This window comes from Leucoraja erinacea, chromosome 7 (genome assembly GCF_028641065.1).
Source record: "Leucoraja erinacea ecotype New England chromosome 7, Leri_hhj_1, whole genome shotgun sequence".
NCBI classification, from domain to species: Eukaryota; Metazoa; Chordata; class Chondrichthyes; order Rajiformes; family Rajidae; genus Leucoraja; species Leucoraja erinaceus.
The window spans coordinates 11106432-11250610 of record NC_073383.1 but is presented as its reverse complement, the minus strand read 5'-3'; the positions used below and the strand labels follow the sequence as shown (position 1 = coordinate 11250610).

Here is a 144179-nt window from a genome sequence, read left to right as displayed (position 1 = left end):
GAAGATCAGAGCAGCAAGGCATGGTTCCTCGTGCCAACTACAGCATCTATGAGTCAAAATAACATTTAATATTTAATATCAAATCATGATTTTGAAAAAAATGCTGGAGGAACTCGGAGGGAGGCAGCATCTCTCGATGGAAGGAATTGGTGACGTTTCAGGTCAACACCCTTCTTCAGACCCGTAGAAAGGTCTCGACCCAAAACATTCCTTCCATCCAGAGATGCTGCCTGTCCAGCTGATGTTACTCCAGCATTTTGTCTCTACCTTTGATGTAAACCAGCATCTGCAGTTCCTTCATACATTAATGAGTTTGAAATTTGACCATCGCCTCTTTTAATTCATGTTTGTAAAATTGCTAGAATGTTCAGTGAAGCATCTCAGCAATACAGACGAGCGTGGGATTAAAGAACCACGAGAAATGATGAACAACAAATGCACGTCAAACTGAATGTAGCTTACGAAATGTGTGGGAGGGAACTGCAGATGCTAGTTGACACCGAAGATAGGCACAAAATGCTGGAGTAACTCAACGGGACAGCAGGACATGACAGGTCTCGACCCGAAACTCCACCTATTTCTTCTTTCCAGAGATGCTGCCTGAGTTCCTCCTGAATTTTATGTCTATCTTAAATGTAGCTTATTTGGATACAAGGCTAGGAAAGGCCAACATTTCAAAAATAAATAAGGAATGCATATAGACAAATTGTGGACTAAATCATCCAAATGTAAGAATGGCATTTCAGCAACAGAAGGGAGGAACCTGGGCAATATTATGAAGGTGGTACTAGAATTTCTCCGTGCAGGCACCACTTCATGGTAAAATGCTCAACATAGAGATAAATGTGACACTAGGATTGTGTATGGACTGGTTTCAGCTCAGTGATTAATAGCAGGGATACAGACTTTATGGAGTTAGCGCCATCATTTTAAGTTGGAGAAAATTTCTGCTCATCCAGTAAGAACCATCTGAAAAGCAGTAGAAGAATTTAAAAGTAGGGGAGGGGTGGAGAGCAGAAAAGAGAAATGACTCTCCAAGTGGGAAAGGGAAAACTAACATGCAGAATGTTTGCATCATGCATCTGTAGTTCCTTCATGTCAAAGACAGATCTGATCTGAAATTATGTTTTTAATGTTTAAACTTCAAAATATTCCTGCCATTTGAGTGGCCTTGTAAAGTAATGTAACTCTGAGGTTTATTTGCCTCACACAGTATAGAGAAGGGAACAAACAGATCATGTTAACTTCAACCAAGTAGGGTTCTAATGGTTAAACTAATAACATATAAATGCCTTTGGCAAAAAAAAAATAGCCAAAGGAATTGAATCAGATGCAAGAATATACAAATTTAGGCTCCATGGTTTTTATAAAGAGACTTTACACCACACCAGCATTCTGAAAGCTCATAAAGTGCAACTTCCTGTATAAAAGACAAACAAGTTGCACTTATTTTCCTCGTAAATCTTTCCAATGGCCTTCAAAAGCTTTCAGTATTGGCTTCCTACAGAGCAGTAGGGATGCAGAATGTGCCACAAAAATAGCTATCGGTAGCTCCTGTTAACATACAGGTAATGGTAATCAACGAGATTTGTTTAGGAACACTACATAGGGGTGCAATTAAAGCTTTTAGTCAGAGCTGCAACAAAATTGCACTTTGTAGTATTACTGATAAAGTATCTGAAATGTCTTTGTACCTCATTTTAATTAAACTTTTAACTCAATAACTCTAGCCTTGAGTTAGCAGAACATAAGTTAAGCTTGGTCCCAGAGATTTTGATTCTGTGGTACAAAATTTTCTATCAAAACACGGTGAAAATCTTACCACCTGTGGTGCGATTCCTTCCACTCATGTTTAATCGTGTATTAATAATACAATTAAATTGAAAATGTGCCGCTCCTTTGTTAGCTTCAATTGAACAGCTCCTCAAAGACCACAGCACCATTAAAAGTATTGAAGTACTTTGAAAATACCTTCAACTATCACAGGGATCCTCAAGAAAGTAGTTAATAACAGCAACATCCCACACCACCCTGGCCATGCTCTCATTTTGCTGCTGCCATCAGCAAGAAGGTGCAAAAGTCTGCGAACCATTACCTCCTGGTTATTTCCAGGTACCATTAGATGCACAGAATCTCTTGCCCAGAGTAAGGGAATCGAGGGCCAGAAGACAGAGGTTTAAGGTGAAGGGGAAAATATTTAATAGGAATCTGAGGGGTAACATTTTCACACAAAGGGTGGTGGACGTATGGAACAAGCTGCAGAGGAGGTAGTTGAGGCTGGGACTATCCCAACATTTAAGAAACAGTTAGACAGGTACATAGATAGGACAGTGTTTAAGAGGGAACTGCAGATGCTGGAGAATCGAAGGTTACACAAAAAAGCTGGAGAAACTCAGCGGGTGCAGCAGCATCTAGGGAGCGAAGGAAATAGGCAACGTTTCGGGCCGAAACCCTTCTTCAGACTGATCGGGGGCGGGGGTGGGTGGGGACAAGAAAGGGAAAAGGAGGAGTAGCCAGAAGGCTGGGGGATGGGAGGAGACAGCAGGGGGGCTGAGGAAGGGGAGGAGACAGCAAGGACTAACAAAATTGGGAGAATTCGATGTTCATGCCCCTGGGGTGCAGACTCCCCAAACGGAATATGAGGTGCTGTTCCTCCAATTTCCGGTGCTGCTCGCTGTGGCCATGGAGGAGACCCAGGACAGAGAGGTCGGAGGCGGAGTGGGAGGGGGAGTTGAAGTGCTGAGCCACCGGGAGGTCAGCTTGGTTATTGCGGACCGAGCGGAGGTGTTCGGCGAAACGATCGCCCATCCGCTTGGTCTCACCGATATAGATCTGCTGACATCTAGAGCAGCGGACGCAATAGATGAGGTTGGAAGAGATGCAGGTAAACTCTGTCGCACCTGGAACGATTGCTTGGGTCCTCGGAGTCGAGGGGGGAGGTAAAGGGACAAGTGTTGCATCTCTTGCGGTTGCAAGGGAAAGTGCCCGGGGAGGGGGTGGACCGAGAGGGAAGGGAAGAATTGACAAGGGAGTTATGGAGGGAGCGGTCTTTGCGGAAGGCAGATATGGGGGGAGATGGGAAGATGTGGCGAGTAGTGGGGTCACGTTGGAGGTGGCGAAACTGACGGAGGATTACTTTTTGTATGTGACGGCTGGTGGGGTGAAAGGTGAGGACTAGGGGGACTCGGCCCATGTTGCGAGTGCGGGGATGGGGAGAGAGAGCAGTGTTCTGGGGTATGGAAGAGACCCTGGTGCGGGCCTCATTTATGGTGGAGGAGGGGAACCCCCGTTCCCTGAATAGTGAGGACATTTCAGATGTCCTGGTGTGGAACGCCTCATCCGTGGAGCAGATGCGGCGTAGACGGAGGAATTGGGAGTAGGGGATGGAGTCCTTACAGGAAGCAGGGTGGGAAGAAGTGTAGTCCAGATAGCCATGGGAGTCAGGGGTTTATAGTGTATGTCGGTTAGAAGTCTATCACCTGCAATGGAGATAGTGAGGTCAAGGAATGGTAGGGAAGTGTCGGAAATGGTCCAGGTGTATTTGAGTGCCGGATGGAAGTTAGTGGTGAAGTGGATGAAGTCAGTCAGTTGTGTGCGGGTGCAGATGGTGGCACCAAAGCAGTCGTCGATGTAGCGGAGGTAGAGGTCGGGGATGGGGCCCTGGTATGTATTGAACAAGGATTGCTCGACGTAACCTACAAGTAGGCAGGCATAGCTGGGGCCCATGCGTGTGCCCATAGCTACGCCTTGTATTTGGAGGAAGTGGGAGGAGTCGAACGTGAAGTTATTGAGGGTAAGGACCAGCTCCGCTAGGCGGAGGAGAGTGTCAGTGGCTGGGTATGGGTTGCTTCTCTGGTCGAGGAAGAACCGGAGGGCTGTGAGACCATCGTGGTGGGGGATGGAGGTGTATAGTGATTGGACGTCCATGGTGAAGATGAGGGGGTGAGGGCCTAGAGGATTGAATGCGCGGAGACGACGGAGAGTGTCCGAGGTGTCTTGGACATAGGTAGGGAGGGATTTAACCAAGGGAGGTGCCGTGGTAGTCTGGCGCGCCGATCTCTACAAAGCTGAGGCCACGCGCCAACTATCGGACACCTCCTCCTACTTACCCCTGGACCATGACCCCACTGACGAGCACCAGGCCACCATCTCCAGCACCATCACCAACTTCATCCACTCCAATGCCCTACCCGACCGAGCCTCCAACCTCATCGTTCCCCAGCCCCGCACAGCCCGATTTTACCTTCTCCCTAAAATCCACAAACCTGACTGTCCCGGAAGACCCATTGTCTCCGCCTGTTCGTGCCCCACCGAACTCATTTCCAAATACCTTGACTCCATCCTATCACCCTTGGTTAAATCCCTCCCTACCTATGTCCAAGACACCTCAGACACTCTCCGTCGTCTCCGCGCATTCAATCCTCTAGGCCCTCACCCCCTCATCTTCACCATGGACGTCCAATCACTATACACCTCCATCCCCCACCACGATGGTCTCACAGCCCTCCGGTTCTTCCTCGACCAGAGAAGCAACCCATACCCAGCCACTGACACTCTCCTCCGCCTAGCGGAGCTGGTCCTTACCCTCAATAACTTCACGTTCGACTCCTCCCACTTCCTCCAAATACAAGGCGTAGCTATGGGCACACGCATGGGCCCCAGCTATGCCTGCCTATTTGTAGGTTACGTCGAGCAATCCTTGTTCAATACATACCAGGGCCCCATCCCCGACCTCTACCTCCGCTACATCGACGACTGCTTTGGTGCCACCTCCTGCACCCGCACACAACTGACTGACTTCATCCACTTCACCACTAACTTCCATCCGGCACTCAAATACACCTGGACCATTTCCGACACTTCCCTACCATTCCTTGACCTCACTATCTCCATTGCAGGTGATAGACTTCTAACCGACATACACTATAAACCCACTGACTCCCATGGCTATCTGGACTACACTTCTTCCCACCCTGCTTCCTGTAAGGACTCCATCCCCTACTCCCAATTCCTCCGTCTACGCCGCATCTGCTCCACGGATGAGGCGTTCCACACCAGGACATCTGAAATGTCCTCACTATTCAGGGAACGGGGGTTCCCCTCCTCCACCATAAATGAGGCCCGCACCAGGGTCTCTTCCATACCCCGCAACACTGCTCTCTCTCCCCATCCCCGCACTCGCAACAAGGGCCGAGTCCCCCTAGTCCTCACCTTTCACCCCACCAGCCGTCACATACAAAAAGTAATCCTCCGTCAGTTTCGCCACCTCCAACGTGACCCCACTACTCGCCACATCTTCCCATCTCCCCCCATATCTGCCTTCCGCAAAGACCGCTCCCTCCATAACTCCCTTGTCAATTCTTCCCTCCCCTCTCGGTCCACCCCCTCCCCGGGCACTTTCCCTTGCAACCGCAAGAGATGCAACACTTGTCCCTTTACCTCCCCCCTCGACTCCGTTCAAGGACCCAAGCAATCGTTCCAGGTGCGACAGAGGTTTACCTGCATCTCTTCCAACCTCATCTATTGCGTCCGCTGCTCTAGATGTCAGCAGATCTATATCGGTGAGACCAAGCGGAGGTTGGGCGATCGTTTCGCCGAACACCTCCGCTCGGTCCGCAATAACCAAGCTGACCTCCCGGTGGCTCAGCACTTCAACTCCCCCTCCCACTCCGCCTCCGACCTTTCTGTCCTGGGTCTCCTCCATGGCCACAGCGAGCAGCACCGGAAATTGGAGGAACAGCACCTCATATTCCGTTTGGGGAGTCTGCACCCCAGGGGCATGAACATCGAATTCTCCCAATTTTGTTAGTCCTTGCTGTCTCCTCCCCTTCCTCAGCCCCCCTGCTGTCTCCTCCCATCCCCCAGCCTTCTGGCTACTCCTCCTTTTCCCTTTCTTGTCCCCACCCACCCCCGCCCCCGATCAGTCTGAAGAAGGGTTTCGGCCCGAAACGTTGCCTATTTCCTTCGCTCCATAGATGCTGCTGCACCCGCTGAGTTTCTCCAGCTTTTTTGTGTAACATAGATAGGACAGGTTTGGCGGGATATGGACCAAGTGTAGGCAGGTGGGATTAGTGTAGCTGGGACATGTTGACCGGTGTGGGCAAGTTGGGCTGAAGGGCCTGTTTCCACACTGTATCACTATGACTGACAACAAACGTACCTCAGTGTTGAACTTCTGTGAGCATTATATAAGTTTGCTCTATGTACTTTGGCTTGCATGGTCAGATTAACTAGGATAGCTGATATCTTATTGTATCATTGTTTATTGTATATTTATTTGTTGTGTTAAATGCCCTATAAAGCTGCAGCAAGTAAGAATTTGCTGGAGTAACTCAGCAGGACAGGCAGCATCTCTGGAGAGAGGGAATGGGTAACATTTCGTGTCGAGACCCTTCTTCAGACTGAAAGTCATGGGAAAGGGAAACAAGAGATATAGACAATGATGTAGAGATATAGAACAATGAATGAAAGATATGCAAAATAGTAACAATGATAAAGGAAACAAGTCACTGTTAGCTGTTTGTTTGGTGAGAAAGAGAAGTTGGTATGAATTGGGTGCGGGTGGGATGGAGAGAGAAGGAATGCAGGGGTTACTTGTAGTTAGAGAAATCAATATTCTTACCACTGTGTTGTAAGCTGCCCAAGCAAAATATGAGATGCTGTTTCTCCAATTTGCATTTAGCCGCATTCTGGCAATGGAGGAGACCCAGGTCAGAAAGGTCAGTGTTGGAATGGGAAGGAGAGTTAAAGTATTTAACAACCGGGAGATCAGGTTGGTTCAGGCGGACTGAGCGAAGGTGTTCAGCGAAACGATCGTCCAGTCTACGTTTGGTCTCGCCGATGTATAAGAGTCCACACCTCGAACAATGGATACAGTAGATGAGGTTGGAGGAGGTGCAAGTGACCCTCTGCCTAACCTGAAAGGACTGTCGGGGTCCCTGGACAGAGTCAAGGGAGGTATTATAGGGACAGGTGTCGCATCTTCTGCGGATGCAGGGGAAGGTGCCTGGGAAGGGGACAGTTTGGGCGGCAAGGGATGAGTTAACCAAGGGGTGGAGATGGGAAGATGTAACTAGAGGTAGGATCCCGTTGGAGGTAGATTTTGTGTTGTATGCGACAGCTGATGGGCTGAAAGGTAAGGATTAGGACTCTTTCCCTGTTACGAATAGGGGAAGGGGGAGCAAGGGTGGAGTTGTGGGATACCGAGGAGGCACGAGTGAGTGCAGGATGGAAATTGGTGGTGAAGTTAATGAACTCCATGAGTTCTGCATGTGTGCAGGAGGTAGCACCGATGCAGTCGTTCTACATGGGTGTAGGATGTAGCACCGATGCATAATATGTGTGTGTGTGTGTGTGTGTGTGTGTGTGTGTGTGTGTGTGTGTGTGTGTGTGTGTGTGTGTGTGTGTGTGTGTGTGTGTGTGTGTGTGTGTGTGTGTGTGTGTGTGTGTGTGTGTGTGTGTGTGTGTGTGTGTGTGTGTGTGTGGTGATCGACCACATCCAATCAAAGAAACGACGCGCTAATGGGAAAATGTTTAGATATTCCGGTAGATATTTATCCCCTGGAGTGAAAAACCGGTTTACCTGAATATTTTGTGCACTATTTCTTCAGTTATTATTAAAAATGTTCAAGAACCTGAAATGTCTTTGAAAATAAAACTGAGCAGCTTTGGCTGATGACATCACAATGCCTCTGCGTGCTGTGGGGTCTGCATGCTGCGTCTGCGCTGTGAGCTGCTGCCCCCCCCCCCGCAAGCTGCTGCCCCCATGAGCTGCCCCCCCCACGAGCTGCCGCCCCCCCCCCCCGCGAGCTGCTGCCCCCCCTGCCGCCCCGCGAGCTGCTGCCCCCATGAAGCCCCCCCCCCCCCCCCCCCCCCCCCCCCCCCGCGAGCTGCCACCCCCCCGTGAGCTGCCACCCCCTCCCCTGTCCCTCACAACCGCGCATTGAGGGGACGGGACCCAACGGGTCCCACTTGATCTGGTAACTGTTAAACTCTCCTGAGTCTCTTGACTGTATGAAGAGAACCTTGTAACATATTTAGGTTTAGGATTATTATTGTCACATGTACATGAAGTGCAGTAAAAAGCTTTGTTTTGCATGCTAACAAATTGTTGTTTTGTTTCGTATGTTATCAAATCGGGTAATACTATGCATAATACTACATAAACATACTATGCATAAATGCAGTCAAGACTAACTCAAGTACAATGGGTAGAGCGAAGGGAAATACATAAAGTTAAGTATAAGTATTGGTCTAAGTATCAATGAAACATCTTAGATTACGTTATCATTTTTTTCTATGTCGTGTGCGAAAATTTACCGCAAAATGGCTGCAGCTTTGCCAACTTTGTTCCTTTAACTATATTTCAAAACCGTATCATTCTGTTAGGACATCCTGAGGAATTGAGACTTGCTGCATAAGCACAGTTCTCACTTCCTTAACCATTCCAACAACAGTCTGAGGTATTTCAAATATCTGAAGAAAGGCCTCGAGCTGAAGCATCACCCATTCCTTCTCTCCAGAGATGCTGCCTGTCCTGCTGAGTTACTCCAGCATTTTGTGTCTATCTTCGGTGTATTAATGAGTTTCCTCATAGTATCGCACAATGCAATTTTTGATATGCGTGGCACAATATTACACGAATGTTTGATACTTCATACACCTCCACATTTTTAGCTGTCAGCTGCGGCTCACTAGTAGCATTCCCCCCCTCCGAACCTGGCGAGTTTAAACTCAAGGTCTTCTGCAGACACTCTGGTGCAATTCTGAAGGATGCTGTCCTTCAGAGGAGACAGTAACTCAAAGCCTCACCTTACCTGTCGGGTGGACAAAAAGGATCTCATGGTAGACGATTCTTTAGTATAATATCCACTTGATCACACAGACAACTTTAACGGCATACACAAATGCCTGGTGATTGTCACATTGTATTTTGTGGGACTTTGTCGAGTGCAAATTGGCTGCCACATTTCCTACGTTCCAACAGTTCATATGTACTCATTAATAGAAGGTCACCTTATTGTCATGAAAGATTAGGCTGCAACTACAAAATCATTTGTGACCATGTTACATAATTGAATTAGTATTCACCATTTTATCATCTGTTCCTTTAATAGAATTGTTTGACCGTTTTCTTGATCCATGGCTGGGAATCAAACTATTTCTGTGCACTCAGTGTTATTCAAAATCAAGATCAAAAGCTGCAGACAATTTTGTGGGGCGCGTTATTATTTTCTTCATTTCCATAATGAAGAAACTCATCCTAATAAACCGCTGGTTTGAGGTCAGAAACGTGTGAAACACTCACAGAGAAAGGCCAACCGTCATTATCTTTATGGGAAAGAAAACTCATACTTAAACTATTACAAACCTATCAAAAAATACCCTGCGGTGTCTAACCATAGAGAAAAGCTTTCATTCCCCTCTGCTCGGCCGACAAGACTTTCCATTTAGACGTGGCCACAGAAAAACAGAAATGCAAGCTTTTTCTGTGGACATGAAGCAGATATTAATTATTAATTGAAATCTAATCAGAGCAATTGTAAGGTGTTGCACTTTGGGAAGTAATAAGGGGTTGGCCATTTAGGAATGAGAAGAAGAAAGGTTTTTCACCCAGAGAGTTGTGAATCTGTGGAACTCTCTGCCACCGAAGGCAGTGGAGGCCAAACCACTGGATGTTTTCAAGAGGGAGTTAGATTTAGTTCTTAGGGCTAACGGAATCAAGGGATATGGGGAAAAAGCAGGAATGGGGTACTGATTTTGGATGATCAGCCATGATTATATTGAATGGCGGTGCTGGCTCAAAGGGCTGAATGGCCCACTCCTGCACCTATGTTTCTATGTTTCTAAGTCGAATGTATGAGAAAAGTATACGGTTAATAGCAACGCCCTCAACAACATTGATGTACAGAAGGATCTTGGAGTGCAAGTCCATAGCTCACTAAAAGTGGAGACACAAGTAGACAGAGTGGTAAAGAAGGGGTGGGAAGATTGCAACCTTCACGTGGCCCGCCCTGTTTCGACAAATGCAATCAACCTGGCGTGCATAATCAAATAGAACAAGTTGTCCTACAACTTTAGGCTGTGCACGCCATACGCAAGAAGAAGAAGTAGTAAAGAAGGCATATCATCAGTCTGGGCATTAAGTGCAAGAGTCAGGAGGTCATGTTACAGCTTTATAAGACTTTGGTTAGGCCGCATTTGGAATGGTGTGTGCAGTTCTGGTCACCTCATTACAGGAAGGATGTGAAGATTTTGGAGGGGGTGCAGAGAATGTTTACAAGAACACTGCCCAGATTAGAAGGCATTAGCTATGAGCATAGATTGCACAAACGTTTTCTCCAGAGCGTCGAAGGCTAAGGGGTGTATGTAAAATTTGTGAGAGGTATAGAAAGAGTAGAACACATAGAGCAGACAGGGTAGATATCAGAAACTTTTTCTCAGGGTGGAGATGTCAAAGACTAGAGGCAGATAGTTTTGAGGTGTGAAGGACAACATTTAAAGGAGATGTGTGGGACAATGTTTTTTCACTCAGACAGTGGTGAGTACCTGGGACACACTCCATGGGAGGTGGGGAGGCAGGTAAGATAGGCTTTTGGATAAGTGCATGAATATGCAGGGAAAGAAGGAATATGGATCACGTGCAGACATACGAGATCACTTCAACACAACTTCATGTTCGGCACAGACATTGTGGGCCGAAGGGCCTGTTCTTCTTTCTTCCATTAATCTGATCGGGGTTGACCTGATGAATCGTTTAGAAAGGAATTAAAGTGAGATTATAAATAGCTACTAATTGCGAGGGGCCTTGGCAACAAAAAATTGCAGATTTTCATTAGCAGATGTATTTTCAATTATTTGAAACAATGCTGAAGTAGTCTTATGTTTATGTCATCAGACCACACCACCATAACTTAAATTAAATACCTCAGAAGAGTACTGTGCATACAAACGGGAGAATAACAATGAGCGCCGCGGGAGAAAGGATCTATTATCTTGTGTTTACCCAGCTTTGTTTTGATAGAAAGTCAAGCATCGGTTTGAGGGAATGAGGGAGGATGTGAATGTGTGTAATTTAGGCTGTGAAGTGGTAAATTTGTAACCTGAGGCAGAGACATCCAGATCGCCTTTATATTTGAATAAACCTATTTGCAAGGATATCGTCCTAATAAACACAGTAGAAACATTAATGAAAGTAATTGCACACAGTTACAGCTCAGATAAAAGCAGGGGTTGTGGCGAGTAACGGTTGGTTGGTCACAGTTCAGTTATTCCATCTGAACTGTTTATCCCATGCACCCCATTGAAGTGTTTACTCTTCTTATGTCATGATGTTGAGAGCCATGCTGTGTAATCCCAATACTTTTGTTTTAATTTCCACTGTGGCTCAGTTGCCTTTGAGTCAGAGGACTGTAGGTTCAAGCTGCTCTCCAGAGACTGTAAAACAAGGTTTCTTCGGCAAGGAGTCCACATCCCAGCCCTCACAACCATCTCCACTTCTTGTGGCTCCAAATCCCCCTTCCTTTTGGACACCCCCTGCTGGCCTCTCACTGCCTCTTGTGTCTCCAGTCTCCCCTTTCTTTTGGATGTCCTCTTCTAGCCTCTTACTAAGCCTCAGACCTTTTCAGATTATCTGTAATTTAGGTATCATTTAAGTTTGTGTGTTGTCTGAGTCAATGTGCCTGCGATGTTGCTGCAAGCAATGTTTTCATCGCACCAGTACCTCTCCATGCTTGTACAGAGGATAATAAACTCAACTTGACTTGACTTCACTTTGCCAATGCAACACCATTCTGAAGAAGAGTCCCAACCCTATTTGTCACCTGTACATTCCCTCACCAGTTTCTGCCTGATCTGCTTAATTCCTCTTGCACCTTGTGTTTTCCAGCATGTGCAATCACTTGTGTCACCATTATACAGCTCCACTGTGAAATTTTACTCAAGATTGGTTACTTTGAAGAAGTTCTCATCCTTTCTCTGATGGAATATTTTGTGAGACCCTCTCTCACTGTCTCCCGCTCTGTAACTCCTGCTGCTTTCCTGTTGATCGACCATGTTCCGACCCAGCACTAGCCTTTGCCGCTATCTTGTCCCATGTGGCTTCCAGTTCCGTTTCTAGGCCTCCCGGTTCAGGCACAACCAGGATCTAAGGTTTCTGCACTCCATCCAACTGGAGTATGAAGACGAATCTCAACCCGAAACATCACCTGCTCGTTCCCTCCCCAGATGCTGCCTGAACTTCCAGCACTTTGCATTTTGTGTAACATCAACTGCCTAGCCTTGACATCTGTACTTCCCTCCCTATTGCATTCTCACCCACTCTGAACGTGCAGCACCATTCACTTTGCCCCAATCCTGACCTGGTCATCGAACCCATGGACAGGGGTGGTGTCGATGTAGTCGAGTGGTTGCCACTCTACCTTCATAAGTAGGTAATATATACAAAGATATATACAAAATGCTGGAGTACCACAGCGGGACAGTCAGCATCTCTGGAGAAAAAGAATGGGTGACGTTTCGGGTCGAGACCCTTCTTCAGACTCAAATGGGTGACGTTTCGGGTCGAGACCCTTCTTAAGTCTGAACAAGGATCTTGACCTGAAACATCACCCATTCCTTCTCTCCAGAGACGCTGCCTGTCCCGCTGAGTTACTCCAGCATTTTGTGTCTATCTTAATGAGGCCAGCCAAATGCGGTGACATCCCGTCAAGAACAAATATATCTAGGTTGATACTCCAGAGCAGTGAACAGGAGGAACTGTGGCATTCGAGGTGTTGTCTTTCAAAAGAGGTGCCAACTGCATTCTCAGATAGAGGCAACGAATGATTGTGTAAGCATTTCACATCAGAGAAAGACAATTTATCCCACATGCCCATGCAAATGATTATCCTTTAAACAACATTAGTGGAGCAGGTCATATGGCTATCATCTCGCTGCGCTTTGTGGAAGCTTGCTGTGCATTTCAAAACATAACTCAATTATGTCAGGAAAGATCCGTAATAACTCCAACATTTTTCCGTTTTTGCAATTTCAGTCTTTACTACTGACGAAGAAAACAAATAAAACTGCAGATGCTGGAACATGAATTCAAGAGATAGTGTCATTCGTTCATTTATAAAGACATGAGGTGTAACACAAGAGATGATATGGAGATTGGTTAAGACAGTTTTTTTATTCCAAAAAAAACTTTATTCCAAATAAAAAATATATACAAAACAAAAACTGTATAAATTCTTTATACATTCTCAGTGTCTATATATTCAACAGTGTCATAGTCACTGGTTTTCGCACCTATCTTTAAACAAAACACCCTTGCCACACATGTGGCACTGGGGTGATATCTCTTCCCTTGTTTGAGGGTATCTATACCATACTCAATGTCTGGCAGCAGAAGGACCTTGGACTGTTCATGAGAGACCTCTTCCACCCCTGCCTCCGTTGCCATGCAGTGAGAACGGAGAGGTTGAGAAGGAGTTTCTTCCCAGAGGCAATTCGGACTGTAAACGCTTTTCTCACCAGGGACTAACTGTACAGAACGTTTTTCCTTCTATTATTTATTATGTAAAATAATATGTGTGTTATGATTGTGTTTATAATTTGTTTGGTAGTTTTGTTGTTCCGCGAGCATTGCCACTTTCATTTCACTGCACATCTCGTATGTGTATGTGACAAATAAACTTGACTTGACTTGACTTGACTGTGGTCTTCCCCAACGGAGCTTTCGTGCAGGCTTCACCAAGCTTCAGTGCGACCCTCAGCACGTACTCCTGCAGTCTGGAACGGGCCAGTCAACACCATTCCATGATGGACATCTCGCTGTGCTGAGAGTCCAACCAGTTTCAGGCAGACCTCGGATGAATGAAAGAATGAATACGCCAAAGAGCGTCTTTCACCGAGCTGATGGTCTTCCAGCAGCACTTTCAGACCATCCCCAAATGTGTCTCTGGTAACAGCCCGTAAATCGAAGTGTCCCCTGTTACGGAGCTGTTCTGGATGAATGGTGACAAGTCCCTTCCTTCATTCTCCAGACCCTCTTTGCAAACACATGAGGTGTTAAGCACGGACTGCTCGACCTGTCCAGTCTACCGTATTCGGCATTCACAATGTGGTCTCCCCCACATTGGAGAAATCAAACGTGGACGGGGCATTTGCTTTGCAGAACACCTTAGCTTCCTGTTGCCACCTTCATTCTCAATCCCACTCCCATTCTGACCTGTCCATCTGCAGCCCCCTCCACTGTCATAGTGGGGCGCAAAGCAAACCAGAAGAACAACATCTTATCATCCGACAAGGGACTTTGCAACATTGAATTTTCCACATTCAGGCAAAGTGCTCTCTCATCGCATACCGTTATCACACTGTTATTCTCCTCTTGGAAGGGGGGAGAGAGTCAATCTCGGTTTATAGTGCTAATATTTGAGTTTGTCAGCCACTAATTGCGTTCACATCCTGATATATGGCATTTGTATTGCAGAATAACCACATTTTGGATGGGAAATACACCGCGCAGATGCTAATTTATATGCATGATTCTACTCAATTATTGTTTATTTTGCTTTGTGTTTCTATCCATAGATTGCAACATATAAGCAATTGCAAATCTGGCTGAACCTCACAACTTGGCCAACCCTCGATGGAAACATTAAACCCATTGCAGAAATGAAACACAATCAACTTCAAATGCAAAAGCATTCAAACCCTCGAACAGGAAATTGTTAGGAGAAGGAACCCCGCTGAGTTTGACCTTCCAGAATGTTCAGTCTCAAAACACTAACACGGCATTTAGAAGTAAATCATGATGTTTTTTAATAGTTGGAATTGGCAGACTGATCCCTGAAGACCAGACAGAACATGTTATGAATACCACAGTCACGTGGTCTTTTGTCACTTCTACTCATGTGTAGTGTCCATGCTGTGCGGGGGATGCAATAAGTAGCGCTGTTAATAGAATTCATTAATTCAATGTATAATAATTTTATAGCTATTTGCTCTGTTACTTTATTACTTGGCATATGTTTAACACCAACTGCGTAAATAAGCATGCAGTCAGCTTGAACATTCCACGGGAACATTTCATCTCTGCATGCAATACGTAACAACATTCTTACACGGTATGTAAAGCCATTTAATGTGACTTTATTGCAGTGAAAAACCTGAATGATAAAAACATTTTGACTGAGTAGTTGTCTTCAGTGCATAGACTACATGCAGTATGCATAAATAAGCAATATAAATGAGACAGTGTTATTATAATTATCGTTATAGTGTGTATTAGCTGCATAGGTTAATGCCTGCTGAGTGATTCACATTATTGCAATGTACCTTTCAATATATTGTTAATAGCAATTGTGTGACTTAAATTAGTAGCATTAATATATGAGGGTCACTCTACATAGGGCTGAAGATTAAGATGTTTCCATATTACATGCATAAACTGAGATATGCTGGTGGTACCTAAAGTTCATTGCATTCAAGTGTCAATGAAGATGAGGCCCTTGTTGGACTAGTGCAAGTGAAGCCTGCATCAATGGGGATGGCTGAATTCAACCTGTATGAAATATAGGTATGAGTCTGACAAAGTGTCCCAACCAGAAACATCGCCTATCCATGTCCTCCAGAAATGCTGAGAAAAGAAGGGTCTCAACCCGAAACGTCACCTATTCCTTTTCATCAGAGATGTTGCCTGACCCGCTGAGTTACTCCACCTTTTTCTGTCTGCCCTCCAGAGATGCGTTAAGATACTTCTGCACTTTGTCTTTTACACCAATTTCTAGCATCTGCAGTTCCTTGTGTCTCCATGAAATGCTCAAGTCATGTAGTGGCCCAGCAGGCAAGGCTAACAATCCAGAGTCCCAAATTCACATCTCATCACTGCAACTATGGAATTTTGATTGAGTTAATAGTTTGGAAAACAACAACTATTGGAAATGATATTTTGATTGCAAAAGAATTGGAAGACTACTATAACAACCCATCTGGATCACAAAATGACCTGGTGTGGAGTAAATCACCCATCCTTGTGGAGTTAATTGCCACAGAACACTGTGGAGGTAAATTCAACTGATATTTTTAAGGCAGAGATAGATAGATTCTTGATTGGCACAAGTGGCAGGGGTTATGGGGAGAAGGCAGGAGAATGGGTTTAAGAGGGGAAGATAATGAGCCATGATTGAATGGCAGAGTAGACTTGATGGGCTGAATGGCCTAATTCTCGTTTCACTTAGGAACATTAATTTAGGAGTTTACCTATCTGCCCTGTATGATGACACATCTTATATGGCCGATTCTGATGTGCTCTCCAAAATGGCCAAGCAAGCCACTCAGTTTAAGGACGACTAATGATGGGTAATAAATGCTTGTTGGTGATGTTCAGATCCTACAAAAATAAAAAATAAAAACAGGAGGGGTTTACATGCAATTCTATCCACCTCATTATAGGAACAAACAGAGGATGCTTGTAGATAAAAGTTAGTTGAATGATTCCAAAGGGCAATTTTAACTGTAGGAACTGACTGAGAGGAAATTGTGATTGTCCTCCTTGGAGCAAAGAAAGTTTGGTTTAGCTCAGTTTAGAGATACATCATGGAAACAGGTCTTTTGACCCTCCGTGTCTGTGCCGCCCAGCGAGCGTCCATGCGCCAGGTCTATCCTGCACAAAAGTGACAATTTACAGAAGCCAATTATCCTACAAACCTGCACGTGTTTGGAATATGGGAGGGAATCGGAGCACCCAGGGGAAACCCATGCAGTCACAGAGAGAACATATAAACTCTGTACAGACAGCACCCGTATTCAAACCTGGCTCTCTGGTGTTATAAGACAGCAATTCTACCTCTGTGCCATATTGCCACCCTGTTGAGAGATGGTGGAGATGTACAACATTTGAATGGTTTAGATAAGGCTGATAAAGCGAAGTTGCTCTCATTAGAAAAAAGGCTAGGGAGCTCATTTGAGCCAAATGACACAAGACTAATGTGGGGAAAATCATGAACAAAACACATGCATCCTCAAATTACCATCACACCGCTTTTGATATGTGTAAACAGCCAAACACAAGATTTGAGTAGATACACTGAACAATGACAATTTTCTGTCCCTTCCCAATAGGACAGGTTGCACAATTCTGGCTGAAAACCTGTGCACTTTCTCCACAATTTACGAGTGAATTTTCATCAGCTAGTTATTGTCTAAGAATCGGAGGCTGGGTGACTAAATTCACAAGTTGTTCTCCAGTAGAAACTATGATTATTGCTGGGACTCAAACTGCACCATAAATAATGAATTCATTTGCTTCAAGCCAGCTTTTTGTTGTGATGAAAAATTCGAGGAAAATTATTGGGACATCTTTGATCATATGCCAACAGGCACTGATTAGACAGCATAATCTACACATAAGCAATCGTGCATATTCTTGGACTGCTGCTTATCACATAGTGCACAGAGTTACTCTGATGTAAGTAAAGGAAAGCCATTAAACTGGAGCTGGGAGTTTATTTGCAAACAGTAATGGCTAAATAACAAAGATCCATAAAATCAAAGAATGAGTAGCACAGGCAAAATCCCTTTCTTTCTATAAATATCTTACCATTTACTTTGAAACTATTAACAAAGCATTAACCACTAATGAGGAAATTACAGATGAGTGGATGGAAATAATGGACCTGATATTCACCAAGTACTTCATAGAAACCGGATGATCATGGAAGTGCAGGAGGTGGCAGTGGTTAAAGGCTGCGCCTGAATCAGTCTTTAATCAGGGGATGGTTTAAATAAAGAAGTGTAGAAAAAAGGAACTGCAGATGCTAGTTTACAAAAGAAGACAAAAAGTGCTGGAATAACTCAGCAGGTCAGACACCATTTCAGGAAAACGTGGATGGGTGACGTTTCGGGACGTGAAGATAGACACAAAAAGCTGGAGTAACTCAGCGGGACAGGCAGCATCTCTGGAGAGAAGGAATGGGTGACATTTCGGGTCGAGATCCTCCTTCAGATGGGTCGTGATCCTTGATGCAAGACTGAAGGGGAGCTGAAATGTCTGAAGTGCAGTCTTTTGGGTGACATGTTGAACCAACACCTTATCACCTGCTGCAAACTGTCCCATGGCAACATTGGGAAAAGGGCAGGAATAGCACCATCAAACTGTCCGATCATTCCCTGAATGTGCTTCAGGCAGAACCTGGGAATGTTTGGGTCATCCGCTGTAAGCTTTACAAAGAAAACTCTCTTGGTTACTTGCACACACAGGAGATAGAAGCAGTCTTGCTTGTGACATTTCCACACCCTTGAATCTGCTTACACACGCAGTCAGGGTTGTAGGGAAGCTGTAGCCTTAAAGCCCGATCATTATAGATACATAGAAAATAGGTGCAAGAGCAGGCCATTCAGCTCATGGCTGATCATTCAGAATCAGCACCCCGTTCCTGCTTTCTCCCCATATCCCTTTATTCCCTTAGCCCAAAGAGCTCTATCTAACTCTCTCTTGAATACATCCAATTAATTGGCCTGCACTGCCTTCTGTGGCAGAGAATTCCGCAGATTCACAACTCTCTGGCTAAAACCGTTTTTCCTCATCTCAGTCCTAAATGGCTACCCCTTATTCTTAAACTTTGACCCCTGGTTCCGGACTCCCCCCCACATGGGGAAGATTTTTCCTGCATCTAGCCTGTCCAATCCCTTAAAAATGTTATATGTTTCTATAAGATCCCCTCTCATTCTTCTCAATTCCAGAGAATATAAGCCCAGTCGATCCATTCTGTCATCATATGACAGTCCCGCCATTCCGGGAATTAACCTGGTGGACCTACGCTGCAATCACTCAATAGCAAGAATGTCCTTCCTCAAATTAGGGGACCAAAACTACACACAATACACCAGGTGCAGTCTCACTGGGGCTCTGTACAACTGCAGTAGAACCTCCTTGTTCTTATACTCAAATCCTCTTGCAATGAAGGCCATATATCCTCGGGGAGAGAACGAGAGCAAAACCAAGAAAAAAAATGAAGAAAATATAAAGCTGAAATGGCAATTGTATTCCAGCCAGCCAAACTGGTGGTACATAGAGAGCATGTCACCCGGATGGCAGAAAATTCAATTATTTAGTTGAGGGAAACATCAACATTAATGATGTTTGAAATTCACAATTGAATTTTTACGTGTAACTAAGCCTCAATACTTCTTTCTTGTGCTTTGCTATTTTTTTTTTAATTAATATTTTTATTAGAAACAGTGTACAGTAATATAAACCGCGGCATATGACAAAATACATTTAATGTACATCTTCCATTTTAAATTTAACCAAAAAGAACAAGAGAGAAAGAGCGAGAAAGAGAGAAAGTGAAAGAAATAGTGAATGTGTAAACCCCTAGAATACCTATAGTGCAGTCCAGGAGTGAAGAAGTAAAAGCCTATAGAAGGAAAAGAGGACAAAAAACAAAAAATAATAAAGGAAAATAAAAAAGGGACCATTAGGAGTTGATATAACTGCTTCATTTCTCACTACACCATGTGCTTGGCTATTTAACCACTGGACACAGTCTCCTTGTTTATATTTTAGGCCATTATAGAAGGACATACTCATATGAAGCTTGCACTGACATGGATTATTGAACCATTCTTCTTCTTCTTGCGTATGGCATGCACAGCCTAAAGTTGTAGGACAACTTGTTCTATTTGATCTTATTTGATTGTGCATGCTAGGTTGATTGCATTAGTCGAAACAGGGCGGACCTCGTGAAGGTTGCAATCTTCCACCCCATTGAACCATTGAAAGATACTGCATGGAAACATGCCCTTTGGCCACACCAGGTACACACCGACCATCAATCTCCATTTTCACACTGGTTTTTTATTACCCCACTTTTTCCCCACACTCCCTACACAATAAGGGAAATTTACAGTGGCCAATTTACCTACAAACCCTGCAAGTCTTTGGGATGTGGGAGAAAACCAGAGCACCTGGAAACCCACACAATCTCAGGGACAATGTGCAAAGATGGCTCTTCTGTATTGATGTGCTTTTTGACCCGGATAACAGGTCTGACTTTGCTTGTTGCCTGTGAATTGCCAGCTCCAGTAAATCAGTCACAGGATTGTAAATGCACCTCCTGCAATTCCTACTGTAGTGGAAAGCCTCAGAATAAAAAAAAAATACAAATGCAATTCTGTGCCATAGGAAGGCAATCCATTACCTTCAGAAGCAAAACACAAAGCGCTGGAGGAACTCAGCGGATCAGGTAGGATTGTGGAGGGAATAGACAGGTGACGTTTCAGGTCGGGACCCTTTCTCAGCCTAATTGTAGTAGGGGGGATTGTAATAGACACTCTTCTGCAATCAGTCTGAAAAAGGATCTCGACATGAAATGTAGCCTGTCCATTCCCTTCACATATGCTGCCTGAGCCATTGAGTTCCTCCAGCATATTTTGTTCACAATTCCGGCATCTGCAGTCCTTTGTGCCTCCATTGCTTTCCTTCGCAAGAGAACTGATTTATTCAGAATGCTTTGTCATGGCCCAAACCGTTTCATCGGTCTTATAATTGGTGTCACTCTTGTCAGCCTCTCACCTACTAATTGGAGAAAGACTTGCACACTTTGTAAACTATTGTTTCAACATTATCAATCGGCTCGATAATATTTACACAGGGACATTCTTCACTTCTTTGGAAGCTAACGACCAACAGTAAAAAGATTTGGAATATTGTAATGGAAACTCATTCACTGACAACAAAGGGAAGCCTAATATTCTCAATGATTGTAATCATGACCTCACATTATGCACGTGAAAATCTTCCAACCAATTTATCTTGCTCCATCTCACAGTCACTGGCTTACTAGACGTGACAGCATTGTATTTCCCTCTAAACTCATTTCATTCGCATCCGAGGGAACCACAAAGACCGTCAGCCAGGCATGTCAGTGGATAAAAAGCCTATTCTGGATTGCTTCTATCAGCTCGTCTATAAATAAACCAGTATAATTTGTTTGGGCCTTGTAAACATAAATAGCTTGTAATCTGAATCCCTGACTGCTTAGCAACAAAGTGAAGCCATATACAAATAATTAACTAATTAAATGACTTGGAACATTATTGGCCAGTGTGGGCGAGTTGGGCCGAAGGGCCTGTTTCCACACTGTAGATGACTCTATGACTCCAAAAATCAAAAGAATTTAGAAATTGTTCACAACCACATTCCATTGTGTCAGGGTTGATCTCATGCAAGCTGACGGCCTACAACTTACGATTAATTGCTTATAGATGCTCATTTGTGATAACACGTTCTACTTTCCCCAATGGTGAAGCAGTTCCAGATGGCGTGGCCTTTTGGAGGAAACTGCTCTGGTGTGATGAACAGAAGTTTGGATTCCACTGTGATCGAAGCTCTTTCCCGTCCCAAAAGGGTTGGCTGTCAACACACACCTTCCAAGCTAAGATGTGTATATATGTATATAAGTACATGTATATGTGTATATACGTGTAAATAGTAACTAAAGTACTGCTGGCAACAATGGAAGCGTTGCTCAGCATTAGTCTGCACAGTTACCAGTGATAGGCATGTCATATTTCAGCTGGGACATTAAACAAAAGTCTATCATGCAGCATCGCTGGAGAGAAGGAATGGGTGACATTTCGGGTCGAGACCCTTCTTCAGAGGAAGACCCTTCGGTGGAATGGTCTCGACCCGAAATGTCACCCGTTCCTTCTCTCCAGAGATGTTGCCTGTGCTGCTGAGTTACTCCAGCATTTTGTGTCTATTTTCGGTTTAAACCAGCATCTGCAGTTCCTTCCTATATCTAGCATACTTTGGTGTCTCTAGTCTTGGAGTCAGAGAGTAATACAGCGTGAAAACAGACACTTTAGCCCAACTTGCCCACACCAACCAACATGTCCCGTCTACAATAGTTCCACTGCCTACGTTTGGCCCATATCATTCTAAAATTGTCCTATCCATGAACCTGTCTAAGTGTTTCTGAAATGTTGAAATTGTGTCGGTCCCAACTACCTCCTCAGATCGTGAAGAAGGGTCTCGATCCGAAACGCCACTCATTCTTTCTCTCCAGAGATGCTGCCTGGCCCGCTGAGTTACTCCAGCTTTTTGTGTCTATCTTCAGATTAAACCAGCATCTGCAGTTTCTTCTCACACACCTAGCCCGCTCAACCCACCCTATATCTCAGCCCCTAGTCAAGAACTCTTCTTGCTGTTCTCCTACCTTTCACCCCACTTAAATATGTTCATCCACTAACTGGGTGCCATGTTTGATTACAATGTGAATGTGTATTTCAAAAGTAATAACCTTCAGTGAAATGTCTTTGGATTTCTTGAGGATATGGATGACCTAAATAGATCAGGATATCTCTCATAAAAGCGGAAGAAATTGTGTTTACAGTTTTCTATACATAGGAAAATCTGAAGTTTGCAGTTGGAGCACAATGGAATTATGCCTGGAACATCAGATATGTTGAAGATAGACACAAATTACATGAGTAACTCAGCGGGCCAGGCAGCATCTCTGGAGAATAGGAATAGGTGGCATTTTGGGTTGAGACCCCTCATCAGAAATATGTGAATAATGGTGAAATAAGAGACAAATTTAAATTTATGTTATTTAGTGGACACTTATGTTTCCTGATTAACATCTCTATATTGTGGGTCAAGAAAACATTGATTTTATCACGATCATTCTTCAATCTTGGGTCTCGACTTTAAAATAACCATACTTTCAAATGGTCACTGTCACCAGGCAACTTATCAACTCTGTTCACCTTATTGCTTAATTGCCGCTGGTTCTCCACAGTGGCGGTGGTTGTTAGGGAATTGATATTCAGCCATATTTCCTCAACCCTCATTACACTGTAAATGCCCCTGTCCCACTTAGGAAACCTGAACGGAAACCTCTGGAGACTTTGCGCCCCACCCAAGGTTTCCGTGCGGTTCCCGGAGGTTTTTGTCAGTCTCCCTACCTGCCTCCACTACCTGCAACCTCCGGCAACCACCTGCAACCTCGCACGGTAACCTTGGGTGGGGCGCAAAGTCGCCAGAGGTTTCCGTTCAGGTTTCCTAAGTGGGACAGGGGCATTTAAGTCATTGAGCTGATCTTAAAAAAAAGGGAATGCAAACCTCCAGCCCAGGCTGGCAAGAGATGGAATTCATGTGGTCTGCAGAATTTCATTACACACCAGGTGTTTAATTCCATCAAGATCAAACAAATCATAAAACACAAATTAAACACACGCACATGCAGAAAATGTCGTCTTAGTGATTAATGGGACATGGCAGTTGGCAAAATGGTTTTCAGCAGGACAAATAGCCGGAGTTAGTTCACATTATATATCTTTCAATGGATTTGCATAAATTGCTAATAAATATTTATTCCATCACATATTAAGTGGCTGTGCCAGAGGTTTATGGTTCACAAATTGGTTGGCAGGTGGATTGTCAGTGTGAGCAGATTACTGTAACTGACCGGAGTGAGGATGAGCATGTTACAATGGCTGCCTGCAGTGGCCCATTGACAGGCCACTGACCATGCCACAGATAGACCTCAGTTTGCCTGAACATAGCCAGATCTGAGTGGATTTCATTCTGACCAACACAAACTGGCAGGAGGCTCTCTGTTGCCAGTTGCAACGGTATCATGCCATTTGCGAATTTGATGCACTGGGCCTGTACACGCTGGAATTTAGAAGGATGAGGGGACACCTCATTGAAACTTACCAAATAGTGTAAGGCCTCGATGTGGAGAGGATGTTTCTGCTAGTGGGAGAGTCTAGGACCAGGGGTCACAGCCTCAAAATTATAGGAGGTTCCTTTAGGAAGGAGATAAAGAGGAATTTATTTAATCAAAGGATGGAATGCATTGCCACAGAAGACTGTGGAGGCCATCAATTGATATGTTTAAGGATGTCAGGGGTTATGGGGAGAAGGCAGGAGAATGGGTTAAGATGAAAAGATAGATCAGCCATGATTGAATGGTGGAGTAGACTTGGTGGGCTGAATGGCCTTATTCAGCTCCTATGAACTTTGACCTTATGAATAACCAGTCCAGATCCAGGTTTGTGAACCTCCATAATGGCCTCCATGGCCCTATCAAGTGGGGACAATTACAGAACAGAACATGCGTGCACACTGACCACGTTTACCCACAGAAAGTTGGCTTCATGATATTGAATTTCCGGCCCTATATTGTTTTTTATATTTCTTACATAATGTCATTGTGTCACAGGTTTATGTTGTTACCAGAATCCAATAAGCACTTTTATGATCAATACTGCAAGGCCACAGACGTCTTTCATTCAGAATCCAAATATTCTTCTGTAGATCCAATAAAGTTGGGGCAGTTTTATATGATCAACAGAATAATGGCTTCATGGCACAAACGAAGCGCAAATTTAACATTAATGCTCAGCTAATAGGGAATAATGCAAATTAATTAGAAAGTCTCTCCGTTTGTTGCCCTACCATGTTAATAGTTCAAGACTTCCCATCAGATGGAAGTGGACACCCATTTCCATTACATACACAGTCCTCCAGGATCCTATTCTAAGCACCTGCCTCCACCAACATCTTAAGCAGCCCTGAATGTTAACTCCTACTAAACCTAGGAAGACAGAACTGGTGTATTCTGCACAAATACTTCTTGTGGAAAACAAGTGTTATGTTTCATGCCGTTTGCGAATTTGACGGAACTGGACCTGTACACACTGGAGTTTAGAAGGGTGAGGGGGTACCTCATTGAAACTTACCAAATAGCGAAAGGCCTCAATGTGGAGAGGATGTTTCCGCTATTGGGAGAGTCAATGTGAATACAAAGCCAGCAAATTTTACTGGAACAAAACAAAGACTACGAAAGCTGTAAATCCCAAACCAGAAATACAAAGTGTGGAATACAGTGAGCAGGTCGGGCAGCTTCAGCAGCTAAAGAAAGAGACCATGCATCAGTCCGAGAACCCTGCTGCCAAACTGGAAATGAGAGAAAACTAGCCTGGTTTAAGTTGTAGAGAGGGCTGATGAGAACAGATGGACAATATGTGATAGGATGCAGTTTAAATTGTCAAGGTAGCAATGACATTAAAAGCTGGAAGAGACAGAAGTGAAAAAGAAAGAATCAAATACAAATAGGAAAGTATAGTTGAACCTGTGGATAGTGGATAAAAGATGGTTACACAAGCGACTGCCGATGCTGGAACCTGGAGCAAAGAACTAACTGCTGGAGGAAATGGGTCAGGCATCATCTGTGGAGGCAAAGGAATGGTCAATGCTTCAGGTTGAGACTCTGTAAAAGGTCTGAGAGTGTAGAGGGGAGGGAGCCAGCATAAAGAGATGCAGGGCAGGGGAAGGGGTAAGACAGAGGCTGGTAGGTAATAGGCAGAACCAGATGAAGTGGGAGATGATGGGCTAATGGAGCCATGTGGAGGGGGGGGGGGGGGGGGGGGGGGGGGGGGGGGGGGGGGGGAGGGGGAGGGTTGAAGCTGGGGGCAGGGTTGATAGGCAGAAACAGATCAGGAAGAAACATTAGGCAGATGGAGAGTGGCTGATGATTACCTGAAATTCATGCCCAATATTAAGCTTGATTGTAATCACGTATAGACCTTCAGCTGTGTAGGAAGGAACTGTAGATGCGGGTTTAAATCGAAGATAGTCGCAAAATGCTGGAGTAACTCAGCGGGACAGGCAGCAAGTCTGGAGAGAAGGAATGGGTGACGTTTCGGGTCGAGACCCTTCTTCAGCCTCTTCCGTTGACTGATTAGCGTGGAACAAAACGCGTTTTGTTGTACCTCAGAACACATGACAATAAACTAATGTACAATGGTCACTCTGGCACTTCAATGATGCAAGTGAAAGTGATGTTGGTGGTATAACTGCTGTCAATGAGACGAGTACTTTTGAAATTAAACAGCTCTGACGCTCAGCCTCACTGGTCTCTCATTTTAATATAAATATCCTGAAAGTATATGGCATAACCAAAAACAGAATGAACGGCAGCAAATGCCCAAAAAAGGCGTTTATGTAACCGATTCTGCACAGAATGATGATTCTTCTCAAGTGCTGACCAACATTACACACTTCTGTGTGTTAAAGGATAGGAATGTAACCAACCTCGGACCAAGAGAGGTGGCAAAAGGGAAAACAGCTTACAACCCAGCATATGAATATTGATTTCTCTAACTTCAAGTAACCGTTGCATCCCATCTCTTGCCATCCCTCCGCTACCCCAGTCATTGTACTAGTTTCACTGGCGTCATGGTGATTTCAAATTGTCTATAGGGTGATTTCACGAAAGGTCACTGGAGCGTAGATCCGCACCCACGTGACCGAAAATCTCAACTGGAGTACATGTTATACATCGGTACATGTTAGTGAATGGGAAAACACGCACTTTCCCACCCGTTAAAAACATGGAAAACGGACGATATTTGAGCTGAAAATTTCTGTGCTAGTCGGGGTGACCGTGAAGCACAGCGACCTAAATTTTCAGGCAAAAAAAAAAGATAGAAAGTAAGGTAATTACAAGAAGGAACTGAAGGTGGAAAAACAGCGGAAGTGCTTAGCAGACATTTGCCGTGGAGATTTAAAGATCCAAAATATCGGGAATTATCGCGTTTGCTCGCTGAATTTCATCAAAAGTAAGTTAATAATGCCTTACTTTTGAAGAAATTCAGGGAGCAAACGTGATAATTCCCGATATTTTGGATCTTTAAATCTCCACGGCAAATGTCTGCTAAGCACTTCCGCTGTTTTTCCACCTTCAGTTCCTTCTTGTAATTACCTTACTTTCTATCTTTTTTTTTGCCTGAAAATTTAGGGCGCTGTGCTTCACGGTCACCCCGACTAGCACAGAAAAGTTCAGCTCAAATATCGGCCGTTTTCCATGTTTTTAACGGGTGGGAAAGTGGGTGTTTTCCCATTCACTAACATGTACCGATGTATAACATGTACTCCAGTTGAGATTTTCGGTCACGTGGGTGCGGATCTACGCTCCAGTGACCTTTCGTGAAATCACCCTATATAACTGGTTTTCACCGAGCCCACAACTAACAATGGATTGGTTTCTTGATCATCGTTACTTTTTTGCATATCTTTCATTTCTTTGGTCTATATCTCCCTATGTCACCGTCTATATCTCCCGTTTCTCTGTCCCCTGACTCTCAATCTGGAAAAGGGTCTCGACCCGAAACGTGACCCATTCCTTCTCTCCGGAGATGCTGCCTGTCCAGCTGAGTTAATCCAGCATTTTGTGTCTATCTTCGGTGTAAATCAGCATCTGTATTTCCGTCCTGCACAACCTGTGTGCAGGTTAGCTGCTTGTTTACTCTACACTGAGCATCGACGTTCAGGAGTTCTTGATCTATGTTTTCCTTTGCATATGGATTTTGAAATTGGGTTATTTTGTCATGTTTAAAAACAAATGATCCTCGCTGAGGCTTAAAAGAAAGCACAAGCGTCAGCCATGGAAAACGTGTAATGAATCTAGACGGGTCAGTTTGACAAAGCTGGCTATCCATTTCAACCTGATTCAATAAATGTCAATGGTCTTATCAAAGCCAATTAACAAAGATGACCCCATTCACTTTGACAGTGGTAACATTTTGCTTTTAAACCTACACTCCTTTTGGGATTGAAGAAAGGTAGCTGATTCTATATTGCCAAATCACTTGCGGACAGAAGTTAATGGCATAGACCTTGCGCTGACTGGTTCAAGAAGATAAGGAAAACCCGGAGAGCAAGAGTGGACAAAACGTATAGGAAGTAACTGCAGGTGCTGGTTTCAACCAAAGACAGACACAAATGCTGGAGTAACTCAACGGGACAGGCAGCATCTCTGGAGAGATGGAACGGGTGACATTTTGGGTCGAGAGACAGATGTATACAGCAATTTGTTCTTCCCCCGCACACTTAAAGCATGGAATAATCTCCACCCAACTATAGTTACCCAACCAGATGCAACTAAATGTAAAGTAGCTCTTTCTTCCCAATAACCCTTTCTGGCTTAAGCCCTCCCTTCACCACCTCCAGTTTAAATTCCATTTGGAATATTTTGGAGGACCAAGAAACCAAGAACCAGGAACCAGGAGAGCCTGAGGACTGTGGGTGCAAGGCTAACATAAATTTGAGGCTAGGTTCGAAGTCTAGATCTCCAACCATTTATTTGTGTTTTACTCAACACCGAGATGCTCAAAGGTACTTGTAATCAATAAAGTGTGTTTAAAATTGGTCAATATATGAATGTAGCAAATAGAACAACATGAACACAGGTTTTAGAATGTCAATGCAACATAACACATATTATTCAGCCCACGAGACATGTAGATGATCTGGTTTATTACCTGTCCACACGTTTTAACGGAGAGGGAAAAGTGATGAGGCTCATTGGAATTAGTTTTGACTGTCGATCTGCATGTATATCCATTGCAAGACAAACACGTACCTTTAAGAGAATTCACATTCCTATTTGGACAGTCATGCGAGGGCACTGTTAACTTGCTTCCTCTCCAATTCTGTGATGGCTGATGAGGTCAACATTGGTTCTTCAGACTCCGCCACAGGTTGGGGCAGGAGGTGTTTGGTGAGGTAAATGGTGGGTAGAATGGGAGCTGATATGCTGCTTCCATTGTTCAACGTTCAAACCACTGGGCTCCCCCCAGTATGCTGTTCTTGGTATCATCCGAGTTGCTCCTTCTCAATTTTGAGCTCACATAGGCCTGGGATTCTCCTGTATGGATGAGGATGTTATGCTTTTTCAAGGAGGTTTTGAGAACATCCTTGATTTTTCTTTCTTGAGTCTTTCAAATAAACGTTGTCATGTCAGAACTCAGGGTTGATTGTGTGTTTTGGGAGTGTGGTGTTTGGACGTGAATGATGCAGCCTGACCAATTTAGCCAGTTGAGTGTCAGTATAGCCTATCTGCCTGGGATCTTGACCTTGGAGAAGATGCTGACATGACTTCAGTGATCATGCCAGAGGATTTCGTGGTCATGGTGTCAATTGTATCTCTCCTGACATCCTATCATGAGAGGAATAGATTGGGTAGATGCACAGAATCTCTTGCCAGAATAAGGGAATCGAGGACCAGACGACATACGTTCAGGGCGAAGGGGAAAAGATTTAATAGGAATCTGACGGGTAACTTTTTGGGTGAAAATGGAACAAGCTGCCAGAGGAGATAGTTGAGACTGGAACTATCCCAACCTTTTTGAAACAGTACATGGATAGGACAAGTTTGGAGGGATATGGACCAAGCACAGGCAGGTGGGACCGAAACGTCACCCATTCCTTCTCTTCAGAAATGTTGCCTATTCCACTGAGGAGCTCCAGCATTTTGTGTCAATCTTCGGTGTTAAACCAGCATCTGCAGTTCCTTCCTACACATTTTGTCTCCTCCACTGCGAAATCTCCTCAAGGTATGCTTACTTTGAAGAAGTTCTCCTCCTCTCTCCGAAGAAAGTTCTGCAACGCCCTTGCTCACTGCTGCTCCTTTGTGTCACCCTCTCCCTGACTCTCAGTCTGAAGCAGGACCTGACCTGAAACGTCACCCATTCCTTCTCCCCAGACATGCTGCCTGTGTTGCTCCAACATTTTGTGTATATCTTAACTTGCTCTGTCACCCATATCTATTCTCCACAAAGTATTATGTGAAATTTTATTCAAGATTCCCAGTTCAAATTCCCTTGAGTCTAAGTCGACCACGAGATCAGGTGCAATTTAAAATTTAGCTGGATGAATTATAAATGGCTGGAATGTATTAATTTGGAATAGAGTTCCTGCTTTGATTTCAGTTGGTAATCAGGGTGCAAATTGTGCAAAAATTGCACATAATCCAATGTGAAACGTTTACCTCGCGTTTCTGTGCCAAGTCATTTGAAAATGCCCATATGTGAAATCATCATGACTTCGCAAAATCAGACAGCATTTTTAAATGGAATTCTTATTAAAATTGCACTTCAAATCTTTCTTATTATATCTAATGCTGGAGCTATTTGGTTAATACAAAAAGATAAGCATTTTTATTAAGAGTGCCGAGCCTAGCTCTATTTATTAATCTAATATTGATGAACAGAAAATTATCTTTAGAACTATTCAGAAATATTTATTGATGCATATATTCAGTTTCTTGTTAGTTTAAATGGTCTTTGATGCTTCAAAGGGTACTATTTAGAGCTTACATCTATACAGGAATCATTTTAAGATTTTCAGTAAAAGTCTTCAAAGGAATAGTTGGCTAAAATGGGACTGTGATTCATGCCATCTAGAGTCAGTGAGCACACTAAACAGTTCTGTTTACACTAATTGGTTGATCTTTTGTAATAACGTGGCCAATTTTGGACAAAATGTCCTGTTTGAAAACTTGAAGTGGTGAAATGTTATTTTACAATGTTATTTTTCCTACAGGAATCATTTTAAGATTTTCAGTAAAAGTCTTCAAAGGAATAGTTGGCTAAAATGTGACTGTGATTCATGCCATCTAGAGTCAGTGAACGCACTAAACAGTTCTGTTTACACTAATTGGTTGATCTTTTGTAATAACGTGGCCAATTTTGGACAAAATGAAACCCTTCTTCAGACCCCAGTCTGAGGAAGGAGTCTGAAGAAGGGTTTCGCCCGAAACGTTGCCTATTTCCTTCGCTCCATAGATGCTGCTGCACCCGCTGAGTTTCTCCAGCAATTTTGTGTACCAACTAGACATCACTGGTGTGAAAGACCTCTGGGGAAGGGCACACTGAAGTCTGAAGGGCCAGGTATCACCGCACTGTTGGCCTTCTGCTCAAAGAAAATTAGGTCAGCAACCATCTGAAAATATATAGTCCGATGTTCTGTGGTAGAGTAATAATCCAGAGAGAGGTACAAGGTGGTGTCAGAGATCCCCTGCAAGGCAGAATCATAGTAGGCTATATAACAACAGCACTGGAGAAGGATAAGTAAGTAAGTAAGTAAGTAAGTAAGTAAGTAAGTAAGTAAGTAAGTAAGTAAGTAAGTAAGTAAGTAAGTAAGTTTATTGGCCAAGTATTCACATACAAGGAATTTGCCTTGGTGCTCCGCCCACAAGTAATAACATGACATACAATGACAGTTACGAATGACTCAGAAAACACTAAACATTAATAATAATAAAACATTAATGATAAAACACCATTGATCAAGCATGTGAAGCAACAAAATACCAGATCAAAGCACTTTAGAGGGATATGAGTCATACACGGTCAAATGAGACTAGCCTACATGGGAATATTAGTAGCCATGGATTAGTTAGGCCAAAGGGCCAGTTTCCATGCTGTATGACTGCATGGCTCCATAACACAGTCCATATGAGTAGGTTTTCTGACAATATTGGGGTTAGACTGCTACGTGTTCAGAGCAAGATAAATTATAATGAGAAAATGACGTTGAGAATGGAGAAGGCTTACTCACCTCCCAAGAGGATAGGAGACCAGGAGAGATCCAAATGGACCAGGATTGATGAAGATGAGAGTTGGGGGTGAAGACTCCTAGCCAAAGAAATTGACTAGGGTCAAGGCAGCAAAAATACAGCTAAACATCATGTCAGCATTGGAATTCATTGAGATGGTGGAGTAAGAGAATGAATATCCTTTTTCTTTCTCTCAGTGTAATTCTTGGACATAGTTGCTTTTAGTTGAGGCATGTGGTTGTGAAGATTTGTCATCTACGGTGGTTACACCACGTAGCCCTTATCTCCAGAGGATCTGCCATCTGTCATTCTTTCTCCTTCAAAGAATCATGTCATGTTTGATTACTTCAAACTAAATTACCTGGGAAGCAGGTGTTAATGCATATTATTTTCTGGTGGATGCTGAATACAATTTGTATGGTGAAGAAATGAGAGGATGTTTTGTCCATATAAATATTCAAATATATTCTAGGTTTCTCAAAGACAAATGATATAAGTAAGAAAAAGTTACATTCCTAAATCATTGATACTTAGCTTCTTGAAGTCACCAATTCGGGGAAACCTATTATTTTTAACAATGGTGCGGATACATAAAATATCTTTTCAAAACATACATGGGGGCTCAAGGATAAAAAAAAAAATGTTGTGGGTGATGGTACTGTTTACAGGCAGTGATTGTAAGATCATAAGGTGATTAGTGATAGGAGCAGAATTAGGCTAATTGGCATGTCTAGGGGTGGCACAGTGGTGCAGAGGAGTGGCACAGTGGTGCAGTGGTAGTGTTGCTGCTTTACAGTGCCAGAGAGCCCGGTTCGATCCTGACTATGGGTGCTGTCTGTAGGATGTTTGTACGTTCTCCCTGTGACTATGTGGGTTTTCTCCGGGAACTACGGTTTCCTCCCACATTCCAAAGACGTACCAATTTGTAGATTAATTGGCTTTGATAAGAATTGTGTAGGATGGGGATTACTGGCCAATGGGACAATGGACATGGTTCATTAAATATACACACAGAGAGTGGTGAATCTGTGGAATTCTCTGCCACAGAAGGTAGTTGAGGCCCGTTCATTGGCTATATTTAAGAGGGAGTTAGATATGGCTCTTGTGACTAAAGGGATCAGGGGGTATGGAGAGAAGGCAGGTACAGGATACTAAGTTGGATGATCAGCCATGATCATATTGAATGGCGGTGCAGGCTCGAAGGGCCGAATGGCCAACTCCTGCACCTATGTTTCTATGTTTCTATGTCCACTCCGCCATTCAATCATGGCTAATCTATCTCTCCCTCCTAACCCCATTCTCCTGCCTTATCCCCATAATCCTTGACACCCCTACATCACAATGTAGATCCTTGTAAATGAACCAGGCAATAGATCTTTGTCAATCATCCCCGCTAAGCCTATGTTTCATTGTTCATTGACCCTCTATCAGAACTGATTTGAAAATTCCAGTGAAGCCGATCGAATTCTTCAATGTTTAAGCCTGCAATTAGTTGCCCTCTGCTCTGCTGGGCCCTGTGACTTTCATCTGCACCCTACTGCATTACAAAAATGGCTGCACTGGGTGAAAAAAATAATCTGTGACTTTCATCTGCACCCTACTGCATTACAAAAACGGCTGCCTTACATTGGGTGAAAAAAATAATCTGGAGTATTGCAAAATCTGATAGTACTTAAAGCACAGAGGGAGCTGAACTGTTAAGTTCTTGCTTTTTCTTATTTTGTGGATAGTCTTAACCTTAGAATTGGGATGGGAGGGGATCATGTTTCTTTTGTTGCATCTCCCCCGATGTTGGAATCCCACACCTTAAGGATCAGGGGAAATCCTTTAAAACCGAGATTTTTTTCCAGCTGGCTCTCTGCCACAGAGGGTAGTTGAGGCCACATTGGCTTACAGTCAATGAGAAGGCAGGTACGGGATCAGTGGTCAGCCATGATGCAGGCAAACTCAGCAATCCCTCTCCATGCCTTGCATTCCTACTTTTTTCAGGATCTACCTAGCACGGTTTGCAAAAGGTAACCCCTCTCCCTCATGCTTGCCTCTCCGCCATCATGATTCTCAACACCGCCCTTGTCAGCAGGTTTGATAACAATGTCGGGGTTAGTCCACAATGAGCTGACAGGACAGACATCCTAAGAACTTGCAACTGATGCTGATTCAGCTACCTCTGCAAAACCAAGGATGCTACTTTGACTTAAGAGTTGAATATCTCACTACAGATTGATGCCTAGTAAACCTCAGCACTGGACTCTGGATTGAAGCAGCATCACACCTGATTTCTGGTAGGTAAAAATGTTGAAGAATCTCAGCGGGTGAGGCAGCATCTATGTAGCGAAGGAATAGGTGACGGTTCGGGTCGAGACCCTTCTTCAGACTGACGTGGGGGGCGGGAAGAAGAAAGGAAGAGGCAGAGACAGTGGGCTGTAGGAGAGCTAGGAAGGGGAGGGGGAAAAGGGAGAAAGCAAGGACTACCTGAAATACCCCAGCAGAATGAACATGACTTCTCCAATTTCAGGTAGTCCTTGCTTTCTCCCTCTTTCCCCTCCCCTTCCCAGCTCTCCCACAGCCCATTGTCTCAGCCTCTTTCTTTCTTCTTCCCGCCCCCACCACCCCCACATCAGTCTGAAGAAGAGTCTCGACCCGAACCGTCACCTATTCCTTCGCTCCATAGATGCTGCCTCACCCGCTGAGCTTCTCCAGCATTTTTATCTACCTTCGGTTTTTCCAGCATCTGCAGTTCCTTCTTAAACACCTGATTTCTGAATCATTTTGTAAAGGCCCTGTCCCACTTTCCCGAGTTACTCACGAATTCTCCCGAGTTTTCCCCTTGATTCAAACTCGGAGAATTACGGTAATAGCCAGCCGTAGGTACTCGGGGCTATTTATTTTACTCGTGGTTATTTTTCAACATGCTGAAAAAACGTCCCGGCCTACCTGATGCCCCGAGTACCTACAGCTGGCTTTACGAGCCTCTACGAAATATCTACGGACTCCTACGGACTCGCTACGGACATTCCCCGAGTTTAAATCAAGGGGAAAACTCGGGAGAATTTGTGAGTAACTCGGGAAAGTGGGACAGGGGCTTAACTGTCTTGCACTGAAGCCCACAAATTGAAATATCTATCCTATGGTGCAAAGGACATGTTTCTCATCATCCTGCTGAGTCATGATTTTTAGAAATTGGACTGGAAGATCCTGAGAATTGATAAATAAACACAATTTACCTTAAGTTGAAGGAGTTCCCAAGATATTTGGCATATCAAATGCTGAAAGCCCAGATGTCACCATTATTATTTGAATTCTCAAAATTATGAATGATCACTGTGTCTTTACATCGTGAAGAAAATATATTTGTTTGTTCTTACAGCTGTGTTACTTGTGGCAGGTGTTCAAAGTCACCTAACATTTTATTTAATGTCTGTGTGGTGTCATTTATTGTTTAGTGATAGTTGTCTGCTGGAAAGGCACTTTAGGTGGCTAAATGTGTTTTTAAATGTTTCATGGCAAGAGAGTGGAAGATTTATCATTAAAATATTCAGATATTGGTGCCTGCAACAATATATTGCATGATTTTAAATGTGCAGATGCATTAAAATCAACTTTCTGAGAAAACGTTATGACATATATTTATAGGTAGACACAAAATGCTGGAGTAACTCAGCGGGTGAGGCAGCATCTCTGGAGAGAAGGAATGGGCGACGTTTTGGGTCGAGACCATTAATTTTTTACTGTGTCATTCCTAACTGCCACTGTATGTCATGTTGTCACTTGTGGGCGGACCACCAAGGCAAATTCCTTGTATGTGAATACTTGGCCAATAAACTTATTAATTCATTCATGCTTATTCATTCATTCATTCTTCGAAACGTCACCTATTCCTTCTCGCCAGTGATGCTGCCTTACCCACTGAGTTACTCCAGCATTTTGTGTCTACCTTCGATTCAAACCAGCATCTGCAGTTCTTTCTTACTCATGAAATATATATAGAAAGCTTAGATATTTTAAAGTCAACATGAGGCCTATCAGTTTATAATTTTAGATATTGGCATTGTAGGACGGCACACAGTAGCAGCGGTAGAGTTTCTGCCTTACAGCATCAGAGACTCGGATTCGATCCTCACTACGGGTGCTGTTTGTACGGAATTTGTTCATTCTCCCCGTGACCGTGTGGGTTTTCTCCGGCTGCTCCGGTTTCCTTCCACGTTCCAAAGACCTACAAGTTTGTAGATTTATCGGGCTCTTATATTGTCCCTAGGGTGTAAGGCATAGAACTAGCGTATGGGTGATTGCTGGCCGGCACAGACTCAGTGGGCCAAAGGGTTTGTTTCCACGCTGAATCTCGCAACTCTAAACTAGACTGAACTAAACATGTGATCAGGGGTTTCAATGATTCGTTAGGATTTTTATTAGACTAAATAGAACATTTGTACTTTTTTGATTATCCCACTCAACTCTCCCACAGACTCTGGCACAAAGAAAAGAACTTGCATTAAGTGTGCCACCCACTAGAATATCAACTGCTGTCTGGAAAGGGAACCATATGTGAGGAGGTAGATATTACAGTGAGGTGTCAGAAAATGCCATCATCTGTTACTACAGCAGTTGTGGCCCAGTGCCAGGTTACAATGGTCTTTACCTGTGACAATGGGTATTTGCACTTCGAGCCATTTTAGGCTGTGGTACATAGAATTAAATTTTGTCAGACTCATAGGGCAGCAGAGTGGCACAGCTGGTAAACCTGGTGCTTCACAGTAACAGACACCCCGGGTTTGATCCTGATCTGTGCTGATGTTTATTTGGAGTTTACATGATCTCTGCTTTGTCTGGTTTCTCCGATTTCCTCCCACATCCCAAAGAGGTGCAGGTTTTTAGGTTAATTGGCCCCTGTAAAATTGCCTTTAATGTGCAGAGAAAGTGAATATAATGGAACAGGTGAACGATTCATGCATGGACTTGGTGGGCCAAAGGGCCTGTTTCCATTCAGTATCTCCAAAATAAACTAAACACTCAAACTGTGGTACATCTTTACATCAAGCTGCTGCTGAACATGCTTCTCATCAAAGACAATGAATTTTGGCCAATTCCTTTGGGAGTAAGTATGTGGAACAGTTGTGTGGGGATATTGACATCAGCAGGATCACAGGCTTCCACCATAGGCAGGGCATTATCCAGTACACATGGAGACCTTTATGTACACTGACACAGGAACCCAACCAGTCTGTCTATCAATATAAGAACATAATAAATTGGAGCAGGAGCAGGCCATTTTGCTCTATGAGCCAGCTCTGCCACTCAGTAAAAACATGGTTGATCTTCTACCCCAGCTTCACATCCCTGCACTAATACCGTAACCCTTGTAGTCACAATGTGCTTGCAGGAGACATTTAAGTTTGTCAGTATATTATAGCTATGTTTGTTATGTCTAGTTTTTATCTGTCTGTACTTTGGAAGGTGATTTGATACATAGAGGGGTGTGTCTACATCGGAGGAGATTAGCGCAGACTCATAGTTTAGGAGTTCAGTTTAGCCTCGGAGGAAGGTGTGAAAACAGTTTTTTAACCACACGGTAACAACCGCACGGTCACAACTGTATTGCTTGAAGAAGAAACAGTTAATAAGAACGAAAAGTTATGAATTATTTCTTTGTTTTGTACTACTTCAATAAAAGACCCAATTAATCAAGAGCATTTGGAAGATTCGTTTTTGCTATCTTAAGAGTTGCAGTGAGTGCGTATACTATATCTCCACGACATCTCCAAGAAGTAATGGCTATCAAAGTTGGACTTCGAGAATGGATAAGAACTGCCATTATAGTGCCTTTAGCACTGCTGCAGCCTGGAAGATGGTTCGCAATACCACTAATGTTACTGCATTTGCACAATCTAAGAGTTGACCCTTAGCATATTTCTTCCACATCTATCTATTGTAAAAGGTCACAAAGTGCTAAAGTGACTAAACAGGCCTGGCAACATTTCTGGAGAACATGAATATTTTACTTTTTTGGTCAAGACCCTTCTTCCGACTATTCTTTTTTTTTTCTATTGAAGAAAAGTGTTTATTGAAATATGTATTTGAAAAAGAAATCAGTTTAGCTCGTATAAAATAAGTGTTGAGGTTCAGAAAGTGTCTTAGACAATATAATCATACAATCACGTGATAGGAGCAGAATTGGGCCATTCGGCCCATCAAGTGTATTCCGCCATTCAATCATGGCTGTCTGTATCTCACCTGGCTCCATTCTCCTGCCTTCTTCCCATAACCTCTAACACCCGTAATAATCAAGAATTTATGATTTCGTTTTCTTTTTAAAAAATGCCTAAACCTCATGTTGCTATATATAGGTTTCTGAGGTGAAGTTTGAGGCAAATTTGTAGAAACTCTGCAAATACCCGGTGTTGTCATCAATTCGTCCCTCCCGTTGTGTCTGAGAAGTTTGCAAAACAGCGCTTCCCGTGGGGAAACGAAGTGCACACGGAAATAACTTAGAGACACAAGGAACTGCAGATGCTGGTTAATAACTTCCTGTGCCTTTTCCAGAAAGTGCTGTCAGTTTCACTGCATTTAGTGCTGGCAGCTTCGCCGTCATTACAAACACATAATCTGACCCACTGTCTTCGGCTCAAGCGAAACAAAAACTGACATCGCCCAGAAATCAACATATTTCCAACTTGGTGCTTTTGTTCCCCTACTTTTCCAGCTGTCTTTTTCAGGAATCCCCCACCCCCTCACCCCCATCTCCATTTCTTCTTTGAACGCCTTTCTTTAAACTAGTTTTAATTGATCCTTCCTGATATCTTCATCTCTCTCTTTGACTGTAATATGAAAATATCCCGAGGATAAACCTTTGAATCTTTACTCTGTTAGTAATTCTGCATTAATACGGATTGCTTCTGGCCTACTCGATTAAGATCCAAGGAAATGGATAGGGGCACGTGTAATCCAAGAGAATACACTATTCGTTCCGAAGCTGGGACATGTAATGAACTACCTTTAAATGATTTCCCACGGCCTTGCTCCTGAATTTTGCTGCATATATTACGTGAAAAATTAATCAAAAGACTTGTATTTACATGGCACCTTTCATGACCTCAATCTCGACGCCCCAAAGTGATTTGGAGCCGACGAAATACTTTTGAAGTTGTAAAGTAGGAAAGGGGGAGGGAAAAAAAACGCAAGGAGCAATTATTCAAGAATGACTCAAATTTAGTTGCCCAGGGGATCAATATGGTCAAGCAGAGTGGATTTGGCACGGGATGAAAGAAACTGTATCGTTCATTAATGACAGCGAACACCTCATTACTGAAAAAAAACATAATTTGTCAATCTAGGCTAGCATTTCCGTACAGTCCATACATAGTGCGGTGGCAATGTTCGACGTCCTATCGACCTGCCTGGTCATTGTGAACGATTCCACGCCATTTTATAGAGAAACGATGAACTTTCTGCCGACCGTACTGGCCACCACTTAACCTTGAAGTTGCAATGCTGAGCCAGATTAGTCTCACAGTTTGCTGTTCACAGTTTGACCGCCACTGCTCCCGCACTGCAAGGCTTCGACTGTTGCTTGTGAAGAGTAAGTTCTCTCTTTGTACAGCTTTTGCTTTGGTTTGTGGATTTTAACCGCGTTTGAGAATAACCACAACACAAGCCCACTGATCTTACATCGGGGACATTTCAAACTGTATACATTGTCTGAAGAAGGGTCTCGACCCGAAACGTCACCCATTCCTTCTCTCCAGAAATGTTACCTGTCTGGCTGGGTAAATTCATTATTTTGTGTCTCACTTCTGTGTACATTGTAGCCCATTGCACAGAGTACATAATGTGTAGGAAGGAACTGCAGATGCTGGTTTAAACTGAAGATATATACGAAAAACTGGAGTAACTCAGCGGGTCAGGCAGCATCTCTGAAGAAAAAGAATGGGTGACGTTTCGGGTCGGGACCCTTCTTCAGACTGAGAGTCAGCAGAAAGGGAAACGATATATATAAATGAAGTAGAGAGATATGGAATAGATGAATGAAATATATGCAAAAAAGTAAGGACGATAAAAGAGACATTGTTAGTGTGGCTTAGGTGAAAGCATAGTACATAATATCCATTGCAAAGATACCCTTCCCCCGAGATCTGCCTGGCAATTTCTTAGCTTAGCTTTCATTCCGTCCGTCTGCGCCGCCGATTTCTGAAGCTGGGCCATGGAAATATAGATCACGGCAATAAAACTTAATTGCATTTTTAATGATCAGTGCGAAGTGCGTAATGGAATTTTAAAAATGAAGCATCCGATGTCCCTTTGTCGCCGGCTGCAAACTCGATATCCGGGAGATGATTAGAATCCTCTTTCAAACCATAGTTGTCCGACAGCGTTTCTGCCGCTCGCTGTGTGAGCGAGCGCCGCATAATACTTCTCAGCAACCAGTGGTCCAAATCAAAGACAGACCTCGTCGCTTTAAAGATCCTTCCTCTTGCTCCATCGCTCCTTCTCCCTTGATCTCAGCGGAGAGAAGACTGCGAGGCAGTTAGCGCTTCACTGCGGGATAACGAGGATGCTCCGTGCAGGCTTGCAATGAGTGAAGATAGACACAAAATGCTGGAGTAACTCCACGAGACAGGCAGCATCTCTGGAGAGAAGGAATGGGTGATGGTTCGGGTCGAGACCAGACTAGTTAGGGACCAGGGAAACGAGAGATATATAGACGTTGGTGTGGAGATATAAAGAACAATGAATGAAAGATATGCAAAACAAAGTAACGATGATAAAGGACACAGGCCATTGTAAGTGTTTGTTGGGTGAAAACGAGAAGCTTGGTCTATCTTTGGTTTAAATCAGCATCTGCAGTTCCATCCTACACCTTGCAATGAGTGAAATGGACCTGATGCTTCATTTAACGCAGCATCTCTAATCCAACCCGAAGCGAAGCCGAATGTGACAACTGAACGGGCGGCAAAGAACTCAATTTCCTCGTATGTAGGAAAGAAATGCAGATGCTGGTTTAAACCGAAGATAGACACGACATGCTGGAGGAACTGCCCCACTGAGTTCCTCCAGCATCTCGTGTCTATCTTCCATTTCCTTTTATATGATTTTAGTTTAGTGTGGAGATGCAGCGCGGAAACAGGCCCTTCGGCCCGGCGAGTCCATACAGACCACCGATCATCCGTTCGTACACTCTAGCTCCACACACTAGGGGCAAATTACAGAGGGCAAGTCATCTGGAAACCCGCAAGCCTTTGGCGTGTGGGAAGAAACCGGAGCGCTCGGAGGAAACCCACGCGGTCACAGGGGGAACGTGCAAACTCCACACAGACAGCACCCGAGGTCATGATCGAACCCGGGTCTCTGGCGCTGTGAGGCAACAGCTCCACCAGCTGCGCCTATGCATACATACACCCTGAAATATTTATATTATTATGGCCATAACTTTGTATATGCGCACACGCCGCTCAATAGATGCTACTATGCGAAATTGAAACCTCTCAGATTGCTGGTTAACAATACCCTTTTGAGTTTAATGAGTGTGATATGCGTTTACAGCAAGTTTAAAATCACTTAATGCACGTTTAATTTTGACGCTTGGGCACGTGAATCTTGTTAGACATTTCCATTGTACTTGAGAGCAGCTTGCGGTGCGTAGTCTAACGGTCTGCAGTCACACAAGCAAACACATCAGAACTCTGCTCATGGACCTCGGCGGATTTAGGGTTCACAATATACAGTTCATGCCAATAAAATGCTCCGATTCATGATTTCCAAGGAAGAGTTAGGATACCGGTCCAAAAAGTGGCATGAAAAACAAAGTGCCGCGTTCCCGTGAATTAGCGAGAGAGGCACTGTGCCTCGAAATAACGCGTGTAGAACTTCAAAGGCAGCTGCAGGAAAAGCTAATTCCTTCATAAAAATTAAACACATCTGTATCTCTTTATTGGTGCCGGTCTTTTTTTTCTAGAGTTGGATATGTTCCAATGTGTCAAAGTACGAAAAGGAAATCCCCGGCGATTTCATTTGACACACATGTGGTCATTGAATGCCTTGGAGCATTGAAACTGACTCTTTAAGGATGTCGGTGATTTCCACAGAGGATGCGAGTATAGATGGAGTTCTGGCTGTTCAGACCTTTCAACGAGCAGGCTATGCCTCAGACTGGCAAATAGAGCCGAAGATAGACACAAAAAGCTGGAGTAACTCAGCGGGACAGGCAGCATCTCTGGAGAGAAGGAATGGGTGCGTTTCGGGTCGAGACCCTTCTTCAGGCCCTTCTTCGGGACTCGAAACGTTCCTTCTCTCCAGCATGTTACGTCTATCTCCGGTTTAAACCAACATCTACCACACGCGGTGCCTCAGGAAGGCCGTCAGCATCCATAAAGACTAATCACACCCCTGTAACGGACTGTTTGAACCACTTCCCTCCTGCAGACGTTACAAGGCCTTCTACGCCCGAACCTCCAGACTCAGAAACAGCTTTATTCCAAGAGCTATGGGGGGCTGAACCGGCCCTGCTGAGTGCCCACCACCCCCCCTGGACTGTCTCCCTCGGTTGACACGACACACAGCTTATTTATTTATTTTACTTTTCTTTTTCATCGGTTGGAGCTGCATACTAAATCTCGTTGCACTGACCTGCAATGACAATAAAATATATTATTATTATTATTATTATCTGTAGTTCCTTCCTACACACCTGACAAAAATAGCCGCTATCTTTTCCCGAATGGCTGAGTACGTGACGTGTGGGCAATGATGCCCTTCGAAAATGAATGGCTGTGACTCGTGCCATTTGTTCACTGGGTCGTTCGATTCACAGCAATAAAAGAGTCTCACAGGCATATCCCCTACTTTTTTTTTTGCATTTGCCCCACATATGACAATGGTATCACTTATTTTGACCTCTTTGGCACTTCGGATTTCGAATAAAAATTTGAAACGCTTGTTAAACAAAAGTGTAGTGACAGATTTTGGCTACTACAAAAAGTAATAGACTTTAGACAATAGACAATAGACAATAGACAATAGGTGCAGGAGTAGGCCATTTGACCCTTCGAGCCAGCACCGCCATTCAATGTGATCATGGCTGATCATCCCCAATCAGTACCCCGTCCCTGCCTTCTCCCCATATCCCCTGACTCCGCTATTTTTAAGAGCCCTATCTAGCTCTCTCTTTAAAGTATCCAAAGAACCCTCCTCCACCGCCTTCTGAGGCAGAGAATTCCGCAGACTTTAAGAAGAGACATGGATTGGCGAGGTTTTGGATCGGCACCCTTCTCCATGCCCCAGGAGAAGGGACCCAGTCCCCTCCACAGGATGCACACATCCTGGTAGTATTTCTGAACCGGTTGAGTGGTTGTACTGTCGCCTCTGTCATAAGATCTTAGGTCCAATTGGCACTTCAAAGATTGAAACAACACCTCTGCTAGTGAACTTCGGTGCTGTATTGAGATGGCTCTCTACTGTCAGAGGTTAAACTTGTCAGAGGGCACCTTGGTCCCTCGCATCAATATTGCCAATAACGGAAGAACACTGTTTCAAAGAATCTCAAAACCTGATGCTTCATATGTCAAACAGAAAGTACTGGAGTAACTCAGCGGGTCAGGCAGCATCTGTGGAAGGAATGAATAAAGTGACGTTTCGGGTCGGGATCTGTATTGAGACTGATTGTATTCCTGCCCTCGCCCCTATCAAACGTTGCCGGCTCCAGTGTGCCTTCTCTGCACAGTTCTCCTTTAGTTTCCGCTACACTGCAGCAATGTATTCTAAAATAACAAAAATGTAAAACGTTGAGCGACGTCCTGAAATGTGAAAGGCGCAATATAAACACAAGACTCCTTTATTATCCGCGCGTGTATTTAGTGCTTGTTGAAAGTTAACTGGATCGCCTTGATAATTTTTACGGCTGATGCTGTGTAACGCTGCACTGCTGAAACATTGACTTTCAGAAATAGCTTCAGAGCAGCACTATTTTTTTTCTCTCCAATCCCCGTCACGTGGTCGAAAATACTACATTTGACTTGGATGTTTCAAGTCTAGTCTATATGATACATTCATTGTGGTGGTTTGTGCGACCACAGCAAAAAATATGTTTTGTTTTGACGATGAATATTTCAGTTTCTACAGATGACTACTTCCAACTGTTTGCCCTTATTTATTTCAGATTTCCAGAATCCGCAGTTTTTATTCATGCTCTTGTTTTTACAGTGTTTGGCAAATCTTTGTGTACTCCCTAGGCGAAGTATGTCGTATCACCGGGCTGTGCGCAAAATAAAGTATTTCACTGTACTTGTGGCAGTAAAGTATAATTGAATCATTGAGTCTTTTTTTTTGTTCCCTCATACATAGACAAATGTGCCTCAAATACACTTGGCATGGAGTGGCAAGAAAATCATACCTGATAATCATGGTTTGATGACACAAGGAACTGCAGACGCTGGAATGATGGGTACAGCACAGTGCTGGAGTAACTCAACTAGTCAGGCAGCATCTGTGGAAGGAATGGATAGGCGACGTTTCGCCTCTGGGCCCTTCGTCAGAATCAGAAGAGTCCCGGACCGCAGTCGGCTCTCCATTCCTTCCGCAGATGCTGTCTAAGCTGCTGAGTTACTCCAGCACTTAGCGTTTGAAGAAGGACTTCGACCCGAAACGTCAGTCTTTTTCCTCGGAGATGCTGCCTGACCCGCTCAGTTAAAGCAGCATCTACAGTTCCTTCCTTCTCTTAGTGTTTTGATTTTGATTTGATGTTTTCTTCCAGAATTCCCTTTTTCCTCAACAGTGAGACCAAACACTGTGTGGTCTTAAATACAAATAATTGCAGGGTCTGAATGATATAAATTATCTGCTGCCCGATATCCCTTTTCAGTGAAATGAACTGATGAGATTCCCTTTGCTCTCTTTCGCTCGGTGCCCACACCGATGTGACGACAAGGCAAGGGCTTAAGGAAACAGGACAGGAGCAGATACTGGGACCTTTCAACCATAAAAAAAATTCTGGATGAACCCAGTGGGCCAGGCAGCATATGTGGAGGGAAATGGGCAAGCAAGGTTTCAGGTCGGGATCCTTCAGTCTGAAACGACCCCAAACTTCGGCTCTCCATTTCTCTCCACAGAAGATGACTGACCCGCTGAGCTTTTCCAGCAGTTCGCTTTTTGGCATCAGGTTAACGCTGGCGTGGCTTATCGTTTAGCCGGTTCCCTTTGCACTCCCCAATGACATTGCACGGCTCTCGCCTTGGCGTGGGTCTGGGCCCATGCCCTAGGGAATGTTGCCAGCGACCCCTTCCATTGTTTAATTCCTATATTACACTGTACGTTTTATCGTGGAAAGAACTTTGACGCGCGAGTATGTGGGTGAACCTAACGTATATCAATAGCGAATAGTTATCGAAGGGGTTATATTCTCCTTTGTACATTACATCCGCAATACAGCAAGAAGCAGTTACAGTCTGTAGCTGTGTGGGTATGTTGAAATAAATCCCAGTCCCAGATAATGTGGGGGATAATAGGGGGAATTATTCAGTCTCTCTTTGTAAGGAAACATGTACCGACAACGGAACAACGACATTCTTACCCGCATCAGCCTAAAGCCTGTAAACACAATGAACATGGATAATATATAATGCACAAAAAATCAATATATTACAAACCACAATACTAGTGCACAAAAGTTCAAAATCCTTCGTGCACAGTTCTTCGTGCAACCAAGGATATGCCTTCGAAGTTCATAGTTTAGTTCAGTGTTGTATAGTGGTCAAGAGCCTGATGGTTGGTGGGAAGAAGCTGTGCTTGAATTTGGTGGTCAGTGTATTCAGACTCCTCGACCTTCTTTCTGATGGTAGGAGGGAAATGAGAGGGTGGCGAGGATGATGTTGGTAATTGTTGAGGCAGTGCCTCTCATAGATCCCGATAGACGCGGGGGAGGTGATAACTGTGGTGGACTGTAAAATAGACTACTTTAGGGCAGTGTAAACAGGAGAAAGGAAAACTCGGATGCCTGGCTGCTGTGATTTCTCATTAGAATTGTGACTAATATTTAAATTATTTCATTCTTTTCAACTCGAGTGTCATCGGAAAGGCCAGCATTTGATGTTCATCCTTAAATTCCCAGGAAATGAGTGGCTTCCTCAGTCATTTAAACGCCAACCACTATGGTGAGTGTGTATCAAATACAGGCAGATCAGGTAAAGACGGCAGTGTGTGTGGGGAGGAACTGCAGATGCTGGTTTAAACCGAAGATAGACACAAAAAGCTGGAGTAACTCAGTGAGTCAGACAGCATCTCTGGAGAAAAGGGATAGGTGACATTTCGGGTGGAGACCCGAAACGTCACCTATTCCTTTTCTTCCGAGATCTGAAATGTCACCTATCCCTTTTCTCCAGAGATGCTGCCTGACCTGCTGAGTTACTCCAGCTTTTTGTGTCTATCTAAAGATGGCAGAGTCTGTCCACAGAAGGGATTTCATGATAACCCAGTAGTCTTTGTGGGCATTATAACCAATGAGTAACTTTGTGTTAAATTGCACATTATTAGCGGAATGTAATTTCCACAGCTAATATGGTGGGTTTGAATTCAGATCTCTGGAGTGTTAATGATGGTCTCTAAACTGCTAATCCACCAATTTAGCAGCACACCTCCACTGTGCAATATCATGACACAGGATGTGAAAGATGCCATGATAAATGCAGGCCTGTCTTTGTTGTTTAAATATAATTCATTTCGAAGTCAATGTTAAGACGTTACCACCAACATTAATCGTGCTTGGATCAACCTATACTTCAAAGCTATTTACAATTTTGCAGCAATCATGCAAGCCATATCTAAAATGTTGTGTGCAATTTCAGTTGTATTAAATTCCTTTGAAGTGAAGACATTCCCATTGAATTTTATGAAGATGACTGAGATCATCTTGATCAGATAATGTGCCATTGCTTTAGCTGTACATATGCCAGTGTCATATGATGGCAATGGGTTTGATGTGAAGTTTGCAGTTAGTCAAGGTTTCTAGCTTGGAGCATTTTACATTTCATCCTTATACTGTTTCATGTTAATAAGGAGTCAGCTGTCCCAGAGTATAATGCTGAACTCTTTTCAATTTGAGAAGGAGAAGGTTAAATCGGAAGTGTCAGCGATGCAGTTGAACAAAGAGGCTATGAAGGCATGATGGAGGAGCTGGCCAAGGCAGACTGGAAAGGGATCCTAGCATGAATGACGGTGGAACAGCAATGGCAGGAATTTCTGGGCATAATCCGGACTACGCAGGGTCATTTCATTCCAAAAAGGAAGAAAGATTCTAAGGGGAGTAGGAGGCAACTGTGGCTGACAAGAGAAGTTAGGGATTGAATAAAACTAAAGGAAAAGGTGCAGCAAAGAGTAGCCGGAGGCCAGAGGCCAACAGAAGGAAACAAAACAGGCAATACGGGCTGAAAAGATGAAGTATGAGGGGAAGCTGGCCAGGAATATAAAGAAGGACAGTAAAAGGTTATTTAGATATGTTAAGGGAAAAAGAATAGCAAAGTCAAATGTGGGTCCTTTGGAGGAAGACACGGGTGAAATTATTATGGGGAACAAGGAAATGGCAGAAGAATTGAACAGGTACTTCAGATCTGTCTTCACTAAGGAAGACACAAACAATCTCCCAGAAGACCTGGAGGACAGAAGATCTAAGGAGGTAGAGGAACTGAAAGTAATTTTCATTAGGCGAGAAATAGTATTGGGTAGGCTAATGGGACTGAAGGATAAAAAATCCACTGGGCCTGATGGTCTGCATCCCAGGGTCCTCAGGGAGGTGGCTCTAGAAATAGTGGACGCATTGATGATCATTTTCCAATGTTCAATACATTCAGGATCAATTCCTGTGGATTGGAGGATAGCTAATGTTATCCCACTTTTCAAGAAAGGAGCAAGAGAGAAAACGGGGAATTACAGACCAGTTAGCCTGACTTCGGTGATGGGAAAGATGCTGGAATCAATTATTCAATATCAATATCAATCAATCAATCAATATCAGTTTTATTCGTCACATGCACATAAAGTGCAAGTGAAATGAATTTGCCAGCAGCGGTACAATGAAAAAAAGAACACACAAAAACACAATAAAAGTTTAACACAAACATCCATCACTGTGGTGGAAGGCACAACATTTGGACAGTCCTCCTCGATTTTCCCCCGTGGTCGGGACCTCAACCCTCCGCAGCCGCCGCTTAAAGAGGTAATAATGGGGCATTTGGATAGCAGTAAAAGTATTAGTCCAAGTCAGCATGGATTTATCAAAGGAAAATCATGCTTGACTAATCTTCTGGAATTTTTTGAGGACGTGACAAGTAAAATGGAAGAAGGGGATCCAGTGGATGGTGTATCTAGACTTTCAAAAAGCTTTTGATAAGGTCCCGCACGGGAGACTGGTGACTAAAATTAGAGCACATGGTATTGGGGTAGGGTGCCTATTTCCTTCGCTCCATAGATGCTGCTGCACCCGCTGAGTTTCTCCAGCTTTTTGCGTACCTTGGATAGAAAATTGTTTGGCAGACAGGAAGCAAAGAGTAGGAGTGAACGGGTCCTTTTCAGATTGGCAGGCAGTGGCGAGTGGAGTGCCGCAAGGCTCGGTGTTGGGGCCGCAACTGTTTATCACATATATTAATGATTTGGAAGAGGGAATTAAGAGCAACGCTAACAAGTTTGTGGATTCACAAAGCTGGGTGGCGTGCAGGTACAGCAGGCAGTGAAGAAAGCTAATGGAATGTTGGACTTCATAACAAGAGGATTTCAGTAGAGGAGTAGAGAGGTTCTTGGTTTTGAAGGATGAGGAAGGTCTTATTGGAAATATAAATATTTGTGGAATTCCCTGCCACAGAGGGCAGTGGAGGCCAAACCACTGGGTGGATTTAAGAGAGAGTTAGATAGAGCTCTTAAATCCACCCAGTGATTTGGCCTCCACTGCCCTCTGTGGCAGGGAATTCCACAAATTCACAACTCTCTGGGTGAAAAAGATTTTCCTCACCTCAGTCCTACATGAACTCCCCTTTATTCTAAGACTGTGGCCCCTGGTTCTGGACTCGTCCAACATTGGGAACATTTTTCCTGCATCTAACCTGTCAAGTCCTTTTATAATTTTATATTTCTATAAGACCTTCCTCATCCTTCAAAACTGCAGTGAATACAAGCCTAGTCTTTTCAATCATTCCTCATATGACAGTCTCGCCATCCCAGGGATTAATCTCGTGAACCTACGCTGCACTGCCTCAATCACAAGGATGTCCTTCCTCAAATTAGGAGACCAAAACTGTACGCAATACTCCAGATGTGGTCATACCAGAGCCCTATACAACTGCAGAAGAACCTCTCTACTCCTAATGGTGGAATCAAGGGATATGAGGGGAAGGCAGGCATGGGATATTGATTGGGGATGATCAGCCATGACCACAATGAATGGCGGTGCTGGCTCGAAGGGCTGAATTACCTCTTTCTGCACCTATTTTCTATGTTTCTATGTTTCTTGGCATGACTTAGATCTCCGATTTATTTCATTTGAGGCAATCTTGAACCGACACTTGTAGCGCAACAATTCCATAGGTGTTTGAACTCTAAATTAAATTGAGCTATGTTATTTATAGTTAGAGTCAACAAGATCTGTGAGCAGGCTTGATTTAGGTTTATGAATGCTATGTACTACAGGATAACATACATGCAACAGATTATTCTGCCTGGAATATGCATTCCGAATCAGTCAAAAATACATTAGCAAACATTAAGATACATCAAAGTAAAGGGGTAAGAGTGGTTGCAGAAAAGCATTATTAAATCAATAGGTTTTGAAGAGACTCAGTGTGAATGCAACCAAAATAAGGATTTGGAAGAAAGAATTGCAGTGTTTCTGCACCAATAAATGAATGCAGAAGTATACTCTAGACACCTGTGCTTGAAAGGTACAAGTAGAAATGTTCACTTTGAGGGAGTTGCTTATGTAATGCTGAACAAAGCCATGGAAGGATCCGAAGAGGAATGAGAATTTTGACATTACTGCAATGAGGAAAAATATGTCATTTTCAGGATGATATCTGTAGCATAGTGGAGAGTAGGATTAATTTAGAAATACTTAACAATGCATCAAAGCACAGGAATAGGCTCCTCAACCTATTTTATATGTGCCTGCTTGTCACTAAAACAATCAAAACACATCTTTCCATTTAAAGCCTTCAGCTTTTTTCTGTTCAAAATATTTACATGTTTTCCTTAAAATAAAGAATATTTCTGTTTTCTAAAGAATTCCATATTATAACAAGCTTTTTGTAAAGGCTTTTTTACTTTCTGTTTATTCTTGTAATAATCATTTTGTTTATGACATTTTGCCATCAACTCCATAGATGTTATTTCTAGCCATTGTATGTAAAACCTTATTTATTTAATAGAATTGTATTAAATCTTCTAATAAATTCCAGCACTCCAGTTTCAGAGCCCTAAGTTTTTAAATATAAAACTGATAACGTTTGATGATATACTGTATGAATATAGGGTGGTGTTTGGAAGATTATTTATTACGTGATTAAGAAACACAATTACATAAATGTTCTATAATTCTGAAGATGGGAAGATGTCACTAAAGCTGGGTAGGACGAATTGTGAGTAATACTTTGGAAGCATCGATTGTCATTTTTTCAGATGGATTGGATGAAGGATTTATAATTCAACTAAGGTTAAGCAATATATTAAAGTTGTGACACAAGAGACTGCAGGTGCTGGAAGATTGACCAAAAAACAAAGTACTGGACTAATTCATCAGGTCAGGCAACATCTGTGGAGGGAATAAGCAGTCAACGTTTTGGGCCAGGACTCTTCTTCAGACCAATGGAGATGGGGAGAGAAAGTTGGATTTTTTTTTAAAAAGCTGGCAAAAGAGATAATAGGATGGGGCAGAGCCTAACAAGTGATAGGTGGGCACAGTTGGAGGGGGAGGGGTGTAGATTTGTAGATGGACGGAGATAGCGACAAAGGCCAGAGATGAAAGTCAGTTGGTGTCATTGAGCTTGAGCGAGCATCAACAAAATAGGATAGGATCAGAATCTAAATTACAATTTATGAACAAAGCTGCAGTATTGACTTTGTTAAGGTGTTCATTATGTGTCCTTGATCTTAGCTTAATGCTGCATGGCAGTAATAATGGAGTTGAGCCCAATGAAGGATCTTGCATGCAGAAACAAATAATGACCCAATTCATGTAGCTAAAGTCACAGAATTCAAGATGCAGAATGAATTAATGTGTTCAACGATTGAGCTAACCACATCAGCAATGGAGAAAAATCTTTGGTATAAGATAAAACTAGAACCATGTTATAAACTATATCCATGTCAAATTGGCATTAAACACCAAGTCTCAATAACATGAACAATGAAAAAGCCAGAAAACAAGGGATTTGAATACAAAACAATTGCATAGACATGGGTTGTGTAGTGGTGCGATATTTCAGGACCGCAGCAAGAGAAAAAAAAGTTAGATAGAGCAGTAATTGAGGGATTGAACATGGACATTGTATATGGTTTGAAAAGGAAGAACACAATCTGAGAAACAGAAGCAATGGGTGAGGTTTGAGCTGAGTAGGGATAATGTATTGCACAGATGCCAAGTTAGAAGATAGCTGGTGGTACTGGGTATAGTGGGCAAAATGAGGTTATGGCTGGTACATGCGAGGGATATGTTCGCCATAAGGTCATAAGTAATAGAAACAGAATTAGGCCATTCAGCCCATCAAGTCTACTCCACCATTCAATCATGGCTGATTTATCTCTCCCTCTTAACCTCATGCTCCTGCCTTCTCCCCATAACCCCTGACACCCGTACTAATCAAGAACCTGTCTATCTCTGCTTTAGAAATCTCCATTGACTTGGCCTCCACAGCCATCTGTGGCAACCGTCTCTCAACACCGACAAATATGATGTACCATGGAGTTGAAATATTTGAATAAGATGGGTATTGATGTATAACTATTTGAATAATATGGGTACTGTCAAGATAAGAGCAGGTCATTGAGCCCTTCAGGCCTGTTCACAGAACATAGAACAACATGGGAACAGGCCCTTTGATCTACAATAGCCAATGCAAACGAGAAGCCAAGTTAAACTAATCTCCTTCACCTGCATGTGATCCATATCTCTGAATTCCTTACATAAGTATGTGCCAATCCAAACTTACACATGCCACTAGTCAACACAATTATGGTTATTGATTCACATCCATATTCTGTTTGAGTGTTCTCCCTATATATAGAAACAAAGAACTGCAGATGCTGGTTTACAAAAAAAGACACAAAGTGCTGTCTAGTCCTGGACATGGATAGGTGACGTTTCAGGTTGGGACCCTTCTTCAACCTGAAACGTCACCAGTCCATGTTCTCCAGAGATGCTGCCTGACCCACTGAGTAACTCCAGCGCTTGTGTCTTCTTCTCCCTATGTGCCTTGATTCCATTGGCATGAAGATATATACCTATCTCCTTGAAGATATGCAATGCCTTGGTCTCTACTACCTTCTTTGGTAGATAATTCAACGTCCACAACCCTGCGATGAAGAGATTTCACTGAATCTTCTTTATAGATGGTATACTCCATATCCTAAAGTGGTGACTCTTGGTTTGTGACACTGCAGAAATTGGAAACATTCTCCTTTCATCTAGTCTGTCTAGTCCTGAACAAAAATATATCAGGGAGAAAACATGACCATTTCTCTGATGCAAAATACCAGCAAGTAAAAATGTACAATCCTTTTGAGAAGTTTGGTTTTACATTAATATTGAATTGGGATATTATAGAACAAAGTAGGTACACAAAAATGCTGGAGAAACCCAGCGGGTGCAACAGCATCTGTGGAGCGAAGGAAATAGGCGACGTTTTGGGCCAAAACCCTTCTTCAGACTAATGGGGGGTGGGGGGGAGAAGGAAGGAAAAAGGGAGGAGGAGGAGCCCGAGGGCGGGGGGATGGGAGGAGACAGCTCGAGGGTTAAGGAAGGGGAGGAGACAGCAAGGGCTAGCAAAACTGGGAGAATTCAACGTTCATGCCAACCGGACGCAAGCAACCCAGGCGGAATATGAGGTGCTGTTCCTCCAATTTCCGGTGTTGCTCACTCTGGCAATGGAAGAGACCCAGGACAGAGAGGTCGGATTGGGAATGGGAGGGGGAGTTGAAGTGCTGAGCCACCGGGAGGTCAGGTAGGTTATTGCGGACTGAGCGGAGGTGTTCCGTGAAACAATCACCCAACCTCCGCTTAGCCTCCCTGATGTAAATCAGCTGACATCTAGAGCAGCGGATGCAGTAGATGAGGTTGGAGGAGATACAGGTGAACCTTTGTCGCACCTGGAACGACTGCTTGGGACCTTGAATGGAGTCAAGGGGGGAGGTGAAGGGACTGGTGTTGCATTTCTTGCGGTCGCAACGGAAAGTGCCTGGGGAGGGGGGGTGGTACGGGAGGGAAGGGAAGAATTGACGAGGGAGTTGCAGAGGGAGCGGTCTTTGCGGAAGGCAGACATGGGGGGAGATGGGAAGATATGGCGAGTGGTGGGGTCACGTTGGATGTGGCGGAAATGGCGGAGGATTATTTGTTGTATGTGCCGGCTGGTGGGGTGAAAGGTGAGGACTAGGGGGACTCTGCCCTTGTTGCGAGTGCGGGGATGGGGAGAGAGAACAGTGTTGCGGGGTATGGATGAGACCCTGGTGCGAGCCTCATCTATGGTGGCGGAGGGGAATCCCCGTTCCCTGAAGAACGAGGACATTTCCGATGCCCTGGCGTGGAATGTCTCATCCTGGAAGCAGATGCGGCATAGGTGGAGGAATTTGGAGTAGGGGATGGAGTCTTTACAGGGGGCAGGGTGGGAAGACGTGTAGTCCAGATAGCCATGTGAGTCAGTTGGTTTGTAGTGTATGTCGGTCAGAAGTCTGTCCCCTGCGATGGAGATAGTGAGGTCAAGGAATGGTAGGGAAGTGTCGGAAATGGTCCAGGTGTATTGGAGTGCCGGATGGAAGTTGGTGGTGAAGTGGATGAAGTCAGTCAGTTGTGTGTGGGTGCAGGAGGTGGCCCCAAAGCAGTCGTCAATGTAACGGAGGTAGAGGTCGGGGATGGGGCCCTGGTACGTATTGAACAAGGATTGTTCAACGTACCCGACAAAGAGGCAGGTGTAGCTGGGGCCCATGAGTGTGCCCATAGCTACGCCTTGTGTTTGGAGGAAATGGGAGGAGTCAAACGTAAAGTTGTTGAGGGTAAGGACCAGCTCCGCTAGGCGGAGGAGAGTGTCAGTGGCTGGGTATAGGTTGCTCCTCTGGTCGAGGAAGAACCGGAGGGCTTTGAGGCCATCCTGGTGGGGGATGGAGGTGTAGAGTGACTGGACATCCATGGTGAAGATGAGGGGGTGAGGGCCTAGAGAGTGGAATGCGCGGAGGCGGCGGAGAGTGTCTGAGGTGTCTAGAACATAGGTGGGAAGGGATTTGACCAAAAGGGGGATAGTATGAAGTCAAGGTATGTGGAGATGAGTTCGGTGGGGCACGAACAAGCAGAGACAATGGGTCTGCCGGGAGAGCCGGGTTTGTGGATTTTGGGGAGAAGGTAAAAACGGGCCGTGTGGGGCTGGGGAACGATGAGGTTGGAAGCTTGGTCGGGCAGGGCGTGGGAATTGATGAAGTCGGTGATGGTGCTAGATATGGTGGCCTGGTGCTCGTCAGTGCACCAGGCACTGCTACTTATAGAACTAAGTAGTTAGAGATACAATGTGGAAACAGGCCTTGAGTCCATGCCAACCACATAGTGATGTGATATTATGGCAATTAAAGAAGAAACCTCCACTTTAAAGCTGAATAAATTCTTAGAACCAGTGCACATGTAAATATTGTGCATCAGGGTACTAGATAGTGGTTCATTATGTTCTTTATGGATCTTGCATATCTTCAGAGGTCCAGAATGAGCCCCATTAGAAAGTGAATTTTGTTTTATGAAGTTGCATAGAAGCTATGTTCACCTCATTCGGTTGCACACTTAGCTTTTAATTATGTCCAAGGTTCAAATTTCTCAGCAGGACCAAAGTACCTGTTAAATTTTCCAGCACTTTGCTTTTTGCTCAAGGTTCCAGTATCTGCGGTCTCTCGTGTCTAGATACTTTGGTTACCTGTTTCAGTGCAAGCCATAGTGAGTGTTGCATCTTTAGCGGTGAGATGTGGCATTAAATCAAGGTTGTCACGAGCAGTTCAGGACGCATGAGGTCAAGGCACTACTGGAAAAAAAGCGCAAACATATAGGGTGATTCATCTAATTGGCTTTGCGCGTTGTTTAAATTCACCGTTGTCCAAGTAGTGACTCAAAGGTAATTGTTCAATGAGAAAGATACTAGAGTTATTACTGAATGATTAAAAAAACGGAGCATTTAAAGATTAATTTTTAAATAAATAGCGCGAATTACTAATTGCAGGGCCGTATAGAAGGACGCGTTTTAAAGGACGTCAGTTGATGTGGCATATAAGGACTTTCACAAAGCGGCAAGTGAGATATACTGGCAGGTAATAGAGAATTATGCAGCTGCCTCAATAAAATAAATATTTAAAAATGTGTCAAGGATAGGCATTTAAATGGAAAATTAAATTCTAAATCGCAGCATGTCATTTAATTCCTGAAAACTTGTATAAATTGTTAACAGAGGCTAAGTTTTACTTGATTTATGTTTCTACAGAAAGCAAAGGATTTCAAAACTTTTCATCAAGGAACAAGGTTAGTTGAGCAGAAACATAGATTATGCGTGACAATGGATGGTAACTCAAAAAGTGTTCTTTGGCCCACGGTTTCTGTTTTTAGCTGATTCCAGAATGAATTATCCGCGGATATACAAAAAGACGTATTTATGAATTTTCTGTCCCCGGTACCCCGTTCCTCATTTTAAAAGGTAATTATTTCATGTAATCCAAGTTCATCGCCCTCAGAGCTTATTGTATTGTATCCAATCGGATGTTCCTTTAATTCCCCGTATCTTTGCATTTGATAATAGCGCCGGCTATTTTATTGCGAACTTTACAATTGCCAAAAGAATTGTGAATTCGTCCTCCCTATATCTAATCCGTTGTTCTCGGAATACATTGTCCTTAGAATCAGGTTCTATTTCCCCCAGAATTTACTGCCCACTGGTATCTGATCCCATGTACTTAGAATTTACTGTCCGCTGGCATCCAGCTTCAATTCCTGAGAATTTACTGTTCACTGTTATCTGATCCCATGCCCCCAAGAACTTGTTTTCCTTTGGCCGTAATACCACGTATTCGGGATTTACAATCCCCTGTTATCCCGTTCCGTGTCCTCGGAATTTACTGATGGCTGGTTGGTATCTGATCCGATGGCCTCGAAATTTACAGTTCCTAGTGTCCAGAGTGCATTCTAAGAATTTACTGTCCCCTTGCTTCTAATCCTTTGTTCTTGGAGACCTCCATGATCTTACAACCTTTGCATGGAACAATTAAGTTTTTGCCCCTTTTTCAGTTTTACATATTCAGCATTTTTTTTGTGACCAGGACCCCACCGGGTGGCTACACCGACGGCAGTTTCCTAATCATCTAATACAATTTCGCCCAGCGTTCAACGGTTAATAAGTACTTATTTCATCCACTTTCCTGGGCGGCTGGGGTTTAAAAGGCAGTGAGGTTTCGTGCGTTCTTTGCTATCTACCCCCCTCAGCGGGGGGGACTGTAACTGTACCAGTGCTGAAGATAGACACGAAAAGCTGTGTTTTAAACCAGCATCTGCGCTTCCTTCCTACACATTTCGCCTGAACCAGTGCTGACATGAGTAACATCATTTTAACTCGCTCCCTCGGTGGGAGCGAGATCCGATGAATGTTTTTTTTTTAAATCATTAATTGGTCTCCTCGCTATTGCAATGGAGAGAAATGGTGTAACTTCTGCTAATGAGAATGGCAAGGAGACGGTGTTTGAGTTTGGGCAGGGAGACTACATTGAGTCCGATGGAATCAGTGCTAATTCGGTGCAATGCAATGGGTGTAGTTTCTCAGACCCTGGGCCGGCGGAGAGGGGAAGCTCGGGGCTTCTGGCACTCCTTTCGGCAGCGGGTTCAAATGAAGCTGGAGCCGCGGAGATCCGATCCCTTTCCTCTCGGCACTACGGCCCTCTCTACCCTCCCCTCCCCTCCGCTCTCACCCCATCACTGTCCCGCATCCTGAAAATCCTGGGATCGGCGCTTGATGTTGGACGCCCCCCTCCCTCTCTCCCCTCTCAGCGCCTGGTGCGATGCCGAAGCTGGATTTCCCCCCAGCCCCACGCAGACCCAGGGATGCAAACTGATGCTGAAACCTTGTGCCCTGTCCGGGCTGCATAACCCCGAGCCGAGCCCGGATCCCAGCCGGCGATCGGATCTTCCGACCGGTCCCCCAAGCTTGGAGCCGAGTTGAGCCTGGGTTGTGCACATAATGAACTCGCTGTCCCAAGTCGAGCCGAGCCTGGATCGTTGCTGCTAATGTATTGGGGGGGGGTCTTCATGTCCCGTTCCCGACGCCTAAACCCACTTGAACACCAGTGTCCATGCACCCCGCCGACCCCGAGCCAGCAAAATGATGGATGCTGCTGCTGGGACACGCTGTCCCTGTGCTGGTCCACTCCCGGGGCCCGAGCTAAGCTAAGCCGCAGCTCACCCCGGCTCGGTGCTGATGCTGGAGTCTGTGCTGCTCTTGGTGGCTGGCTGTGCGCTGCCAGTCGCCGGTACTGGTGCCATGGAGGGGGGGGGGGGGGGGGGGGGGGGGGGGTCGGGGGCGGGTCGCTTCGCACCCCCACCCCCCCCCCCCCCCCCCCTCCCCCACGTGATGCTACACGACCCCTCCCGCCGCTCCAATCGCAGCCGAGGGATGTGTCAGAAAAAGCCGGGGCGCGCCGGGCGCCCCATCAATAACAAGTTTCCCCGGGAGCGGGCGAACGGGGTCGGTCGGTCGGTCCTGCAGACCCACATTGCAACCGGTGCACGGTGCACGGAGCCCGCTCAGTCCGGACCAGCGCATACTCACCCTGCAGCCCAGCGCCTGCAGCCCGGAGAGCAGCGAGCCAGCCCGGTGCACGGAGCACGGAGCCCGCTCAGCCCGGACCAGCGCGACTCATCCTGCTGCAGCCCGGTGCACGGAGCACGGAGCCCGGACCAGTGGCCCAGTGCAGCCCGGTGCACGGAGCCCGGAGCAGACCTGCCCATTGCAGCCGGAGCCCGGACAGCGCCAGCCTGCCCGAGTGCAGCCGGTGCCCAGAGCAGAGCGAAGCGAAGCTGTCTGTCTGCGCGATCCCAAGCTTGTAGAGGAGCGGGGGAGAGAGAAGGAGGGCACACAAGCGAGCAAGCGAGCGAGGCAGCCCCATTGGCAGTGCGGCGCAGGAGAGAGCTGCAGGCAACGAGCTGCCCAGCCCCGGTCAGCGAGAGCTGTCTTGCCCAGCCCCACTGTCAGTGTGTGTGTGTGTGAGAGAGATAGAGACGGAGCTGCAAGAGCGTATGATCCAGCCAGCCCGGGAGAGATAGAGAGAGCTGGTACTTCTGCTGCTGCTGCTGCTGCTGGGCTCTGGAGCTCACGGTGGACACATGTGGTGGCGTTGCTGCGCGCAGGATGCGTGATGTGCCCTGTGTAAGATGGTGGGGTCGGAGAACCTGCGATTGAGCCGAGGTCCGCGATCCGCCGCCTATCGTCATGGTGGAGTCCCACCCGCCAGGCTGGACACTTGCTATTGCTCCGCACTTTCTGCTGGCGATGCTGACTCTATGCACAACACTACCTGTTAATTCATCAGCCTACCCTACCTCCCTGAGTGACTGCCAGACTCCCACCGGCTGGAACTGTTCGGGTAAGGCAAGAGTCCCAACTGTGCGAGAGAGAGGGGTGTGTGATGAGGACTGGGAGCGCTTGCATTGCATACGGACGGGGTCTACTGTTTAACTCGCAGTTGTAATTGAATATTGACACTCGTGCTAAAAGTTGGCGGTGATGGGTCCAGGTGTAGCGTTGCAAAGATGTTACAGATGACACTTTATAAAAACATCAGAGGACGGGTTTCTGCCCGAATTCAGAAAAGTACATCGTGTTCCACCATCTAGGCTGCTTGAGCTGTTTACAGCATTTTTGTGTGTGTTTGCATTCAACATTTTTTTTTGAGTTTGCATTTGCGCTCAGACTCAATTTGATTTATTCTGGGCATGAGATGGGGCGGCGGTAGGAAATGTCTGCCGCAGCCCCGTGCATGCTCTTCTCCCCTTTACTGACCGAGATCCCGGAGTTGGAGAGGGTGCAAATATATTTTTTACAGCACGCCTCGGCATTGCCATCGAAAGTATCCGATCTTCCGCGGGCTGGTGTTGTTGCAATATCTTCAGCGAGCGTGCACTGGAAGAGACGGAGACTTGGGCAGAGGGCGGGGTAGCGTAGTTGCAACACCAAGACCAATGCACCCCTTTGCCCAGCACCCCATCCCTCTTCCCTTTCCCATCATTTGCTTTTCCATGGTGCAATCCCAGGAAAAACTGCAGCCAGAAAGAAAAGGCAAAACAAAGCCCGGGGCTGCCTGCAATTTCAGTCTGCGGGTTTAGACTTGCGATTTACGAAAGATTCAGGACATCAATCTTTGCAAAAAGAAGACAATCTGGCCCCTAAAATGCAGCTCCTTTTATATATGTTTGCAACTTCATGTCATTACTCAAGTTCCCGACCTGTGAATCTGTTTTCTATATTTTATTTACCTATAAATATGCATAAGCGCGTGTGCATCTCCGCGCATGCAGAGGACGTGTACTCTACATATAGATCCCTGTACATCTAATTGTTAGCCGGACTAGGGGGTGGTGCAGAGCAGATGTGCAGCAGGGGGGAGATGCAATGCAAAAAGAGAGACTGGGCTTCCCACTGAAACGGGTGTGTGCTTTATTTTGCAAAAGGCCGATTTCTTCTTGCAACACTTGTCCTCAGTGGCAGGGAGCTAGCTGCACTAGGTGGCTGCGATCGAGCGGGGTTCCCGGACGCCACTCGTGCCTCGTCTGAGGTTTCCCTCCCTCCAGTCCTCCTCTCTCACTTGCCATCCCCTCTCTTCTGCTTTGTCAAGGTTTCGACGACAGGGAGCACGACCTGTTCCTCTGCGACGTGAATACCTGTCAGTTCGGCGGGGAGTGCTTGCGGATCGGGGAGACCATCACCTGTGACTGCCAGCTGAAGGTAAGAAGGGGCTGCCCTTCCTTTGGTCCGGGTGCTGGCTGCTGGCTGCTGGCTGCTGGCTGCTGGCTGCTGGCTGCTGGCTGCTGGCTGCTGGCTGCTGGCTGCTGGCTGCTGGCGGCCGGGATACACGTAGCCTGTGGGGTGGATCTTGCAGAAAAGTCCCGGCGTGTCCGCCCCGGATCTTAACGGCGATTCCGTTTCTTTTTAGTGCAGCACCGACTATATGCCAGTGTGCGGATCCAATGGCAACACCTACCAGAACGAGTGCTACCTGCGACAGGCTGCCTGTAAGCAGCAGAGCGAAATCAAGGCGATGGGAGAAGGATCTTGTTCCAACGGTATGAACGCCGCGATATGTTCTGCAACTGAGTGCTGCGTGTGAGTGAATGAATGAGAGACAGACACACACACAGCGAGCGAGAGAGAGAGAAAGCGCCTTCAACCTCTTGTCTGTCACATCATTAAAATAAAGCTGAGAATTACCAATTGGGAGTCTGTGTGCAAGGGTTTCTAACCTAATCAGCCGTAGACAACGGGGACTGCTCGTTATCGCGTATCAAAGCTATTATTGAAGCACATTGAACGGAAATGGGAATTAGGAGCACCCGGGACTGGACACTTAATCGCCATCCCAGCCACAATGAAAATACGTTCGTGTTACTTACAAAGTGTCATGGGCCGACTTGCGCATTTGTCTATCAGCTTGGGTCTCCCTCAGGACTTAATACAGACGGCATCAATAGATTTTAGCTGTAGACCACAACCTGTGTTGCGAAGATGACAAGTTAAAAAAATATATAAATCATTCTTTATGCTATTGTGCCTTCTAATGAGATCTTGTCTCTCTACAGATATGGGATCAGGTTCTGGGGGTGGAGGTAAGTGCTTTTTGCAAATGTATTTATAATCTAATCATAGTACTGTGGTTATGGAAGCTGCCATGACATCTGCAAATGATGCATTCTACGATATAGGCATCTCAAGTTGTTTTTCCTCCTACACAATCTTCTCTTTATTTTCCTGCAGATTCTATTTGTTCTTTGGCAGCTTCCTTTTGCTATTGGGCATAAACATTTTGTACTGCATGTTTGTACTCTGCAACAGTGGCGCTGTGTAAATGTGTGGAGAGGAATGAACTCGAATGGCAGAGTTCTGCTTTCCTTAATGCTCGGGTGTCGAGCACCCAAAATTAAAGTGGAGGAAGGATGCGTGCACAATTAGGATAATTCCTAATGGCGTGCACAACACTTGGAAGTTAACCCTTGGCTTTCTAGTTGAGAGGAAGCCATTCTACCAGTCAGTTGCAGTCCAGTAAACGTATTTCATTAAGCAAGCGGGAAAAAAATAGCATGTAAAACTGCTCTTGCTGAACATGGTGAATTGTAGGAATTCAGATTGAACTGGAGTTGTTTGGTCACTGGAACATATTTGCTCCATTTCCTATTACTTGGCAATATTAACATGATGGTACGAGAGTGCTGTCATGAAGCTAGACAGCAAGAAACAAGCCTTTGATCTATTGTTCCTCTGCTGCTTTTTAGCAATTCAGTTAATTCTACCTTCACGTTAGAATGATCATAGTACCCAATATTTTGACAACAGGGGATATTTAGTTCGAGCACTAACTTGCATTGGACGCACATAATGTTTCATTTTTTTTAAATGGAACATAACACAGCTCCGTGTAAGAAAGAACTGCAGATGCTGGTTATACACCGAAGATAGACAAAATGCTGGGACAGGCAGCATCTCTGGAGAGAAGGAATGGGTGACGTTTCAGGTCGAGACCCTTCTTCGGACATCTGAAGAAGGGTCTTGATCTGAAACGTCACCATAACACAACTATGCCGAGCTGCACTCGCCAATAGACATTTAAAATCATATGACATTTTGCTGGCTTAAATATTGATGGGTCTCTTTGTTTTTCGTGCATGTGAACTTTGAGCATCTGATTGTGAGCAGATATACACGCATTTGAAGCTGATAGGACAAATGAGAAATGAATTTCTAAGCTCAATTATAGAGATACAGACTAGAAATCATCTACAAACAAATTCTGCTTAACGCATTCGTATTAAAGGTCAGTGAAGATTGACTAGCCTTTGTACAAGCATTTCAGTTACAGCACAAGCTTCATTATTTGCCTTCTGATGACATACATTGGTGGTGTTTTTTTCTTGCACAAAGAGCTAATAATGTTAACGTTTTCAAGTGATTTTTGATTATTTCTTCTCTGATATATTTGGGAGGGTAATCTAAAAGTTTGTATGTGATGCAATAGACATGTTGAAACTGTTCTACTTTGAAGGTAATAAAATAACTATGGTTAGAAATATAAAATGATAATGCCAATAATGGATTCAATAGAAACATCTTTGTACATAGAAGGGAAAATGTGGATCATGGTGTTGTATAGAACCTTTGTATGTATGTATGGGGAGTTAATTAGTAAAGTATATAATGGGGAAAGGATTCAATGGTTATATGAAAGATAGTGAGCTGGTTTTGTTTATCTAGAATATAGGCAATGACAGACCAGTCAAATAGTCTGTTTCGGTGTGATATGTGAAAATGAATATTTAGTTTTCATTTTAAGTAAGTTTCCTACAACGTTATTTCATTTGTGGAACAGTAAAATTACAAAAAAAAACTGCAGAAGCAATTGGGATAATCTTTTAACAGTCTTCAAGCAGCTGTTGAACCTCAGTTGTCATTAAGTGTTTAAAAGGTTAATAACTCGGTTGTGAAATAGCTGCATAAATTAGGTGATAAGGTCTTTTTCTGGATGCAAGCCTCGTGCTTTGCATAATAGAAAAACGAAAGGGTTTGGTTGGGACTAGATAGCCCCTTCAAACATATAAAAATGTAGTTATATTAAATTAATTCTAAGGCATACGATCAAGTTTATATGGCTTTTGTAGCTGATGGTCTGCTCTATTCTGCAGCATTTCCACTTGCATCTTTTGAAATCTACCTCCAGTCTTGTGCAGGCTAGAAAACAGCCAAGAATCCACCATTTTTGTACATGTTGGTAAAAGTTCTACATTTTTACCAACTTTAGTCTATATTGCCTTGTTATTATCCCGACCTACACAGGCACACTTCAATCTTCCTGTCCCATCAAAATGTTAATTGAGTATAAAGGGCTGGTCCCACGAGCATGCGACTCCATGCGGCAAGCGCGACCTAAAGGGCCTGTCCCAGGAGCATGTGACTGCATGCGGCAAGCACGACCAAACTAGAAGCGGGAGCCGCGCGGAGGTCGAGTGAGTGACATGAAGTTCGAGCGAAGTCCGCGGGAAGTTCGCGCGTGACGTACGGTGTCGAGGCGGTGCGTACGCGTCGAGGCGGCTGCGTGCCTGCAGGCCGTTGGCGCGCGGAATTTTTGTACACGGTCAGTTTTTCGGAGCCCCGCACGATGTCGGGACCAGCTCCGCACAACTCCATACGGCTCCAGCGATCGAAGTGGGACCGGCCCCGAGAGGCCATACGGCTCAAGCGACCACGTTAGGTTGCGCTTGCCGCATGGAGTCGCATGCTCGTGGGACAGGCCCTTAAGGATAGTGAGAAAGGCAGAAATCTGTAAATATGGCCTTCAAGCTGTGTTGGTACCCAGAGTTTAGTGGCTCTGCTGCCAGTGCTGAGTTTATAAAGCATCCATAATGCTGATCAGCCACTTGCTTCACCCATCCTGTTTTGAACGGTGCTAAAATGCCTTTTGATCCATGCTACAAGAAGTAGTGTGGAGGAAGGAACTGCAGATGCTGGTTTAAAGCGAAGATAGACACAAAAAGCTGGTGTAACGCAGTGGGTCAAACAGCATCTCTGGGGGAAAGGAATAGATGTCATTTCGGGTCGAGACCCTTCTTCAGACTGAGAGTCAGGGGAAAGGGAAATGAGAGATATAGGTCATGGCCTGCTTCAATTAACTTGGTACCTTTACACATTTAAAAAGCATTTGGATGAACAAATGAATCGCTGAAGGATTGAAGGCCATAGACCAAGTGCTAGTAAATTTGATTAGTATAGATAGGTATTTGATGGCCGGCAAAGATATGGTGACTTAAGAGCTTGCTCCTATGTTATATGGCTCTGACTCTGTGGAATCAGACAAGTATCCACAGTGTGAGGTGAGGCAACAACATCGATATTTGTGTTAGTTCTGTGGTATTCAATTTTATTGACTAAAACCAGAATAAACATTTTGGAAGTTAAATTAAAAAGCTTGCAAGGAGGCGGGGGGGGGGGTATTTTGTTTAGTAAGTTATTATCTATCCTTTCCTGCAATAATGGTGCAAGTAAATTTAGTATTACCTTTAGTATTACTAAGAGCTGGAAGGCAGATTGTTATCTGAATGGTGTCATTAGGAAAAGGGGAAGTACAAGATCTGGGGGTCCTTGTTCATCAGTCACTGAAAGTCAGCATGCAGGTACAGCAGGTGAAGAAAGCTAATGGCATGTTGGCCTTCATAACAAGAGGAGTTGAGTATAGGAGCAAATAGGTCCTTCTGCTGTTGTACAGAGCCCTAGTGAGACCACACCTGGAGTATTGTGTGCAGTTTTAGTCTCCAAATCTGAGGAAGGACATTCTTGCTATTGTGGGAGTGCAGCGAGGGTTCAAAAGGTTAATTCCCGGGATGGCTGGACTGTCATATGCTGAAAGAATGGAGCGACTCGGCTTGTATGCACTGGAATTTAGAAGGATGAGAGGAGATCTTATTGAAACATATAAGATTATTAAGGGGTTGGTCACGCTAGAGGCAGGAAACATGTCCCCGATGTTGGGGGAGTCCAGAACCAGGGGCCACCGTTTAAGAATAAGGGGTTGGCCATTTAGAACGGAGATGAGGAAAACCTTTTTCACCGTGAGAGTTGTGAATCTGGAATTCTCTGCCTCAAAAGGCAGTGGAGGCCAATTTTCTGGATGCTTTCAAGAGAGAGTTAGATAAAGCTTAAATATAGCAGAGTCAGGGATATGGGGAGAAGGCAGGAACGGGATACTAATTGTGGATGATCAGCTATGATCACAGTGAATGGCCGATTGAGGGGGGGTGGGGGGGGGGGTCACAAATAGAAATGTGAAGATGAGAAGACTCTAAAGGTTAGGCAGTGGATGGGTGGGCAGCCATTTCAGAGAGCTAATGTGGGCACGGAGGGCCAATTAACCTTTTCCCTCAGTCCTTAATGGTTCTGCGATACAAAGTTACTGTTGTAATGAAAGCAGCGGAACAGTGTTAGGAATATGCTAATATGGGTATATCAGGATTAATATGAAAATACTGCATTACATCTCGCTGAAAGATTTGAGTTGCCATGTATACTCTCAGAAAAGGAGCAAATTGACCACATAAATTTGCTGTATTGTAACACCAAATAAAACAAGTTAAATGTCTTGCAATGTGTCATTTCTATTTTTGTCATTTTTATTTAGTTATAATAAATTAGAATACTGATACCAAAGCAGGGAAAATTCACATAGATCAGTCCTGATTTTCACTACCCATATTATGTTTTTATCCGCATTTTCCTATTTTTCCGGGATTTTCCTGAGAACATTTAAGATGATCGTGGAATCTTGCAAAGGAGAGAAAGGTCGGTTGGACCATCATGTCTGCTCTAAAAGAGCTGTTGCATTTGTCCAGCTGTTGCATTTTTCCCATAATTCAGCATTATTTTCCTTTGAAATTAGATGCAGACAATATCACGTTTGAAAGTTGCCTTTGTATCTGTTGCCTTCTGGTGTAATTTATTACTCCGAGAGAATATTCCCTGACACCAATGCTTCTTCTGTGGATTTTCCTAGATCCTTGCGTACTTTAGTTCCCTCCTGGCAATGCAAGCTAGTTCTCCTATTTTCGTAATCTTGAAACTGTCTCTTATTCTTGACTGCTTTAGTTTGTCTTTAGTTTTTTTTTGTATGACTGCAATTGTTCAGTCTTGGTTTCATTCTGGGAAATCCCCTCTAAACTCTTCCCGGATTCTTGCCCTTCTTATGCCCCTGTCCCACTTAGAAAACCTGAACAGAAACCTCTGGAGACTTTGCGCCCCACCCAAGGTTTCCGTGCGGTTCCCGGAGGTTGCTGGTGGTTTCCGGAGGTTGCAGGTAGTGGAAGCAGGTAGGGAGACTGACAAAAACCTCCGGGAATCGCACATAAAACCTTGGGTGGGGCGCAAAGTCTCCAGAGGTTTCCGTTCAAGTTTCCTAAGTGGGACAGGGGCATTAGTATATGTCGCCCAACATTTAACACAATTCTCTAGTCAAGGCCTTGCCAGTCATTTTATAAATACTTAACAAGCAAAACGATGTTTCCTTGGGCTGAAAATTATAATGGCAATATTAAGGTCCTGACACATTAATACTTGCCTATGTGATTACTTAGGTCTTTGTTCCTGGCCCTTTAATTTAAACTGTGTAGTTATGTATCCATTCTTCTTCCCAAAAGTGCATCACTTCACACATCTCTGCATTAAATTTCATCTACATATGTCTGCCCATTTCACCAGCTGATTGTGTCTTCCTGAGAGCTGTCATTTGTTTGTTCAGTGTTTCTAAGCTTTCAAAGATGCCACAATCCCTAAAATCATTACTATAATTATCTTAGGTACTGCGACAATCCAAAATGTTTTAAATATAAATGAAAAAGTGTGACAAGCCTAATACTATATGGCATCTTTTTGTTTCCCTCTCGGATGAAACAAAAGGGTTCACCACAACCTTGTTTTTTTTCTCTGGACCAATTTAATATCCACGGTGCTTTGTCTCTTTAATCCCATAGATTTAAATTTTGATATCAGAACCCTTTCAACATATATATGCACAAGTACCACCAACAACCTTTTCCATTAGCACATCAAAGCTTTATTTAATGCAACCATGCTGGCTGCTATTCATTAACACAAGTGATTTTTATTTTTGATTTGTTTTTTTTCTTACACCAGCAAACTGAGCTCTAGTTCATCCCTCTCCCATTTCTCAAACAGGAATGTAACATGTGCAACCTTCCAGCCATCTTACACCACTCCCATGTCCATCCAAGTAGGATTGAAGGATTGTGGCCAGATCCACCCATGCTCACCTCAAAATCCTAGGATGCTCACCATCTGGACCAGGTGACCTTTCAACTTTTAAGCACTGCCAACTTTTAAATTAATTTCTATCCCTATCACACTTTTTTTCAACCTCCTTCATTTTGATTTGCTCACATTGTTTGCAAAATCAGGTACTCAAGTATTAATTCACTCCCTGACCCATGCCTTCCCCACAAATATTGCGTTCCATCCTTTGGCTAACATTTTTTACCTTTTTCGGTTGTGTTGTAACTTCCTGGTCAACAGACTATGTTGAAGAGAGGATAGGTGCGGTGAAGTGTGTGTGTGAATTAGTCAGTGAACAATACGGTGGCGCAGCGGTAGAGTTGCTGCCTTACAGCGCCAGAGACCCAGGTTCGATCCTGACAACGGGTGCTGTCTGTATGGAGTTTGTACGTTCTCCCCGTGACCTGCATGGGTTTTCTCCGGGTGCTCCGGGTTCCTCGTACACGTTTTCAGGTTAATTGGCTTGGTAAAATTGTAATCTCTAGTGTGTGTAGGATAGTGTTAAGGTCCTGTCCCACGTGCATGCGACCTGCATGCAGCAAGCGCGACCTAAAGGGCTGGTCGCACCAGCATGCGACCTGCATGCAGCAAGCGCGACCAAACCAGAAGCGGGGGCCGCACAGAGGTCGAGTGAGTGAAATGAAATTCGAGCGAAGTCCGCCGGAAGTTCGCGCGTGACGTACGCCGTCGAGGTGGCTGCGGGCCGGAAGGCCGTTGCCGCGTGCGGCGGAATTTTTAAACACGGTCAGTTTTTCTGAGCCCCGTGCGTTGTCGGGACCAGCTCCACACAACTCCATACGGCTCCGGCGATCAAAGTGGGACCAGCCCTGCGAGGCCGTACGGCTCAAGCGACCACGTAAAGTCGCGCTTGCCGCATGCAGGCGCATGCTGGTGCGACCGGCCCTTTAGGTGGCGCTTGCCGCATGGAGTCACATGTTCGTGGGACAGGTCCTTTAGCGTGCCGAGATCACTCATTAGCCCAGACTCAGTGGGCCGAAGCGTGTCTCTATACTAAACTAAACTAGGTGAAGCTTTCAGCCATGTGTTTATCAAAACCACTTTATTCCAGTCAATTGTGACATATCCTGGCAGTCGTGTCTCTGAATCAGAAGGTTGTGGGTTCAAGTCTCACTTCAGCAACTTAAGCACAAACATTGAGGTTAGCTCTCCAATCCAATACCCGAATGAGGGCTGCATCAAACTAAGACCGTGTCTCCGGCAGCATGTGGGATTAAAATACGAAGCAGAGCAGAGGAGTTTTGTTGGCCAATATTTACCTCTCACTCAATATCACACAAACAGACCTTCTGGTCATTATCACTTTGCTACTTGTCAGAGCTTACTGAGTGCTACTTTTCGTATATGACTAAAGTGATTCCTCTTCAAAAGTCCAAAAATAACTATAAAGGCTTTTTTTTATAATTGTTAGTCCTTTTCCTCTTTCAATTAAACCAGTATCATATTTCTGTATTTCTTAACAAAAACCAAATCAGGTATAATAACGGTGCATACATCTCAATTTTGATGGGTTTCGGCCCGAAACGTTGCCTGTTTCCTTCGCTCCATAGATGCTGCTGCATCCGCTGAGTTTCTCCAGCTTTTTTGTGTACCTTCAATTTTGACTTCACTGTTCAATGGCATGTGGAAGCATAACATTTAATTGAATTTGGAAGTGTCTGCACAATGTTAAGAAGGCAGAACATGCACTTAAATACAATAAGGTGCTGAATCTTTATCACCTGGACAGTGTTAGTTCATGTCTATAATATCACACAGGCTCTTCACAAAATGTATGAGGCTGCACAGTTTGACCCCTCTACAGAGAGGAATTCACTCATTTTGAAGGTTCTTTGTGAACATGTGTCTCCCTTGTTCTCGCTCACATACTTGGACTTGGCGAGTGAGGTTTCACTTTCTGGACATTTGGTTCCTTGCAAAGTACTAATGAGCAACGGCAGTTGGCGTTTGTAGGTAGTGTGCTTCGGAGGGCGTAACAGTGCAAACTCTCCTTAAGTAGGTATTGATGCTTATCCGGGTTGTGGATGGTAGTACAGGTGCACAACCTTTTATCCGGTGTTCCAGAAACCGAAAAGCTCCGAAAACCGGCCATTTTTTCCAGATGTCGTCTGCGCACCAAAGCTCGCGTTTGGCGCCAAACTTGACCCAAAATGACCCACGGTCAACCCAGGTCTGTACTACTGTAGCGGCTGCCTCCTCCCTGGAGACCGGGAGACGCTTAAACATCTGTAAATCATTGCTTAAATGTTAGTCAGTTAGTTTGGAGGGCTTTTATGTGAAGGGGGGTGAAGGGGGTAAACTTTAATTCTTAGTCCCCTACCTGGTCGGAGAGGCGGGGAGCGGTCAATGCCTTACCGGGTCGCTGTGCAGTAAGCTCCGCAGCGCTGTGGCCGGTCTGGCCGCGGGCGGCGCCGGTTGTAGCTCCGACCCCGGCAACTCTACCCCTGGCTGCGAGGCGCTCCAAATCCAGCGCGGCCCGCGGCCGGACGTCCCAGCTCCGAGAATGTCGGGAGTCGGCGGCGTCGCGAGCAATGCCTTACCGGGTCGCCGTGCGGCAAGCTCCGGAGCGCTGTGGCCGCCGACACACAACATCGCGGAGCGTCGCTGGATTTGGAGCCGCGCAGCCAGGGGTAGAGTTGCCGGGGTCGGAGCTCCAACCGGCGCCGCCCGCGGCCGGACGGAGCCCCCAGCTCCGCGGCTCCAAATCCAGCGACGCTCCGCGAATGTTGGAAGAAGGCGGCCACAGCGCTCCGGAGCTTGCCGCACGGCGACCCGGTAAGGCATTGCTCGCGACGCCGCCGACTCCCGACATTCTCGGAGCTGGGACGTCCGGCCGCGGGCCGCGCTGAATTTGGAGCGCCTCGCAGCCAGGGGTAGAGTTGCCGGGGTCGGAGCTCCAACCGGCGCCGCCCGCGGCCGGACGGAGCCCCCAGCTCCGCGAGGTTGGGAGTCGCCGACCAGGTAGGTAGGGGACTAAGAATTAAAGTTTCCCCCTTCACCCCTACACCACCACCACCACATAAAATCCCTCCAAACTAACTGACTAACATTTATGCAATGATTCTCCCGGTCTCCGGGGAAGAGGCAGCTGCTCCAGACCTTTCAAGCCGCCCGCGCTACCTACGTAATCTACGCTAAAAATCTTCCATTCTGAAATCCGAAAATGTCCGAAATCCGACAAGTGTCTGGTCCCAAGGCTTTCGGATAAAAGGTTGTGCACCTGTATTGATAAACAGGAGACCACCAGAAAAGAATGCGTGAGGCAGCAGGTGTTACAGATGCACTGTGGATCAATAGTCAACAGTTTTCAGGTTCCTGTACCTTCTTCCCGATGGCAGGGGTAACGATAAGTGTGCGTGGCCCAGGGTGGTGTGGGTCCATGATGATGCTGGCTGCTTCGAGCGATACAATTTCTCCCAATGTGGGTCGCGTCATGTCACTGGCTTTCGCAATGTCTCTTCATCAGCTAAGATAGTGACACCAGAATGGGAAGTACCTTAATGAGGCCAGCAAATGTATGCAGATCTTCAAAGGATTTACACCCTATGAATGTTATCTTGAATATAATGCATACAGTCCTTCCCTTGGCTCTTCAAAGGTCCCACTGATTTGCAGCATAATATTCAGAGCGTATTTCTTGCCGGAAGATATGAGAGCCTTGTCTCAAGAGGAAAAGTCCAGGTCAGGCCCATAGAATGAAAACGGAGGAATGCACTCAATTGCCTATCTTCCATCAGGACAATGACCTGTGCAGCCGGCTTCTACCTCAACAGACGTTGCACAGAAGAGGCAGGATGAAAAGTAAAGAATTGTTCTTGTGTGAGGATGTTTTATGAAAAACACAAAGTGCTTGAGGCACTCAGTGGGTAATGCAACATCTGTGGAGAAAATGAACAGATGATGTTTTGGGTCAGGACCCTTCCACAGATGTTGCCTGACCCGCTGAGTTGTTGCAACGCTTTATGTTTTGCTCAAGATTCCAGCAACCGCAGCTCTTTGTGTCTCCAGGGTATTTTATGTGTAATGGGCGTTTTAATTCATATTAGGAATTTCAAGAGGATTACGTTTATTCTTTAGCCTCGCAAAAATATTTTTGACACCACATTCTCATACGATCATAAGTGGTAGGAGCAGAATTAGGGCATTCGGCCCATCAAGTCTGCTCTGTCATTCAATTATCGCTGATCTATCTCTCCCTCCTAACTCTATTCTCCTGCCTTCTCCCCATAACCTCTGATACCTGCACTAATCCAAGAAACCTGAGAAAAAGTATGCATATTACTAACTCAAGAGTGAGTTAGATTTAGCTCTTCAGGCAAAAGGAATCAAGGGATATGGGGAAAGGAGCAGGAACAAGGGATTGGTTTTAGATGATCAGCCATGATCATATTGAATGGTGATGCTTTTTTTCGAAGGGCCGAATAGCCTACTACACCCATTCCTTCTCTCCAGAGATGCCGCCTGTCCCGCTGAGTTACTCCACCATTTTGTGTCTACCCTATTTTTCTATGTTTCTATATTTACTTTCAGGTCTTATAAATGTTAACTTGTGTATAATGGAGGATATCAAATGATGCTGAACATTGGAAGGGGAATAAGGATATTTGCAGGATAGGGTTGTGGAAGGCGGTGGGAGGCTTTCGTGAGTCATGCATCAATAAGGACATTATGGGCATCCCAGTCTCTGATGGGCTCTGCTCCTCTTGTAATGCATACGTCACTTTGCATCCGATGATGGCCTGTCCTCTCCAATATATGACTCCTCAGTGTCTAACCCCCACTGTAGCCCTTTGTTACACAGAATGCTGCACAGCGGTGTTGTGTTGGAGCCCCTGACGGTTGCAGATGAAGTCACCTGCAAATCTGTAAAATAATCTGTACCACCTCCCAGGCATGTCAGTGGATTACACAACAAGACATAACATCTGTCATGCAGGTTTGGTTGTACTGTTTATTGGTTGGACTACTCACATCTATCCTTGGTTATGCAGTGTAGGCTACATCACTTGTCTCCAATCAGCTAGCAGCACTTCTGCTGGGAAGTACGGGTGGGATCCCTTGCAAATGATGATCACTCATGGATCATTGTGGGGTGGGAGGGGCTTTGATTGTCACATATTGATGACACCCTACCCCTGTGACAAAGCAGAGCTGCACATGTTGAACTTTATCCTGTCTGTCACTCAGTCATCCAGTCTGAGTAAGGGTCCCGGCCCGAAACACTATCTATCCTTTTCCTCCACAGATACTACCTGACTCGCTAAACTAAACCTTTTAGTTTAAAGATACAGCATGGAAACAGGCCCTTCGGCCCACCGAGTCCGCACCGACCAGCGGTCCCTGCACACTAGGGACTGTTTTACATTTATACCAAGCCAATTAACCTACAAACCTGTACGTCTTTGGAGTGTGGGAGGAAACTGAAGATCGCTGAGAAAATCCACCCGGTCACAGGGAGAAAATAAAACTCCGTACAGACAGCACCCATAAACGTAGAAAATAGGTGCAGGAGTAGGCCATTTGGCCCTTCGAGCCAGCACCGCCATTCAATGTGATCATGGCTGATCATCCAAAATTAGTACCCCATTCCTGTTTTCTCCCCATATCCCATGATTCCATTAGCCCTAAGAGCTATATCTAACTCTCTATTGAAAACATCCAGTGCCTTCTGTGGCAGAGATTTCCACAGATTCACAACTCTCTGGGTAAAAAAGCTTTTCCTCATCAGTCCTAAATGGCCTACCCCTTATTCTTACACTGTGACCCCTGGTTCTGGACTCCCCCAACATCGGGAACATTTTCCCTGCATTTAGCCTGTCCAAACCCTTAAGAATTTTATATGTTTCTATAAGGTCCCCTTCCAAATTCCAGTGAATATAAGCCCAGTCGATCCATTCATTCATCATATGTCAGTCCCGTCATAGAAACATAGAAATTAGGTGCAGGAGTAGGCCATTCGGTCGAGCCTGCACCGCCATTCAATATGATCATGGCTGATCATCCAACTCAGTATCCCGTACCTGCCTTCTCTCTCTATACCCCCTGATCCCTTTAGCCACAAGGGCCATCTAACTCCCTCTTAAATATAGCCAATGAACTGGCCTCAACTACCCTCTGTGGCAGAGAGTTCCAGAGATTCACCACTCTCTGTTTGAAAAATGTTTTTCTCATCTCGGTTTTAAAGGATTTCCCCCTTATCCCGGGAATTAACCTGGTGAACCTACGCTGCACTCCCCCAACAGCAAGAATGTCCTTCGTCAAATTAGGAGACCAAAACTGCGCACAATACTGCAGGTGTGGTCTCACCACGGCCCTGTACAACTGCAGTAGGACCTCCTTGCACCTTCCATTTCATTATTTTCTAAAATATTTTACAGTCAGTAAAATAGTTATGAAGTATATCATTACTGAGGTGCAGAAAGTGTGGGAGCTACTGTGCATATAGCAAGCTCACACAAGAGCAGGATTGAACCCGGTTCTCTGGTGCTGTAAGCGCTGTAAGGCAGCACTCTACCGCTGCGCCACCTTGCCGCCCCCCACCACTTTGTTTGCTTGTCCACAATAGAAACATGGGAGACTTAATAGCTGGCAGTAGATCCATCAATAGTTGCAGATGATCCATCTGTTACCTGCCATGTGCATTGGTGCAAGTCTGACACCAATATTCTACATCTGTCCCTAGCTAAGCCCTGGAAGGATACTGATGCAGAGCAGTTATGGATGGTGGGCATTTTGACAGCAATCTGTGAGGTGTGGCCACAAAGGACGAACAGGCAGCACGTCATGTTCTAATGTTCTGCAAATATCACTTGATATGACATCCTGAGGCTGGCAATCAGACTTATCAAAGCGGTCAGACACAAAAAGCTGGAGTAACTCAAAGGGGTCAGGCAGCATCTCTGTGGAAAAGGAATAAGTAACGTTTCAGGTCGAGAACCATCTTCAGACTGAGAGTCAGGGGAAAGGGAACCAAGAGATATAGAAGGTAGATAGAACAATTGAATGAAAGATATGCTGATCCAGAAAAGGCAGAGCGCACAATGGTACACTGTTGGCTGTGAGGAAAGTGATAGTTTGGGGTGGCGGCGCTGCCTTAGCAGCTGCGGCTCGCCTGCAGTTCCTGTTCTTTCTTTTCTTTGTTGTTTTCTTGTCCTGTTTTAGCTTGTTAATTTGAATTATTAGGTTGTGTATGTGTGGGTGGGGTTGGGGGGGAGAAACGTGTTTTCGTCTCTTCCTTCGGGGAGATGCAACTTTTCTTGTCGTATCCCCCGTCTCCGTCTCCGTCTGCGCTGAGGCCTAATGGCGGAGCTGGCGGCCTCCAACTGCGACCGACCTCGAGGCTCCGGAGGCAGAGCCAGCCAGGACTTACCAGCGCGAGGCTGGCCGACTTCAGGGCTGTGGCGGGTTCCGGCGGCGGCGACCCGACTTCGGAGGCTCGGCCCAGTAGACGACATCGTCGGGAGCTCGCAGGTCACAGGTTGGTGACCTGTTTTTCCGGAGCTCCCGCGGCAACAGCTTCGTCCGCTGAACTAGAGGGCGACAGCTTCGACCACCCCGGGCCGCGGAGTTTGAACCGGCCCGTTCGCGGAGCACGGTTGAGCCGCGGGACTTACTTATCATCACCTGGTGGGGTCACAACATCGGAGGCCTGGATCGCCTCAGCGCAGAGGGAGAACAAGGAGGGAAGGGACAAAGACTTAAGATTTTTGCCTTCCATCACTGTGAGGAAGTGTCTGGTGAACTCACTGTGGTGGATGTTAAATTTGTGTTTATTGTGTGTTTTGTTATTTTTATTATATGTATGACTGCAAGGCAACAAAATTTCGTTCAGACCGAAAGGTCTGAATGACAATAAAGTTTCCAAGATTCCAAGATAACGAGTGATACAAACGATGAAACTCAGCAGGACAGCAGTGAAGCTAATATGATGACTGGGGTGGGAGAGGGACAGAGAGAGAGGGGGTACTTTGAAGATAAATCTTATCCAGGTGGTTATCACCTGCTGACATGGCTTCTGATGAGCTCCATCTCTCTACTGATGTCCTCTCCCCCTGTGCAGATGGATTTATATGAGGAACAGCTTGTTGCTGTTTTGGAGGCTCTTGGTGTTGTAGATTGTTGTCCTGTGGAAGCACCTCAGAGCACCCGAGGTGGTGTGGCGGTTGAGAGCTCAAAAACCAATGGACATGAGCCCACCTTCAAGGTCAACAAAGTTTACAAACTTGGTTGCAAATGGAGTGACCATTTTTCAAGCTAGCTGCACAGTTTCCTGATACAAATTCTGTAAATAATGCATTTCACAGATTCATCCAAGTGGCAGCTATGAGGCCGGAGTATTTATGACAGCTTTTCTATCCTTCCCAGCCCTAACCCGACCTGATTACTTTCACCTTTATTGTACCAGCGAGTTCCAGAGAACTTTGGCAACGTGTGCACGTGGTTAACTTCCCAGACTCGTATAAATATGCTTGTAATGAGCGATGACTGTTTTGAAAGTACCTGCCCACCTCTCCCATGCAGGTTTCTTAAAATATAGCCTGATAGACGTTACTTTTCCAATCTGTTGTCACATTTGATGTATTTGATCTGCCACCACTTGCTGAAATTAAAATTACCACTGGTATGTTTTTAAACGCGTTTCAGTGCTCCCTTTTGTTATCTGCTGATGTAACCTCATTCATTCCCCGTGCTCCTAATTTTCTTTACAGTTTGCTTCAGGCGGTACGGTAGCGCAGCGGTAGAGCTGCTGCCTTACAACGAATACAGCGCCGGAGACCCGGGTTCGATCCCGACTACAGGTGCTGTCTGTTTGGACTTTTTACGTTCTCCCCGTGACCTGCGTGGGTTTTCTCCGAGATCTTCGGTTTCCTTCCACACTCCAAAGACGTACCGGTTTGTAGGTTAATTGGCTTGGTAAATGTAAAAATTGTCCCTGGTGGGTGTAGGATGGTGTTAATTTGCGGGGATCACTGGTCGGCGCGGACCCGGTGGGCCGAAGGGCCTGTTTCCGCGCTGTATCTCTAAAACTAAAAACTAAGTAAAGCTCTGCCTCCCTCAATTCGCGACTAGGTGTGAATCCCACATTTATCCTGAGCCTTTTTTAATGTTTAATTTGAACCAATTTATTTCCTCATACGAGGACCTGTTGCTTTGGATGGCTTTTATTTCTTCCTCAAGAAATGTTTGCAGTGGGTACCTAATCAACTTTCTTAAACGTCTCCCATTACTGTTTGACTTGTCACTCATTCAAAGATAAGCCTATATCATTTAAGTGCCTTCACTTTTGACTCTTGTCTCTTTCCGCAAGCGCTCCACACTTAATGATATTGTGACCATTCGTAAACAAAGCTGAATGATGCCTACTGGTATGAGGCGCTGTTTAAATGTGTGAATCGTGTATAAAAATGAGTGGATGGACATAAATATAACCCAAAAGGGCAATATCACTAGTCTATGCATGGCTGATACATAGACAACATCAACCATACAGGTGTAATTAATTTGCTCTGACGCACTCTGATAGAATCGCTACATACTCACCCATGACTGTTTTAGTCGTGCATGCACCCATTACAGTGAAGTTCAGTAGAGCATGGAGCCCAAGGACTCTGGAATTGCTGAAAAATTCTTGCATATCTCCTTCAATGCAGGGATATGAAGGGAAATATTGGGTAAGCCTTAGAGATGGAGTAAGGGATTGGGAAAGCGGTCATGTGAGATTGATGAGAAGTCTGATCAAGATGTGGAGGTTTGTCGTTCGGGGGAGGGGGATAAAGTTTAGCATTAGTAGACATTTGGGGATGAGGTAGGGTTTGAGCTGCAATAGGTGCTCTTGGAATGATGTGACCTAGTTGTTTAACTCTGGAGGAGATTTGCCCAGGAAATGACATCATGGCTGATATGTAGCTCATGTCATTGATAAATGTGATTCATGACCAGTTGTGGCTGGTTGAATTTATGGACTAGTGCAATTCAGTCTGAAATTGGATACAGCTGCAAATTATTTCCCTTCATGTAGCTCTGATTGAAACATTCTATGTGACAGAATTTTTAGGTCAACGTATCTTGAATTATGAATAAAAATACTGCAAGTAAATGTTTGTCAGGTCACTCAAAGAAAAGCAAAGATGTAAAACAAGAAACACATAATCAGTATCGTGATGCCAAATGATTACACTACTGATTAGTTATTCCCATAATTGTATTCATTACATGGTAAGTAGTCAGGAAGCTCATCAGTTTGGGTTCTGTGAGAGGCATGATCTGCATCATTATGGCCACTTAGAAAAAGTCTGGCTTACTGCTCGGGAAAATAATAATGACTAATTTCTCCTTTGATTGTATAATTATTTTTCAGTTACTAAACAAGTTAATCTAGTATTGTATCACTCATGATTCTGCTTGTAAAACATGTCAGTTTCATTTCTAGGCCAATCAATGAGAAAATTTATGTTTTGTTTTAAATGCTTGTAGGCACGTATTGACAATTTTAAAAGCAAGACGCACGGTGAGTAATCCATGAAATGCGAAGAGTTCCACAATTTGAACATAATGTCAAAGCTGAACATTTCCCTATTTGCTCCTTTGAAAGCAGTTCAATAGAGGTTTCATTGCCGCTGCCATCAGCCACAAAAGATCATTTTGATTTTTCTCAACCTGGTGGTGATTTTTGAGCTGTGGCATTTGGTCTTTTTTTGTGGGGAAGGAGCTAATTGACAATCTGAATTACTTCCAAGGGCATGCACCAGCATTTCATTTTAGTCATACATGAGCAGATACTGATGTTTAGATAGAACTACATGAAGATACAAGTGCTGTTTGTTAAATGCTAGTTTTGTACAGATTTTCCGACTGGAGCTGCTGCACACATACACAGCACTGTGCAACGCTTCTGGGCTAAGCTGCAGTTATCTTTGTCTGCTTACAGAGGGCTTGTAACCTTGCCCCAAGTTCCGTTCTCTGTGATCACTGTCTCAAACCGAACCTGATACCTCACAGCATTGCTGCCTTCTTTAATTCACACCTGAGCTTAGCTCTTCACAATGAAGGCGGTTTTGCTGGATATAGACAGTGTCTTCAATTCCTTAGACCTTTTAGTCTCCGTAGAGTAAGAACCTATGAACTTAAGGAAAAAAATTGGGCTCGCTCAGATGTGCCAGAGGTAGCATCTTGCTGGTCACATATTCGTCACCCACCCCCCTCATATCTCTGAGGCTCAGAATTGGCCCTGAGTAAAGACTTATCACCAGGCTAGTGCTTATGTGCTGAAATATTCCAAATTCTGTACTAAATGCCCAGGATCATTACCAGTGCGTACAAAAATACCACTTCTGCAACATTTTTTACAGGGCAGAAAACTTAATATCTGTGCCTGGAATAAGGTAGCATCTGCTTTTATACAGTATCACAGTTATTGTGTTAACTTAAACAGTAGGTATTTCAGCTATATGCATCTTTTAAATGTAGCCAAAAAGAAATACACAAAATAAAATGTTTCACATTAGTAAGTTGAAATACTGGGATTGCTTTACTTTTGAAATATGAATATGAAGGAAAAATGTATAGTTCTCTGTGGGTCTGAGAGCAGACCAAACTCTCGGATAAGAATCAATAAGGCTTGGAAGATATCTGAGGATGTAGCTGCTTAGTAGTTATACCATTGAGTAACTAACTTCAAATGTTCCCATCATGAATTGTCAAAATGGCATTTATGCATTTCCAAGTAACATCGCAACTCCCCACCGAATACAAAGAATACAAAAACACAGGGTTTTATTCAAAGAGTTGCAATTAAATAAATGCATGTCTTTGCACCCTGTTAATTCGTTAGATCCAGACAGCCTTCCTTTGTTTACTGTTCACTTAGAATTTCCCATTAGTGATTAAAATCAGCTATGCCGAGTGGCAAGCTAACCTGGACATATCTCTTGTGATAAAAATATTTTTTCCATATTAATGCCAGCGATTTCTATTCTAGTCTCATCTTTTAATGGCCATATCTCAATGTTATTTTTTTGTAAAAGTGGCTGTTGTGAATAAACTTATTTTAGGATGCAAACTGTTAAGTCGGAAGCAGCAACATATTCCATCAAATTGAAAATGGACGGATTTCAACTATATTCCTTTCTCAAAAGCTCAAGTACATTCTGTACACAACTACTTTGATGCTTCTTGCAGCAAATCAAACCTGAAGAAGGGTTTCGACCCGAAAAATTGCCTATTTCCTTCGCTCCATAGATGCTGCCTCACCCGCTGAGTTTCTCCAGCATTGTTGTCTACCATTGTAAAATGCATGCGTTTTTATCTTTTTAGCAAAAACCTGTGGGTGGTCTAAAATGAGAACTTCTAACAAATGCTGACAAAATACAAGGCTTCCCACATCTGCCAGTATTTTTCAATTTAACCTGTTTCATTTCTTCATTCATTGTTCATTTTCCTGAAGGGGGCCAGAGGGAATCATCACATGGGCCAAACGTGATGTTGCATACCACAGTTTAGAGCGTTTAAACACATCCAGGTAGATGGGAAAGGTGGGGAGCATGAATGAGCTGTTGACGAATACTGATGCAGAAGGACATATGAAGAATGCCACTGGAGAATAATGTGAAATTATATTTGTGTTTAGCAACATTTAAAAAAGTGTATGTGGGAGAAGATGTTGGAGGAGAATGGAATTATTCTCCAATCTAATAGAATGGGACAAAGGCCAGTTCATTTCTTTAACTGGAGGTTTTCAGATTTTTGACAATTTAACCTTGTTGCAGTTGCTAGAGCAGAAACGGTGCTGCATTAAGATTTAGCAGAGCCAGGGACAAACGGAGAATAGGAGCTTGCAGTAGGCAGGACGGGCAGGTTCTGAGCCTTCAGTGTAAACTGTCGCTTGGGAAATGTTTCGGTTCAGGCTTGGGTTTATTATTGCCAGTGTACAGTGTAAAGCTTTGTTTTGCATGCTATCTAACCAGATCAGATGATCCATTTTCTACAGAGATGCTGTCTGACTTGCTGAGTTACTCCATTACATTGTGTCTATCTTAAGACAATACAATATATAAAAGCAATCAAGTCAAACTCGAGTACGATGGACTATAAAGGAGACTATACAGTGTACAGAATATAGGTTTCAGCATTGAAGCACATCAGTTTCATAGACAAAGTCCAATGTCCAGAATGGGGTAGAGATGAATCGGTCTTGATGGAAAGACTATTCAGAAGCCTGATAACAGAGGGGGGAAAGCTGTTCTTGAGTTTGGTGGTACTTGCTTTAAAACCTCAGTACCTTCTGCCAGACAGGGGCAGGGAGAAAAAAGAATGACCGGGGTGGGACGTCTTTGAATATGTTTCTGGTTTTCTAAGGAAGAGTGGTGTTCTGATGGTGGTCAATAGAGGTTAAGATTATGAGGGGTAGATACACACAGTGTATTAGCCAGAGTATGGGAACCAAGAACCAGATGACATAAATTTAAAGTGAGCGGGGAAAGACTTAATAAGTGTCTGAAGGGCAACCTATTCACACAGAAGGTGGTGGGTTAATGGAATGAGCTGCCAGAGGAGTTAGATGAGGCAGATATTGTAACAACATTTGAAAGACATTTGAACAGGTACATGATTATAAAAGGTTTAGAGGGATATGGGCCATACGCAGGTGGTAGTGTAGATGGGGTATTTTGGTCCGCATGGGCAAGTTGGGCCGAAGCTCCTGTTTCCATGCTGTATGGCTCTATACAGTATATCCGGTCTGTGTGATGTACTGGGCTATGTCTACAATTCTTTGCAACTTCTTGCAGTCTTGGGCATAGCTGTCCCCTAATCAAGCTGTGATGCAACCCAGCAGTATGCTTGCCATGGTGCACCTGTAGATGTTTGTAAGAGTCATTGGAGACATGCTGAATTTCCTCAGTCTCAGGAAGACCTGGCTGTCGCATCAATGTGCTTGGTCCATGACAGATTATTGGTAATGCTAAGGAACCATTTTCACTTTGGCACCAATGATGCTGACTGGGGCATGTACTCTCTACCATGCTTCCTGAAGTTGATAAATAGCTCCTTTATCGTGCTGACATTGAAGATGAGATTATTTTCCTGTCACCATATTGCTAAATTGTCCATGTCCTCCCCCCTTGGTGTCATCTGCAAAATGATAGATGTAGTTAGAGCTGAATTTGTCTATATGATCGTAAGTATACATGGAGTATAGTAGGGGACGGAGAACGCATCCTTGCGGGGCACTGGTGTTCAGAATTATTGGGGAAGAGGTGCCGCCACCTATACTCACTGGTTGTGGGCTATGGGTCAAAAAGTTGAGGATCCAATGGCAGATTCCAAGCTCCAGGAGTTTGGGATTATGGTATTGAATGCGCGGCATGAGACTGGGGGAGAGAGGTGGGAATATAATACATGATCTACCCGTTATCTATTTCAGAGGTTTGGTCATTTTTCATTTCGAAAGCTGCCATGTTCCCAGAGGCCCTGCGTGTTAATCCATCCCTGGATGGACGTTGACTAAAGGGCCTGTCCCACTGTACGAGATAATTCAAGAGCTCTCCCGAGTTAAAAATCAAAATCAAACTCGTGGTAAGCCCGTAGCATGTACGTAGTGGGTACGTCGGGGCTCGGGACGTCTCTTAGCGGCTCGTAACGCTAACAGCAGGTACTCGGGAAACGCGGTAAGCTCGTGAAGACGCGGGAAGATTTTTTAACATGTTCAACATGAAAAAAAAATCAACATGTTGAAAAATGTCCACGAGAGCCCCGAATACCTACGAGCGGCTATTACCGTATTTCTCCGAGTTCGAATCAGGGGAAACTCGGGAGAACTCTTGAATTTGCTCGTACAGTGGGACAGGCCCTTTAGAGTTTAAGATAAAAAACGGTGATGAAATTGTTGCCCTCAACAACTCATTCCAGAACCTGAAGGGAAATGAAGTTAGAAGGTGGAATTATGGAGATAACAGTATTGAGATGGTTTTTGAGATGGTTGCTGATGGCAGTCTTCAAAAGGTGTGCCCCTTGCTAGAGGCAAAGTCCGTGATGATGGAAAATGTGACTGTTATCAAGAGAGTGCATTTAATACTGTCAGAGCAGTAGGGGAAAATAAATAATAATCAGTCTGACTGTCTCTCTGATTAAAGTTTATCTCTATGCTTCGTTTTCACCTTCTCCTAACCAACAATGATCTATTCTGCATTTTCCTTGAACACTCATCTCCTTAGATGTCTCGTTGCCACACCTTACCCTTCCTTGTCTCTGTGTCTCGCTCTTCCCAGACTGTCTGAAGAAGGATCTCAACCCGAAACGTCACTCATTCCTTCTATCTGCCTGTCCCGCTGAGTAACTTCTGCATTTTGTGTTTAATCACTAATATATACATACATTGTGCATTATCCATAAAAGTTACAGCAGGACAGTTAAATAATAATCGGTGGCTGTTTAAAATTTACAATGAATGGCCACTCATAGACAGTTGCAGTGATGTGGACCACCCACTGCTGCTGCAAAATTAACTGGGATGTATTGAAATGAAGAGCTTGTACAAGGCAGACATTTAACGTAGCATTTCCAACCATTTCAATTAAATGTCAAAATTACTTCAATTACTTTCTTTTTTTGGGGAAAAGCAATCAATTTCTTTGTGCAGCTGCACTGAATGAGTGAAAATTTGTATGAAAAGTTATGTCATGTATTTATGTGGGCTTATAAAAATCTACACATTCTGCATGCATTTTCATCTTTTCTGCACAAAGTCATGCAACAATAAAAACAGAAAATGCTGGAAATGCTCAGCTATGGAAAGAGAAACTGACTTGATTCAAGGCCATCAACCTGAATCATTAACCACACTTTTGTGCCTGACCTGAGCATGTCCAACATTTTCAGATTTCCAGCACCGACACTTTTTTTTGTTGGAACGGTTGAGTGGTATTTTCCAGGACAAACAGCTGGAGTAACTTGTGGTCGAATACACAGACATGCCATCGGTCCTTTGTAGGGTCAGTAGATTGATATTGCTGTAGATTGTCGAGGCAAGTATCATGGAGAACAGTAAATGGCAACTTAATCTGTGCATGTTGTCCTCAATGACAGAACCCCAAGCTGACCTCCGTTGTTGCATCATCTCTGTTGGATGGGGATAGGCGACAATTGGACTTGGGACCCTTCTTCAGACTGATTGTAACAGGGGAGAGAAAGTTGGAAGAGAGGTGAGGGTGGGATAAAGCTCGGCAAGTGTTAGGCTGTGTGCCAAGGGGAGAAGAAGCACGAAATGTGATGGGGGTATAGGTGGAAGGGGATGCGGAAAGAGGCAAAGAGGAGCGAAGAAGTGGGAGAAATGGGCACGCGTTCAGGTGAGGCAGAGGGAAGGAGAGGGAGGAGACGATTAGTTATGTAAAATTGGAGGATTCAACGTTCCCAAGTTGTAAGTTTCCCAAGCGAAACATAAGGCTATGGTCAGCTGGACTTCCCAGTTGTGAACCATCCCGCCCTAGGCCTCCATTGCTGGAATGAGGCCACCCGCAAACTGGAAGAACAGCAACTCATATTTGGCTTGCGTAGCTGACAGCCCAACTGAATTCTCCAATTTTAGGTAAATAACCACTCCCTCCTCTGTCCTTCCCCTCTTTTTGTGCCCTACCTGAGTCACACTAACTCACCCCACTTTCCTTTTCCCCTGTCCCCTTCCACCAATATAGACACAAACTGCTGGAGAAACTCAGCGGGTGAGGCAGCATCTATGGAGAGAAGGAATTGGCGACGTTTCGGGTCGAGACCCTTCAGAAGTCTGAAGAAGGACCTCAACCCGAAACGTCACCAATTCCTTCTCTCCAGAGATGCTGCCTCACCCGCTGAGTTTCTCCAGCAGTTTGTGTGTACCTTCGATTTTACCAGCATCTGCAGTTCTTTCTTAAACCCTTCCACCAATATCTCTTCCTCTCTTCCAGCTTTCTCCACACATCCCTTCACCCCCCCTCCCTCCCCCCCTCGCCCAAATGTAGTCAGCCTGAAGCAGGGAACTGAAAAGTTGCCTATCCATCTCCTCCAGAGATGCTGCCTGACCTGTTGAGTTACTCCAGAACTTTGTCTTTTTTTCCCCATAAACCAGCATCTGCAGTTCCCTGTGGCTGCTCTTTTAAGTTGCACGTCACCTTATTGGGTGAGCAAACTGATTCGGTGGAGTGTTTGTTTGGAGTACTTGTACCGTTTTTCTGGTGAATGTCCTTAAACAGCTTATGAATAATATTAATATTCATCTAATGTGGTATGACAAGGAAAATTGTTGAAGAATTAAATATTTGAACTATGGAGTCCCTAAAGGTAACAAATAAAGATTGCCCATAGAAAATGTTCAGGAGGCACTAACTATTAAGAGTAAAACAATTCAAATCATTAGCAAGCAGAAAATTTGCACAGAAATGTGAAGGCGTTATACTGTATAATGTTTTACTTGTAAGGAGACACTCTCTTTAGATATTTTCCACATTTAAAGATGCTTTAGAGAATTTAAAGAAAACGTTTGGAATTCAAGTTGGGAAAGGGAGGTCTGGAAAATGTTTGAGTCGTACTTGTTGGAGTGCTGCTTCGGGCTAGATTACAGGGTAGATTGTGCATATTAATGGATAAAAAATATATTATCTACGACTGGTTAAGGTGTCGCAGTTATCTGCCAATCTCACACAGAGCAGTTTTGCAGTTCCATTGCACTAAAGTACTTCAACTTGATTTAATGTAATGTTTATAATCAAAATAGATTCTCAAACACTTTTGAAAATACAGTGAAAATGTAATGCTATTAGCACAGTCTAATGTATGCTTCAAAATATATTGGCTAATTTAGACAGTGACTAATACAATTTCAGAGCTTCCACAACTTATTGATTAACTTGCTGTACATTTATTTGTCCATATTTACCTAACGGAGCTAACTACCGTGCAATTATTAATTTTCCACAATCTCTGAATCTAATTAGAATCTGGTGCATTCAACACCAGCATTATAATTAGCTCCACTGAAAGGAACAAAATCACAACTTTAAAGCCCCTGTTATACTTTAAACTTGGTCTGAGGAAAGAAAATTATGCTAGGAAACAATTAATTACATCTAAAGAAAATGGGCCTATTAAAGATGTAAGCAGTGGATTTTATTTGCTGTTATTTTGACCAGATGCTACTTTATTTTTAGTTCAAAGTCTATTCTCAAAGGGTAACCTGTCCTTCCAAGCTTTTCTCCTTTTAAAGTATTCTTTAAAACCTATATTATTACCCATCTTGGAGTCAGATTATTTCCTTAGGCATCTTGCGATCAATTTCTTGTTTCATAACGTGACTGCATTGTGAGTCGGAGTATTTGTTATGTTAAGGAAGCCATGTAAATGGATGATATTGCTGCAATTTGAATAAAGCCTTTGATTTTATAGCTGTCAGATTTGTTAGTATTGATCCTTGAGTATAATCATTTTGTATATGAAATGTTCATTCTGGTCCATTTATCATTATCATTTTCTCATCTTGCCAGTCAAACGTAAGTATTTCATGCTGGATCTATATGGGGAATGGAATAGAGTGCTTCGCGGCATTCGCAACAGGCTGGGCAGAATTCATTTCTGCAAATGTTCATTTGTAACTTCCAATTTGAACTGACTCGATTTGTAATTCCAATTTCTGAGAGATGATGAAGAACAGTCTGACATATTAGAAAGCCCACAAAACTAGAAATATGATATTCCTGTTTACAGTTTGTGGAAAATGTGACATCTCTTTTGGAAGAAAAAAAATTGTGGCAAGCATTGGCACATGAAGGCAAGGTTCTTTATCGTTTGTCAGTATTAATCAGCAAAGCGGTGGGTGGTGAGAAATAGATGTTGTGGGTGCGTGTCTTTGTTTAGATTTTCCTCTTTATTCTTGTACCTACACAGTCGCCAAGCACAGGCGTCCCTCATGCATTTTGCACATTATATTATTACTCCTTTATGCTTGCTGCCTTTATCAACCATATGTGCTCTACTAGCTGACCTTGAGCTTGTTCATGTCTTGAGTCTTCACACACACCCTTTAAATCAAGCACTGAATGGAGCAGAGATGCCTGTTCACCTCACCAAACTAGTGACACTGGCAAAAGGGATCTCTGATGCACTGGGCTTGTCATTTGGTTTCTGCACAGAGTAGTTATTCTGAAATTATTGCACTCTTGACGATTGTCAATTTTTGAAAAGCTATCAATTTTAGCATTCATCAGCCGAAAAGTAGGCACCTTGAAGAATAACAAAAGCAGACAGGGAATGGATGAGGGTAAATGGATTATATCAAACATTAAACAAATATATTTTTTGTATGAAAACAGAACAATGTATACTTCAAAAGATATAATATATAATCCTGGCAGGACATAAACTCACTAGATATTCACTAGAACATTGAGTGTATATTTGGAATATTAAAGTGTAGTTAAGCAAAAACATACTTCGTTGTCACTCAATTCTGTTAGACATGAGACATTTTAATGAGAAGTATACGGAACACAGATGTTTATCAACTCAGATCAATTGATAACAGAATAAGAATCAATTCAAGAGGGAAAATTTATCACCAGTTTACAATCTAAGAATTACATTTGGTGCAGCGATATAATTGGATTTATTGTTCCTTTGCCTCCTTTGTATTAACTCCTGTCAAATCATAGTGGATTTTGTTTTAATTTTAACTGTGAATTGAAATAATTTTCATGCACAGGATTGTGTGTTACCTTAAAATCTCATTATATATAACAGTGTTAATAAAAAGTGATGTATTAAAGATTAGGTGTGAGATTATAACTCAATTCGATTTAATTACCAGTTGGAGTCATATAGTTTGCAATGAATTGAAACTGACAACCAAGTTGTTTATGAGTAGACACTGCAAACAACAAATAGCCAGATGCACTAGCATTGATCATGAGAATTATCTATCCAGTTATTTGATGACATTGGATTAGATCAATTTACTCTGAATGCACATTTGATAGCGGTTCTACTCAGTATTTTCTGTACCAAGTACATTCTAAAATATGTTTCAAGGTTTCGAGGTCAGTTTATTATCACATGTACCAATTAAGGTACGGTGAAATTTGAGTTACCATACAGCCATACTAAGTGAAAAGCAACAAGATACACCCCCTCATAAAAATTAACATAAACATCCATCACAGTGGATTCCACCTTCCTCACTGTGATGGAGGTATGAGAGTCCTATTTCATCATTGTCACATTTTGTGGTCAAGATAAGTTGAAAGCAGCAATTATCATTTTAATTGATAACACCAGTTTTCCGATAAACCATAATCTCCTACATTAAGCTATTTCTGATAGAATTTCAAGAGGAATTGCTGATTGATTTATTTTTAACACCCTGGTCCACCATAAGATTGCTTCATTTTCAAAGCTACAAAAAGAGATTAGATGAATGAAACAGTTGCCCAATGTTTGGTTTCAGCTGTCAACACTTGGTCCTTTAAAATGTGTCTTCTGAATTCATGGGAATGAATGGTTGAAATTTGGCACTGGGTGTTAATGTTGTGGAATCTGTACTTTATGGAGCAGCAGCATTCTCATAGACCCGATTCAGACTTCCTGGAGGAATTGGCTTGTTAGCAGATATTAGACTTGATTGTGTGCTGGGCTATTGAAATAGTCAAGAAGTGACTCATTGGGTAATTCTGAGAACTTACAGTCCTTTATAGACATTCAATTACTGGAATGCACCAATAATTTTTCATAGATAAGTAATTTCTTATTTTATGAACCAAAAATGCCATCATCCAGTGGAATTGTAGCTGCACCAGTTACAAATTTAAGCATTTTTAATGGGTTAAGTAGAAGATTATTGAGTAAAACCCATAAATGCAGAACAATATCTGATTGTACCTTTAATTACTGTGATTTTCTTTTAGGACAATTAATCTAACTTTTAACGGACTAATGTTATGTACAGAATTAAACAAAAGATGTTATCTACCTGACTGTTATTTCATAAAGTCAAATTAATGGCAAAAACTCTCTTAACTGCATGTTATATTAAAAAAAAACTATAAAAGACTGCTAATTTCTTTAATGTATCCATTTTTTGGATCTAGTGGTCCCTTAATGTGCTAGCATTTTTTGCCCATTCCAAAATGCTTTTCAAAAAGTTGGTGATGAGCCACCTACGTAAACTGCTGCAATCCTTATGGTGAAGCTACTTTCTCAGTGATAGAGGAGTTGGAGTTTCATGATTTGCATCCAGTCATGATAAAAGAATGGTGATAATGTGAGCCTGTGATGTGTTGGAGTTCCCATGTGCTTGAATTTCCTGCCCTTCCTAGCAGTGGATGTGCTGTCACAGTAGCCCAGGAGAGTAATCAGTCCATTCTGTAGACGTTACACTGTGGAAGGAATGAATGGTTAGAAGTGGTGGACAGAACGCCAACCAAGAGGATTGTTTTGATCTGGATAGTACAAGCTCCTCGAATATTATTTTAAATCCAAACTTGCAGGCAAGTGGGGATTGTTCCATTACATTCCTAACTTCTACTCAGCGGCTGTGGAAAGCATCTTGTCTGGAAATATTACAATCAGGTTTGGGAATTGCTCTGCCCAGGACAAGAAGGCTCTGCAGAGAGCAGTGCGTTCAGCCGAATGCACTATGGGAACTTCACTCGCCCCCCTGCAGGAACTACACATCAGGAGGTGCAACTCCAGAGCCAATAAAATCATGGGGGACCCCTTCCACCCCTGCAACGGACTGTTCCAGCTGCTGCGGTCAGGCAAACGCCTCCGTTGCCAGGCTGTGAGAACGGAGAGGTTGAGAAGGAGTTTCTTCCCAGAGGCCATTATTACTGTAAACCCCTATCTCACCAGGGACTAACTTCTACTGTACCACTCTGCTGCTTTTTTTTTTAAATTGCTGTTTTTTTTTCCCTTTTTCCTTCCGCCCACAATATTTAATATGTAAAAGAATATGTGATTCTGTTTGGTTGTTTGTTTGGTTGTTTGTCTTTTTGCACAAAGTCCGCGAGCATTGCCACTTTTCACTTCACTGCACATCTCGTATGTGTATGTGACGAATAAACTTGACTTGTGCTCGCAGGTGGTGAAAGTGATCTTGGAGAATGGCACGACCGCATCCCCGACATACTGACCAGTTGTAGTTCTATATTGAAGTGAATGTCACAGTAGAGTTGTTGAACAGTCATGACGATGGTAATGCCAATGAATGATGAGGGTACATGGCTGGATTTTATCTTCTACGTCAGCCTCTCATTATTTGCCGCATATCAGCCCATGCCTGTCTGTCGACTGAGTCTCGCTGCATACAGATATGGATATTGAGGATCTGTAAATGGAATTATACCTTGGGCTATTATCGGTGACCATCCCTACTTCAGTCCTTGTGTAAGGACAGGAGGTCATTGATTATTCAGCTGAAGATGTTTGGCCTAAAATATTTCTGCGAGGAACTGTGATAGACATAGTCATAGAGGTATACAGCGTGGAAACAGGCCATTCGGCCCAACTTGCCCACACCAACCAACATGTCTCATCTCCATCAGTCCCTGGTCTGGGGCCTGATAGAATTTTAATTTTGAATGAAAATATTTTGATCAAAATACATGCAAGTAACGAGGCATACACATCTGTACCTTGAAGCAGAGCACCTTAAACAGTTGCCATTTTTCCATCAGCATTGATTATATTGGGATATATCTTCCCTTCTGCTTAATGCTGGTGGATAAAATAGATGAATGGCTCTTTCCATCATTCTCCTGAACCAGTTGTAAGAAAAGCAAAATGCTGGAGATGCTCAGGATGGCAGGCAGCACCTATGGAAAGAGAAATAGAGTCTAAGACTCTTCATCAAGATTATTTCGATGAGAGGTCCTTGACCAGGAACATTAACTCTATTTCCCTTTCCTCTGATGCTGACTGACCTGCTGAGTGTGTCCAGCATTCTCTGTTTTTATTTCCTGTCTCCATCTTTGACAAAAAACAGTGTAGTACAGAACCCTCCTAAATAAGCAGCATCCCCATCTTATCAAGTGCGGCATAGAATTGAATTGATATTCAGCTAAGCCATTGCCCGCGAATTGATCAATTATCAAAACTCCCTAATAATCTGTACATTAGAATGCCTCTGACATTAACAGAAGTTGAAGAGTCAATAACAATTAATTGAATGCCAATAATGGTGAATTATTGTATTTCATCACAAAATTAAAATTGAAACAATTAAAATTATTAATGACATTTTAAGTTACTTCAATAATTAAAAAAATGTAAATTATATGAAACTTAACTAACTTGCTTGTGATGATTCTTTCCCATTGATAAGAATGCAGATGGTCATCCTTTGCTAGGTCCAACCCAATGTCAATTCGGCAGTCGATTTCTCAGTGTAATTGGTGGGGGATTGCAGGTGGTTTGTGGTCTTCTAGGAAATTACCAGTACATGCCTTGCAGCAAACTCTTTTACATTTGGGCACATTTCTGCTCGGATCCTAATCTTCCAGAGGGAGAGTAAGTCAATTCTAGACAAAACTCCTGACATTTCTCCAAACAAGGCTGGTCATGGTTAATGTTTCAGCTTGATGAACCTTTATCAGAACTCTTTGAAGTATTACAGCAAATGAGTATTATATGAGCAAATTTGTAATGTTATTGAAATAAACAAGCAAAACGGATTATGCCACAAGCAGAACATTGGGAGGGATAAACAAAGCAATTTAGCTCCAGGTTAGAACTGCGTCTATAGGACAGAAAGCTAATCCCACTGCAATCCTGACCCACTATTTTAACGTGCCCAAATTCAAGCTTGCACAGGCTGCTACCCCAGAGGAACAGAGACCTAATTTCAATGGGAAAGTCATATTGTGACAATTTCTCACATCATCCAACAGTGAACGACTTAAACCTGAATGTTCTCCAACCTACGTGTGAGAACCTGCAAAATTCAATAATATGTGATGATTTTCTTTAATATCTTTAGTATGAATAATTTCCAATGCATAGTCTCTACTGAATTTGCTGACCTCCCAACTTGGTCCTTAGTCCTATTGCAGTAAAAAAAAACGGAAATTTTTACTCGAATTAAAATTGATAAAAAATTTAAATGTAGTCTTTTATTTTGTTATTCGTTAAGATACTACTATAGATAATACTGAGATACCACTTCCGTTGGTTTCGGCTGGAGGTCAGGTTTGGGTCGCATACATCTTGGTAGATGAAATATTGAAAATATATTGGTGGAAATTCTTTCCAGAAAGTGTGATCCAATTAAAGCTTGATTGATAGAGATAAAGAAATCATTGGGAATATTTGAGCAACAATCATTTGGGTGTGGGGGAGGGGGGGGGAATTCTGTTTGGTTGGATGGGTATATTGGCGTTCTACAAATATTAACACAAGCATTTTGCAGAAGTACAATAGTATGGCATTATAGAGAAAGCAAAGTTATTTTATATCCTAAATGTTATTTTCAATGTGAAAATGTAAAACAATTATGAAATTATTGCTTGCTCTTATCAATAAAGAAATAGAGTACCAATATCTTTGGGTGGGGAAAGCTGGGATACATTATATAGATTTACCAAGGAGGTCTGGTGGGCTGACGAGGTTCTTCTGTCTCATATCAACCTATAACTCTATGAACATGACAATTTAATATTCTACAAGTAGATGGAAAAGCACAAATGACGGATTGATACAAATACATCGATAGATGCTCCTGCACACATCATCAGTGATGTAACCTGGGGTCATTGGGTGTTTCGGGTCTTTCAACATCAGACACCCTCACCCAGGCGACCCAGCCGTGGTTGATCAGACCACGACGTGTTCAGGTGGCATTCGCTCCTCCCCATGGACCTCCTCTCCTGATCCAGCGCCATCTCGAGGCCTTCTCCGCTGCCTCTGTGGTGTTCCTGATGGCCTTTCTCCTCGCCACTCCGTTGATTGCCCTGCAAAACCTCTGCAACCAACCTCGATGTGCATACACCTTGCCTTCCAGCCCTGCTTGCGGCAGTCTATGACCAGCTCTTCATACTTGGCCATCTTCCTCTCGTGGGCCTCCTCCAGACGGTCCTCCCTAGGCACTGTCAGTTCCAACAAGACGATGTTTTTGGTCGCCTCTGAGACCAGGAGGATATTTGGCCTCAGGGTGATCGTGGCAATATGCTGTGGGAACTTCAGCTATTTCACCAGGTCTACGGAAAGCTGCCAGGTTAATTCAAATGACAGATTGGATCATTCTGATAAACCAATGTTTGTTCATGTTGAATGGCATTTGGATGAAACTGTGGAAGTTACAAGATGGCAGAATATACTCTGGGGGGAGGACTTATGTACATTACTCTCAACGTTACAGCTACCAGATTGGTTTAGTTAATGGTATTGAGCAAATGCAATGGATAAACCAACGACCTTGTCCATGAGAAGATCATTGTCAGAGATGCATATATTTGCGTTATCATTTGTGGAAGTAGCCAGAATATTGTCATTGTGGAGCTTAAACCTTGACTTCATATTGAGAATACCCTCCACAGTGTATGGCTCTACAATCATGCAAAATGTGAAAGACACAGAACTGATCTGGCATCTCAAAAGTGACACGCATCAGCAGCGGAAATATACACCATCGGAATCTGCAAGATAATGGCCCAGCATATCATTACTCTCAAGCAAAGTAATTAAACTTGGTTCAATGAGGAGTACAGAAAAGCATAACAGGAGCAGCACCAGGCGTAATTGAAAAGGAGATACCAACCTGGCAAGTTTGCAGCACAGGGCACCTTGCATGTTGGCGTGCAAAAAAATAGACAGGATTACAAAACAGCCCATGACCACAGTTCATGAATTTGGAGGAAATTAAACAATTATCACGAGAAGGAAGATACAAGGATATTCTCATCCTCCACAATGCTGGGATGCAGCAGATGAGTGCCAAAATCAAAATTATTTATTTGGCAGTCCCTCTAGATTGAGGATGACTTGTTCCTACTTGGGATTTGTGGATTCTGAGGTGCTTAATGAAATCATGTCAGAATTGCAAGCACCCTAGAGATGAGGCAGGAGATGGCTGACAGGCAGACCATAGTTATATAGTTGTGAGCTCTTTCTGTCAATTATTCGGGACCACAACATTTTTAATTCCATCCTGAATTCTCATACAATCTTTTTCTCTGTCCACTTGATCTGCTCTCTTGACGCAGCTCAGAATATAATGTATTTTTCAGGAATCCGGTGTTGGGCATGCAAGCCGCATGTAACCCAATTGAAAGCAAAGAGGGCCATGGTACTGGAAATGATGGATCACTTATCCTTCCAATGAAGGCTACATCAAATCATTTGCAATCATCTTCAGCCAGACATGCCAAATGGACACTCCATCTCTGCTTCCTCCAGCGATCACAAACACCAGTTTGTAGCCAAGTCGATTCACTCCATGTAACTTCAAGAAGGGCTGACAGCACTGAACCAAGCAAAGGCTAAGGGAATAGACAACTTTACAGCTGTAGTGCCGAAGACCTGTGTTCCAGAATGAGCGGTGTCTCTGGTCGAGACTTGGGAAAGGATATAAGTGGTGGCCTTTCTCACAAGCCCTCATTCCAGTAGATGAATGATGAGTTCATAATTGTGGAGGAAAATGGCTTAATAGCATTGTGAATTGGAAATATTTAGTAACTGGACCTATTCATCTTTTCTCTTCACAGACTAAAGAGAACTTAGTTTTGAACCTTCTACTGAGCACAAGGCCAAAAGTAGATTAGTCATCTCTCAGACCCATTAGGATGAGATCAGGCTTTTTAGAGAATAGCTCTACATCTTCAATAGCACTAGATCTCCATAAAATTATTTTTTGGCTTTGTTCCAAACTTGCCTGGCTGTTTGACTCCTCCACCAGAGAGGAACCAATGAGCTGTCAAGTGAGATCAAGGATGACTTGTGTCCCCTCCTGTCCTAAAGGTTTTTTTAAAGTTTAAAGATTGCAATGTGGAATTTGTAGATTCTATTAGGTTCACCCGATTGATAAGAGCAATATTCCGACCCTTTGTACCATTTGGGCAGCCCGGCTTTAACCAATGCATCCTATTTACAACCAACAAAAGTATTACTCCTTCCTCATTTGTTTTGGAAAACTTAAAGTAGCAGATGTCAAAGACTTGTTGCACATTGAAAAATGAGATTTTGAGGCGAAGAACGTTCTACGTTTCGGCCCAAAACGTCGCCTATTTCCTTCGCTCCATAGATGCCGCTGCACCCGCTGAGTTTCTCCAGCATTTTTGTGTACCTTCTACGTTTGGTTTGCCGTCTGCGTTGAACAACCTCATCGAGGGGATTACCAGGAAGATTAGTGACCCAAGAGAGAGGGTATCCAGTGACTCAATAACAGTTACTCAGTAACTCCGTAAAATTGATAACCAACAAAAAAAATCAAGGATAGTTCTATTCCTGATTGGAATCTACTGATCTCCATTGAACATTGCTGTGAGTGTGGGGTGACATGTGAAATAGTATTAGCTGTGAGGAATTCTGTGATTAAATAACTTGCCAACTGTCAAACCTCAGGAAGAATACTGATTTAGGTAAATTGCTTGTGAAACTATACCTCAATATCACCCACGGAAATAAAGAAAAGCACTTTCATTTATATAGCTCCTCTCAGATATCCCCAAAGCAGTTTATTGCCAATGAGACAGTAGCTGTTGTAATGTAAAATCATGGCAGTCAATTTACAGGCAGCAAGTTCCCATAGGCAACAGTGTGATAGTTTCAGAAATGTTGACATAAAGTTGAATAATGAGCAAGAAACTAGAGAGAAAACTTCCCTGCTCTTTAACTGAAGGGGATTTTTTTTTAACATTCACTTCAAGAGTGCAGATGAAGTCTACCTCATCTAAAAAAACATCACTTGAAGCACCTCCTTATTATTGCCTCATAAGCCGAGCCTATTTTGCATATATTTAATTTTACTTTAGTTCAGAGATACAGCGTGGAAACAAGCCCTTCGGCCCACCGAGTCTGTGCCGACCAGCGATCCCCACACATTAACATGATCCTACACACACTGGGGACAATTTACACAAACTCCAAGCCAATTAACCTACATAACTGTGCATCTTTGGAGTGTGGGAGGAAACCAAAGATCTCAGAGAAAACCCACGCGGTCACATGGAGAATGTACAAACTCCGTACAGACAGCACCCTAGACGGGATCAAACCCGATCTCTGGTGCTGCAAGCGCTGTAAGGCAGCAACTCTACCGCTGCGCCATCCTGCCATCCCTTTTCTTAGACTGGATCCACAATCATTGTATTCGGAGGGAGGGCCACAGGCAAACAAGGTTCAGCTGACATCAGTTTGAAGAAAGGCTTGAAGGAAAAATAACGAATAGAACTTTATATGTCAATTGGTATATAAAGTACTATATTTTGTACATTGCAACATATTAATTTGTCACGCTGCATATGAATCTGGAACATTTTCTTCCCAAACAGAATAAGATTGCTTGATTTCAGCATATCTGACAAATTTATATTTTCAATTTTAATAGTTACCTTCACATCATCCAAGAGACCAACAAAATCCCAGCTGTCAGAATTCAAAATAAGCTTCAACATTTTATCATCAATATTTGTGGGGGGTTTTTTGTACAGATATTACAAATAGTGCAAACATGAAAGACCACTGAAAATGCATATAATATTGCAACTAGTTTCATTGACTTGACTGTATATTGAGACAATGTTGTATATCATTTTAATGAGCAACATTATCTAGGGGATATAAGGAAAGTGCCTTAAGGAAAAAATACAACCCTCATTGTTATTGTGACAGTGGAGGCATGAAACTTTACATGGTAGCAGAGGATATTAAATATTTATAATCTCAAATTCTTCTCTTCTACTCATTCCATTTATAATGGTTTTATCAATAGCTAGCCAAACAATTTTCAATCATTTGTGCTTGGATGATTCAGTGTAAAAAGGAACATTTACAACTCTGTTCAGCTAACAGTGTTATCCTTTCTACGGCACGGATTAAAAGAATTAATATGTGGTGGATTTTTATAGAAAAACAAAGAACTGTCTTGCACATTTAATTAAAATAATCTCACCAGTCGGTGCAAAGTGTTGCTGTAAGTTCTTCCTACGGCTGGGCTGTTTTGTTTTTTTTTAGTTTAGAGATACAGCGCGGAAAGAGGCTCTTCGGCCCACCAGGTCCGTGCCGACCAGCGATCCCCGCACGTTAACACTATCCTACACACGCTAGGGACAATTTACAATTATACCAATCCAATTAACCTGCAAACCTGTACGTCTTTGGAGTGTCGGAGGTAACCGAAGATCTCGGAGAAAACCCACGCAGGCCACGGGGAAAACGTACAAACTACGTACAGGCAGCACCCTTAGTCGGGATCGAACCTGAGTCTCCGACGCTGCAAGACAGCAACTCTACCGCTGTGCCACCGTGATAACCTTTTCCACCAGGCGGTCTGCAGACATGTACAAGACCGGCTCGATCGCTCTTCTGTGGAAAACACTGGATTAAAGAGAAACCAGCAAACTTTTCTGGATGTCACATGTCGCTGAGCATTAAATTTTCTCCTAAGACAAAAAAAAAACAAGTTGAGATGCAGCATTGTAGAAAAAAAACTCAGCTGCACTGATCATTTCCAGTCGTAATTAACGACATAATAATTTTGCTGCACAGGATGGAAAATTTGCACACAGTTATAACACTTCAACATCATAATGACGAGAACCATTTCATAAGAGTTATGAGCTTGTCAGTGATCATCCAAATCTTCGCACATAAATTATCACTGTTTTGTGAAAAATAAAATGTTTTTGTTTCTAATCATGAACGAAAGACATGGGGAAAGAACCAATTCCAATATCTAATGTGACTTTAGAATGTGTCAATTGAAGGCAAATGATCATTATTTTTGGGTTAACCTTTTTAAAGGCATTGATTTTGAAGTCTATAAGGCACGGGAAGAACATGAATCCCATCTCAGTGTTGATACTGTTTACCAGCTCTGCAAGGAAAGAAGTGGCTTGCAGCTGTTGTATGCAAGCCGTGTATTGTTGACGAGGACAGTGAAACACAAAGGCAGCATAGACACTTAGAACAAAGGCTAGAACTGTAATCAGCAAGGAGGATTGAAATCATTATACTGTGTTTTTGCAATTGATATTGTTTGTTGTTCCTGTGCATTGAGGGTTTATCGCACCCTTTAGTCCAACCCTCTGCTGAATGTACATTATTCCTCTTCGTATTCTAACAGATCTATTCATTTATAACCTCACCTAATTTCTACCCATAATAGATATCTATTTTGTAGCACATTGAGAAAAGCAATAACAGATTTAATGAGCTAATACTCCGCAAAATACGGAACATTTATCCTTTTTTTAATCTGCATCTGTTGAAGCCGATTGATTGAAAGATACAACATAGAAACAGGCCCTTCAACCCACCGAGTCCACACCAACCGTTGATCACACCGATAGTTCTGCTATCCCACTTTTGCAACCACTCCCGGATAAATTGGGGACAATTTACAGAGGCCAATTAGCCTGCAAACCCACCCATCTTTGGGATGTGGGAGGAAACTAGAGGAAATCCATGCAGTCACAGAGAGAACATGCAAACTCCACACAGTTAGCACCTGATGTCAGGATCAAACCTGGGTGCGGAAAGGCAGCAGCTCTACCATCTATCCGAGGAGGTCATAGACTCAGAATTCAAGGACGTTCCTTTCGGAAGGAGATGACGAGGAATTTCTTTAGTCAGAGGGTGGTGAATCTGTGGAATTCTTTGCACAGAAGGCTGTGGAGGCCAAGTCAATAGATATTTTTAAGGCACAGATAGATTCTTGATTAGTACGGGTGTCAGAGGTTATGGGGAGAAGGCGGGAACATGGGGTTAGTAGGAAGAGATAGATCAGCCATGATTGAATGGCGGAGCAGGCTTGTTGGGCCGAATGGCCTAATTCTGCTCTTATCACTTATGACCTCATGACCTATCTGCACCATTTAGCTGCTATTTGAGATACAATGCACAATTCTCTCCAAGTATTCCCTGTTTCCATTTTGTATTCACCCCCTATAATTCATCAAGAATTCCGTGTTCGTTTCACTCTGACCTTTTGTGTCTCCCAGATCATCTTGGTGTGCATTAAATAACTCAAAAATTCTGGCAAATCTTTCATAAACGTGACTGGCTTTCCATGCTCCATTGACTAGAAATTGGACACATCTGAGGGTATGCTTAAAGTGTAATTCATCAATAAAAAGTATTCTTATCCTGTTTTGAAGCACGTGTATTCATTTCTAATTGAAGTCACATCCATTAGACTGGGTTCTTCCTGTTGCTCTTCCACGTAACGCTGGTTTCAATTCCTCTTATCTCCTGCTAGTGACAATTTTATCATAGTTTATAGCCTGTTTTAATTACTTAACAATTTGACATTGGATTAAGAAGTTATGATTAATGTTCATTGTAAATATGTTGTAACAAAGTGAAAAATATATTATGCAAGAAGTAAAAAAAATTGAGGAGATTAAAGTGACTCCCGGGATGTTGTTTTATGTCTGTAAAAGCATACCTTGTCATTTCTATTGAATAAAATCACTTATTCGGCCCTTGGTAAAGATTGATAATTATGAACCCCTTAAACTGTAAGCATGATGTTGGCACTGTCTGCAAGAAAACAGGGCCATCCACAATGGGACTAGGGGAGATTATGTGTTCGGCACGGACTAGAAGGGTTGAGATGGCCTGTTTCCGTGCTGTAATTGTTATATGGTTATATGGTTACAAGCACAGCAAGTTTAATCTGCTTAATCTGAACTATCAGCCCTACCACACATCAGTTCTGGTCGAGACCCTGCTTCAGACTGACCCGACCCGACCCGACCCGAAAGGTCACCCATCCCTTCTCTCCAAAGATGCTGCCTGTCCCGCTGAATTACTCCATCATTTTTTGTGTAGCCCTACCACAATCATGGACCCCTTAAACTGTAAGCATGCTGTTTGCGCTCTCCACAAAGAAACAGGGCCACCTGCAAGAACAACATGTTTGGACTGCTCCATCTGAACTGTTAGCCCTACCACCCCTGTTTACCCCCTCTTCACTGTTTTCCATAAATGCCTCAATTCCCTCCTCTCCATAGCTAAGGCTGCAAGGGGAAGATCTCTAAAAACATTGACGCACTTCCTGTGGGTCAACGCACGAAGGATACAACATCTGCCTGTCTGTAAAGCAGCTGCACAAGAGAAACCTACAGTTTTATATCGCGAGACAGTCCATATCTCATGATTTTTGCATGTTTTCAGATGTGGTGCAGCACTGTAATCAGCGCCTGTTCACCACACCAAAGATCCAATTGCTGGCAAATGCCTAAAAAAATTAACGTTTTCAACTTATCGATCATCGGTGTTATTATCATTTTGGCTCCGTATCAATACTATTTTGGCCGATTGCACTCCTCAGAATGGCCGGATGTTTTGCTCCGATAAATATGTTTTTTAAAGGCAGGTTTTGTTGTTAAAAGTGAGGTATTTCTGTTGAAATGCCATAATTAAAATGCTAATGATATCTTGGTCTATGTTCCAAGATCTACAAAGGGGTGGAGGTTGTGGTACATCTATTGAGATATCTGTGTAGGAAGGAACTGTAGATGCTGGTTTACACCAAAGCTAGACACAAAATGCTGGAGTAACTCAGCGGGACAGGCAGCATCTCTAGAGAGAAGGAATGAATGACGTTTCGGGTCAAGACCATTCTTCAGACTTCAGAAGAGTCTCGACCTAAAACGTCATTAATTCCTTCTATCCAGAGATGCTGCCTGTGCTACTCCAGCATTTTGTGCCTATCTATTGTATTTAGACATTATCTGTGGTTGCTGCATTTGGCTCTGGGCACTGCAAGACAGCAAGGATGTACCGGCCTTGGACAATGGCTGTGCAATTTCAAAAGCTGCTGACACTAAAGGAGTAAGTAATTAGGACAGATTTCCATGAATGTAGCAAAATAAAGACTTGTGGTATCTGAGGTAATTAGAGGAATTGGAGTATATAGAATATACGTATCTCTCCATCTACGGGGACAGTGTGGAGAGAGTGTCCAGCTTTAGGTTTCTGGGCACTCACATTTCAGAGGACCTCACATGGTCCACCAACACCGCTGCGCTGGTCAAGAAGGCACAGCAACGGCTGTTCTTCCTGAGGACATTAAAAAAAGACTGGTCCGCCTCAACAGCTGCTGACAACCTTCTACCGCTGCACCACAGAGAGCATATTAACGCATGGCATCTCTGTGTGGTATCTCAGCTGCACGGGGACGGAGAGGAGAGCTCTTCAGCGCGTCGTTCACAGAGCGCAGAAGATTATTGGGACACAGCTACCAGACTTGGAGGGCATCTACCTCAGGAAGGCCGTCAGCATCCATAAAGACTCCTCACACCCTTGTAATGGACTGTTCGAACTACTTCCTTCCGGCAGACGCTACAAGGCCTTCTACGTCCGAACCTCCAGACTCAGGAACAGCTTCATTCCCAGAGCTATAGCGGCTCTGAACCAACCCTGCTGAGTGCCCCCCCCCACCCCTTCCTGGACTCTCCCTCGGATGGTCACGTCGCACAGACACATCTTCACTTTAGTCTGTTTTGACTATTTTACTGTTGTAATGTTCTTTTTACAATCCATGTTTCTCGGGGTATCTAAATCTAAATTTTATTAGTTATTCATGTTATGACATCGGATGGAAGCTGCATACCAAATCTCATTGCACTTATGTGCAATGACAATAAAATATATTATTATTATTATTATTATTATAAAACTAAAGGGCATACATTAAAATTAGAGCTGGACTCTATTGGCTTGTTATTCCCTGGAGAAAACATATGTTGGATGAAAGCTGAATCAATCTTCATTAAAATATGTTGAGGTAAGGCCAAATGAAAGTGTCAAACCAAAACTTAGCTCTTTGTTAGCAAAGGCAGTGTACACAGAGCACAGTTGGTGGGTAGGGTGTTTGGTTATAACTGCAGATAAACCATGATGCAATTGAATTGAGGGACAGACTCCGAAGGCTCAAAGGCCTACTCGTTTTCCTTCCTACAGCTGTCATGAACGATTATGAATAACATTTATTTTCTAATTCCTTTGTCTGTTTTTATCTTTCTACTTGAATTATGAGAGCAAAATAAAGCATATTTGCTTTCAGATGGTCTTTCAAGTTTAGAACTTCTATAAGGGGTTCTAAAATTGACTGTCACAAATTCAGGGGATGGTAGAATCCATAAGGAAATGCTACTCCATTTTGTAATATTTTAAGTGACATTTAAAGTAATCAAAGTAAATCAAGATGCTTTTTAATGAGTCCTCATCAAACAACATGGCTTTGAAACGTTATTGAGCCTGAAGATGTGAATGATCTGATTTAATATACAGTTGAAATGACAATCTCACTTACTGGTTCAACTCTGGAGCAATCTTAAAGCATTTTTAAAATACTGATATGCCATCAACTCCTGAAATGCAAGTCCAGCATATTCAGCTCACAAAATCAAAAGTAGTTATTATATTTTGCCAATTCAGATGATCTGGTCCTTGTTTTATTCTTAATTATTTGATCTTGCTGCGCACAAATCAGATACAACATTTTCTACATTAAAACAGTGACAAGTATTCGGTATTCTGTAAGACTGCTAATTGCCTAGGATGGTCCTGAAAGAGATGTTGAAGAGATTACGAGTAGTTGATGACCAAAGGAACTACATTTCTTGTTTTCTCTATCTACACCAATATTTTGTGCCTTACATTATAGTTCTTAATGTGTTGAGGCTGTTCACTGTCTTTCCTTCACGATGTCACCTTTTGTTGCAACATGAGCTGTGACTTAATCACAGCCAATGTGCTTGATGAATGTGAAAGACAAATTAATGCAGTTTTTTTTTAAATGGTCCAGATATTCTGGTCATTGGTGAGCTATCCGTATACATTTATTTGATAACGGGTCATTAAAAATAGGTTTAGTTATATTTTTAAAAAATATGTCGATATGATGTGATGTGATTTCTCTGGAGATTCAGAGGTCATAATACAAAAATGCAGGAACATGATTTGACAGCCAGCTAAAACCTATCAGTTTGAGAAACACTCAAAAAGCAAGCTCATTAAAAGAATCTAAAAAAAAAAAAAATAGTCAATTAAAATCATTTACCTGAAATTAATTAATTCAGAAAGATTGGCATTCTGTTGCTTAATAGATATCCAGTTGATTAAAACTGTGATTAATTCAAAATTAATATTTTAATCCATGACAGCCTTGAGTGAAACGCAAGCACATTTAATGGGCTGGACCATCTCAGCATCTGTTCCTGGGCCTTGCTCTGATCTTTTTTTCCAACTTGATTAATTTTTAATATAAATATGGGAACTATTTGTTATATCACTACGGTGGTCTATTATTATTGGAGGTGTGTGTTTGGTTAATGCAGACTCGGTTTCTGTTTTCTGAATGGATAAGATAGTTGAATTTGGTTATTGTTGAGCGGAGATGTAGGGAACCAATACAAAAAAACTCCTACGATATACACAAAACGCATTCAGAAACTCACTGTACCACACCGCTGCAGTCAGGCAGTTGGTTATAACCAGATGCATATTGCCATATGCATCTGGCTTCACCTTGTAGGACCCTGACCTCCTTTACATGTGTGGTGGAGTTTAATCTTCCGAACTTGCATGTTTCATAGTGCTTTTTTTTAAATTATCCGTTTTTTGGCAATCCTCACCCTTTGCTCCTGAGAAAGTCTTGACTCCCTGACAGTCCAATGGGCGTGCAATGGGCCATGCAAATAACTGTCTTTCAACTGTGATTCATAGTATAGATGTTAACAGGTCAGTTAAATCGGGATTGTCAGTGACCGAAATCAAACCTGTCTGCTGTTGATTTTAATGTATGCATTTGAAATATGGATCACCAGCTCATAAAATGTGAATCGTGGCTGATTCTAGCTTTTCAAGTGAATTACGTACATATTTTAAAAAATCATTCAACGGATGTGGAATTTGCAGTTTAGGCCAACATTTAAATGCCCTTCCCTATTTGCCCTTGGTGAGATACCTTCTTGAAGTGTGTGTACCCATTGTGGGTAAACCAACAATACGGTTTGGGAGGTATTTCCAGGATTTTGACCCAGTGACCTCGAAGTAACAGCTACATATTTTCAAAGACAGACACAAAAAGCTGGAGGAATGCAGCGAGTCAGGCACCATCTCTGGTGGAAAGGAAAAGGTGACGTTTCGGGTCGAGACCCTTCTTCAGACCCAAAGCCTTGACCCGAAATGTCATCTATTCCTTTTCTCCAGAGATGCTGTCTGACCCGATGATTTACTCCAGCTTGTTGTGTCTATCTTCGGTTCAAACTGCAAGTGCAGTTCCTTCCTACACAATATATTTCCAAGTCAGGATGCTGTGTGACTTGGAGTGCAATTTCCAGGTTGTGGTGTTCCCATGCATTTGATTCCCTTGCTCTTCTCGCTGATAAAGGTGGTGGGTTTGGAAGATAAGAGGTCTCAGTGAATTGTTGCAGTGCATCCGTCAAATGGTACAAAGTGATACCATTATGTAACCGTCGGTATTGGAGTGAGAGAGTGGTTGTGGATGAGGTGCATATCAAGCGGGCTGCTATGTCCTGAATGATGTTGAGCTGTTTGAGTTTGAAGCTATACTTGTTCAGGCAAGTATACTTGTTCAGGCAATTATTTCCTTCGCTCCATAGATGCTGCAGCACCCACTGAGTTTCTCCAGCATTTTGTGTACCTTCCAGGCAAGTATACTGTTGGTGTGCCTTATATTGTATATGCTAATACAGGTGTAGATGGAAGCTGGCAACCTTCTTGGTCTTTGTGGGTTACTGCTCACAACTACAATTAATATTACCTGAATGCTGAGCTCTCCAAATGCTTCGTAATGGAATAATTATATTAGAAGATTGTACTTTCTTTATTATATCTAAAATATATTGTTCTGATTGGAATGAAGGAGACTCCACATCTTCAAAATGAATAATTATGTGTCTAGAATAATTCAGTGATTATCATTTATTCCACCCTACAGAAAGCTTGCTAACTCCAGAATGCAAGACCCTTGTGTTTTTCCAGAGTTTTTAGCTTCAAACAAGGAGATAAGTGTAGTAAGGTCATTGCATTGCTGCCATTTCAGTGTCCAGATCCATTATTAAGAAATGTAACTGGTGAACACTTTGGCAAAGCAAGATATCCCCACAAATAACTCCAGGATTTTTGTGTTTATCTGCTCACTTGCAACAGATATAACTGTCAGTCTTACTTTGCAATATTGCTGGAATTCATAATCCTTGAGACTTTAGTGTTATGACAAAATCTGGTCAAGCACAAATCCTTATGGGCAGCACGGTGGCGCAGCGGTAGAGTTGCTGCCTTACAGTGAATGCAGTGCGGGAGGCCCAGGTTCGATCCGGACTACGGGTGCTGTCTGTACGGAGTTTGTACGTTCTCGCCGTGACCTACGTGGGTTTTCTCCGAGATCTTCGGTTTCCTCCCACACCCCAAAGACGTACAGGTATGTAGGTTAATTCGCTTGGTAAATGTAAAAATTGTCCCGAGTCGGTATAGGATAGTGTGCGGGGATCGCTGGTCGACGTGGACCCGGTGGGCCAAAGGGTCTGTTTCCATGCTGTATCTCTAAACTACATTAAACTTATCTGAAAAAATGTATTGGTTGACAATTTTCAAAATCTTGAGTCCTGAAAGAGCCCTCTTGGCCAGTCAATTAGTCTAGTTGTTCCACAGTGTCAGTTGGGGCAGGCATATCAAATTCATATTACTCAACATTAAATTTGTGATGGATAGACACAAAATGCTGGAATAACTCAGCGAGACTCCAATCTCTCCAGAGTTGCTGCCTGTCCCGCTGATTTACTCCAGCATTTTGTGTCTATGGTATAAACCAGCAGCTGCAGTTCCTTCATACACATTAAATTTGTGATCATTTCTATACCCTATGTATATTGTCATGAATAGCCAGATGCTCAAAATCAAAGTCAATGCAAATTTCAGAAGTATTTATTTCCCTCCTGAAATATTAACTGTACTGATTTGGGCAGTGGATGGTTGAGGCAGGGTGTGTTGTTTATGCACATTGAATAAATAGCTTTTAGACAATGGACAATAGGTGCAGTAGTAGGCCAGCACTGCCATTCAATGTGATCATGGCTGATCATCCACAATCAGTACCCCGTTCCTGCCTTCTCCCCATATCCCCTGACTTCCGCTATCTTTAAACTGGTACCGCCAGCAGATCTTAACGCAACTTCCAGTGGGACTTGGGCAGTGCTTGTATGCACTTACACTGAGGCAACAAAGATGTTGTCACCTGTAAAAATTTAAGAACCCTGTGAAAAAAGGAAGGCAAGTTTGATTTTGATTATAATTTGAATTCCTATATAGAGCATTTTTATTTTGCATTATAGTTGTACATTCACAATCAGTTTCCAGTATTGAAGATGTTTTCTAAAGCACTGAAAAGGGTAAACTCAGACGTTCCTGTCGACCTACACAAACACTAATGGAAGAATTATGACCAGATAAATAAGCATTGAAAAGTTTGTCAGCTTAGAAATCGAGGACTTACTCGGTTGTTAACAAAACGCACAAAATTCCCTCTGTGTTCTCCACGTATGGTCCATACTAACATATCAAGGCAACCAGACACGCACAATGGTGTCCAACTGGTTTTGGCACATACTTCACAGTCACTTTATGAAGTTCAATGCTTGGCCTACGAACAATGCTACTCGCATTGAAATGAATGTTCAATATGTTTTGTCAGACCGAGGACCTTCTTGAGCACATCCTGTGCCTGGAACCCAGCTCTTGAAGCAGGTGGCAGCCTTTTAAAATAAATTACTCCTCTCTATGGACCCCCCTCTTCAGATTCGCCGCCATATCACAACAGCATCTGCTGCTCACACCAACCTCAGCATTGCAGCATTCACAACCTGGTTTCACCTCTCCTATCCACTGTGCTACTGTATAATGACACCCAAGCAAATTGCAACAACCAGTAGCGATCCCTTTCTCCCCTTATTGGCTTTGACATTGTGTAGAATTTTGCCATTGGGCCAAAGGTGCTTCAGCGTTTTAGTACATCTCCTCTCAGCGCAGAATAATTTCTAGCTTGGTGCCCCATCCTCCGAGAGTTGTATCTTAAGGCTCACATTGAAAGATATAGGTCTCATGTGGGTTGACAGGACAGACTCATCGATGATATTTCCCCTGGCTGCACTGTCTAGAACAAAAAGTCATAGTAACAAAATCAAGGATAAGCACTTCAGAACAGAGATAAGAAAATTCTTCGCCCAGATGATTGAGAATTTGATGTAGCTCAGTTAATACATTTATTTAAGGCACAAATTGATCGATTTTTTTGGATTAAGGGAATCAAGGAATATAGGTTAGTACATGATAACAGGTCAGGTGTGACTCCTGCTTCCACTTCTGTTTTCTCTGGTTTACATGTTGTGATCAAAAGATGAAGAATGATTTAGGGATATTTATATTCCAGGGATTATTTAGCCCACGACAGCTCGAAGTTGAATAGGGCTCTGGTGAGACCACATCTAGAGTGTTGTGTACAGTTTTGGTCTCCTAATTTGAGGAAGGACATCCTTGTGATTGGGGCAGTGCAGCGTAGGTTCATGAGATTGATCCCTGGGATGGCGGGACTGTCATATGAGGAAAGATTGAAAAGACTGGGCTTGTATTCACTGGAGTTTAGAAGGATGAGGGGGATCTTATAGAAACATATAAAATTATAAAAGGACTGGACAAGCTAGCTGCAGGAAAAATGTTCCCAATGTTGGGCGAGTCCAGAACTAGGGGCCACAGTCTTAGAATAAAGGGGAGGTCATTTAAGACTGAGGTGAGAAAAAACTTTTTCACCCAGAGAGTTGTGAATTTATGGAATTCCCTGCCACAGAGGGCAGTGGAGGCCAAGTCACTGGATGGATTTAAGAGAGAGTTTGATAGAGCTCTAGGGGCTAGTGGAGTCAAGGGATATGGGGAGAAGGCAGGCACGGGTTATTGATAGGGGACGATCAGCCATGATCATAATGAATGGCGGTGCTGCACTTATTTTCTATGTTTCTATGAAGTGGAGAGGAACAATCAAGATGGTTTTGAGAACCTTGAGGCCAAGCATTAAGAGCACACAGAAACACTGCATGAGAAGCAGACCATCTCATCAATTATCCACCTCTCACCTCATCAGTCAATACCTCACCTATCTGTGATAAAATCTGCACTTCCCACATTGGGGTCTCTTTTGCCAACTCAGAGCCCACAAAATCAGAGTGGAAGCAAAGGATTACCTAAATGGAAAAATAATTTCAACCATCACTCAGTCAGGGATTTTTTCAGCATGATTCAAGACAGTGAGTGATCTTGCATCACACCCTTACAGCCCAGTGGTATGAATATTGATTTCTCTAACTTCAGGTAGCCCTGGCATTCCCTCTCTCTATCTCTATCCTCCCCCACCCAAGTCACATTAGCTTCTCGTTTTCACTCAACAAACAGCTAACAATGGCCTGGTGCCTTTATCACCGTCACTTTTTTGTTTATATTAGCAATGTTACAACATTTTGAGATTTTTAAAAATCAAGTCTGCAATTTATCCCATCAGATAAAGCATAACAATAAGTTTAATTTGACACTAAATTCACTTTCATATCATATTAAAAAAGTTATGGCCATTTTCATACTCGGAAATTAGCATCTTGTTCCCTATTGATTTTCAATGGACATTACAAAAAAGCTGTGATCTTGGATAGTCAACAGGCCATTTCTTAAGGAAAGATTAACATTTTTAAATAGCCTAAGTGTCCAAAGATTCGTTTCCCTTATCCCAAGGCCACCAGTCTAGTGTTCAATTGCTGTAAATAAATGCCCATCTCAACCAGTGGAACGCGTGGTTTAGAATGTTGACCCGCTAGATTAGTGCCCTCAAATGCCGAGAAAAAATCTGCGGGATCCAAAGCCCAATGCTATTCGCTATAGATAACTTTAATTACAGGGTTATATATATGCCCCATTTAATGTAAAAATAAGGTACATACTGAGTTTGCTCTATAAAACCCTGGGCTTTTTCTTATTATAACTATATTATCGAGGCCTATAAAACTAATAATACCTTTTGCGACCGCGTCTTGCAGCGATTTTTCGTTAATGATTTACTAGGCTGAACATGTGCGATTAGTACAGCCTAGTAAAAATCGCGTTTTAAACCCGCCCCCTCCAAACAGCCCAAAATCGCCGACATGGCTGAGGGCAGATTCCCAATGGCGATTCAGGTAGGTTTTGTAACATACCTATTTATATCATTCATTGTTCTTTATCTCTCTACTACATCATCGTTTATATCTCGTTTCCCTTATCCCAAACCAGTCTGAAGAAGGGTCTCAACCCAAAACGTCACCCATTCCTTCTCTCCAGATATGCTGCCTGCCCCACTGAGTTACTCCAGCTTTTTCTGTCTATGGTTTAAACCAGCATCTGCAGTTCCTTCCTACATATTTGTTCTGCTCCACTGCAAAGTTTCCTCGGGATATGTCTACTGAACTCGTCCCGCCAATAGATTTCTCCGGTCCCTCCGTCCCCATTGTTTAATTATTCTGTATTTTTTGATTATTCTGTATCTTCTCTCTTTCTATTTTTTTTCATTTCTTTATGCACAACTACTATGGACTGACGCAAAACTGCATTTCGTTGTACTCATACTTGTATTTGTGCGATGACATTAAAGTTGAATTGAATTGAATTGAATTTGAAGAAGTTCTCCGATGAGAGTTCTGTAACATCCATCCCTGGTTATTAATCAAGAGTGGCTGTTTTATATTTTTACTCCGTTTTTCCTAGTTCTTAGTCCAGTTATAGGTCTCTCCTTCGCTGAAAGACGATATTTGACATAATCAGTAACAGGGTTAAGTGCTGACATGGATAGAAAATTGGTTAGCAGACAGGAAACAAAGAGAAGGGATTAACGGGTCCCTTTCAGAATGGCAGGCAGTGACTAGTGAGGTACCGCAAGGCTTGGTGCTGAGACCGCAGCTATTTACAATATACATCAATGATTTGGATGAAGGGATTCAAAGTAAAATTAGCAAATTTGCAGATGACACAAAGCTAGGTGGCAGTGTGAACTGTGAGGAGGATGCTATGAGAATGCAGGGTGACTTGGACAGGTTGGGGGAGTGGGCAGATGCATGGCAGATGAAGTTTAATGTGGATAAATGTGAGGTTATCCACTTTGGTATAAAAAAAAGAAAAGCAGATTACTATCTAAATGGCGTCAAGTTGGGAAAAGGGGAAGTACAAAGGGATCTGGGGGTCCTTGTTCATCAGTCTATGAAAGTAAGCATGCAGGTACAGCAGGCAGTGAAGAAAGCAAATGGCACGTTGGCCTTTATAACAAGAGGAGTTGGGTATAGGAGCAAAGAGGTCCTTCTGCAGTTGCACAGGGCCCTAGTGAGACCACGCCTGGAGTATTGTGTGCAGTTTTGGTCCCCTAATTTGAGGAAGGATATTCTTGCTATTGAGGAAGTGCAGCGTAGGTTTACAAGGTTAATTGCCGGGATGGCGGGATTGTCATATGCTGAGAGAATGGAGCGGCTGGGCTTGTACACTCTGGAGGATGAGAGGAGTCTTATTGAAACATATAAGATTGTTAAGGGTTTGGACACGCTAGAGGCAGGAAACATGTTCCCGATGTTGGTTGTGTCCAGAACCAGGGGCCACAGTTTAAGAATAAGGGGTAAGCCATTTAGAACGGAGATGAGGAAACACTTTTTCTCACAGAGAGTTGTGAGTCTGTGGAATTCTCTGCCTCAGAGGACGGTGGAGGCAGGTTCTCTGGATGCTTTCAAGAGAGAGCTAGATATGGCTCTTAAAAATAGCGGAGTCAGGGGATATGGGGAGAATGCAGGAACAGGGTACTGATTGGCGATGATCAGCCATGATCACTTTGAATGGCGGTGCTGGCTCGAAGGACTGAATGGCCTACTCCTGCATTTATTGTCTATTGGTAGTCCTTTTAGAACAATCCAAAACTAATCAAAACTGCCCATTCATCAATTTCCATTCATCCCCTCTGTTTCATGTGTCGAACTGCTCATCCATTCAAAGATGCAATGGATTCCTGTCTCAACAAGTCCCTGTGACAATAATGCCATGCTCTGACAACTTGCCTTCAAGGAAATTTCACCTAAGTGCTAACTCGTTCTTTTTCTAATTCCCCAACCAATAAAAAATAGCATTTCTCTATTCACTGTTAAATCCCTTCATTAATATCTCTTTACAAAAAAAACCTTTAGCATGTTAACCTCTATTCCATGGGAAATAGCTGCAAAAGAGTACATTTCTCTTTGTGCCTATAGCTTTCCCAAGCTTCTGGTCACTCTGCTGTTGGTACACTTCCCCCCCAATGTTATGCAAGTAAAACGTTTCTTTTGTTGTAGAGAATCACAATAACCAATATTCCGAGTCAATTCCGGGCAGCTTACTACCCAGTGGTATGAATATTGACTTCTCTAACTTCAGGTAACACTTGCTTTCCCTCTCTCTCTGTCCCTCCCCCAATCCTAGTTCTCCGACTAGTTTCACTGTCCACCTGATTTAATTTCACTGATTGTATGCCTTGTTGTCAGCTTCCCCTCAGCCGACAATGATCCATTCTACATTTTCCTTGATTGCCATCCCCATTGATCTCTGGTTTTCACAGCTTACCCTTCCATATCTGTGTGTCTCCTTCTCCCCTGACTCTCAGTCTGAAGAAAGATCTCGACCCGAAACATCCAGCATTTTGTGTATGCACATGGGTATGGAACGTGTGCAGGTCGGGGAGATATGAGATGGTGCAAATTCCACAACCTCATTCTCAACGTGGGAAAATATAAGGAGATGGTGGTTGACTTCAGGAGGGCGGGAAAACAACAACATACACCTCTGCACATCGATGGAGCTGATGTGGAAAGGGTCAGCAGCGTGAAGTTCCTAGGACTCCACCTGTCAGATGACCTGTCATCCACGACCAACACCACAGCACTGGTCAAGAGAGCCCAGCAGCGACTACACCCTCTCCGAAGACTACGGAAAGCAGGTCTCCCCACTACACACCTACAAACTTTTTATAGGGGGACAATCGAGAGCACATTAACCTACGGCATCACTTCCTGGTTCGGGAGCTGCAAGGCGTACGAACGGCACCAACTAGACAGGATTGTGAAGACCGCCAGCAGGATTATTGGTGCTCCACTCCCTTTCCTGCTGGACATATACAGAAAGAGATGTATCAGCAGAGCCATCTCCATCATCAAAGACCCCTACCACCCATCGCATCACATATTCTCCATCCTGCCATCTGGGAAGAGGTACAGGAGCATTAGCTGCAAAACCAGCAGGATGCTCCTCAGCTTCTTCCCGCAGGCTATAAGACTGATAAACGGACTTTGCCCCCTGCCAAAGTATCGCGCACCAACCACCAACCTGGACACACTGCAGCAGAGCCACTGTTGTGCCGCTGCCGATCGGAACGCCTGTTGATGTTTAGTTGAGTGTTAAATTTGTTCATGATACATGTATTTTTATTTCTAGTTATTTTTTATTGCACACTGAATGGACACTGGTTGAGCAACGTTTTTTTGTTTCCTCTGGGTATGTGAGTACTCAGGAAAATGACAATAAAGAGATACTATACTATACTATTATACTATACTATACTGTACTATACTATATGTTTAATTTGGCATCAGTGTGGACATTGTTGGCTGGTGGTCCTGTTCCTATGCTATACTGTTCTATGGAACCAATGCCCTGTGCTTCACTTTAGCTGATAAGAAAGTTATGTGGCACCTTATGAAAAGCCTTCTTGAAGCTCATTTATACCACATTGACCATATAACACTCCTCAGCTCAATACCTCATTAAAAAAACTCAAATTATTTAAGATGATTTCCCCTTTAATCTGAGCTGGTTTGCCTTAAATAATTCTCCTCCAGGCAATTATTAATCCTATCCCAGATTAATGTTTCTAAAACCTTTCCCATCGTTGCAGATAAAATTGCACAGGCTCGACCTTTAACAATCACTTTCTAGAAATAATTGTTTATGTCATAAGGTCATAAGTGATAATAGTAGAATTAGGCCATTTGGCCCATCAAGTATACTCCACCACCATTCAATCATAGCTGATCTATCTCTCCCTCCTAACCCCATTCTCCTGCCTTCTCCCCATTAACAGTGTGTTTTATTGAAACAAAGATGTAATTAACCACATGAATGGGCTCCAAATTGAACCATTCCACCCAGCCCAGCAGGCCAAGGTCATTTTTGACCGGGTCAGAGGTTCATAAACTGAAGGCCACTGCAGATTAAATGTATATGATCAGTTGACATTCTGTGTTATACCGTGAAAGTGCTATTCTTCCAAGTGGCATGAAGAAATTCATGGTACTATTCAGAGTACAAATATACTTTTCTCAGTCCCATATAACACCTGTCTCTCATCCAGCACCTAAAAGAAAAGCACATTTATTTGCCACATATTGCTATGTGTTGGCACTTGCTGTAATTGAAATTAGTTATCACATTTTTTCTTGTATAATAACAGCAACATTTCAGAGGAAATATATGGGACTGTGAAGAATTTGGGGCAAAATAGATATTAGAAGAAATGGTTTGTATACTTATGGTTTAAATGTATGCTTTTGAGCCCCAATGTATGTTGCACATCCAACTAAATTTGCTAGCAAGCCATAGAAGGGTCTCGACCCAGAACGTCACCCATTCCTTCTCTCCAGAGATGCTGTCTGTCCCGTTGAGTTACTCCAGCATTTTGTGTCTATCTTCGGCTAAAATGTAACCGTGGACTTCCAGATTTCTTAGGCCCCTCTCGGTCATGGCTGACCATGGGTGTCTCCAGGGTGCTATTCCCTATATGGAGGACGCCTGTGCGTGACTTTGTTTAACGTGGGGAGACTTGTGGACAGACAGCCACCCCACGGTCCTTGACAGATCTGGGTCAGGATCCAGTGGAATGGAGTCCAAGACGACCGGAGACCCTTTTCTGCTGCAGCCTTCATCCGCCTTCCCAGCCGTTGTGACGTTCCACTAAGGTAAGCCATCATCCTCTGCCTGTTCCACCATTGCGGTCTTGGTTGGATTGCTCGTTGTCCGAGACCTTCCCCTTGACCTTATACAAAATTGCTGGAGAAACTCAGCGGGTAGGGCAGCATCCATGGAGCGAAGGAAATAGGCAAAGTTTCGGGCCGAAACCCTTCTTCAAGACTGATGCAGGGTGGGGGGGGAGCAGGAAGAAGAAGGGAAGAGGAGGAGCCAGAGGGCTCCTCCCCCTCGAACTTACCGCCATGGGTGGCCCTACCAGGAGCATAGCTCCAGACGGCACCGCCCTCAGGATCTCAGGTCCACACAAGCTTCTCCACCACGACAAGGTGACAATCCACGGAGAAATCTTCCAGATTTGAACTGCTAATTTCGATTGTCATGCAAAGAACAATAGAATTATCAAAGGTGCCTCATTTTTTCTGCATATTTAAGCTAATTCATAACTTAACATTGGATATCCTGGATGACATATAAAGTAAAAGTGATGTTATGATACATAGTATACTCATGTGTTGGAACATATTAGATCAACAATGGATCATCCAAGGTGCAGTTATATGGTTAAAGTCTCCAACACCCTTTTAAAATTTGATTATCACAAATTAAATCATGGTTTTAACATTTTCTACCACACATATTTTTGACAAAAGAGCAGCATTTCAGAGTTGAATAATCCGCTTAGTTTAAAAGATTTCCATTTTAAGTCCTCTTTCACACAGTTTTAAATTACATATTCCTCCCTGGCCCTTCAATTGCAGTAACATACTGCAGTGCGGTGTATTCATTCTGTCTCCAGGTAATTACTGTGACTGCTACTCAGCTGTTTCTTATTCTTGTCAGAATATTCCTTGCACATAGATTTAGGAGTTTCCATAGCTGCAGAGGATGGATAGAACATTTTGCAATTTTCACAAGCTGTTTTGTTTGAAATTTTCTTCATTATTTTAATTTTAAAAATGTACAGAAGGGAAGGTTTAAAGAGGCCTTGAACTACATGTTTATGATGTGTAGAAAGACACAAGTTATTGGAACAATGATGTATGAATCTGCTCCAGCCTGGGAATGAGGTATGAATGGCTATGAAACATTTATAGCTGATAAATGGACTAACATTTCTCCTCAGAAGTTTAGCTCCTGTTTAATGTTCAACACAAATTGGTTTAAAATTAAATTTTAGGCTTGGAAATTGTTCCATATCATTTTCTTAGTGTTAAAGCAGCACTGTGGGTCATCCTAAACTATTTCTGATAGTTACAGTACGTAGATAGTGTGAACTTCAAAAGCTATGCTCCCAGAACAGCATTAAACACCCGGTACAGAGGGGGGATGGATGGGAGGGAGGAGGGGGCCTCCCTGTCGGTCTGCTCCTGGGCCTGGCCAAGATGGCCATTCGTGGGTCCAGGCAGCGGGCAGTCGATGGCCGCACAGCCGTCGCCTGCCTGCCCCTTTTCCGGGGTTACGTCCGAGCTCGCGTGTCCCTAGAAAAGGAACACGCGGTGTCCATGGGGACTGTGGAGGCCTTCTGTGAACACTGGTCACCACAGGAGGTTGAATATATTATAGATAAAAATGTTAATATTTTAATTTGATAATTTTGTTTAAGTGTTTTTTAAATTGCTTGGTCTACGTCCGTGCCCGCCTGTCCCTGGAGAGGAAACACGCGGTCTCCATGGGGACTTTGGAGGCCTTCCATGAATGCTGGTCGCCGTTGGAGGCCGAGTGTTTTGTTGATAAAGTTGACGTTATATTAATTTGATAATCGTTTGTTTGTAAACTGTCAACATAGGCAGTCTTTGATTGTGTTAGTACTGTCTTTGATTGTGTTAATATTCTATGTTTATTTTTATTTTTCGAATAAAAGTAGTTTCATAAAAATAAAATAAAAAGAACAGCATTAAAGATAGACACAAAATACTGGAGTAACTCAGCAGGACAGGCAGCGTCTCTGGAGAGAAGGAATGGGTGAAGTTGCGTGTCGAGACCCTTCAGACTCGGGGAGAGGGAGACATAGAGATATGGAAGAGTAAGGTGTGAAAACAAACAAAAGGAGACGATGATCAAGAAAAATGTAGAATGGTTTATTGTCAGCTGAGGGGAAGGTGACAACGAGGCATACAATCAGTAAACTTTAATCAGGAGGACAGTGAGACTAGTCGGAGAACTAGGTTGGGGAGGGATGGAGAGAGAGGGAAAGCAAGGGTTACAGAACAGCATGGTTGAGTGATGCTGTACTTATGTGATGCTGTACTGAAACTGGCATGTTCTCTGTTGATGTACTGCAAGTTCTCACAGCTGTTTGAAGGTAACACCAAAGGCGCAATCTTCTGTGAAAACCTTAAAGAGAAATGCACTGTTCCAATGGTAGGAGATGTTGCCAATGAGTGAAAGAACGCTGCTATGCTAAGAGAATGGGTGGGAGAGGGTTTTCAGCGTGTGTGTGTGGGGGGGGGGGGGGGGGGGGGGGGGGGGGGGGGGGAGTCATGACCAATGCAGCCTGGACAAGCAAGTGATGTTCACTACCCACAAATAATGTATTATTTTTGTGAGGATGGGGGCAAGGGACATTGACACCATCCAAAGCCACAGCTATGTACTGCTGGCAGCAGATTGACCAGGAGGCCTCTGAATGGGCTAGAATGCTGTCTGTGAATGCTTGTACTGAAGAGAAGCATGCAATGCAGATATGTGCCAATGTTAACTCTGCTGCACTAATGTATCCTGTGTCTATACACTGTAAATGGATCGATTGTAATCATGTATGCTCTTTCTGCTGCCAGAAGTACATAGCTCTGGTTAGCACGCAACAAAGGCTTTTCACTGTACCTTGGTACACGTGATGAAGCCGAATTTTAGTTAAAAAAATATAAGAAGATATTAAATTGGTTTCTGGGCTAGCTTACAGCTTATATTTAGTGTCAAATTAGGCTTTCCTCAGGTTGCGGGGTGTGTGAGATAATAAATCCTATAACATTGTCTCCCAAGTGACAGGCAGAGAGAAGGAGCTAGAGATATCTTTGAAGTAAGATGCCATAAACCAAATGACCAATGTTTATGGGGAGGAGGCAATAAAGGAAGAGAGAAATAGCCAGTCACATCTTTGTAAACAAATGACCTATGTTTATGAGGGACCAAATGACAGAGGAAGCAGCGAAAAGAGCTAGGGTGGTCTATTTGGAGATAAAGCAAATGGCCAATGTTTTCAGTATATCTTGTACCATGTAAACAAAAGGTTTGATGTGATGCATTCTGTGGAAACCTTTTCCTGTACCTCTGACCATGACTAATGTCTGTGGAATGTGCTAAGGGGACAAAATAAACCTATTTAAAGCAATGTAATTCTGTTGTTCAGGGAAGGTGGCTGAGCACAGTCAAGTGTCTGTGTTGGCACTTGACTGGAGTTCTCCCTCCCTTCCATCGGCCGATGTTAAGTAAAGTTTTGAACTGGTCTACCAAACAGTTTGTGTGGTGTCTGTTTATTAAGAAGCGAACCTGGTTTAGTAGTTAAGATAAGTAGCTTTTTCACACGTGACACGATACACAGTAGCTGAAGCATCTTCTCCCTCAGTATAGTGTTTGGGTGAATTCCCTAAAGTAACAGTGAGGAGCAAACTATGAGAAATGGCTAGGATAACAAGCAGCAACAGCCTGGAATAATCCACAAGCCAGGAAGTCAAGTGAACCTGCAGGGGCAAACCATTGGAAGTCAGAGACCTCAGTGAGGAAAAAGGACACAGCCCGAGAGTTTAAATAATGGGCTCAGGGGATATGATGGGACTAAATCCTGCTCTTTCTGCGAATAAATAAGATTTGCGATTTTCAGGCCAGTGAGGCTGAAATTCTCACTGCTGATGAATTTTGCATGGTGGGCTACTATTGATATCATTTGGAGCCGTTTTACACTGGAAAGAAAGGCTTAGGTAAAATATAATACCTGTGGGGGAAGAAATGAAGCAACCTGGTTCATAACTGCTGCGAACACACTCAGCAATGAGCACAAAATAATAGTAAGATTAAACGAGAACTTACCAGTTTGAAGTTTGATCTGTATTTTATGAGGAGTTACGATGAGGGATTACGTGAAGAAGCCCGCCACGACGCATGAGTGTCATTCTTCAAAGCAGCGGTGTGAAATCACAGATAACTGTAATGACTAAACATAGTAAGATTAGAGAAGAGATACCAGTTAAGTATATGATCAAGGGTGGGAGCGGAGGGCACGTAATCCCTCGTCGTAACTCCTCATAAAATACAGATCAAACTTCAAACTGGTAAGTTCACGTTTAATCTTACTATTTTACTTCGGAGTCACGTGAGTGACTACGTGAAGATTTTAAAGCTCTGTGATTTCATGCCGTGGAAACGAGTCCATGCATCACGTCTGCCTTGATGACTGTAGGAGGAATTGTGTTAACATAATTTGGACATGAATTCGACATTGAAATCATAAAATTTATTAACACAAAATTATAACCCCTTTTTATGGGTTTAAATTAATTTACAGAACTTAAAATTGTTTCTGCAAACGTTCCAGGTTTCATTACTGGTTTGTTGTAAAATAATTGGAATGTTTTTTCCCCCAGACCATCCTGCTGCCTTGAGGATTTGGTCCATTGGTACATCCAACTGTATCGCTGCCGATGTAGCTGCAGCCCTGGTGGAATGAGATTTAAAAATATTAGTATCCACCCCAGCCTGTGTTAGCACCTGTTTCAGCCATCTTGAGATGGTCTGGACCGTCACTCTTTTGTGTGGTTGCTTGTGGCTGACCAAAAAGTGCCTTCTCATTGCCTCTTAGGATTTTCGTTTTCTCCATGTATAACGACAGATGTCTTACTATACACAGACGGTCATCTGTTGGGTATGACCTAAATTGTATATTGAGGCCTGCTGATCCCTGTCTGTTCTGCTTTACTAACTCATAGATATGAAACGTAATATTTTCTGTTGAGGAAGTCATGTTGTCCAGTCTTAGTTTATGCAGTGACTGTACCCTCTGTGCCGTGACCAATGCCATTAGCATGACTGTTTTTAATGTCAGTCTGTGTAGGGACAGAGCTGTTGCTGGAGACCAATTCCTGAGCATCTTCAGGACAATACTTACATCCCATATTTGGGAGTACCTGGTTCTTGGGGGATTAGTATTAAAAATTCCCCTCATAAGTTTTGTTACCAGTGGGTGAGTCCCAACAGAGTAACGCTCTGTCCCCTGCCATAGGTAAGTCGATAGGGCACTTCTGGCACAGTTGATGGCACTGTAACTGAGCCCCTCATCATAGTGGAGGCCTGCCAGATATTCCAGAACAGACGGGATGTTCATGTCTCTGTAGGTGATGTTGTTTTTATGGCAGTACATCTCCCACTTCCTGATATAGACCAGATACTGTTTTTTGGTTGACTGTCTTTGGGCCGCCGAGATCATGTTCACTGTTCGGTCCGTCAGTCCCAGTTGTAGTAGAGGTGTTTTTAAACTCTACAAATTAATAAGTTCAAATGTTTATGGCATGGGTGGCTATCCCTTGTTACGGGATGTAGCAATAAATCTGGTCTATGTGGGATGGTGATACATGGTTCTAATACCATGTTTAATACCACTGGGAACCATGGTTGAGTAGGCCAATCGGGTACTACCAAAATACCAGACGCAGAGTCTTGTTGTATTTTCCTTAATACCCGACTGATGAGGCAGAAAGGAGGGAATGCGTAAATAAACAATTTCCCCCAATGCAGCGAAAATGCATCTGTCGCCGCTGCCCCAGGGTCTGGTTCCCATGAAACATAATTTGATAACTGGTGGTTAAGTCTGGATGCGAATAGATCGATATCTGGTGTTCCATATTTTGCTGTAATATCAGCAAATACTTTTTTATTCAACATCCATTCGGTGTTTTCATTAAATTTGCGTGACCTGGTGTCTGCCACTAAATTTAGTCTTCCTGGTAGGTAAGTGGCTGATATCCAAATATCTCTCTGGATACACCATTGCCAAATTGTATTAGCCAGATTGTCACATGATGTCGATTTGTTTCCACCCATGTGGTTAATGTATGCTACCACGGTGGTATTGTCTATCTGTAGCCTATCTGTAGTCTATCTGTAGCCTAACATGCTGGTGGTATGACCATATGACAATATGGTCATATGACTTTAGGCCATGGAATGCAACCAACATTTCCAGGTAGTTTTTGCCCAGTGTGAGTAATAATGATGCCTCCTGAGCAGTCCATCTACCTCCACAGCTGGTGATGGTATTGGTGGCTCCCCACCCAAGTGCACTGGCATCAGTTTGTAGTACCATGGAAGGGTTTCTGACAATGATTGGATTGGTAACAAAGCCAGATGTTATCTATCCACCATTTTAGTTCCATTTTAGCTTTGATTGGTAGTTTCATAGGTCTGTCAAAGTGACCTGCATTAATTTAGAGTGCTTGTATTTTTGCTCTCTGTAAGTTTTGGTAATGTAGAGGTCCAAATTGTGTGGCTGGAAAGGCAGCCACCATTTTGCCAATTACTTTTGCTACCAATCTGATGGATGGTTTGCTGATGTCAATGAGGTTATTGCAAGCCTCTATTAAATCTCTAGCCTTTCCCTTGGGCAGAGTCACCGACATGTGAACTGAGTCAATGGTGAACCCCAAATAGTCCATAGTAGTGGAAGGCGTTAGTTTAGATTTAACTGGATGGATAATAAATCCCAGTTTTTCAAATAACTGTTTTGTGGCTGTTACAGTTTGTTTGGCCAATTCCAAAGTTTTGCCCACAATGAGTATGTCATCTAAATATGCCATGACCATGTGTTTACGTTTCCGTAGAAACGCTAGGGCTGGTTTCAAAATTTTTGTGAACAGCCTGGGGCTGATGATAACCCATTTGGCAGTGCTTTATACTGCCAGAGTTGTCCCATCCAGTTGAATTTTAAGTAAAATCTGTGGTCACCTCGTATAGGCACTGAATAGTAAGCATCTTTTAAATCGATGATGGCCATGAAGTAACCTTTGGAAATTAATTGTTTAGCAGTAACAAAGGTATCCATTTTGAAGTGAATATATTGTACAAATGTATTCAATTTTGTCAGATCTATGATGATGCGACAACCACCATCTTTTTTGTTTTTGGTAAATATATTGGACACGAATTCTAATGGTTCGTGTTGAGTTTTCTCAATTACACCTTTTACGTAAAGCCGCTCCAGTTCAGCTTGCGCTTTTGATTTTTCTTTATCAGAAAGCACGAACATTCGGTTCGGTATATGTTGAACTGGAGGGCTGTACTTGTGTATAAACTCTATTGTATATCCCTGGATACTGCTTAAGATGTAAGTATCGGTTGTTAACATGCTCCATGCATTCAGAAAAGAGTGTAATCTCCCCCCAACCTCCATGCTCCCTGTATTTTGTAGGGAACCAGACCCACCTACCTCCATAGTTACCAGTGGCAGGTTTACTTCTTTTTGTAGGTTCTTCGCTGCTGTTGTTGCGCTGGTGTCTGGATTTTCGGTTTGGTTGGCGTTGGAGGTCCCCGCATCTTCCAAGAAGGCCGGCCTGGGCCATGGCCTAAAAAAGACTCATGTTTTGAGTACCGGGCCTTCGAGCTTTCACCAGTTCTGCTGGTGGGTGCGTAGGGGTGCTGTCTTTGGCTGTAGTGGGTTTTTGTTGGAGTCCCTTTTATTAGTCCAGTAGGTTCTCTCGTTCCTGCACCCCTTGCACACTTGTCTTTCCTTCTGCGGACCCCTCTTCCAGGTCAGCCCAGAACTGACCCGCAGTGCTCCCCTCTGATGAGGTAGAAGCACTGTGCAGCCCTTCAAGAGGTACTGCTGTGGGTTTATCATAGGGCCCACAGTGACCCGACTCCATCTCCCGGAGTCTGTCACGTTGGAGCAAATGCTCCACACACCGCTCCATCCGGCTCCAGCGCTCTCGGTCGCTGGCCGCCCGCGGTTGTTCAAAGTCGGACTCCTCTGAGTCCACGACCTTGTTTGTTTTTGTGTCTAGCCTTACCGCCCGGCCGCGTGGATCTGGCCGGTGCGGAGGCGACATCGGGCACAGCTGATCCCACTATCGGTGATCCGAGTGCCGCTGGCTGCTGCTGGCTGCCCGCTGCTCCGCGGTCCTCCCTCACCAGCTTTGTCGCAGACCTTGTCTTCTCCACCTGTAATCAGCATGGGAAAACACAAAAAGACCGCAGTTCTTACCTGCAGGTCCTGGTTTAAATTGTCGCTACGGGGGAACGTCGTTCCACCCCGCCTCCTGCCGTTATCGACTTGTCAAAAGTCGACGGCCCCATTCTGAATAGTCTCCCGCCCGGCCGTGGTGTTCTGGCCGGCGCGGGACCAGAAATCGGCACAGCTGATCCCTTACGGGGCTTGTGCCTTCAGCTGCTGCTGGCTCCCGCAACTTCGCGGTCCTCCCCAGCCAGCTTCACTCGCAGCACTTGTGGACACTATTTTGTCCAGCTTCCCCCCCCCTGTGTAAAACACAGCAGGGGACAAAAACTACCGCAGAGTAAATCACTTACCTGCAGGTCGCGGTTTCAATCTTACCGCTGCGGGGGAACGCTCCACCCCGCCTGTCGTTTCGCAAGCATGAAAGCGATATGACACACATGCATCGTGGCGGGCTTCTTCACGTAGTCACTCACGTGACTCCAAAGTAAAATGTACTCTGTGTTAACCCAATTTTCAAAGCAAAAAAAAAAATCATATTTTGGAATTGTATGAAAGGATTTATAGGCTGTAATTCCTTGTTGGTTCGAATGACACGGCTGGGTTTTTTTTAAAATCTCTGTTAATTGCTTCTGATGTGTGCATGAAAATAGAAATACAATGTCCCTGGCAGCCTTTTGCATGATTTTTCTTTCTGATTCTGTAACCTGCAGGGAATGAAGGTTCTGGAGAAACTACTCTGAAGAAAACATCTTCATGTGATATCTGCCAGTTTGGAGCAGAATGCGATGAAGATGCAGAAGACGTGTGGTAAATATTTCAGCGTTAATTAATAACAAACAATATTTTTCATTATTTTCTATTGAAGCAATAAATACAACTTTGCTGAAACAAGACATTAAATTAGAGACCCTTGCACATTATTTCAGCACACGAGCATCACTAGTAACACCATGATTATTGCCTTTCCTTAATTGCTCTTCATAAAATACTGGCACATCTTGAACCAATGTGGTCCTTCTGGTGATGGTAATCCCGTAACATACTTTTATTGTGATTTCCATGATATAATATCAGTGTTTGTTAGTTGGAACCTGTACTTTCCTCCGCGAGCAATAATATTCTCCACTCCTGAGGCCCTTGTGTTTCTTGAAGATATGGGGATGCAGTGAGGTGTTATAAGGATAGCCTCAATACATTACTTCAGTGAATTGAGAAGATGGTATACCAGTGATAGGGGGGAATTAAGATAGGGAATGAGCTGTCAGTCAGGTGGGCTGTTTTGTGCTGTAAGTTAGACACAAAATGCTGGAGTAACTCAGCGGGACAGGCAGCATCTCTGGAGAGAAGGAACGGGTGATGTTTCGGGTCGAGTCCCTTCTTCACACTGGTGTCAGGGGAGTGGGCGGTACAGAGACAAAATGTAGTCGGAGAGTAAGACTGGTAGGAGAACTGGGAAGGTGGAGGGGATGGAGAGAGAGTGAAAGTAAAGGCTACTTGAAGTTAGAGAAGTCACTGTTCATCCCGCTGGGGTGTAAACTACCCAAGCGAAATATGAGATGCTATTCCTCCAATTTGCGCTTGGCCCCACTCTGACAATGGAGGAGGCCCAGGACAGAAAGGTCAGTGTGGGAATGGGAGGAGGTGCTGGATGATGTTGAGTTTCGTGAGTGCAGTTGGTGCCACAATTACCAGGGAACTGCAGAGTAATCAATCACTTGATTTATATCGTGTTCAAGAAGGAACTGCAGATGCTGGAAGATCGAAGGTACACAAAATTGCTGGAGAAACTCAGCGGGTGCAGCAGCATCTATGGAGCGAAGGAAATAGGCGACGTTTCGGGCCGAAACCCTTCTTCAGACTGATGGGGGGTGGGGGGGGGGGGGAAGGAAGGAAAAGGGGAGGAGGAGGAGCCTGAGGGCGGGCGGATAGGAGGGTGGGAGGAGACAGCTAGAGGGTTAAGGAAGGGGAGGAGATAGCAAGGGCTAGCAAAATTGGGAGAATTCAATGTTATTGATTTATATCGTACATTTAGTAGAAAAGCTTTAGGGCATCAGGAGATGGGTCACTCACCAAATCCCAACCTCTGACCAAATATTGTAGCCACAGTAATTACATGGCTAGTTTACTGATCTCTGGTCAGTGTCAGGGGACTTAACAATGATAATACCATCGAATAGAGTATTAAGCTGTCTTGTCGGTGGTCATTGTTGATGGTCATTGCCTGGCATTCACATGGCACAATTGTTATTTGACGCTCATCAACACCTAGTGAATCTTGTCCAGGTCATGATGCTTGCATGGCCTGATTCATCTTCTGCTGAATTGCCCATGGATTTGAACACTATGCAATCATGAGCCAACATCTTGATATTATGGAAGTGAGATCATCAGCTGAATATATTTGGGCCTAGGGCATTGCCCTGTGGAATCCTGCAGCAACATACTAGAGTTGGGGTGATTCATGTGTGAGATTTAACACCACCCACCACAATGTTGATATCCACTGTCTTCAGTTTTCCCGGAATCTTTGAGTGACGTCAAGAGCGTTGCTCCTATTTCATTCCTGGAATTCAGCTCTTTGGTCCATGTTTGCAAAGAAGTTGTTAGGAGGTCTGGAACCAAATAATCCTGCTGGAACTTAAACTAAGCACCAGTGATTATGCTTTTGGTGAGTACATTCTATTTGATGGCAAGTCAACAATGCTCTCCATTGCTTTTCTGGAGAGTGAGAGTAGATTGATTGGGTTGGTTTTAACTGGATTGGATTTGTACTGCTGTTTTTGGCCAGGGCATACTGGAGCAATTTTCCTCGTAGTTGGGCAGATGCCAGTGCTGCAACTGCACTGGAACAACTTAGCTGCAGCTTTGGCTGGAGTGTGAGTATTCATGCTATATCTTGAATTTTGTCTGCTTTCCTTGCCTTTGCTCTATTGATTGCTCTCAGATGTTGCTTGACATAAAATTGGATGAGAACAAAGTTCTGGGATGATACAGATCTTGGGAGGAAATGGAGAGGAATTAACCTTTGGACACTTTTGGCTGAATACAGCTGTACATGTTCTGGCTTGGCTGGATTTTGTTATCATTGAAGATAGAGACATTTGTGGAGCTACTGCCTCATAAACACCCATTGTAGTTAGCTTTCGCCACACTTGACTAGATATTAAAAGAGTGCAGATATTTGATTGGATCCATTTGTGAGATCATTGCTCTAGCTATTGAATTATGTTATTGCTGTATGCATATAAATCTGTGGTGATGCTTCACCATTTGGTACCTTGTTTTTAGATGTATCTGTTGTCGTCCTGGCTTGGCATTTATTTTAAAATAATGGAAGCCCATACCTTTAAGCCAATTTAAACCCAGCCCGATCCATTGGTATTTTCTCCTTGTGTTCTTCCACCAAATTCACGAATCCCTCCATTTTGGTGGGCACAGTTGTAATGGTTTACCAAATTAATGGTGATGGAATGGAATGGAATGCTATTTATTGTCATTCAAACCTAGGTTTGAACGAAATTACATTTACTTCAGTTTTTTACATTACAAAAAAACCCAAGACACACACTTAACACAGTTTACATAAACATCCGTCACAGTGAGTCTCCAACGCCTCCTCACTGTGATGGAAGGCAAAGTCTTATCTCTTCCCTTTACTCTTCACCATCTGCAGCGTCGAACTGCAGCGTCGAGGCGAACTGCGGCTCCAATGTTAAAGCCTCCGGCAGACGATGATAAGTCCTGTGGCTATTTAGCCACGCGGGGCGATGTTAGGCCCCGGCTCCGTCCTTTAAACCCCGCAGTTCAAGCAGACCAACCCGCGGTCCAGCAGTCCAACTACAGCATCTAGACCAACTGGGGCTCCGATGTTAAGCCCCCGGCGGGTGATGGTAACTCCCCGTGGCCACTAACCTGCACCGGGCGATGTTAGGCCCCGCTCCGTGTCCTTTCAACCCCACGACTCCAGCGGGAGAAGCTGCCGTTGCGGGAGCTCCGAAAAGCCGTCTCCCACCAGGGACCTGGAGCTCCCGATGTTCCTGTCCACCGGGCCTGCAGCCGGAGCTTCCGAAGCTCCAAAGTCGGGTCGCAGACGAGTCCCACCACAGCTCTCCCCGCTCTGAAGTTGGCCAGCTCCGCGATGTCAGGTCCGCAGGCTCCGCAACTGGAGCCTTCAGGTTGGTCCCAGCTGGAGGCCACCGCCGGCTCCACGATGTTAGCCCCAACTACATCGGAGACCCGACAGGGAAAAAGTCGTGTCCCCGTACAGGGAAGAGACTAACGGTTTCCCCCACACCCCCTCCACCCCCCACATATACACAGCTAAAAAATAATAAAAACTAAGCCCAAAACATACATTTAACAAGACAAAAATTAAAAAAAAGACGGACGACGGTAGTCTAGCCGCTGTCGTTGGGCGCCGCCACCAACTAAGCACGATTGGCACCAGAAGGGCGGCTAGGTTTGCAACATGGATGCTCCTGTTGTCCCATTTGTCCAGAAGGGTACAACTCCTTATTGTCTCACTCAAAACACCTATCATTGAGCCGTCCAGCACAGAAACTGTACCTTCAGTCTCCTGCCTCCTTGATTCCCATCTGCAACCCATTTGTAATCATCACATTTTTTTGTTCTCCAATATTCTCATCATCCCAACCCCCCCCCCCCACGCCCAGATTCCAACTCTCACCTACAAACTAGGTGCAATTTGCAGTGGCAAATGTCACTGACAATGAGGTAGCCTAGCACCTCTATTAGCTGAGGCACTGTGGCACAAATTGGGCAGGTTCTTCATCGGAGCTTTTCGCCAGCTCCCAGTGAGTCTTATCCTGCATCATAGTACATTTAACAGTAATTTAAAAGAATAACTATAACAAATGAAAATATTGTCATGGCACATAAAGATGCTCCCCCCAACTCATGGCATGGCATAGCGAGGATCAATCAATCAATCAAAGACTATTGTCATTCAAAAATACACCAACAAATGCAAGTCTCAACAAAATTCCGTTGCATCTGGCTCACCGTGCAACATAAAACAACAAAAGGATAAAAATGGATAAAAAGATAAAATAGATAAAAAGATAAAATAGATAAAATAGATAATAGTGGCGGCACATTATATGGAATTCTAGAGTCTGATGGCTCGGGGGAAGAAGCTGTTGCAGAACCTGGCTGTTCTGCTCCTTATACTACGATACCTTTTACCCGAGGGCAGCAGAGTGAACAGTCCATGATGGAGATGTGTGGGGTCTTTTATGATGCTGTTGGCCTTGGACATGCAACGTTTGCACGCAATGTCCCGGATTGTAGGAAGAGAAGTCCCGATGATTTTTCCAGCCGTACTCATCACTCTGATTACACTCTGCTTCTAGCCTAACAAAAGGGTCTCGACCCAAAATGTCACCAATTCCTTCCCCAGAGATGCTGATTGACCCGCTCAATTACTCCAGCATTTTGTGTCTTATCTTCAGTGTAAACCAGCATCTGCAGTTCCTTCCTGCACAAAAGCATATTTATTGCAGAAATGTAATATAAAGTTATTTTTTCTACTGAACATCAACATCTCTTCCCTTGATTAATAGTAAGACATTGAACAAGAATTAAATCCTTGTGTGTTCTTATGGCAGGTTTTTTTACCAATGCAGGGTGGCGTTTAATATGGAAGCTGATTAGTGTGTTCACTTTAATCTTATTGAAAATTTGCATAAAGCTAGCTGGCGGGTGCTTTCTCCTGCTCGTTTGATGTTACATCCTAGGCACCGCACAAAGCTGTAACAGCAGTAGCTTGTAAGGTCAAAGTGAACTGCAGCAATTAGTGAAAAGAAAATAATATGTCTACCTACAATTGCAGGATGTCCAATATTGTAAAATGTTTCAAATTGAATGGTGTTAAATCTCAGCATTTAAAAATCCATCTGAAGCAAAATGATTTAAACATTAAGATGTGAAAACATATTTCCTTCAAGGCAGTAGATAAAGGAATTTCATAACTGCAAAATCACACAGTAAAACTAATTACTACATCACAGACTTGTATATAATCTGCGTGTATTGACATCCAATATTTTCATTCAGAATTTACCCTCAAAGCATTTGAAACTGGTAATATGATTAGCCTATCTGACCAAAATTATGTGCATTTGGAAACATCTTAATCTGCCCTGACTTGATCCAACCAGTCTGTAACTATAAATAATTACTACTGTCCATCGCACACATCACTGCCTGTTCTACACAATTACAAAACTGATCAAGATTATAGCATTTAACAACGCATGTAGATTCACACAATGGACAGTAAACGCAACCTGTGAAAAGTAGCTTTATAAAATGCAGCATCAGTGAGAGTAATTCTAACTCCATCCTCCCCACACTCATCATTCGTCCATTCTCCGGGGCAAGCAGGATGAAATGATTCTTTATAATGGGGAACTTGCTTTCCTCCCACCCTCCTTCAGTTTCAGCAGAAGTAGGTCTCCAGGTAAAGACTGATCGAGTATCAGGAACCGTGTTGCACAAACTAAAGAGACAGGTTCCTCCATTTTGAAGCAAGTGGTTCTTGGATTCCAGAACTTGGGAAAGGCCCAAAATGAAGGTAGATAAACGATGAGTGAATGCCTTCACTGCACTGCTTGTGGGCCAGAGCAGGAAGATTGTGTGCCTCAGCGTTTTTCCTCCATTAATCCCCCCCACCCCCCATTTTCCATCCCAACAATGTGGGATTTCAGTGACCAACATGCATAATTTTAATTGCCAACACCTTTTTGTTATTTGTGATTGGTGACATCAGCAATGGAAGGTCATGTGATAGGAGCAGAATCAGGCCATTCGGCCCATCAAGTCTACTCCGCCATTCAATCATGGCTGATCCATCTCTCCCTCCTAACCCCATTCTCCTGCCTTCTCCCCATAACCTCTGACACTTGTACTAATCAAGAATCTATCTATATCTGCTTTAGAAATATCCATTGATCCATTGGAGGTTAATTTTGGAAGTTGTACAAGTACTCTGTTCTCTACAAAGCGTGGTTTGAGTAGTTCTATACTTAATAGCATTTTCTTTTTTTTTAAATGTAAATCAATTATTCCATTTCAGCTCCTGACTCCTCAATCACATAAATATTCTCCACATTACAATTTGTAGAGTGCATCAAAATATGCTTGATATTGTTTACTGTATTTATATATAAGACCTCAATCTTGAAAACGTACAGCTGAGTATATTTATATGACTCATCTTTCCCAGAATCATATCATCCTAACAAGTTTAAAATAACTGACCCCACCAAACCTTTCTTTATTCAACAGTTTTCCTCTACTAACAGTATTAATCATTTGAATAATAATTTGATATTACAAATATTATGTCAATGTCTATCAATCTGATCCAAAATGCCGGAGTAACTCGGCAGGTCAGGCAGCGTTGCTGGAGAACATGGATAGGTGACGTTTCAGGTTGGGACCCTTCTTCTGACTGGGTGTGGTGGGGAGGAGGGGAGTTGGTTGAGAGGAAGGGCAGGACAAAGCCTGGCAAAAAGTAGGTGGATAGACACAAAAAGCTGGAGTAACTCAGCGGGACAGGCAGCATGTCTGAAGAGAAGGAATGGGTGACGTTTCGGGTCGAGACCCTTCTTCAGACGTAGGTGGATACAGGTGAAGGGTGTTTTTATTAGCCAGATGGTTGGACAAAAGACTGAGATGCAAAGAAAGAAGGTGCGAGACAAAAGGATTGAAGAATTGTGAAGCTAGAGGAAGGAATGTAGATAGAGTGTGTGGGGAGAAATAGGTACAAGCAGGTCACAGGGGAAGGGGAGCGCGGAATGAAGGGGTGGGGGAGTTCACCCCATCTCCCCCTGTACCCCACCTGGACATACATATTTCTCCCCTTCCACCTGCATTCCTTCCTCTATCTTCACAATTTGCAACTAGGAATCCTTTTGCCTAAATCTTGTGTGTGGGAGAAATGGTACCTTGGTCACAGGGGACCATCTGCATGTTAAAAAGGGGTGGGGGACTTCACCCCTATCTCCCCCTGTACCCCACCTGGACCCATATTCTCCCTTCACCCCCGAACTTCCCCCCCCCCCCCCCCCCCCCCCCCCCCCCCCCCACCTGCTTCCTCCTCTCTATCTTCCAATTTGCAACTATTCAATCACCACCACCTCTACTTCTGAAGAAGAGTTCCAACACAAAATATTACCCAATATTCTCCAAAGATGTGTTATTCCAGCTCTCTACAGACATAGAGTGATACAGTGTGGAAACAGGCCCTCCGGCCCAACTTGCCCACACCGGCCAACATGTCCCAGCTACACTAGTCCCACCTGCCTACGTTTGGCCCATATACCTCCAAACCTATCCTATCCATGTACCTGTCCAACTATTCCTTAAACATTGGGATAGTCCCAGCCTTAACTACATCCTCTGGCAGGTTGTTCAATACCCCACCACCGTTTGTGTGAAAAAAGTTACACCTCGGATTCCTATTGAATAATTTTCCCCTTCACTTTAAACCAATGTTCTCTGGTTCCCGATTTAAGAAACTGTGCATCCAACCAATCTGTTCCTCTCATGATTTTGTACACCGCTATAAGATCACCCCTCATCCTCCTGCGCTCAAAGGAATAAAGTCCCAGCCGACTCACCCTCTCCCTATAGCTCACACTCTCTAGTCCTGGCAACATCCTAGTTTGTGAACCAGAATTTGCATTTCCATGTTTATGCAACAACCTGATATATATCATAACTACATATAACATTCACATTATATAATATTTGGGCACGTTTACACGTCTGCAATTTGGTGTGTTCTAGGACTCTCTCATCTCTCATGATAATGTGGTTCTCGTAAGTAAACTAACTAATATTGTCATAGCTCTTTTAAATCTGATGTAATTCAAATTTCCTAAATTCACATTTACTTCAAGAATCATTGGTATTCATGGTATTTTAATCATTGGTATGTTGAAACCCATGTCCAGGGTCAACAAACTGTTATCTACATTTTAAAGATTACTTGCTCTTATTGCTTAAATACATAGAGGTATGGGAATGTGACCTTGTTTTTTTTTTCATTGATATATGTGCCTGAAAGTGGAAAATTAAAGCCCTGTCCCACGGTACGAGTTCATTCCAAGAGCTCTCCCGAGTTTGCCCTGATTCAAACTCAGAGATTTACGGTAATGGCCACTCGTCGGTACTCGGGGCTCTCGTGGACATTTTTCAACATGTTGAAAAATCTTCAAGAGTCTTCCCGTGCTTACCTGCCGTTAGCGAGTCTTCCCGAGTACCTGCCGTTAGCATTATGAGCCACTAAGAGACGTCCCCGAGCTCCGACGTACCCGCTAAGTTCATTCTCCGTGCTTACCACGAGTTTGATTTTTTTTAAACACGGGAGAGCTCTTGGAATGAACTCGTACCGTGGGACAGGGCTATTATTCTGGTAGCCAGCCTGCCTGAGTGTCTCTAAGTAAGTTGAGGTGAAGATTTGAAATTGGTTAGAAGTTGCATTGTAACAGCAAAGACATGTAGTGCCTGGTAAGCCAAGATTATGACAGAGACAAGCTGAGTAGCAGCGGGTTTGAGCGGCTGGGATATCCAGTGCTCAGCATCAGGCTGGGAGATTGCAATCGGTTGCTAAGAGTGGATGAGAGTCAAGCCGTCAAACCCCTGTCCCACTTTCACAACCGTATTGGCGACCTCTGCCGACTTTGCCCGTGACTTATACTCGCAGCATGGTCGCCACGAGGTCGTAGGAGATCCTCGTAACTCTTCCCCATGCTCGTGAGTGGTCTCCGCGTACTCGTGGCCTCGAGTAGGTCGCGGCGTTTTTTCCAGCCTGATATAAAATGTCCACGAGTAAAAAAACAGGTTGGAAAAAATTGATAGTTTTTATTTGTTGGTAGGTCGTAGGTAGGTGGTAGTAGGTCGTGATATAGTCGTGGGTCGATAATGGGCCCGAGGGAAAAAAAGCAAATATGACATCATTTTATCATGTGAGCTAGTCTCGTGGATTAGGTCGTTCAAGTGGGACAGGCCCTTCAGGCTGATGATTCGTATACAGGGGACAACTTGCAGATTGGTGTGTGCCATCCTAGAGAACAGTGAGGGTATTGTACAAGGGGTGTGCAGTCTAGAGACCAGAGGACATTAGCCTACTGATTGATGCGGGGGAGTCAGGTGCACCAGTAGCTGGAGTTCATGGATGGGATTGGCCTGAAGGAATAGTGGGTCAGATAAAAGATAGACACAAAATGCTGGAGTAACTCAGAGGGACAGGCAGCATCTCTGGAGAGAACGAATGGGTGACGTTTCGGGTCGAGACCCATCTTCCTGTCAGACAAAGATCAGTCTCGGAACAGGACAGGGTCAGTATCCATCTCTGCAGTGGCTACATTTATTTTGCACAACTCCTACCAAAGACACGTTCCCAGCAGCAAATTCCATGACCTGTGAGCTGAGTGAGTCATGTTTCAGAGGCGGAAACGTGCTTCAGAAGCACTGTAAAGACCTGCTCATGAGAGGATCAAAATCATCGAGTTAGCATCCAGGCTTGTTCTGCAAGCCTTTGAACACCACTTCTCCCTGAGTTAACATGCCAGACAAATGGGCGACCAACACTTTGTGGAACATGCATTAAGACCACAGATTTCTTTCTTTGATTGATCTTTACTTATTGAAATTGATTTGCATAGTACACAAATGTGTCGCGCTGTGCAGTCCCAATTTCCAGGTTGTTGCTGTCTGCAGTTTTGCAATCCAGCAATTGTGTGACCTGGGCTTTACTGCTTCCTCTGCACCTGCAGGGTCAGTATATTTGTGATCTTCATGTTTGACAGTTTCTATCAGAAGTCGACCTGCCTTTCAGATTTTGATCCTGCAATCCTGTACAGCTTTGTTCTAAAGAAGAAGAAGGCAACAGAATATCAAGCCATTGCTTTTGGGTGACGTTTCGGGTCCAGACCCTACTTCAGACTGAAGAAGAAGGGTCTCGACCCGAAACGTCACCCATTCCTTCTCTCCAGAGAGGCTGCCTGTCCCCGCTGAGTTACTCCAGCATTTTGTGTCTGTCTTCGGTTTAAACCAGCATCTGCAGTTCCTTCTTACACATTGCTTTTGGGTTCCATACAGGAAGGGAAAGGAGTTATTAGCCCAGGAGTAGTTTAATCAGTGCAAAACTTATTTACGCTCTCCATGCCTAGCAGAGCCGTAACTTCAATCACCTTCTGCTCTCCCTCCCACCACCCCCTCTGCCTTCTTAAGACTTGGCAAATATCCCTGATTTCCAGGCTTGCCCTGCTGCTGGTAGCCTTTAGAAAATGCATGCCGGTGAGAATCAACTGAAGTTCATCGTTAAAGTCTATCAGGAACCTGCACAGGAGTTTCATCCAAATTTAAAATCAGTCCTATGATAATTGAGTAGGAAGGAAGAAGGGTCAGTCTGACGAAGGGTCTCGACCCGAAACGTCACTTATTCCTTTCCTCCACAGATGCCGTCTGACCCGCTGAGTTACGCCAGATTTTTGTGTCTAACTGCGTAGGGTGCAAAACTGGGATAACATAGAACTAGTGTACAGGTGATCATTGGTCAGCATGAACTCGATGGGCTGAAGGGCCTGTTTTCGACACTGGATCTCTAAACCAAACAAAGAAGGAAACAAGGCAGCCTCCATGTGATGGGTTCTGCTTGGAATGTCTCCTGTGGTGTAACTAGCCACAAGCTACTGTGAGGTTGATTGTGCAGATACCACCACTGAAGACATACAATTCCAAATAAAAACTTTCTTAATCCGTGAAAGCTTGTTGTGATTTTCTTACCAGAATACTTTCAGTGCAAAATAGCTGCGTTTGCCATCATTGTTTTTTTTTGTGTGTTAATTTACTGTTGGGTGCTTTGTACTTGGCTTCATTGGTAAAGGATAATTTTCTGATTCTGAACTCCATTGCGCAATCATGCTCGTAGAAAATGCAGGCTAGAACGGGGCCAAACCCGCTTAATGTCAATTCTTTTATGGATCTTCCCTGTTCACTGAACTGAGGATAATGAGATGTTGAATAATACCCATTTTTATCTTGCCTAGGTGTGTCTGCAACATTGACTGCTCCCGCATCAGTTTCAACCCTGTATGTGCTTCTGATGGAAAATCCTATGATAACCCTTGTGAAGTTAAGGAGGCGTCCTGCCAGAATCAAAATTTCATAGAAGTGAAACATTTGGGAAGATGTCCAGGTAACTTGAACAGATTCACTAATCCTCCACGAATTGAAAATGTGTAATTTTGATCATGATTTTATTTCTATGACGCTATAAATATTCTTGTCAAAATTCATGTTGTTTTAATGGTTCACGAGGGCATATTTACTGATCCTACACTAAATTGTGTGAGCATGTGGGTTGAAGGATTGGGGTTGCAGTGTCATAGTTTTATCTGTAATTTTCACTAACTTAAATTGTAAGTTCAGTAACTTTACATGCTAATTGTTTGACATTTGCCGATTTGCACAGCTTTATTCTAGTGAACCTGGCGTTTAATCCTTGCGGTGTCCTTCCATAATCATTTTTTCATCTGTACCTAAAATATGTACTGTATCTATTCAGCAGTCAAAACGTACATTGAGTTTTTCATAATAGATCTTTCCAATTCAAAATTAGTCAACAAGAGACCACCTAAATCAGAAGTAGGTAACTTGTATGAAGAAACATCACCCGTTCCCTAGTCTGAAGAAGGGTCTTGACCGAAAACGTCACCCATTCCTTCTATCCAGAGATGCTGCCTGTCCCGCTGAGTCACTCCAGCTTTTTGCGTCTATCGAGTTAACTTAGCAGATGGTATTTCTGGATTCATTTGTGTTGTATTCATGCACGTTATCCCGCTTAGACATCACACCGAATCACAGACATTCGGCACACTATCAACGATCTAGCAAAAAAATTAGATTTTAGATTAAATGAATCTTGCAACCAATTTTTTCAATGAAGTGGTATAATGTGATGGGTCCTTGAATACTGCGAATAACATACAAGGTACAGACAAATATAAAACCGAGGAAGGAGCAGACAACATTGCTTCTTCTTAACAAGGAAGGTTGAAAAACCTTTCCGTGTAATTACTCTTCTGCTGCACGGAACCACATTGGTGCCAGAGAACGAGTTAATTAATCATCCAAAATTCAATAGGATCTAATACGTTGAACAGAAAATAGCACACATGGTGTAAAGAGATAGGAAATGGAAGTTGAGAAAGAAGCTGAAGAGCGTTCAGGAGACAATGGATGGAAAACAGGACGAGAAACAATGAGCAAGAAGATTACACGATATTTAAAAAAAAAATTAAAACAAGGAAGCAATGTGAGAAACCAGGAAAGGGGGATGAGTTTGAGAGCAAAGTATTTCAGAAATGGAGAGCAGAATAAGTGAATGAGAGGATGTCAGGGAAAAGATGGAATGAAGATGGATGAGGTAAAATAAAACAAAATAAAAATTGTACAAAGTAAATAGTTGATATCTATCAATGCGTATTTTAATAGCCAATGTTAATACTACGGCTGAGGAAGCATTCCAATGTCTCTACATCCTCAGATAGCTACGGAAATTTGGCATGTCCCCAATTTCTTACCAATTTCTACAGATGCACCGCGGAAAGCATCCTATCCGGATGCATCACAGCTTCCAATGTCAAACTGCACTGGCCAACGGCACAAGAACTTGCAGAGAGTTGGGAATGCAGCCCTGTCCATCATGCAAACAAGCCTCTCTCCTCCACGCGTCCCCTCCTCCCCCACCCGCATCCATCCCGTCAATCCATGCTGCATGCAACCTCAGGAAAGCAACCAAAATAATCAAGGGCCACTCACGCGACAATCATTCCCTCTTCTCCCCCCCTGATGGGCTGATGATACAAAAACGTGAAAGCACTTTCCTGCAGATTCAAGAACAGTTCCTTCTCCGCTATTAACTGGTTCTTGAACGGACTCTCACATGCTAAGAATGAATTCCGGATCCCCACTCTGTCTCATTGCATTTTTTCACATCTGCGCTTTCTCGGTAGTTGTAGTACCATATCCGCACTCTGTTTATTTTCCCTTTTTGCACTACTTGTAGTACTCAAGTATGATATGATTTGCCTGCATAGCACGTAAAACAATGTTTTTCATCTATCTCAGTAGAGGTGGCAATAATAGACCATTCCCAATAACTATACCATGATGGATACGTGTCACAATATCTCCTGTTATTTACTTTTGTGACAGTGAGAATATTACCGATCTCAGTGCCACATATGATTGGATTGATTCCACACTCCCAGCAGGGGCCGATGCTGACAGAGAATGAAATGAGTGAAATTGTCGAGGCACAGCTTGTGATTTTCCATTCATTCATCTTAATGGATGAAAAATAATGGGTTAGATGCACAAATTCCCAACTCCTCAACGTCAGCATCGGTGTATATAGTTATCAAGACTATTTAAACGATGTAGGTCCTTGTCTACAGAATTTATTTTAATTACCCCTTAAAAAAGTTGACCATCCATGATTTTGCCTTCTCTTCTACATCAGCTGCTAAATTCATCCAAAGACTAGTAACACAGTCTCTGCCTTAGCGTGAGTGGTGGTGCCATCGAGTGTGGCTGCCTAGCCTGCAGCTGTCTGTCCTTTCATTATTTTTGATATTTTTAGTCTGTTCTAAAGTTGTTTTTGGAGGTCTTTTAGTATTTTTTATTTGGGGGAGGGGAAAATGTTTTCTTAGTCACTTCCTGATCGAGGATGCGACTATTCTCCAAGCCGCATCTTCGCCCCCCTCCTCGCGGCCTACCACCTGGATTGGCGCGGCCTTTCCTGCCGCAGACCGGCCAGAGCCTCAGCTTCAGCAGTGGCTGCGCAGCACTGGATTCCACCGCGGAGTGAGTGATGGCTTCCCGGGATCGGTTGGAGCTCCGGATTGCTGGGACTGCCGACTGTGGTCTGCGGAGCTTCCAGTTGTGGGCGGCGCTGACTTTAACATCGCGGAGCCCTGGGATCTCTTGCTGAGGTCGCCAGCATTGAATCTCCGACCAGCTCGGCCTGTGGACTTCGGAAGCCGCGGTCTCCAGTAGGAAGCGGCCGATTCAGAGGCTCTGGGCCGCTGAGAGTGTTCTTCCGTTAGAGGGCCTGAAACATCGGGCCTGAAACATCGGGCCCGTAGTGGTGACTGCGGAGGCCTCAATGTGCCCCGACCACGCGTGAACAGAGGAAGAGGACTGAACTTTAGTGCCTTCCCTCACAGTGGGAAACGCTGGGGGGGGGGGGGGTTATGTTTTAAGTTAAATTCTAAAGTGTTGTGTTGTATTTGTGTGCTGCATGGTAACTCAAATTTCACTGCACCAATTGGTGTATGTGACAATAAATGTCCTTTGTCCTTTTGTCCTTTGTTATCCTGTAATATAATTAACAGTCAGGTGATTCCAACATGAGCAGCATATTCAATGAATAGAACAAAATCGTGGACTCTGTACCATCCTAAACTGGAGGAGCTGTGCAGCTTTTTGGAAGTCATGGATTGTTCTGAAAAGATGGATATGGATCCATTAAAAAAAACTGAAATGCAAGGATCAGTAAACCTCATAAACGGCAATGACACTTGGGTGCTTTAAAAATTGATCTGAATCCTGAAATTATGTTACACAAGCTCTGAGTTTGTCACTAATTTCCCAATAGCTTAAATAAATCAGCTCAACTTTACCATTGATGACATACCATTCTTGCCCAGCCCCACCATTTGCTTGGCTCTGCAACGCTTCTCCACATTGCGATAGGAAGTTTATAAACTGACATTAGTAAGGCAGTCAGTTTTGTGTTTATGTTTTTTCAAAACCTGAAAATATACTGTGTGGTCTTCTCATGCGACAGGAAGAGAGAATGCAATCTGTTTGTTTAATTATGGAACAAGTAAAAAGGTTACAGTTTTACATCACTCTTGCAGCATGTTAACATATACATAAGTTACCATCAATGTAAACTTCAATTTATGTGTAAGATTCTGGGTTCACTCACTGTTTAGTGGCTTAACGCAATGTAAATAACAATGGCAAACGCTATAGTATAGTATAAAATGTGTGCATTATTTTTGTTTCAAAAATAAACTTTATTCAAAACATAAGCAAAACAGTGCAAAAACTCTGCAGAGACATTCTCAACGTCTATATATTCATTAGATTTATATTTGGTAGTATTCGCAACTGACCTTAAACCAAGCACCCTTGCCAATCTCGAGGCCCTTCCTTTGGTTGAGGGGTGTCCCCACCGGACTCTGCTCCTCAATGTCCCACAGCAGGAGGACAATTATTGAATGGGTATGTTGTCAGCTATGGCTGAGTTAGAAACTGAAGATAGGCACAGAATGCTGGAGTACCTCAGCGGGACAGGCAACATCTCTGGAGGGAAGGAACGTGTGACGTTTCGGGTCAAGACCCTTCTTCAATCTGACCCGAAACGTCACCCATTCCTTCTCTCCAGAGATGCTGCCTGTCCCGCTGAGTTACTCCAGCTTTTTGTGTCTATCTTTGGTTTAAACCAGCATCTGCAGTTTCTTCCTACACGCTTAGTTAGTAACTCTCTTTTCTGAGTTAGAAGGCAATGAGTTCAAATCCCATTTCAGAGACTGTGTGTTTTGAGATCATTGATGGAGTCAAAGTGCACACAGGAAATGGAAAATATTTATGCAGTCAGATTATTTTGTTATTGCCGATCCTACTGGTTGGAACTTCCCTGTATCTCACTGGGTTTAGGCTGTAAATTACTCCCTGCTTCCACTACAGAATGTTTTCTCTTTCAGGTAACTTTCTAATAACTAAATTGGGGAAATTGGTGATAACAATTTTTGCAATGTTATCTTCCAACCAACAAGGGTATTAAGGCTTTGAGACTGATTTTGCCTAAAGAATGAAACAAAATCATGACTGAATATCAGACACTGTTTCAAAATGATCAATCCAATATTCCATAGTTACAATTATTGAAAATTAAGGCTTTTAAATGAGACCATGAACCATTAACAATGCCGGAAAGAATCTCGAAGTCCGTGCCGAACAAAATCATAGACTGATATATCGCTCAGACCATAACCCCCATGTTCCAATTTACTTTCAAAATGATCAATTCTGGCAATATTCAGCATAGTTACAATTATTGAAAATTTAAAATGGTTAAATGAAATTAGGTGATGATAGCCAATGTTTTAATTGTTTAATCATTTTTATTTAAAATATATGGTTTTTATACATTCCCCACAGTACAATATATTTTCTTGAGTGAATCCTACAAGAAATTCATTCAAAATGTACGTATTGTAGCTCAGTGGAGTAATTCTCAACTCACACTACCATGCATTTCAATGCATGGCATTTTAAACAAATGGAGACTACCAACAATATTTCTATTGTTTACTAAAAAGAAAAAAAACATCTATTTCTGAGAAAATGCAATCGACACACGATTTATGTGGGCGTTAGCATCATTTATCTTTGTGATGTTAGAAACATAGAAAAATAGGTGCAGGAATAGGCCCTTTGGCCCTTCGAGCCAGCACCACCATTCAATATGATCATGGCTGATCGTCTAAAATCAGTACCCCATTCCTGCTTTTTCCCCATATCCCTTGATTCCGTTAGCCCTAAGAGCTTCATCTAACTCTCTCCATTGAAAACATCCAGTGAATTGGCAGAGAATTCCACAGATTCACAACTCTTGCTTGAAATAAACAGGAAAGCCATCCATGGAAGGACCTGGCTGCCTGGCAGGTCTACCATTGACAATGTCCATGGGGATGCCCCTGGTCCTGATATTTTTTATCCAACAGGAAAGATTAATGTCAAACAAACCTGCACTTATTGCTTATTTCATTGAGTACCGCAAGCCTCCAATCCTCCACAATATATTTTATTTGCAGCTCATTATCAAGGAAGAATATTCTGGAAAATTACCTACCATAATCTAGCAAATCTATCCTTATTGATACACACATAACCCAGAGGACAGTGCATTCCATGTCAGGATGATTAATTTAAGAATAAGGCTTTAAATGAAATGCCTTTGCACGAATATTTAACTAATATATGAAGCTAAATGAAATGCTGATCAGCCCCTGTTGATTTATACAGGTCAAATATTTAGACGTTTTCCAGTTTATTTTTAGACATAACTAATGGAAACGTCCAGCACTGAAATGTAATATGTCACAATGCAGGTGACATTCCTTGGTCACGAGTAATGTTCAGTTGCTAAGTCAGATTTCTAACTTTCTTTGAACAGAGAATGTGACGGTAGGTACAAAAACAGAAGATGGACTTTTTGCAAGAACTGATTATACAGGTATAGTATTTATTTTAAACATTTTTGAGAGCTTTGCATGCTTTTTCCAGCAACATATTTTTTTAAAGAAAGTTTTAAGTTTGAGAGATTTTACTCCCTTATTAATAAGAACAAGAAACATGCAAATTCTCTACATTTCATCAACTCATAGTCTCTAGCGTGAAAAATATTACAGTTTGTCATATTTATTGCTATTTTTCACAGCTCAGCATTTTTTTTCCTTTGCAGTCTGCAAGTGACAGTTTTTAAAAGTGAAATTAAGAATTTCTTAATGCTTAGTTGCTGTGCTTGATCAACGTGGTAAATAGGGCATCACAGTTAACCAGGATGTGTTTCACAATGGAGAACTCTTTATGTAAAAGTTGTATGGACAGGGAAGATGAGTTATCAACATGCCCAGATGGAAGATGAGGCCATGTTCCGCAAGCTGTATTAGGTTTCATTATAACACTGTAACAAACCACAGACAGGTCAGAGCACGAGTATTGCTTACTTGAAAGATAAAGCAGCTATTTCAGGATTAAAATGGCAGGCACTAAAGTAGCCAGGATTTAAAGTAGCAGGCACTAGGATGCAGGAGACCACCCTTTCCCACAAGGTGCACCAACAAGCTGGTCTTTCAATTTGCATTCGGTTCCTCCACTGTTGAAGAAACTGCATTGTGAACATTGCATGCTATACAATAGACTGGCACAAGTGCAAGTGAATTGATGCTCCGCGTGAAAGGATTGCTTGGGTCCCCCGGATGGTAGAAAGGGAAGAGGTGACAAGGCAGATGTTGGGTCTTCTGTAGTTACACTGAAAAGTTCCAAAGCCAAGGTAACTGGGACAAAGAGGGGACCTTCAAGCGCAAGGGTAGGAAGTTGTGAAGAATGGTCCAATACATGTGGTGGATTGTGAAGTGGAAGATGAAATTAGATGGAGGGGAACTCTGTTCTTGCTCTGTCCAGGAGGAAAGGAGGTGAGAGCAGAGGTCTCGCCCCACGCCACAGGAATATCTCCACTATGGTTCAGGAAGACCGAAGATGGTTTAGACCAGTGGTTCCCAACCTTTTTTAGCTCATGGCCACCTTGGGATCTTTTAATTTTTCTGTGGCCCCCCCGACATTATTAGCGGAAAAAAAATACTTCAATATTATAATACCTTCCATAAAAATATCAGTGTCTATTAATTGCACATATATTCTCTTTTATTCTATTCCACAAACATGAAAAATATTTCAACTACATAGATTTAAATTTATTAGAACTGAAATTTAGGAGGCAACATGGTGGTAGCTCTATGGCCCCCTTCATTGAACCTGTGGCCCCCTAAATTCCACATTTTTTCTGTAGCCCCCCTGAAAATTGCCATGGATATGACCCCAGGTTGGGGCATCACTGGTTTAGAGGCACTAAAGAGGATCTGGAGAAAGAAGAACATTTTTATGGTGGAAATTATAGCAACTGCACACACAAATACAAACTTATAAACACATTATTCAGTCATTCCTTGTGCAGAAATGTATAAACAACAAAACTGCATTTCCTTTATGATCTTTTTTTTTAGCATAATGTCTGACACTGCAGCTTTCACTTTTTTTCCAAATTGTACCCTTGATAAATCTAATCTTGATCCTATCCATTTAACAGTCGGAACTCTTACAAAATTTGTCCACCCTTGGTCTATGTAGATATAAATACATTTCTTTTTTAATTAGACTCACATTTTTTTTAATTTTGCTTTTCAGAAAAAAATGCCAATAAATTAGAAAATCCAGCCCAAGGATTATTTATTCCATGTCCCAATCTCTTTGATGATCATTGTCTACATGGAAAATGCGAATACTTGATTAACAAACAGGAACCATCTTGCAGGTAACACATGAAAACAAGAACATTTTACAATCTCGTCATAAACACCCCTTGTATCAATTAATTTCTCTGTCCAATTTCTTTTTACAGTTGCGAAGCAGGTTTTAAAGGACCACGCTGTGAACAAAAGGAGTTTAATGTTTTGTATGTAGTACCTGGAGCTGGGAAACTTCAGTATGTCTTAATAGCATCCATCATTGGAGCTGTGCAGGTGGCCATCATTTTGATTGTAGTTCTTTGCATAACAAGGTAATGTTAATCAAACAATGATAGGCATGTCTTTGATTTCCATTGCACCATCTTGGACTAACTGCGTGGGAAATATCAGTCTTTGAATGAAACTGCCACATTTTAGACACCTGGGATCACCACTCTCACAGCCCTGGGTTGCAGGGAGAGTATCTGCTGTGCAGTGATGATCTTAATTTGAAAGAGGACGGGTTTGGCATGTTGGTTCCTTAATTGAAGAGTCACAAGAGACTGCAGGTGGTGGAATCTTGAAAAACACTCATTGGGTAAGGCAGAATCTGTGGAAGGAAATGGACAGACGACGTTTTAAGTCAGGGCCCTTCAGTCTTAAATATCATCTGTCTGGTTCCTTCTACAGTTCTTGCCTGGCTCGTTGAGTACCTCCAGCAATTTGTTTATCGTTGAAGATTTCAGCATCCGCAGTCTTTTGTGTCTCCACTGTTGCTGATTCAGTCCAACAAGCCAGTGGCAGGAACGGGCATTTCTATCTTCTGCTTTTGTCTTGTACTGAAAAGGGCCATTGTTTAATTTGGATATGTACTTGCCTGTTTTTATAACACTCTCAACAAGATAAAACAGTTTCACGAGATTTCTAGCTATGACCATCATTCTGTGATGTCCTGCTGAAAAATCGCCTTTTTGGTGTAAGCAATAATAAGAGAACTGGCTTTGGAGGTGTTGATTGCATGTCTAACACCCTTCATAGATGCTCACATGTAAAGGATCAACATTTGTATGCAATCCCAGAGGATTACAGATATCCGCAGAGCTTGATATGGTTATTGATTCTTCACTTAGATTTCAATTATTCAATTTATAGATTTATCTGATCAGATCGAAGCATAGAAAAATACGTGCAGGAGTTGGTCATTCAGTCCTTTGAGCCAGCACCGCCATTCAATATGATCATGGCTGATCATCTAAAATCAGTTCCCCGTTCCAGCTTTTCCCCCCATGTCCCTTGATATGTCCCTTGATAATGTTCATATCATGCACATTGGATGAAAATTAGAGGCCAAAAAACACAGAGCATGAGGTGTGTGTTAAAAATACTCAGCGTGTCTCTACAATGTACAATGTCTCTTAGTCATTTATTCTCAATTGGAAATGTTTTGAAAATGTGCACACTGCTGCGAACTAAAAGATAATTCTCCTGCCCCATGAATTAGTGATATTTTTTATTGTTATCTGCAGAAAATGTCCTCGGGGCAACAGAATTCAAAGACAGAAGCAAAATGCGACACACTACAGTTCTGACAACACCACAAGAGCATCAACAAGATTAATTTAAAGCAAGCATGATTGTACAGCTGCAAAAGTAATTACACAAAGCTCGGACTATTGATTATCATACAAAATGGAACAACACATGTTGCCTTGCATTTGTGTTATACTACACCAATGAATACATATACTACAGTTATATTTGATTATGTCTGGATATATTTCAAATAGTATATAATGTCTTGATGTGTTTTTTCTGTAATAAATAAATAAATGGTTAACAATTTATATCACTTGATTTAGTTTGCACATGAAGTACTATAAAGCTGGACTAATGAAAAATAAATACTTCGATGATGTTTCTTAATTTTTTAAAGATGAAATGTGCTATTGATTTTTTTTTTAAAGCAAGCAATTTGTATTGTCCGGTCAGGTTTTGCCTTTGTTAACTAGAGAAAATGAGGATCTATGAAGTTGTTCATTGAAAATTAATTTATGGAAGCTATGAGTTAAAGACCAAGAGGTTCAACGTTAATTTTTTACTCGCTTGTAATGAAGGCCATTGAGCTTTCAAACCTCCATTATACTATAATGGCAGTGCTGTTTATTTGGATTCAGTAGTAATGTATACATACCAGTATAATACAGCATAAAAAAATCTGTCAACAAGGCTCTCTTTGTTTAAACGGATAACCTCCATAAATGTCATTAGTGAAGTATCCTATTTTATATTGTGTGTGTGCTTATGCACTTGCATAAATCAGTGTACCTTTTACATGAATACAAGAGCTTTCATTATGAACAACTTTTATCACTTGGTTAGAGATCACCTAGCCTGGTTAGTAAAAAAACAATGGTTTAAATGTGATTCATTGACCAAAGTGGTAGAAATTAGAGGATCACACACATACTTTTTGATAATGCCAGGATAATTAGAGCGTTGTTTTGCTCTATTAAGGATCCTCATTTGAAATGTACATTTCCAGTGCTAACGTTTCATAATAAGATGACAAAAATAAAAATATTACAGCAGCAATAGGTAGTTCTGAATTGTTTTCTTACTCTCTTTTTTTCCATCATTCTAGTCTAGAGATTGGATCCATTTGTACGTAAATTGTATTCACAAGTCACAGATCTGAGTGGTTGGCCTGAATATCTCTGTGTCCGATTCACTTTGTTATGGCTGACATTTTCCCAGCTTCAGTTGCTACAGGTCTACAGTGCGGTGACGTGAAATGGAGCTTCTGGGAGCGCGTTTTAACCATTATTGATCATTCCCATAAATAAGGAGCAACATTGAAATATCACTGGAAGAGTCCCTGCTCTCTTGCTTCACAGCAACCTGCCTGCCTCTCTTTAAGATGGTCAGCATTGTAGAAAATATATTAGCGATTCCCTCTATTCGCAGCCCTTCC

The 144179-nt window shown here is 43.2% G+C and overlaps 1 protein-coding gene across 1 annotated transcript; it reads left to right on the top strand.

The window, feature by feature from the left end:
- Positions 1–57501: 57501 nt before the first annotated feature.
- Positions 57502–143800, top strand: tmeff2a (transmembrane protein with EGF-like and two follistatin-like domains 2a). The gene is made up of 10 exons (XM_055637787.1): positions 57502–58220; positions 59469–59578; positions 59787–59916; positions 60430–60456; positions 121802–121898; positions 133172–133320; positions 139378–139437; positions 141168–141294; positions 141382–141540; positions 142735–143800. The coding sequence occupies exons 1-10, from the start codon at positions 58067–58069 to the stop codon at positions 142829–142831; spliced, it is 1110 nt and encodes a 369-aa protein (XP_055493762.1). The 5' UTR covers positions 57502–58066; the 3' UTR covers positions 142832–143800.
- Positions 143801–144179: the final 379 nt, after the last annotated feature.

What these genes read in the sequence shown, in the direction of transcription:
- tmeff2a (XM_055637787.1), top strand. Translation starts at nt 58,067, where the DNA reads ATGGTGGAGTCCCACCCGCCAGGCTGGACACTTGCTATTGCTCCGCAC. An exon ending in AGAAGGATCTTGTTCCAACG is followed by an intron (nt 59,917 to 60,429) that starts GTATGAACGCCG and finishes GTCTCTCTACAG; the next exon opens with ATATGGGATCAGGTTCTGGG. An exon ending in GTAGTTCTTTGCATAACAAG is followed by an intron (nt 141,541 to 142,734) that starts GTAATGTTAATC and finishes TGTTATCTGCAG; the next exon opens with AAAATGTCCTCGGGGCAACA.